Below are 144,179 nucleotides of genomic sequence, written 5' to 3'. Positions count from 1 at the left end.
ACAAAGAGCTATGCTAACTTTTTTGTGATGTAGTTATAGTATTCAAACTAATATGGTGATATTATTGAGTTATATAAAATGGTTTACTTATTTATCTTTACTAAACGTTATTAAAATTTAGCAATCCAGCATCGAAGTGATAATAAGTTTAGACTTACTTTTTATAGTGTTTACATAAATATATATAAAAATTTTCTAAGAGTGAGAATTTTTCTGCTCTTGGTTTAACATATTGAAAATCTAAAGCTTAAAATGGTTTCATGTTTTCTTTATTTCACTAAAATATCAACTTTTTGATGTTAGAACTTCTTAAAAGTCTTAAACTTCAAATAAACTTTATTTATTGAGGCAAGTATTGTTATAGAGTAGAAGTACAAACTTTTTTATATTTAGTTAGTGTTAAACATCAACAATAAATTAAACTTCTATTTTATTATTATCTTGAATATTTACAATTATTATCTTCAATATTTACTATTTTTGTATAAAATTATTTTTTTAGCGTTTGTGAGTAAAACTTTGATTTAAATTTTTTGTTGAGGTAAATAACTTCTACCACTTACTTAATTCATAAAATAAATTGTGAATAAATAAATACTTTAGTCGTTATAGTTAGCTTATTAAACTTATTTTTTAGAAAACTTCGACTTTACAAAGTTTAATTAAGTCAATAAATTTGAAGATAATTCTATTAAGAAAATCGCTTGTTGGTTTTTTTTTATAAATATGTAACTTTAAATAAATATACCGCGAAGCTATTTGATATTATGCTTAACTTTTATGAAAGCATAACATTTTTTTTTAATGCAAAAAATTATTTTAATTAAAAAGTATATCTTTTTTTGCTTGAATATAGGAATTATTGAAACAAAAACATCAAGCATAATGCGATTTTAAAAAGATAATTAAAGCTAAAAAAAAAAGTATATATTATAAATATAAAAATTACAATATCAATAACTTTTTACTGAACATAGCACCACAAGTTCAAAAATGTCTTACTGAATGTTTATATGAAGTCTAGCACAAAGTATTACAAAATCAATGTCTTTTTAGACTATTCGTGACGTAATATTCTGCAACTAAAATTTCTTCAATACAACTTAAAAATACAAATAAAAAATATTTACCTTACTTCTTTAACAGCTAAGACCTTCTATACTTATTCTCAAGCTTATTAAAAAATAATATATATATGAAAAGAGGTACCTCAGCAACGAAAGCTTAAGACCTATAGTTTATGTGGTTTATAGCAAAGTGTTGAGTCTTATAGTAGCTAAATTGTTCAATATTAAAATCTTTAAAACTAAAAAAAATTCTAAAAGTTAAAGATTTATAAAGCAGTTCAAAGGTTACCATATTATAAGTAATAAAACATTAAAATCAAGACGGCTGAAGTGATGTGCGTAAGTGTTGGCAAGAAATATATCATCTTTTATCCGCTAAACCTTATTAAACTAAATTAAACAATTTTCCGTTAACTAAACATGATCTACAGTAACTTTTTAAAATATATATCTGTCAAACTTTTTGAAATTAATAAAACTTTTTAGAATTAATATTGCTTAACATTTGCCTAAAATATACTTTAGTAATCTCAATTCACCAAATTCATATGATACTGAAAAACATAAATAGTAAATGTTATAAAGATTTATTAAAAATTTTAAATTAAGTACTATTTTTAAAAATTCTTATACACTTAATTAGTGATAAGTTTTTAATACACAACGATATTATTATATAAACAAATAATTTTTTTATTTCTGTTAACTAATATTAATTTAATATTAGTTAATTTTGTCACAAACCTGCAATAATTATAACAGCCTATACAGGCTAGTTTAAAACTTACAAATCAATAAAACATATAATTCGAAGTAGTTTTCCATAGAGAATTGTTTATAAGACATTTACTGGTTTTATCAGCTAAGACTCAAGTTAAATAGTATTCCATTAACTATACATGATCTACAGTATTTGATCTTATTACGTAATAATTAAATTTTATTAGAATTGTTATTACTTTACATTTACTTAAAATATATTTTAGTAATCTAATTTTACCAAACTAATTAATACTTAAAAACATGAATATTAAATGTTATTAAGATTTATTAAAAAGTTTAAATTAAAAACTAATTTAAAAAATACTTATACACTTAATTAATGATACTTTTTTATTACACTCGTACAATGATATTATTATATAAACAAATGAAATAATTTTTGTTTACTTATCAGTTTACCTTTTAATTATCTTTGTCACACAACCTGCAATAATTTTAACAGCTTAAAAAAGCTAGTTTGAAATTAAAAATTAGTAAATTATATACTTCGAAGTAGTTTTCCACGGAAATATTGTGCTTTATACAAAATACTTATATTAAAAAATTAAAAATAATAATGGTAAACTGATTAGAGCAAAATAAAACAAAAGCAAACATAAATAATAAATAGGGTAATTCAAAAGGTTAAAAATTTGTTGTTATGATTATAGGTTTTTGATATTAGATAAGTTTGTACTTGTTTAAAATATACCACAAGTTTAAACTTGGTGCTATATTGTAAGAAGTAAAATGAATCACAAAAGTAGCAAGCTACTAATAAATTTGAGATTTTTTAATTTTCCAAGTTTTAACAGGAGAACTTGTTTTACGTTGTTGAGAAAGTTTATTATACTTAAAGTTTTAATAAAACTGTAATTAATAACTTTTACCCCTTCGCAACATTTTCTATATCTTAAAATATAATTGTTTGTACCAGTTCAAACTAAGTAGAAGACTTTTCAGATCAATTTTCTGAAACATAATATATATAAACTGTTTCTTGCAAAATTTTATTAGACTGACACGTCATTAAAATAGTTTTTCATTAAAACTTTTATTACGTTTAAAAGTGTTCTTGACTTTAATGAATTTTCTATTTTTTGCTAGTTTGTTATTATTACATCAAATATTATAATGAAATTAACAACGTTTAGTCGTTTATTTTAGATATAAACAAACAATCTAGAACACATTAAGTTTTCTGATCTAATATAAAAATAAATATTTATATATTTTTTTTGAATTTAATGATCAAAACTTTATAATTGTTTTTCTAAACTTGTGACTTGAGCAACAGTGTAAACTAGCGATCAATCGGATCAGCTATTTAATATTCTACCGGTTCGCCACGTTTTTTCTAGTTTAAGATCGGGCCGGATCCGGTTCCTGATATTTTATCTAATTAAAGATAGGGCCAGACCCAGTTTATGATATATTTCTTAATTTATGATCCGGCCGGTTCTAGTTCCGAATCCTAAATGTTATAAGTTTTGAATAAGAAACAAACTTAAAATTTAATATTATAATGACATTGATTAGTAAATTTTTTTTTAATACAAACAATGAGTTATAAAAACAATGTTGTTGTCTATATGTTTTATTTGAACACTAGGAAAAAGAAAGTTGTGAAAAGAACAAAAGATCTACTTATACAAAGTTTTAGTTTAAAAGTTAAGATTCAAGCAACTAATACTAATTATGAATTTTGTATTTGTTTGTTTTTATTTTGTATTTTGTACTTGTTTGACGCAAAACGTAATTAAACTAAGTGTTACAATGTTTTAAAAAGTAACGATTTTTTATGATAGGCTTCACACTAGACTTTTACTTACAACAATTTCTTTAGCAACTGTTTAAACACACAAAATTAAGTAATTTAGTAGTAATAAAATACCATATACTCATATCAACGCCATTAAGCTACAAATAAACCCTTTTCTTGTTACTTCAGGTTGTGATGAAATGATAAAAGTTTTTCGCCAGTTTATGAAGCATACAAGTTACCAGCTCATTAATATAACCTTTCAGAATGAACAGAAGATAGTGGTGCCGAAATATAACTTCGTGATAAACTTGAAAATGTGTGTATCTTTTCTTGTTTGAGTTTCACTAAGACAACACTTCAACATTTTTAACTTTTTTAGCAAATAATTAGAATGTATTCAGCAGATAATTTTTTTCAGCCAAAATAGGGTTAAGTTAAACTATTAAGTATAAAATTTATGTTGTTACATAACGTTTGCTTGATTTTCATCTGTACATAAACCATTGTCGAGTTAAATAATCATCTAAATCTTAAAAATATGATCATGGCAGTAATCCAATTGTAGTCATATATATTTTTAACACTCTAAACAGCTTAGTACTTCATACACTGATTAGTAAGTATTATATTTTTTTTGTGAGAAAAATTTAAAGAAAATGAAAACAAAGAACTTCAAGATTAAAGGTTGACCTATTTCATTTTTTAATTATTGACAAGTAGTCAACTAGACAGCCAAAGGCGTTTGACTAATTTATTGTTTTGTTGTAATACCTCAAAATTGTAGGCTCAATTATTAATGTTTTAAAATTAATTATATAAACCAAACATAAATTAGTATACAACAAAAACTTAAGTTTTTTAGAAACTATACTTTAAATACTTTAACACTTTTGATTTAAAAATTGGAAAAATTGTAGAACCTTTTAATTTTTTACACACTGATAAAAAAAAAAAGTTATTAAATTTTAATTTAAGAAAAATTTTTATTCAAACTTGAAGTTTTAAAAGCATAAGAAATATTTTCTTTTAAAAATATTCTACGAACAGTAAGTGCTGTTTTGGTATAGAAAATATAATCCCTAAGTATAAATATACAACTTTACTTTGCCACATCAACATACTAAAATATTTGTGAAAAGATTAAAATAGCTTATAAATATTTAGATCGTTTTATTTATTAGCTAAAAACTACATAACTTTGTTCTGTTGTTTAAAGATGCTGACAAAATTATAATATTTAAGTAAAACCTAAAAAAAACAAGGTAAATTAGACTAACTTAATTAATTAATTTTTTCGACCTTTAAATACCTACAAAAAATCATATATCTAATATTTAAGGTTTTGTTTTATATATACAAGCTATCAAGTATTAAAATTGGTCTTTAAACGTATTAAGAATATTATTAGTGTGGGACTAGTTAAATAAATTAATAACTTTAAAGGTGATACTTGTTTTATAAATTGAGATCTAGTCATAAAAATTAAGGCTACTTAAACTTCACGAAAAGTTATAAGCAACATTTAAAGATAGCTTCATACAAATAAGTAAATATAAATAAAAAATTATCGATATGAATAAAAAGCATAACTAACCGTATAACTAATAAAATTTTACACCGTCAAATGCAGAAAAAGTTAATATAAATTCTGCGTACCATCTTTTTTATAAAGCAAGTTATTCAAAGAACTATTAACATATTTATAAACCAAAGCCTGCCAAATTGGCATTGTTAAATATTGTGTTTGTTTTATAAACTTTGGAAAAGTCTATTGTAACATTATTAAATTATATATAGTATAAAATGTGCGAAAAGCAATTAAATTTCAAATTATTATGAATTAAGTGAAATTTTGTTAAACTATGTTTTATTTTTTATTTTAAGAGCTGATTAATACAGCTGCAAATTTTATTCACTAATTCTCCGACAATAATTTATATTACAAAATTTGTGGTTTTTATCTATGACGATGTTAAGGAAGTTAAAATTAAAAAATTATTAGAATTCGTAAATTCATTTTTTTAGTTATTTTATTTTAATTGAAGCTAATAATACTTTTTTTAAATAGATGTTCTAAAAACGTTAAAATCTTAGTTTTTTATCTTGTTTAGTTTTACAGTTTAACTCCGTATAATTTTTTAAAAGAGAAATAAAAACTATAGATTTATCTACAAGTTGTATAATTTTAACGATTGTTTTGTTTTGGTTCTTCAAATTGATTTATACTATTTTAAAAACATATTTAAATTTTTTTTTTTCTATTTAAGGACATTAGTTATTAAAGAAATAAAAGAATAAAAATTAAATAAGTTTTTTGGCTTATCAACTGAGAAAATTATAATTATCTTTAATTCTTATATAAGAATAAAAATGAGTAGTAATGATTACTTCTAACTTATTTGAAAACCTTATCTATATTTATTTTACCACAAAAAAAGATTATGGTATAAGTACACAAGTTTAGTTTTCTCAACCTCGGGAGTTTCTTTAAACCGAAATAACTTTCAGAAATATATGTATTACAGAATGCTGATAATTGTTAGAGATAAATAAAAATAATTTTCTTATATTATACTATTTATTTGACTTAAAAGGGTAGTTTTACACAAAATAATCTAGCATGTTTAAGATTATTTTTAAAGATTCTTTATGTACGTAGTATAAGGGTGAAGTACTATATATTGTTTCAAGTTTTACTAGCCTTCAGCTATGCACATTATCTTTTAGAAATTTTATGAAACCAATTAATACACAGTACACATATAATTTTACATTACAACAATACTTAAAAAAACTAAAATTAGGTTCAAGACTTTTTGTCAGTCAAACAAAAATCATTAAATTTTTTAACAAGAAAGCATTGCTGTTTTTGCAATAAAAGATATAAAAAGGTTATAAATGTATCAATAACTTACTTTGAAAAAAATATGTGGTTTTGTATTATTTATAACATACCAGATTTCTAGTTATTTCGGTAATATCTAAGTAAAAAGATCAGATTTTCTCAAAGAGCAAAATCCCTAGGTTTGTAACAATTAGTAAAAAAACTTGGGATAATTAAGAGTGGATATGAAAATTACACTATATTTCCAAGAGTTTATAATAAAGACTAGGAAAAACTCTTAATCATAACTGACAGATAAAAATAAAGTTTCATTAGATATTATTGACTTCTAACTATGGAATTGTAAAACTTACTCTAGATATTCTGGGACTATTAATAAACAATAAGAATTAAATAAAAAATATGACAGAAAAGAAAAAGAGATTCAGGGTTGCCACTCGGTCAGGAAAAGTCAGGAAAAATTTAAGCAATTGACAAAAGTCAGGAAAAGTCAGGAAGTTTTATATATTAAAAAAAAGTCAGTTTTTGTCAGTTTAAATTTACAAAATTCCTTGTTTTTCAAAGCCTTCAAATGGTAAAATTTATATAAAAGTCTTTTAAATGAGGAAAAATTCCAAAATTTTCCAAGAAATTTACAAAAATATTTAGTTTTATTTCCAATGCCTTCATCTGGTATAATTTACTAAAATATCCCTTATAAAATTGCAAAAATTTTCTATTAACATGTTGAACAAGTACCCTACTTGAACAAGCAGATTTTGTAAGCTTTTAAGTATTGATGATCTTTAGCAAGGACACTTCCATAGTGAAACTGTGATATATACACAAAAGTTTATCTATCATAATTTTAGAATCAAAGTGTTTTTTGTTTATGTAAATAATTGAGTTCTTTGTAATTAAGAAGTTAGTTTAGTATTTTATGTAGTAAGTTAATGTATATACTTTACCTCTTTATAATTTTTTCAAATTTGTTTTAATTTGTAAAATAAGTTATAAGAGAGGTATTTGCAAAGATTAAGTTTACTTATTATTTGTATTTATTGTAGAGTAACTTGAGTTTTTAAAGTAAGTAAGAGTTTATTTATTTGTTACAAATCTTATACTAAATGATAAGAGGAAGTATTTAACAACAGATATATAGTTTACATTTTTACGTCTCTTTTTACAGTTACTTAAGTATATTCTTTTTTAATTGATTATTAATTTAAGGATTATATATTAAATAGTTTGGGTAGTATTTTATTAAACTAAGTGAACAATTTATATAAGTAAAGTATGTTTTAAGTAAATACATAATGTCGTTCCGTTTGTTTAGATACATTTATGCTAGAAAGTCCTAAAAAACTGTGTTCTTTATTGTTTTAAGGTTTCAGCTGTAAAAATTTGTTATAGACTTGTTTTAAGATTTTAGTTGTGAAAGTTCGTTATTAATCTAAGGTTTTTATTGTAAAAGTTCCTCATAGGTCGTTTTTTTTCTAGATACATTTATGCTAGGAAATGCTAAAAAAATGTGTCTTTTTTCAGACAAGCTATGTTTATAAGGTAATAATACAAGTATTTTGCTGATAGAGCTGTTTCTTACAAACATCAATCATACACAGGTGGTTCAAACGATATACTGGAAGTTTGATGATAGAAATCAGCAAAAAGCTGTTGTTTTTTAACCTGTGTTAAAGTGAGATTGAAAACTTTATATAGTTTCAAGTGTTAGACTATGCATTTTAGAATAAGTTTAATTTAAGAGTTTGATTTAGAAAAGTCAGGAAAAATTTGGTAAAAAGTCAGGAATTTTTTTTCAGCTTGATCAGTGGCAACCATGGAGATTGGAAACTTTATTTTTGTAATTAAGAAGGGGAACTACATTTATTATTAAAAAAAGGATATAGGCAATTATAAAAACAAAAAATTTAAACCATGTGCTATAAAAAAGTAACTTTTAATTGTAACTTAGTTTTTTGAGTCATATTATGAAAAAAATAATGTAAATGTGTTTTTATTAAAGCTTTTATTTAAATATGTTGACTCTAATTTTAGTAAACAAATGATCGAGACTTTTGTAAAAGTATAAATAGTTAAAAGGTATTGTAAAATTTTTCATTTTAAAACTTTTGTATTATATACCAAAAATAACTAACTAAAATGTGCATAGCTGAAGGCTAGCAAAACCTGAAACAAGATATAATACTTTACCCTTTTACTATGTACATAAAGATCGTAACTAAAACTGTGTTAAAGCAGTTCAAATTTATAAAACAATCGGAATTTTATTTGTATTAAAACCTGACTTTTGTTAAAAACAGGATCTGCAAACAAAATCCAAAAAAAAAAAAAAACGATTGCCACACGTAGAATAACCTAGAATGTTCTGAGATCTTTGAAAGTTTCTGATAGATTCAGGATAACTAGTATAAACTAATCAGTAAGAAGTTCTTTTAGTACATGATGGCTTTTCTCTATTTAATTCACGAGTTACTACAAACTAGCTGAATATATGATGGTTATCTGAAGCTAGCCTGTGTTTTAAAAGAGTTAGTGCAAAGATAATACTGGCAAAACTTTCAATCAGTCTAGACACCAGAGTAGCAACTTAATAGTCAAACAAGACTTATAAAATAAAAATTAACAGTATTTTAAGTTATAAAGAGTATTCATATAAATTAGAAAACTTGTTTAAACTAGCCTGAGTTGTTTCATGTACTATCGTTATTGGATTCTAAAAATTGTTCTAAAAAACTTATCAGTCCTACTAAAAAAAAATCAATTTTAAACTTATTAAGTTTAAATATGTATTAATTTATGTAAACTGATTGACATCCGACTTAATATTACCTAAATTTTAGTTATAATTTTAGTAAGTAATTTATTATAATAGTATTAGCAAACTATCGTATTTTTTATAGAAGAAAATTACATTAATTGGCTAGTTTTTGGAACTAATCATAAAGAAAGTTTGCTAGTAGGATAAATTGAAAATCTGCTGCTAAAGTTTATTTTACTATTATTTTGTTATATTTACTATTTATGAATTTTACAATTATGTAATCACTAGAAAATCATTACAATATAATAATATTCTTAGGTAAAATTTTTATAAAAAAAACTGTTGAAAATAAATTTTTAAATCTTACCACATAAAACCAACATTAAATGTATCCAAACGTTTTACATTACAAGCAATTAACAAATTGTTCAACTTAATTATAAATATTAGATCAACGTGCATTTAATTGACTATTTCAACCATAGTTCATAAAAGTATTAAAACTTTATAGTTTTTAGCATTTTATTATCCAAAATATCATAGGAGTACATTTACTTGAAAGTTTAGTTTAGTCTATCTTAATTTTTTTGTCTCAACTTAACCTTTATAATCTGTTTAAAATTTACTCAACTGATCACTAAAATAAGCTGTGAATTTTATTATATTTGTTATTAATAATTTTTATTTATTATTAGTACTTTTAAAGGGAAACTGTACTTAAAGGACAGTCTGATCAGCATACTTGATGAGTCATTAAGTTTTTATTGTTAATTTTTGTTATTTTTCCATTAACACCCTTCTCTCTAACCTACCTTACCCAAAAATATAAAAAACTAATCTTGAATTAAGATTTTAATAATTAAAATTGGAAAATTGTTTTTTTGATCACAAACAAATGCATATCAGACTGACTTTTAACTATTATAATCTCTATTAAGCAGTAACCTTTTGATTAAAAATTAAAAATTATACTCAATAATAAATCCGATGGTAATTACCACAAAAAAGAAAAACCAAAATTAATTGTTTAGTGCAGGACGCTTCAATTAACTTTGAAATAAAATGCTTTAAAAAAACTATTAAAGAATGTATTTTAAATTGAATCATTATCTAATTTGTTTTGTTTTATTTACAAAAAAAATGATAACTCCTTTGAATTTTAAACCAAATTAGTTCGAACGATATAAAGACCAAGAATATATAGTTATTTTCGATTGTTATAATTTTTAAAATTTTTATTATTCTTTTTTGATAAATAAAGAAAACATTATTATAACGTTAGCATCAAAAGTTTATTAAACATCATACAAAAATCGAGTATCAAATATTTTGGTCAAAGTGTTTGGTTCAAAAGAATATCTATTTAAGAAACTGTGTTAAATTGTATAAAAATATTGAAAAGATACTGTATAGTTACTTTAAATGTGTTCTTTAATAAAAAAAAATTGATGATGACAAAAAATCTTAATTATATGATCGATTTTTTGTGTCAAATCAAATTTTTACAACTGAAATTGTTAAAACTATTAAAATTTCATGGTTTTTCTAGGTTTTTTGATCAAAATTCAAGGTTTTTCCTGGTTTTTTTCAAATTTTCTCAAATTTTAAATTTTTCCAGTTTATTTTAGCCTAAATTGTCAATTTCTAGGTTTTCCAGGTTTCCAGGTAAAGTGGCAACCCTGTAAGAAATATCTTAAAAATAGCTTAAGATAAAAGACATATTGAAAAGTATGCTTATTATTAATTAAGTCTAAAACTAACACCCTTTGACAGTTAAAAATTGTTCATAAACTAAAAACAAACAGATGGTTTTTTTAAGAATTAAGTAATAAAAGCCTTAACTTACATTAGCAGAATTAAAATTAACTATATTTTAAAGTCAAAATGTTCTGAAATATTTCCTAAAAAAGAATAAACCAAACAAAATAAAAAATTGCACATTCTCCTTTAAAAGTCAAGACCATAACCTGGAAAAGTTACAACAAAATTAGAAATCATATTAAAACATGCACATAAAAGGTCAGAAAAGATATCAAATGAACTTATAATAAAAATATTTGATATAGAAGTAATTGTTATTTTTTTACTGTAACTGTGGTAGAAAATAAATATGAATACTTATTTTTTTAACTTCCCACATAATAACATTTTAAAACAGGTAAAGTTAATTTTAGAACATCAAAAGCAATTTAACTATATAAGCGTAAAGTTAAACATACCTACAGGAACATCAAGGTAATAAAAAACTATGGTAAATTCACTAATAAAATTATATTATCTGAATAAACTTATCTCAATAAAATACATTATTTTATGGCTTTATTTAAAAAGATTTAAATAATAGATTTTGTTAAAAACTTAACTTCAAACTTAAGTATAGTTTTAAAAAAAAGTTTACCAACAAAACCTTAAACATCTAGTACTTCAAAATTTATATAGTTTTTTATATTCAAAATAATTAATTTTATTCATTTTTAGCAAAATTTTTACACAACATAACCTTTTTAGTTCATAAAAAACACTACATTAATTATCATAATCAACATCATTATAAAAGCATTGAGAAATCTTAAGTTAATTATAATCGACCATAAAACAATACTTTATAATAATAAGGATTTCATGTTGCTATATCTATAAAAATGCACCAAAGAAGTTATTGTAGTCAATAAATATAAGAATAAAAATTTGAGGTAGGTTCGGTGTGTAATGACGTCATACGGTAACTTCAGCAACCTCAGTTGAAACAATTTCTTAGTTAAAACTCTGATAGTTGTTGGATTTCACTGCGGACAGAAAGTTAACATTTCTAAGGAAAAAGGCAGTGTACTTCATTCTCAACTCAGAAATACCAAGTTTATTAGTTTTAACTTCGATTTTATCAGGCAAGTTTGGTAGATTTGTTAAAATGTTTGAGGCAAACTCTATACAAAGCGGGCCACAGCTGCTAGAATCTCGTTGAGTTGAGTGATCTATGTTTAGAATTTTCCAGTCTTTATCAAAAACCCAGTCTCTCTCATCACGCTTAACTTCAGACTTACAATGTTCAGGATCGTCTACGTCACTCTTACTTTTATCAGGGTTGTCTACGTCAGTCTTGCTGTGGATTTCAGTATACCATCCAAGCAATTTTTCACCGAATTCATTATCTACCCAATTACTCAAAGGGTCAAGCAGGTAAAGGAACTTGTTATTTTTGTCCAACAAGTACAAAACATAATGTCTTTCATCTCCTATAAGCTCAAGGTTGTAAACAGAAATCACCCAGTCTAGTTCGTTATTAAAAGGTTTAAGAACTTCTCTGTTTCCTTCTAACAATTGGTTAGTTGATGTTCTTTGAAAGAATACGGAAGGATCTTTTATGTGATGACTGATTATAAGTTCAATAATGCCATCAAATAGTTCCTTGTCTGGACTCGCTAAGCTCAAAAAATCCCATCCTGTAAAGTTGGTTTTGATGTTTTTTTCCTTTAAACAGAAAACCAGAGTTGTTTGAACTTATATCAGAGTCATCAAAGAACCTTTCTTTAGATTCATTTAAAAAGGCACACCAATTCTCCTTTTCTTCTTTATTTATGCTAGAATCATTCTCAATATTTTTTATTAAGTTCCTTACTTCCTTCCGGATTTTTTGATTTCTAGTTGCTACAAAAACACCACTTGTCTTTACCTTATTTATTTTTGGTCTTCTCCTTACTTCGTTTAACTTTGTACTCTTATCTTCAATCACAGTCTTTTTAAGCTTATTTTTTCTAGAGATAAAGTTTAAGTCATCTTTAGACTTATCTTTTTCATAGTTTGTGGTAGACATAGTACTCTTTGAATTAATTCTTTCAGGAGTAGTTATAGCATCATCATCTTAAATGTTCAACATACTTTTAACCTTTTCATTAACCTCTTTTTGATCATATTCCTCATTTTCTTTGCCATTAGGTTCTAGTTTTCCTTTGAATAATTTCAATACTGGTTTACCAATGTTTATGACAGACTTAATACTGTTAAAATTCGAACATTCAATAGAATTTTTAGGACTTTGATCTTTAATCTTTGCCTTTTCATCAAACTTATTTGTTTCCTTATCTTCTACTGAAGACTGACTAGTTTTCTTGCAATCTACTTCTTTCCCTGTCCTTTTTGTATTTTTCTTTTTTAAGGTGCTCCTTTTTGATAGTTTACATGGTTCTTTTTTATTCCTTGTTCTCTCTAGAATTTTCAAGCCTTCGGTATTGATTCTGAGATCCTTAAAATCGTTTAAGTCCAACTTTTTGAGTGAGAGTTTAGGAAAGTTATTCTTTATTTTTAATTTTAAAGCTTGGTTTGTATCATCTATCCCTGATGATAACGATTCATTTTTACTGTAATTTTTTTTCTTTTTTTTAGTACTTTTCTTGTTGTTCTTTTTTTTATTGTATTTTCCCATTGTCTTACTTTCACGATTTAGGTTACAATTTACTATGACTGTAAAAATGATTGCTTTTTTAATGGTTTGGTTTGTACTGGTTTATCACTAAGTTAATTAAACTCTTGTACATGAGTAAATTAGCATGTTACAGTTCAAGTTTATTTATTAGATATACTTTATAAGAATGTTTGTAAAAAAAATCAAAACTATTTATTGAATTAGTTGAGTATTTAACTACTCTATAATGAAAAAAATCAGCAATATATATGTATATATTTATATTTGAACTAATTATATAAAGTTGACTAAATTCTGTATAAAGAAACTAACACATTTAAAACCCTATTATTTATAACAATTTTGTCCAAAAATAATTTTTACATACTACTATAAATCATAATATAGTTTTATCGTATACAATAAATAAATTACATATATAAGTTACATAAAAAGCACAAATATTTATAGGTTAGCATTTTAATCTTTAAAGAGCTTTACAACATTGATTATTTATAATTTATAATAATAAAAGGTTTTTAATTTTTCTAGATCTATATAAAATATAGATAATTTAGATCCTTAATGTATACAAATGACTTAATTCCTTTTAAAAAGATATGTAGTAAAATTTCTATGTTTGAAGCTTAAATAACATATTTAACAAAAAAAATCTTGATCACTTTTTTGAATTAATTTTAAATTTCATAAACCTACCTAGCTCCAGAAAAAAAATGTTATCAAATAATTTTAAAATATTTTCGAAAGTTATTTGAGGATAACTACACTCATTTTAAGAACTTTTTCAAGTCTTTTTTTTTCTGTTAATTAAAAAAAAAAAAATTTATTGTTTACTTTTTGTAGATAATAAATTTAAGCCTAAAAAATGTTTTAAAATTACTAAAAAGGTAATGTATTAGCTATTTTAATTATGTATAATTTTAATAAATATCTTAATAAATATTTTAAAATAATTCTATTAAGTTTTCTTTGTTTTTTTATTTTTATTGATTAATTAAAGCTTTGTTATTTTAAATAGAAAGTTGTTAAAAATTATATTTTTAAAACTTTAAAGTTCAAGCTGCTAGGTGTTTTAAGGTTCTTTTTAAAAAGTAAAATTCCAGGATTTTCCAGATACTCATTTCCTTAATTTTAAAGTTAAAAGTTGTTCCAGAATTTTATTTTAAATGAAAAACCTTTTATGTTAAATCCAACTTTCAATATTACTATTCAAAACAAAATAATAATAAAAATTTTAAATACTTCAAAAATGATAATAAATGACTGACTTTTACTAGAAGTTGTATTAGTTTTAAACAAATTATATTTAATATTTTTATAATATTTTTTCATATAAATTTTCGGGTGGATTTCTCATAGTTGACAAAATACTAATCATTATATCTAATATTTGTTCTATGATATTTCTATGTTATATTTCTATGTTTTTTTAAACAGAAATTTTATTAGAATGAAATGTCAATTTATCTTTATACCATACTGAAGGGTTAGGAAAAAAAATAGGAAGTTTTTTAAACAAATTTATGTCTATATCAATTTATTAAATCAATGTTTATGGTTACAACTATTAGTAAAATATATTTTATGTTTATAAAACAGACTGATGGACAAAAATATAGCCAAAGTTATATCAAACAAGCCTGAAGTTTATCCAAAAATTAAAAATAATTATTATGAGCAGGGTTGCCACAGATCAAGCTGAGAAAAATTTTCTGACTTTTCCTGACTTTTTACTAAAATTTTCCTGACTTTTTTTAATTAAACTCTTAATTTAAACTTATTCTTAAATACATAATCAAACACTAAATACTAACTACAGCTTTCAATCTGATTTTTATACAGGTTATAACAACAGTTTTTTGCTAAATTCAATCGTATAACTTCCATTACACCACTTGAACACCACCTAGGTATGATTGATGCATTTTCAATAAACAGCTCTTTTAGCTTTAGTCAGACTAGCATAAAAATTGTAAAATAACCTATACACCTATATATGTATAATACCTATTATATTATATATATTTGGTAATATATGTATACATATCTAATAAAAAAAAATAGTTATCTAAAACATATAATAGTTATATAAACTGTTCACTTAGTTTAAAATACTACCTAAAACATTTAATATAAAATCCCTAAATTAAAATTCAGTTAGAAAATAATTTACTTATGTAACTGTAAAAATATATATCTCCTATATAAAATGTTTCATCCTATCATATAGTATAAAATATTTAACAAATAAATCTACTCATATACATTTCAAAAATTTAGTTACTCTTTATAAAAAATCACAAATAAGTTAACTTAGCATGAAATACAACTCTCTCATAACTTAGTATTCTAGAAAATACAACCTTAAAAATTATATGGATGTATAGTATACACATAAACTTATTACATAAATTACTTAAACTTGGTGCTTAATTAAAAAGAATTTAATAATTTACTTAAAAATAAACACTTTGATTCAAAATTTTTACAAGATAAACTTTTGTATATGTATAACAGCTTTACTATGGAAGTGTCCTTGCCACAGAATATCAATACTAAAAAGCATACAAAAACTGCTTTTTCAAGTAGGGTAGTTGTATAATGTGTTAAAATAAAAATTTTGCAGTTTTTGAGATAACATTTTATTAATTCATACCAAAGAAAGCACTGGAAATCAAGTAGTTCTACAAAGGAAAAATTTGCAATTTTAGCCTCTCAAAAGAAATTTTAGTTGTAATTTTTTTTTTTACCATTTGCAAAACAAAGGGTTTTGTAAATTTATACTGTAAACATCTAAGTTTTTATATTTAGTCAAATTGCCTGAAATTTCCTTACTTAACTTTTTCAAACCCCCACCCTTACATGATTTTTTTCATTTTTGTAGTTTTTCCTGACTTTTCCTGATTTCCTGACTTTTTTTTTAAACCCAAATTTTTTCCTGACTTTTGTAATTTGTTGTAATTTTTCCTGACTTTGTGGCAGCCCTGTATGAGCAAAACTGTAAAATAACAATTAAGGAACCTTAAAATACTAAATTTGTAACTAGATGTCTGCAAAAAAAATCTAGCCTGTAATTAAAAGATATATATAACTTATTCTAGGTGTTGCAAAAATAGCTATACAATGATTTTTTATGAAACAAGCCTAAGTTGATTTTTTAACCTGATCAGACAAAGCTTGTAAAAGTTTAACAACTTATCTGATTTAACTAGTGTATGGCTAAGTATTTAATAAGTTCAATTATAAACTTTTCATAGGAACATTTAAGGTTGCCATAGGTTTTTAAACCGTAAGATTTTTTTCCACATTTGTACCAAAAAAAAATAGAGTAAACATTTTTTCTTGAACAGTATTAGAACATTAAAATGATACTGTAACGCTACTAATAAATTAAGTTATAAACATGATTAAAAAGTTGTTATCCACTTAAAACACTTTATCTAATCTAAATTTTACTATTTTACAAGTAAAAAGTGTTCAAAAGTTCAGCTTTTCCAAATTTTTTTAGTGAATTTTCTTCAAAATTTCAGAGTTCTTCATTTTGTATTTCAAAGTTTTCAAACCTTTTTTACCTACATGTCATTTCAAGGTTTTAAACCACTCTTATAAACTGCTTTTCCTATCTTAATAATATTTTATAATAAAAGAGAAAATCACAATGTGTAAACAAATAATAATAAAATATAAATGCAAATTTAATTGATTCCTCGGGTTTTCAAGCTACATTTCAACATTTATTATACACACCTACTTATATATAGAAGTTAAATTTTATACCATGTGCAAAGTTATGTTTGTTAGAATTCAGATACACCTCCAAGCTTTCGTATTGTATTCTTAGACTACTCTTACTTTTTAGAAACATGCTGCGCTAAAGAGCATAAAACTTTTAGAATTATTTAAACTTTAAATGAAATTAAGGATTAAGTTTAGTTTGTTTCTACATTTAAACTCATATAGAAACAATGAAAACTACTCTGTATTGATAAGCTCTTAAAACAAAATCAGGGAAATTGTATGTAATTGTCTTAGTTATTGTTAAAACAATTTTTTTGAGAACTTACAAAAACATTATAAAAGTGTGCAACTGATTTCATTTATGTAACACGTGCATTAAACGGATAAAATAAATGTTTCGCGCTATAAATAAGTAAAAAAGCTAAAATATTGTAGTTTTTAATCGTTTTTGCTATTGATTTTATGTTTGTTATAATGATAGGTCACACGACGATTGTAACCCCAACAATTCGCTTTCATTAAACTTATATTTACATTTTAAACCTTAATTTTTTTTAGAATTTTACAATAAAACTTGTTACGTTTAATTTGTATGTTTATATATTTTCTAATAGTAAACGAAAATTTGTGAGCTGTAAATAAGCGTTTAAGCATAAAAAAAATTTTAACATTTATAGCGCTCTTTGTGATTACTATTATGATTGATATAATATTATATGTTTTGGTTTTAAGAAAACAAATAGAGAGATCTCAACTGCTGGAGGAGAAGTAATATATTTATTCTTTCTAAAATTTATTTTACAAACTAAGTTTCGGTCAAAGACTTCGTCAGTGCTTAAATAAATCTAAAAAAGATATGTGACAGTCATGGAAAATAGTATTTAAACAATTAAATTAAAATAAAACCAAATCATTACAGAAAATTTTTACTTAAGAAACTTAACAAATCAAATTTTTATATTAAGAGTTTTAGTAGAAGTTTAAATTTCTTTGGTTTTTAGAGTCTATTGAGTCTTTTTTCGATCATTTTTGGTAGGTTCTTTTTGATAATGGACGGGTGGTTCAAATTGGTGCTTGAGTTTTCTTTTTGGTATGGTTTAAATGTGTTATTAGCAGTGTCTAGAGATATATCTATGAAATGGCATTTCGTCGCGCCTATGTCAATCATTACTTTAAAACCGAGATCATTAAGTATTTTTATGTGTTCGTTTTTAGTCTTTCTAGCTCTTGGTTATTTTTTCTGCTTATTATTGCGAGACCGTCGTCTCTATGAAGTCCGATATCTTTATAGTTGTATAAGTAATTAAGTAAGAATTATTAAGTAATAACTTCGAGACTGAGTTTAACATCTAAAAAATATAACTCAAAAATATCTGAAATGTTAAGAATTTAAACTAAAAAGTTAAGGATATTAGTTTACGACTCGCTGGCACTACTTTCAGTAAATGCTTTAGCTTGTAACAAATTGTTTCTGTAGAACAATGTGAAGTTTGATATGAAAAAACAAAACTAAACTAAGTAAAGTAATTTAAAAAATTTAAACTTAAGAAAGCTGGTTTTGAAACAATCATACCAGATACTTTGCAGTAGTCCGTAAAAGACTAAATAACGACTACTTAACAACAAATGCTTCATCAAAACTTCAAATAGAAAGCAACAATCAACTCAGCATAAGAATCAACAAAAAAGAAACAAACGAAAGGAAGTTTAAAACAAAGTTGACCAAGGGTTGGCTAGTTGCCTGTTTGCTGTGCGACCCCAGAAAAACCTTAATTAATTTAGTATAACAATGATTAAACACGATTTATTAAATATTTAATAAATATTTATTTACGATTGAATGAGTTTGTTTTACGTCTAATAAAAACGATTTTTTTTGTAGATATTAAACTACATAAAAACTCTATAACCACGATCGGAGCACATTAGTGAAAGAAAATATTTTATTTAAGATTAGCCAATCAAAAGTTTTTTAAACTACTTTACAGCTCAAAGAAAACTATTTTTATCTGGAAACTTTTGACCAAATCAAGTATTGTTTTTGTTTTTACAACATTAGAAAAGCCGTAGTATTACAACTTTTTATCCATCCAGTTGTAAAATATTTGTCCATATATATTATGAGTTTTATTTTATTTAATATATTTTATATCTAATTTAAAATTGGTTCTTAGCTTAACTATTTTAACTGGAACTATTTGTAAGTTATTAACATGTCTTTGAGTATGTTTTTCGAAGATTAAGGCAAGTTATTTACTTATTTTGTTTAGTACTTCGTTTTTTTTATATTCAAAATATTTCATTATATGTGTTAGCTACTTATGTATAGCAAAGTTTTCACATTGTCAATAATTAGAGGACTTAGTTTTAAACTTAAACTATTTGTCTAAAAACTTAAGAACTAAATTAATTTTTTATTTTGCATTTTGTCTATTAGTAATTCAAATTGTTTAAAGTTTAAACATGTTTATGTAATTCAGAATCTTTGATAGTTCTGATTTTTTATAAAGTTAATTTTGAAAATTTACTACATAAAAACTCTAATTTTAGCAAAAAAGTTGTGAAAATCCACTGAAGAAATTCTGTTTACGCACCTGAGATAGATCCGGATACATAAGATCACTAATTAAAACTATAACGACAAATTTACTCGATCTCTGTTACACTAACACGTGTTTTTGTTTGTTAACATGTTCTGTAAATATTTAATACTGTAAGAAAGTATAGAAGCTAAAGTAGATGTGCATGTGTGTTTATTGAAAAAAAAAGTTAATATACATTATTGTGGAATCTACAATGCAGAATAATGGTTTAGATAAAAGGTATAGAGACTTGTTTATGTAATAAATCAAAGTTTTAGTACGTCGTGGGCTAAATAATTATGTTTGCATTTATTGTCTATAACACCGTACGGCGTAAACCTATGATATAAAATTATTTATTTTTCAATAAAAACTAGAGTATATGAAGTTTCTTTATAGCAAACTTTTATTTATAATTTTTTAAAACTAGCTACGAGCTGTTTAGTATTTTTAAGATATTTATATTTAAAAAAGCCGTTTTCTTAGTAGTTTTGTTGTACTGTACTTTTATAATGTTTGATTAAATAAACAATTTAAAACCTTACACTCGTAGTTTTATATCTTTTGTAGCTTTAAGGATACACTCCTATAGTTAAAAAAAAAAAATCATAAAACAACGAAAAACTGTAGATATGTCTACAAATTAAAAAGATAAAATGATTGTAATATTATTTTTTGATCCTAAAACGTTATACATTCTAATTTCTGAACTAATCTTAACAAAAATTTATTATTCTAAAAGTGCAGTGGATTTCTAGAAATAGAAAATATAATTAATAAAAAAATTAGTTTGTTAACCACCAAAATTTAAAATATCTTTAAAATACAATTAATTATAAAACTGACGTCCGATGATTACTTGTAACTTATTTGTAAGTTTTTTATTTATTTTACCACAAAAAAAGGTCTTTGAGTCAAAATAAATACATTGTTTTCTCAGCCTCGGGAATTTACCGAAAAACTTTTAGAATTATAAGCAGTATAGAATGTTGATATTTGTTTCAGTTACAAATAAGAATTGTTTTCAAACTACTAAATAAAAACTGTTATCCATTTGATAAAATAAGTTACTGTTTCAATAAGATTTGTAGCCTACAATTTAGGATAACTTTAAAAGATTCTTATGTTTGTAGTATAAGAGTAAAATTTAGGTACTATAGTTTATTTCAGGTATTATAATCTTTTAATCTATGCACATGATCTTTAAAAATCATTGTGAAATGATTTAATCAACAGTGTACACATGTTTGTTACTAATTAAAAGTATGCTCGTTTTTTTTGTCAGGCAAACAAAAATTTCTAAATTTTAGTAGTTTTTATATAAATTTTTTTAAATAACTTGCATTGTTTTATTTGTAATTCTAAACTAAAAAAAATTATGAAAAAATATAAATGTAGCATACCAACTATTTAGTTTTATAAGTATGAGGTTTTGTGTCATTTATAACATAGCTGATTTGTAGAAATTTGTATAATGACTAGGTATAAAGATAAGTTTTTCAAAGAGCAATATCCTTAAGTTTGTAACAATAATCAAAAAAAAAAGGCCCAGGGATAAATAACAGAAGATATAAAACTTACACTATATTTTCAAGAGATTGTAATAAAAATCAAGAAAAAGCTGTCAAGCATAACTGACATTTAAAACATATTTTTATTTTGTAGTCTTGACTGTTAGTATGGAATATTTGAAACTTACACTAGATTAGCGGTTTTTTTTGCTTGTTTTCATTTTTTACCCCCTTTTGGGTAATTATTACCAAATTTGTTCCTAACCTACACAATAATTTCTAATTTTGAGGAAAAAAATTAGATATTTTGAACATTAAGCTTATCAAATTGAAAGGTCTTAAAAACTAAAGAATTTTTCTAACTTAAAAAAAATACAGTTAAACACTAACTAATAAACTAGAAATACAATTATTTAACATTAACTAATATAATATGTAATAAAGATAATTTACCCCATAAAAGAAGGAAATTTATACCAAGGGGTAACTAACCCCTCTTTAATAATCAATGCACTAGATATTCTAGGGTTAGTAATGAATAATAGAAAAATAAAATATATTACAAGAATGAAAGGATATTAGAAACTTTTTTTTTTGTAATTACGAGGGGAACTATGTTTATAATTTTAAAAAGGAGGGAGACGATTATGAAAACAAATTTTCAACACCATATGTGAGATAAAATCGAAGATAAATTGTAATTCACTTCTGAATTCAAAAATTTAAAAAATAAATTAATATTGGAACTACTTTTTTAAATACTTACACTACACTTTTAGTAAACAAATAATTAATAATTTGTTAAATATATAAAGTTATTAAAAGTAATTGTATTGTATATAGTAAACATTTTATTACATTAGTAATGTAAACATAAAAGTAAATAAAACTTTTAAAACTTTGTTAAATCAGTTCATTTTTATAAAACAAACGCAACTTAATATGTATTATTACCTGGTTTTTGAAAAACAGAGTCTGCAAACTGGGATCCCGTTAAAATTAAAATCTTCAAGTTTTTTTTTTATTTAACACGGTTGTCACACACTTAGTGTAATTCAAGATGTTTTAAAATCTTTAAAAGTCTCTAATAGACTCAGGATACCCAATCAGTAAAACCTAATCATCGAGAAATTCATAAAGTACATGATGCCTTTTCTTTATTTAGTGAATTAGTGACTTGAGTGCTAGGCTCGGTTTTATGAAGCAAAGGTAAAGTTTGATGCAAATTTAATACTAACAAAAAATTTTTGGCACTAAAGTAGCGACTAAAAAGTCAAATAAGAGAACAAGACTTAAATATTATAATATTTTGAGTTATAAAAACTAGTCATATAAACATAGAAAAAATTTTAACTAGCCTAAACTATTTTATGTATTACATATATTGTATCCTTCCAAGTATTTGTAATCAACTATTGATTTCTTTGAACAAATATATTTTAATTCTCATAAAATTAAACTCAATTAATCAAAAAATTCTTTAAGTTGAAAAAAACTGATCGCGTCCCATTTAATATTACCTAAACTTTAGTTATGTCTAAGTAATTGATTACAAGTCAAGTAGCTAACTCGTATCTTTTTTATTGGATAAAATTACTTTCATTGGCCTTTTTTTTTTGGGACTAATCATGAGGAAGAAAGTTTTCAGGGTAGGATGAAGATCAACATCTTAAACTTATTTTACCAGTTTTTTTATTACAAGTTGACTAATTCTATGATCATTGAAAAAAATAAAGAATTATAATATTTTTCAGGTCAAAACTTCTTTATAAAAGTTTTTACAAAACCTGAATATAATTTTTAAACCTTGGCACAAAATACCATTAACAAATGTACTCAAAATAATCACTACAAAATAAATTAACAATTTATTTAAGATAATTATCAAATATTAGAGCAATGTGCATTTGCTTCACCATTTCAATGAAAGCTCATAAAATTAATAAAGATTTATGGTTTTTAATATTTTGTGATCAAAAATATAATGGTAGTACATTTACTTGACAGATTAATTTTGTTTATTTAAGCTTTTTGTCTCATCTAAACCTGTATATAGTAAACTTATTAAAAATTACTTAATTGATCACATAAAAAGCTGAGAAAATTCTTAAGGTTTGTAATTATTGTTCTTTCTAATTACTTTTTGAGGGAAACTGTACTTAAAATCCAGTCTGATCTGCATAGTTGCTGAGTCATTAAGTTTTTTGTTCGATTAATTTTTGTTATTTATCTGTTTATACCGTTCTCTTTAACCTACTTTACACAAAAATATAAAAAACTAATCTAAAAGTAAGATTTTAATAATTAAAATTGATAAAATGTTTTTTTGATCAAAAAAAATTCAAATTAGACTGATCTTAACTGTACCAATCTTTATTGAGCAATAAGTAACCTTTTGGTTAAAAATTATACTCAATAATAAATTCGATGGTATTGACTACAAAAAAAAATAAAATTAATTTTTAAAGTACAGGACGCTTCAATTAACTTAGAAATAAAATGCTTATAATGAAAATACTAATAAACAACGTATTAAAGAATGTATTTTTAAATTGAATCATTATGTAATTTGTATTAATTTAAACCAAAAATGATAACTCCTTTGAATTTTAAACCAAATTAGTTCGAACGATACAAAGACTATAAATATATATTTATTTTTTTATGGTTTTAATTTTCAAAATTTATACTATTTTTATTTGATAAATAAAGAAAACTTTATTATAAAGTCTGCATCAAAAGTTTATTACACATCATAAAAAAATCAAGTATCAAATATTTTGGTCAAAGTGTTTGGTTTAAAACAATATATATTTAAGAAACTATGTTAAATTTTATAAGATAATGAAAAGATACTGTAAAGTTACTTTAAATGTGTTCTTTAATAAAAATAATTGATGACAACAAAAAATCTTAATTATATGAAAGATTTTCTGTGTCAAATCAAATTTTTACAACTGAAAATATTAAAACTATTAAAAATTCCAGGTTTTTTTAGATTTTTGAACACAATTCCAGGTTTTTCCAGGTTTTTATCAAATTTTCTCAAATTTCAGATTTTTCCAGATTATTTTAGCCTAAATTGTCAAACTCAAGGTTTCCAGGTAATGTGGCAACCCTGTAAGAAAATTCTTAAATAATAGATTAAGATAAAAGAAATATTGAAAAGTATGCTTATAATTTATAAAATCCAAAACTAAAACCCTTGACAGTTAAATATAATTCATAAACTAAAAATAAACTGATGGTTTTTTAAGAATGAAGTTTATAAAAGCATTAACTTATATTAGCAGAATTAAAATTAACCATATTTTAAAGCCAAAATGTTCTAAAATATTTCCTAAAAAAGAAAAAACCAAACAAACTAAAAACTTGTACATCCTTCCTTTTAAATTCAAGACCAAAGTCTGGAAAAGTCACAACAAAAGTAGAAATTATTTTAAAGCATGCAAAAAAAAAAGTCAGAAGAGATATAAAATGAACTTATAATAAAAATATTTATATAGAAGTTAATTTTTTTTTACTAAAACGGTAGTATAAAACAGATAAAAATACTTGTTTTTTTAACTTTCCACATAATAATATTTTAAAACAGGTAAGGTTAACTTTAGCACAACAATAACAATTCAAATATAAAGGCATAAAGTTGGACATACCTACAGCAATACCAAGGTAATGGAAAAACTCTCTTAATTTAACTTATAAAATCAAACTATCTAGATAAACCTATCTCATTAAAATATATTATTTTAAGACTCTATTTACAACAATTAAAAAAAGAAGTCTAGTTTTTTCAACTAAACTTCAAGCTTTTGTATATTTTTAATAAAAGTCTTTACTAACATAATCTTAAACATCAAATACCATAAAATTAATTTTTTTTTTTTCAATATGTACAAAATAAATATTATTATTCGGTTTTAGCAACATTTTTACACAACAACACCTTCTTTCAGTACATAAAAACCACTCCATTGATTTTCATATCAACATCATTATAAAAAGCATTGAGAAATCTAAAGTTAATTATAATCGACCATAAAACAATACTTTATAATAATAAGGATTTCATGTTGCTATATCTATAAAAATGCACCAAAGAAATTATTGTAGTCAATAAATATAAGAATAAAAATTTGAGGTAGGTTCGGTGTGTAATGACGTCATACGGTAACTTCAGCAACCTCAGTTGAAATTATTTCTTAATTAAAGCTCTGGTAGTTATTGGATTTTACTGCGGACAGAAAGTTAACATTTCTAAGGAAAAAGGCAGTGTACTTCATTCTCAACTCAGAAATACCAAGTTTATCAGTTTTAACTTCGATTTTATCAGGCAAGTTTGGTAGATTTGTTAAAATGTTTGAGGCAAACTCTATACAGAGCAGGCCACAGCTGCTAGAATCTCGTTGAGTTGAGTGATCTATGTTCAGAACTTTCCAGTCCTTATCAAAAACCCAGTCTTTCTTATGACCCTTAACTTCAGACCTACAATGTTCAGGATCGTCTACGTCATTCTTACTTTTATCAGGGTTATCTACGTCAGTCTTGCTGTGGATTTCAGTATACCATCCAAGCAGTTTTTCACCGAATTCATTATCTACACAATTACTCAAAGGGTCAAGCAGGTAAAGGATCTTGTTATTTTTGTCCAACAAGTACAAAACATAATGTCTTTCATCTCCTATAAGCTCACGATTGTAAACAGAAATCACCAAGTCTAGTTCGTTATTAAAAGGTTTAAGAACTTCTCTGTTTCCTTCTAACAATTGGTTAGTTGATGTTCCTTGAAAGAATACGGAAGGATCTTTTATGTGATGACTGATTATAAGTTCAATAATGCCATCAAATAGTTCCTTGTCTGGACTCGCTAAGCTCAAAAAATCCCATCCTGTAAAGTTGGTTTTGATGTTTTTTCCTTTAAACAGAAAACCAGAGTTGTTTGAACTTATATCAGAGTCATCCAAGAACCTTTCTTTAGATTCTTTTAAAAAGGCACACCAATTCTCCTTTTCTTCTTTATTTATGCTAGAATCATTCTCAATATTTTTTATTAAGTTCCTTACTTCCTTCCGGATTTTTTGATTTCTAGTTGCTACAAAAACACCACTTGTCTTTACCTTATTTCTTTTCGGTCTTCTCCTTACTTCGTTTAATTTTGTACTCTCATCTTCAATCACAGTCTTTTTAAGCTTATTTTTTCTAGAAATAAAGTTTAAGTCATCTTTAGACTTATCTTTTTCATAGTTTGTGATAGACATAGTACTCTTTGAATTAATTCTTTCAAGAGTAGTTATAGCATCATCATCTTCAATGTTCAACATACTTTTAACCTTTTCATTAACCTCTTTTTGATCATTTTCATCATTTTCTTTGCCATTAGGTTCTAGTTTTCCTTTGAATAACTTGAATACTGGTTTACCAATGTTTATGACAGACTTAATACTGTTACAATTCAAAGTTTCAATAGAATTTTTAGGACTTTGATCTTTAATCTTTGCCTTTTCATCAAACTTATTTGTGTCCTTATCTTCTACTGAAGACTGACTAGTTTTCTTGCAATCTACTTCTTTCCCTGTCCTTTTTGCATTTTTCTTTTTCAATGTGCTCCTTTTTGATAGTTTACATAGTTCTTTTTTATTCCTTGTTCTCTCTAGAATTTTCAAGTCTTCGGTATTGATTCTGAGATCCTTAAAATCGTTTAAGTCCAACTTTTTTGAATTAGTTGAGTATTTAACTATTCTATAATGAAAAAAATCAGCAATATATATATATATATATATATATATATTTGAACTAATTTAAATAAAGTTGACTAAATTCTGTATAAAGAAACTAACACATACAAAACCCTATTATTTATAACAGTATTGTCCAAAAATAATTATTACGTACTTCTATAAATCATAATATAGTTTTATCGTATACAATAAATAAATTACATAAATAAGTTACATAAAAAGTACAAATATTTATAGGTTAGCATTTTAATCTTTAAAGAGCTTAACAACATTGATTATTTATAATTTATAATAATAAAAGGTTATTAATTTTTCTAGATCTATATAAAATATAGATCATTTAGATCCTTAATGTATATAAATGACTTAATTCCTTTTAAAAAGATATGTAGTAAAAATTCTATGTTTGAAGCTTAAATAACATATTTAACAAAAAAAATCTTGATCACTCTTTTGAACTAATTTTAAATTTCATAAACCTACCTAGCTCCAGAAAGAAAATGTTATCAAAGAATTCTAAAATATTTTCGAAAGTTATTTGAGGATAACTACACTCATTTTAAGAACTTTTTCAAGTCTTTTTTTTTCTTTTTGTTTGTTTATTGTGGATCTGTTAAATTGTAAACAATAAATAAATGATGATTGGGTATAAAATAAATAGCTTAGTTGTTTTTTTCTATAATTAAAAAACTATTCTATATAAATATATAATGTAATCTTTAAATTTACAAACTGATTTATCATTAATAGTTTTGATAGTTAATAGTTAACTCTAACAAAAATGTAGAAGTTTGCGCATAGATTTTAACTAACTCGTGCAAAAGTGACGCTCGTGCAAAAGTGTCCCTTCGTGCAAAAGTGACGCTCGTGGAAAAGTGACACCCACCCGTAAGAAAAGTATAGAAGCTATAGTAGATGTTCATATGTGTTTATTAAAAATAAAAATAATTATTGTACATTATTGTAGGTCTACAATTAGATTAGTGGTTAACAATATATACAATACACAAAACTATATCCAACTTTTATATACTATATAAAATTTGTAGTTTCTAAATCTTACCTGTAATAAAGTAAAGTATATAATAAAATAAAATACGAAATCAAATACAAATTACTTACATAAAATTAACAGAAATATTGATTCATAAGGTTAAGGCGTCGGTAATAATTAGTAAAAAAAGTAAATAATCGCTTAACAACATTATGTTACAAAACATTAACATTTAAAATTTCCTTTACCTTACATTGAAAGATGGATAAGCTACTCTTTATGTCTAAACCAATATCTATTTCGGCCATCATCAACAAAGTTGAAATGTTCGCGCCATTAACAATGAATAACGAACTTTGCAACAACAACAACAACAGCGTCCGAGGCGACCTAACACCCGTTTCGTCCTTATTGGTACATAATATAACCTTAACCGAACATATTTGTCCTTATACAACTGCTCAAGTACTTAAGCCCGGTTAGTAAGTCCTCAACAGTGGTCTCTAGCGACTATAAATGCATGATAAGCCCTGATAAGGACGAAACCATTATTCAAAAAGGTAAAGTATTGTAAAGTTTATTATTTAAGTATGAAAAACAGCAGGGCACTTTAATCAAATGCAGTTTGTCACAACTGATTTAAATACATAATAAGTTAATAAGATGTTCTATAAAATTTAAAAACAAGCAAAACAACAAACATCACTCATGGAATAAACAATTAAATTAGTAAGTTTAAACTTTAGTGCTACGAAATGCTGTATACCCATCATTTAATTATAGTTAAAAATAATTAAAGCTTTATAAACCTGAGGTAATACCTTTCCATAAAGTAGTTATAAAAGTCAAATCCGAACTATGCATAAGTGAAGAAACATACACCTAAAAATAACAAGTTAAAATTTAAACCACTTACACGCAGACCAAAAAGACACCAAGGCACAAAACTAAAACTGTTATTAAGCATTCAAAGCACTGATTAACAATCAAGCCGGTGAACGAAAACACCACAAATTAAACTGCATATACATTACATGGGAACAAGTCTAAATTGCACGAAAGAAAGGCTGGACGAAGTTACTAAATTGCACGAGTGCACAAAATTGCACGAAGCGAAATTCGCACGATAGAACTAAATTTCATAAATACGATTTTGCACCAAGGGTCAATTTTGCACGAGCTACATTTTTGCACGGGAGTAAAAAAGTATAAAAAAAAAAAAAAAAATTAAAAATTAAAAAAAGTTAATAAAAATTAATAAATAAAAAAGATAAAAACTACTGACTGAGGGTAAGGGTTATGGGTAACAGTGATAGAAAAAAAAAAAAAACATAAAAATTTTTTAACTAAAAAAAAATAATAACTTTCCGACCGAAGGCAAGCGTTAGGGGTAACAATGATAGTAAAAAAAAAACTAAATAAAAAAGAATTCAAATTAAATTACTACAGAAATTAAAAAAATAAATAGAAAACATTTAACCCGTGCAAAATTGTTTGCTCGTGCAAAAATGACCCTTCGTGCAAAAGTATTTTCGTGCAATTTTGTGCACTCGTGCAATTTTGTCCCCTCGTGCAAATTAGACAGCTACCCACATTACATCTTAAGTAAGTTCAAACACAAAGCATATTAAAGTCCTTTACATTATTTTGATAAAAAAAAAAAAAATTCTAACAAAATTTTCTTAAAAAAAAAAAACAACCTCAAAGTTAAAAGACATAAAAATGTGTAATTGTTAAGTAGTTTGAAAAAATTAATAACTTTATATTGATGAAAATAAACTATGGCTATGCTTTTCATTAAACAATGATAACAACAAAGTTTTGTTTTTAAACCTTTGAAATAGTTTAGTAATAATACAAGCATGTATTATTACATTTTAATAAAATCTAGCATGCTTGTTCTTTATTTTTACTTATTTTTTTAATATAATCTATTTAATTAATTTTGAGTTTGACTACTTTTTCATAGTTTATAATACAATTTCCGCAATACGAATAAATCTAAAACAATGAAAAACGAAACCAATTTAAAATTTAACCAACAAACTATTTTATATTTTCTTTTTTGTTGTTTAAATGTAACTAGATTTGGCTTTTAATTATAAACTGTTAGATTTTTATAACAGCTATTAATAAAGATATCAATATACACATAAAAAATATTGCTTTTTTTCAAACAAAATGTACATCTAAAGCTAAAATGTTTTATATTTTTAATCTTAATATAATCAACTTACATTTAAATTTCTAAAACGTCGTTTTATACTTATGGAAATTATTGGTGTGAATCGTATTACAATTAAAAGTTATTTTTTTCGCTTTGGTATAATGACTATAAAAAACAAACAACTAGTATAATAGAGGGTTAATAAAGCAAACAGCTAAAAGAACAAAAGTATACTTAAAAATATCTGAGCGGAAAAATAGCTAAATTATCAGTTTTTTTAAAGCTTTTTGTTGACTTTTTTTTTACCCTATCTCATAATTCACCTAACGCAAACATATAAAAAATTAACAATAAAATTAAAAAAAACAGCGCCCAAAATGTTTATTGTAATAACCTAGAGTATAAAAGAAACTTTCTGTTGTCGAGTTATACGCCACAAATTTATTGTTTTGTCCATAAGTAGGAAACAGCTTATCAAAAAAAGCTATCTTTTTATGCTGATTCAGCTTTTTTAAGCTTTTTTTCTGCTTTGACTCACGTTTAAGTGTATTAGTCCTAAAAGAAATATAAATCAATAAAAAGTTTAAATTATGGTTAAAGTTTGAAAAATAGTTATAGTTTTTCACAAGTTCTGGTTTAATATGCTTAGAAGATTACTTATAATAGTTTCATAAAAAAGTTTTACAATGATAGTTTGAAAGATCCTTGCTTACTACTTTAAAACTAAATGTATTAATAATAAAAAACTTATTTTATAAAATAGTTTTGCATATAAGTTTTATGATAACATAAGAATAAACATTCAAAATGTTAGCTCACCCACTTTAGCAATGTTACCAAAACTTATTTAATATTAACATTAAGTATTAAAACAAAAACTAATCAAATTTAATACTAATTATAAAAAGTATACTAAGTTGAATTAAAAATTAAAATAAACATTAAAATAATCTATTTTTAAAACATATTTCTACATAAATAAAAAAACAGTAGTTAATTTTTTAGAACAATCCTTGTTTTTTTTATGTAGTCGAATAAAAATATACTTTACTCTTTACTTAACAAGCATTTTTATTTCTCGACTCAGGTGGTTTTATAGCATTGACTCTAGTGGAAGTATTAATCAAATTTTGAAAAGCCTAAATAATAAGATACAAACAAAACAAATTATGCTTGAGTTGCTACATGGTCGTTTTTTTGCTGGACAAAATCCGACTGGACAAAATTTTCAGCTTGATATTCGGCTTTAAACACAGTAAGTTCAAACAAACTAAACTGGACAATTTTGAGGAGGACAAAAAACTCACTGGACAATTTTGGAATAAAAAAGATAAATAAAGAAATAATATAAAAACTAAATATTTTTTTTTACATCGTAAATTAATAAAAATAAGAAAAAATAAAAAGTTTTTTTACTTCGTAAATTAATAAAAATAAAATAAAAATAATGATTTTTTTTCTACTTCTTTAATTAATAAAAATTAAATAGAACAAAAAAATTTTTTTTAGTTAATAATTTTATTTTAGTTTGTAAATTGATAACAATAAAATATTGCTTTTTTTTTACTTCGTAAATTAATAAAAATGAAATAAAAATAATGATTTTTTTTTCTACTTCTTTAATTAATAAAAATTAAATAAAACAAATTTTTTTTTTAGTTAAGAATTTTATTTTAGTTTGTAAATTGATAACAATAAAATATTGTTTTTTTTTTACTTCGTAAATAAATAAAAATAAAAGAAAAATAAATTACAAACAAAAAGGAAGTTCTAAATTAAAATAAAATTAAGACCTTTTAAAATTTATAATTCTGTAAACAAAAAATACAAATAAATAAAATAGTAAAAACAGATTTTTAAATTTGTAAGCATTTGTATATGAACGCAACAATGCAATAACAAAAAAGTGTTCTAAAAAATATTAAACCATTGTGTAAAATATAATTAAAAAAAAAACAGTAAAAATTCTTACATAACTTTTTTTTAAATTTTTATAAAATTGAAATTAATAAAAGTACACAATAATGCTAAAATATTATTAAACAATAATAAAGTTTTTCTTAATAAAAAATAAAAATAAATCTTTTTATACTTCGTTGATTGTGTTTTTAACTTACAAACACTCGGAATATTACACTATAACACTATGATAATCGCTTTTTGGTATAAAAGCATTTCCTAATACACTTCTTAAATGAAAAATACTCAACTAAAAGTATTCAAACTTTGTATTTGTGTTTTTGGTGGACTTTCTCTATCTATTTCTTCCCTTCATCAGGTTGGAATTTTTATGATTTTTATTAAATATTTAGTTATTTTGATTAAGATAATCTGTGTTCATGGTGGACTTTCTCCATCTATTTCTTCATTAGATCAGGTTGGAATTTTTATGATTTTTATTAAATATTTAGTTATTTTGATTAAGATAATCTGTGTTGATGGTGGACTTTCTCCATCTATTTCTTCCCTTGATCAGGTTGGAATTTTTATGATTTTTATTAAATATTTAGTTATTTTGATTAAGATAATCTGTGTTCATGTTGGACTTTCTCCATCAATTTCTTCCCTTGATCAGGTTGGAATTTTTATGATTTTTATTAAATATTTAGTTATTTTGATTAAGATAATCTGTGTTCATGGTGGACTTTCTCTATATATTTGTTCCCTTGATCAGGTTGGAATTTTTATGATTTTTATTAAATATTTAGTTATTTTGATTAAGATAATCTGTGTTCATGGTGGACTTTCTCCATTTATTTCTTCATTAGATCAGGTTGGAATTTTTATGATTTATATTAAATATTAAGTTATTTTGATTAAGATAATCTGTGTTCATGTTGGACTTTCTCCATCTATTTCTTCATTAGATCAGGTTGGAATTTTTATGATTTTTATTAAATATTTAGTTATTTTGATTAAGATAATCTGTGTTCATGTTGGACTTTCTCCATCAATTTCTTCCCTTGATCAGGTTGGAATTTTTATGATTTTTATTAAATATTTAGTTATTTTGATTAAGATAATCTGTGTTCATGGTAGACTTTCTCCATCTATTTCTTCCCTTGATCAGGTTGGAATTTTTATGATTTTTATTAAATATTTAGTTATTTTGATTAAGGTAATCTGTGTTAATGGTGGACTTTCTCCATTTATTTCTTCATTAGATCAGGTTGGAATTTTTATGATTTTTATTAAATATCTATTAATTTTGATTAAGATAATCTGTGTTCATGGTGGACTTTCTCCATTTATTTCTTTTTTAGATCAGGTTGGAATTTTTATGATTTTCATTAAAAATTTAGTTATTTTGATTAAGATAATCTGTGTTAATGGTGGACTTTCTCTATTTATTTCTTCATTAGATCAGGTTGGAATTTTTATGATTTTTATTAAATATTTAGTTATTTTGATTAAGATAATCTGTGTTCATGGTGGACTTTCTCCATTTATTTCTTCATTAGATCAGGTTGGAATTTTTATGATTATTATTAAATATTTAGTTATTTTGATTAAGATAATCTGTGTTCATGGTGGACTTTCTCCATCTATTTCTTCCCTTGTTCAGGTTGGAATTTTTATGATTTTTATTAAATATTTAGTTATTTTGATTAAGATAATCTGTGTTCATGGTAGACTTTCTCCATCTATTTCTTCCCTTGATCAGGTTGGAATTTTTATGATTTTTATTAAATATTTAGTTATTTTGATTAAGATAATTTGTGTTCATGGTGGACTTTCTCTATCTGTTTCTCCCCTTGATCAGGTTGAAATTTTTATGATTTTTATTAAATATTTAGTTATTTTGATTAAGATAATCTGTGTATATGGTGGACTTTCTCTATTTATTTCTTCATTAGATCAGGTTGGAATTTTTATGATTTTTATTAAATATTTAGTTATTTTGATTAAGATAATCTCTGTTCATGGTGGACTTTCTCCATTTATTTCTTCATTAGATCAGGTTGGAATTTTATGATTTTTATTAAATATTTAGTTATTTTGATTAAGATAATCTGTGTTCATGGTGGAATTTCTCTATCTATTTCTTCCCTTGATCAGGTTGGAATTTTTATGATTTTTATTAAATATCTATTAATTTTGATTAAGATAATCTGTGTTCATGGTGGACTTTCTCTATTTATTTCTTCCCTTGATCAGATTTGAATTAGTTTGAATTGCTTAATAATTATTTCTTTAATTATTTGTTTAATTTCGAAAAAAGCACAAATTTATAAGAAGTAAATGAAAGTTTGTTCTTTATATCAATTTTATGTTAAAATTCTAAGAAAAACACGAAATTGTGAAGTGCTAAATACTGTTCACTCAGATTTTATTGATTTTTAGTTATTGTATACTTTACTGGGACCATAATGTTTTAATTTTTATAGCAATAATTTACAAAATAGTTAGTTTTAGATAATTTTGAGAATTATTTCACTTACAATATTGAATGGTTTACATAATTAGTTAAAAATACTAAATAACTTAATATCAGTTTATTACTATGTTTACTTTTAAAGTGCAACCATAAATTTTGATCATTTAACAAAAGGATTATGTTTTTCATTAAACAAACAAATATAACCTTATTAAGTGCTTTAATAACTCAAGCTGTATATTTAAAGATTTTCGGTTAAATTTCTCTGAAATAAAAAAGTTGTTTACAAATCTGTTATTTAACTTATTTTTGGTTTAAGACTATTTTCAGAAAAAGTTTTCTACAAAAACAACATATACAAAAAAACCATAAAAACTTTCTGTTAGAAAAACAAGTTTACTAAAAACTTTTTGCTTTAGGAATATTTTTAAGCATATATAGCATACTGTCTTAATGAACTTTGTACAAAATGTTTTTAAGAAGCGAAGTTAAGTTGTATAAACATAAAATAAGATCTAAAGCTTATTAATTTTTAGCTAAGTAATTATTTTACCCGTATAAAGTAAATCAGTTATAAATGGACTTTGTTTTAAATAAAGTTTTGAATTACAAATTATTAAATAAATATAGTTAGTTTTTTCTTATTTTGCTTAAGTAAAAACGCACTAACACATTTGTCTTGAAATGTAGAATATTTACTACATCTTTGCATAAAATATTTAATACATAATTGCATAAAATATGTACTACATAATTGCAAAAAATATGTACAACATAGTTGAATAAAAATATTTACTACATGTTTGCATAGAATATTTGGGGTTTACTACATAGTAATATCACATGTTTTAATTAACAATATTATCTAACAATGCAGTGATATAGGTCAAAGTTGACTGTAATCAGTATGTTAATAACATTGGCATTTTGTATGAATGTTTAAAATTTAGTGTCTATAAATTGTGTATGTAAGTATGTAATGAATTCTTAATTTTTTCTTTGTTTTAATTTTATTTTTTGAATTCACAAAAACACGAAATTGTGATTGAAGTGCTAAATACTTTAGTATCGCTTCTATTGATTTTTAGTTGTTGTACACTTTAATGTAACCATAACGTTTGAATTTTTATAAAGATAGTTTAAAAAAAGTTTGTTTTAAATTATTTTGAGACTTATTTTACTCAAAAACATTGAAAGATTAATTTTTTAAATTCAATTAAAAATACTGAATAACTTAATATGATGTTTGCTTTTAAAAGTGCAAACATAAATTTTGAACAAATAAAACACTAAAGGATTAATTTTTACACTAAACAAACAAAAATAACTTTTTTACGTGTTTTAACAACTTTTACTTCTACAAATGTATTTTTAATTAAGTTTTGAAAGTTATTTTTCCAGAAAATGAGTTATCTTTGAACTTTAGAGTATTTTCAGTTATGTTTTTGTTTTGTTTGTAAAAATTAAAATTTAATTACTTTTCTGAACTTGCACAACACAATGCAGTATGAAAAAGTTTTCAACAATTTTAGATAGTAATAAATAAGTTGAATTTTTTACTTTAAAGTTTTTTTTTATAAAAAAATAAAATGTGCATCATTTTTGAATTGCTTTTATATTTAGGCACAATTTTTGCTCATAAAACTGCAAATTTTTTTTATTAAACATAATGAATTTTGTTTTCATGAAATGAACTTTAACCGAGTTATTATCATATTCAAATAAGGTTTTCGCTTGTTTATGCAAAAATATTTAAATTTCAAGCGTACTCACAAATATTTTATATACGTATAAAATTGTAATGCTTTAAAATATTGATATTCTTATTTAACTATATATTTTTAAATTCTTATGAGTAATAGAAATAAGACTTGATTCATTAAAAATATGAATTCATTGTTTCTGTGGTTTTAAAATACATATGTGTGGCTTTAGAAAATGCGTATAGTAAGGAAATAGCCGAAGTTTCTAAAAATGTTTGAGAAGTTAGAACAATTAAATGCGGTAAAATATAAGTCGAATTGTTTAAAATTTGTTTTCATTATTAGTTCGTTAATTATTTTTTTAATTTTAAATAAATAAATTTAAAAACATTGATGTTATTGATGTGGAGTAATTTTTGTAAAAGTTTCGTATGTTTTTATATAGTTAAAGCTAAGAAACATTTTTATTGGTTTGAAAATTTTATAAATTTTCAATATAAACTAGAAATACTAATTTGATTTATAAATTGTTAAGTAAGTTTTATTTATTAACCATATTTTAATTATTGAAAATATTCTTAGTTGTTTAAGATTTTTATCAAACAAATATTTTATACAAAAGGTATTTAAAAAAATATTTATAAGGGTTGCCACAAAACCTTGAATCCTGAAAAAAACCTGAATTTGACATTTAGGCTAAAATAATCTGGAATTTAAAACAAATTTTTACATGATAAATAGTAAAACTTTGATTTGACATAAAAAATCTATCGTATATAGATAATATTTTTTTGATATCATCAAAAATTTTTTAATATAAAACACATTTAAAGAAGTTTTAGGATATCTTTTCAATGTTGTAATATATATTAACACAGTTTTTTACTTAAAGATTATTTTAAAACCAAAAATAAACCCAAAAACGTGTACTTTCAAATTTCTTGAAGAAATTCAGAAAATTTGGAAGAAATTTGTAGAAACCTAATGGTAACCTAATTAATGTTTTTAATCCTAAATTGTTATATTTATCTCACATTATTTACATAAGATTAAATTACGTTATAAATCTTATAAAACGTAGTTATATTTAATTTTAGAGATAAATGATTGGCTGTTAATACAGGATGATTGATAACTTACCAAAACAAAATATTTACTAAATAAAAGTAAATACATGATATGAGAATATCAAATCAACATGTTTGCACAAAATAACTTTTATAAGTTTGCAAATCAGCATAGGTGTATTAACTTTTTTCAATCATCAGTTATTTAAAAAATCATTAAGAATATGATAAGTTGCCATATTTGTTTAATAACTTATATTTATTTAAAAAAAGCATCGTCGTTTTACAACAATAGACTTTTGTATAACTGTTTGTAATAATAGTCATAGTTTACAAAAAAGAGAACCGACAGAAAATAAGAATTTATAAGTAAAAGTATTTATTTAATTATTTCTTTAACAGATTCGCACTATCGACAGAATTTATTGTTTTTATAATAAACTTAAATATTTATAACAGATCAGAACAATCGACAGGAAACAAGAAGTTCCGCACGATGGAGCAATGTGCGATTTATTGTGGTCAGATCCTGAAGGTAATAATAAAAGTAATTAGTATGTAATTTATTATTCATTTCAATAATATAATGTGCGATTTACTCTGGTCTGATCCTGAAGGTAACAAAAAATTAAATAAATAAACATAAAAAGTGTGATTTATTATAGTCTGATCATGAAGGTTTAAATAATATGTACTATTTATATTATTTGATATTATATTATTATTATGGTAAAAAATAAACAAATTATCAATAATTTAACAAAATGTACGATTTACTCTGTTCTGATCCTGAAGGTTTAATATTTAATTTTAATTTTATTTATTATTATTTTAATTTTATTTATTAATGTGGTCAGATTCTAAAGGTGAAATTAATATATTTCTTTAAATATTTAATATTAAATTTACTTGATTATAATGTTGTCTCGTTTTCTATACACCATATTAAATTTCTTTTTTCTAAACAAAATAGCGAAATTAGACACAGTTGGATGGGGCGTTTCGCCACGAGGGGCGGGCTTCCTGTTCGGCTCGGACGTCGTAAACAGATTTAATCAGAACAACTCCATATCGTCAATCTGCAGGGCCCACCAGCTGGTCATGGAGGGCTACAAGTGGCATTTCAACGACACTGTCCTGACCGTGTGGTCCGCACCTAACTACTGTTACAGGTTAATTATTCTTAATTATTAATTATTTAATTTGTTTATTTAATTAATATATAATTATATAAATTATTTTTAATTAATTTAATATATAAGTGACATTTCAACGACACTGTCCTGACCGTATGGTTCGCTCTTAACTATTGTTACAGGTTATTTAAATAATTATATTATTGATTATTTTCTGTTTGCTTATATTTATTATATAAGTGGTATTTCAACGATACTGTTTTGCTCTGTTTTGGATGGAGGCTCCTAATTATTGTTACTGGTTATAATCTATTTAATTTAATTATAATTGGCATTTCAATTTTATTGAGTTTTTGAAAATTTTAAGATTTTTTATGCATTTTGAGGTAAAATAATTAAAAACAAGAAGAATCTTTAATATTTTTTTTATAAAATCAAAGGTAATTTTTTTGTTAATGTTGTGTTTAAACGATCGTTTAGATACAAGTTTATAACCGAAGTTTTGGTTTTAGATATAAACTTCCAAACTTAAACACAAATCATTTAGCCTTTATTTTTAACTCCGGGTGCCTAACAAATAAACTGAAAGTCTCCAATGTTAAACTCTCAGTTTTAAAATATTATTGATAACACTCAACTTGTAACTTTATGCCGGCCAAGTTATTTATTCTGTGCCCCGATCGATCCAAAGGGCACAGTTTAACCTCATTTTGACAAACATCATTTGTATTAATGTTGTCCAACAGTTGGCAATGTCCCCCCATTAGTTTAGAAACTTTTGGGTTTTCCAAAAAGGACTAAGTGGCCCCCTTAAGGCCCATGACAGAAATTTAGGGAGTCACGAACACCAAAGGGGACATAGTCGGACCATGAGGTCATAATTTTTGAAACTTACCTTAGATATTCTGGAGTTGATGATGAAGAGTAAAAAAATAACGTGTTAGGTGTTTTAAATTGTAGATTTTTGAGTAAATCTTGTTGGAGGGGGTATAGCTTTTTAATTTCTTTAAAAGGGCCTTTTGAAAAAAAGTTTGGGAAACTCTGCTGTAGTCCTTCATACTAAACCTATTTTACAAATAAATTTACAGTTTTTCACCTTTTAATGCTAATCATTAAAACTACAACCTAATTCTATAAAATTTGGTACTTATTAATTATCTTTTTTCAGATATCTTTTTTCAACGTAGCTGCAATTTTCGAATTAGACGAAAATCTGAAACACGAATTCATAATATTCGAAGCAGCGCCCCAGGAGAGTCGCGGTGTTCCCATGAAGAAGCCACTTCCAGACTATTTCCTGTGAAAACACAAAAGTTCCTGTGAAGATTTCAACGCGACGTTTTCCGTAGGTAAAATTTGAATAAAAATAGAAAAACTAGATGTTTTTAAAATGAATTGAAAAAAACTATAAAAAAATGTTTCATGAAAATAAATAAAATGAATTTATAGTGGAAATTAATATTCCATTTAATTAATAACTTTAATAAAGTTCTGTTTTCCTTAAAAATAAACTTCTAGCAAAGTTAAAAAAGTCAAAAGTATTTTTTGTTGAACTATATTTTTAAGTTAATTTAATTTTCAATTAAGTTTCTATTTTAAGGTTTTAATACTTTTTCCTGAGGTTGCCAAAACTTTGTTGTAGTTTAGCTGTTTTTAAATTACATAATAAGTATTGATATTTTTCAAAAAAAACATAGTCTCTAATACTAATTGAAAAAAAGTTTAATCTTTATTTACTCTATCTTGACTAGTTCTAACAATATTGATTTAAGTAAATTAAAAGTTTAATTTCTACCATTAAAATTATTTTAACAATTTATTTATAAATGAAATGAGTTGAATATATTAATGAAGATAAAATAAAACATTGATTGAACTATGTTAATAATAACTAAAACTATCTTTGTAAAAGCTTGAAAAAAAAAACATAATATTAAAAGCAACTTACTCAGTACATTTATTGATCTTTTATACCTCAAACCTTCATAGAGCTTATTTTTTGCATTATTTTTAACTTTTACAAAAAAAGTTATAAAGCAAGTTTTTTTCTTTACTAAGTAATGAAAATAAAAGTTTTCCGAGTAAAAGAAATTCTAATGTTCAAATGAAAAGTAGTTTTCTTTTATTAGACTAAGTTATACAGTTAATTAAATTTGTTTTAGAAAAAAATTGCATACCAACTTATTTTAAAATTAAAATTTTTTACATTACAAAAGTGCTCCAGCTTTGAAAAGAAAATTTGTCATGTTTTATCAAGATAAAAATAAGTTCTTTTTTTGGAATAAAATAGATTTTAGGGTTTCTTCTTATACAAACATAAAATTGATTAGATTAAATAAAAAATTCGTTGGATATAACTTTTTTTAGTTTATAGGTGTTCATTTGTTAAAAGCTTCTTAACTAAATCGAGTATTAAAATTTATAATAAACTATCCTCTAAGTTATAAATTACAATAGAATATAAATTGTCAATGTTTCATTTGTTTTATTTTAATTTATGTGAAGAAAAAGAGTTCTATTAATCTTTAGTTTAATCGTGAGAAAATTTACAAACAATAAAAATGATTTTCACAAAGTTAAAAACCATTGAGTTACCATTTATTAATTATTTGAACTGCTTTTGTGCATAGACTAAGAGATTAGATTTCTTATTAGAATAATCGTTTTTAAAGCGAATATAAGTTAAGGTTTCTTCATTTATTTTTCAATTTACTAATCCAATACTATACATATTTTTTATGGGAGTTAAGGTTTTTATTTTGTTTTAGATTTCTTTCTTAGTTGATTATAAGCTAGCTTCTTATAGTATCTTTCATAACAAATTCATACTAAGAATCATTTATTTTAGTAAAAATATGATGTTTTATTATTTAAATGTTTTAGTATTATACCCATAGTAATTATCAAGAATTTAAAGAGTAAAGCCCTTTCAATAGAACTTCTGGGTAAAACAATAAGTAGTATGAAAAATAATTTTCTGTATAATTCAATTTCTCTAATAATTATCAGTGGTAATAAAACTCAACCGAAGCTCTTATTATAAAAATACAATATTTCAAAACATAATACAAACTAGCAAAACTGTCCTTATAATAAAGTTTAGTTATAATTTTTTTGTAAAAAGTAACAATCATTTAAATAACAGTTAGTTTTAGTTAAAGGTGTGTATAAGAATTTCATACTCTTAATATTCATATAAAACTGTTACAGTATATACTTAAAAATTATATTTTAGCTTTATTTAGTTATTGTATATTACTTGTTATATTTAGTTTTATTTTAAAATTTTAAAAATTATAAACGATTTAGTTTTTAATTTTTTCTATACATACAGTATACAAACCATCCATAGAAACATTTTACTTTAAGGAGTTAGTACATTTAATTTACGTTCTACAAGTTTTCAATTTAGTTTTTTACGAAAAAAATGTTTTTTTTTTTTTGATTCTGTATAAAATATCTAATTTCTAAACAGTTTATTGTATTTTATATTAATTACAAAATTATACTTTTTTGTTGGAATATACAAAAAAAACTTTTATTTTAATAGTATTTAAAATGAAGAGTTAAACTAAATTTATCATACCACTAAAATTTTTTTACGAAAATTAGACTATTTTAACTCTTTTACATGTTTATGTTCGTTAAAATATAGCAATGATGTTTAATATCACATTTATACAAAAACCTATAAACCAAAATGCTTTTTATTTTATTCAAAATAAATTAACCTACAGTAAATTTGATTAAGATTGTACGAAAATGTACTTTTAAGTACTAAGTTTTATTGTGCATAATTTGTTTTAATGGTTACAAACATTTAATTAATTTTTTTTCTTGTAAAACATGGTTCTTAATTTCCATACTTGTTGTTCAGTTACTTATTGCACGAGTTAAATATAAGGTTGTTTATAGTGGGACAGATTTAGTAGATAAACTTTATTTTTTCACTGAAGTTGTCAAAAAGAAGTCTTTGCGGGTTGCTTAACTTTAAAAGTTTTAAAGCTTAATTGCAGTAAAAAAGATTGAACAAGTACTGTACCTTGCTATGAAAAATAAAAAAACTATGAAAAGCTCAACATTTTTTCTGTGCAAGTTCTTTATTCAAACTTAAAATTATTTTGCGTACAGTATGTTTTTACTTCCACGTGTAAGTAGTATCTTTCGATGTAGGTGATAAAAAAGATTTCTTTAATATATTAAATATGTGATAAAAAGGTATAAAAAATTAAGTCTATCTACTTGCTGTTTTTAAAATATCTTGATAATATTTAGACTTATTTTGAAGTCTGTGTTAAACAATAAGACTAAATCAAAACATCAAATATTTAAATTGTTTAAAGATTATACTGAATAAGTTTTTTATTAAAAGAGTTATGCTGTATCTAAACTGTTCAAAACTTATGAGTAATACATATCTAATCGAAACTTCAGCCAGCTTTGACCGAATACTTACTTACAAAATTACAAAAACGAAAAATGTAGGACTAACTGTTAAATAAAACAGTTAACAAATATATTTGTCATAAACATTTTTTAAAACCTTTAAAGGTTTCTACTAGTAAAAACTTTGTGTAAATCTTTCTGGGTAAGTAATTACCAATAGAATTTAATAAAATAGCTTGTTGGTTAACTCGTAAAGTTTAAATGCTTGTTTCCTTGTTTTGTTAAATTTTAAGAAAAATACAAAATAAATTAACTTATAGTTTAAGTAGTTGCATGTCTTAGACATATAAATAAAATAAAACATAAGTAATAAATATAACTTCTGCTTATTTAAGGTACTTTGCTTTTGTTTAAAAATGAAAAAATCTAACTGCTTAGATAAACTATTTTCCCTGAAAAAATGTTTTACAACAATACCCACTCATTATCACAAAAGAAAGTATATTAACATTGTATAAGCAACTTGTAAAAAATATAAGTAAGAAAGATATACATAAAAAAAAAGCTTTAAAAGACATAAAATGTTGCAAAAATTTTTAAAACACGAAATAATCTTTTGAAATACTTGTAGAATAAATATTTTTTTTTATTTTTATCTTAAATCTAGTTGTTATTTCAAAATACTTTGTTACTTTGAAAGACAATATATATATATATACTTATATGTTTATAAAAAAATCAAAATATATATCATTGAAAAGATACAACTTATTAAAAAAATAAATAGTTCAGTTAAAAATATCATCTTAACTAAAAATATCAAGATTAATGTTGCTGTTTGTTTTCATTAATAAAAGTTTTTGTAAAAAAGTGTTAGCTCTTTGTTTCCAAATGAAATTTGCTAAAACAATCCTTGTAGGATCATAAACTAATTTAGCTTACTTACAGTAGTTATGTTTGTAAACTTTAAACTATAAGTATGCTATTTGATTTTAACAAAAAAAAAAACTACTTACAAAAGTCAAGAAGAATACCACTCTAAGATACTCTGTATAATTAACTTATTACTTACTTAAAAAACTTACAATTTTTACTTTTGTGACGTAACAATATAACAAAAACGAACAAGGTCTGCTCAATACAGTATAATTATAAACGTGAATTTCATTAAACTATGCAGCTGAGGTGACAACTATAAAGTTACAGCATCTTAGTAATCTTACAGTCTGTTCATATTTGACGTTAAAGAAACAAAAATATTTTGATGCTTACTTTTGTTGAACAACTGACGATTACTTTATGACGTTGTGAAAAGTTAACTGCAACAACTAGCTCGCAACAAAAGTATGAATAAGATTGAGGTATATATGGTGGGTGGGAGTGGACAAACCCCAAGAAACAATCATGTTAACTAGATAACACTCATCACCAACACTACAAGTTTTTCAATTCAGTGTGAAATCATATTAAAAATTCACTTCAAAGTTAGAATTTAGTTGTATGTAGTGCATAATGTAAATTAATTAAGATTCAGTCAGTGTAGTCATCACAAAGGCAGAGAACCTACGAAGACTTACTATCCAAGTAAAAAACTGATTAATATTTATATAGTATCAAACAGTCACTTTTTGTTTTTTGTACACTATTACGTCATAAAGATATTAGTTGAAAAATTTTAAATGAGAGCGTGATTTTATGTTACTAATATTGTAAACACAGAAAAAATTTAAATTTATTCATTTTCATGACTTATTTGTTAAGTGTACTTTAAGTTCTGTACACTTACTGATGTTACTCACATGTATGATTTTACATATTTCTTGTAGCAAGAAGTTCTTTTGATAACTTTAAACGTCACTAAAGATTAACTCAAATGTTGTCTTTTGGAAAGTTTTCTGCTTGATAGAGAATTTTTTCTAAATGATATTACTTTCAAAAAGTTAAAGAAAATAACTACACAGTCTGTTGCAGTTACTTTTTATTAACACTTTAAATAGGCAGGTATTTAAAATGTTTTAAACGTTATTAAATTTTTAAATAAACAAAATACATTATTGTAAAAAAAATTTTTTAGCTATGGAATTAAATCACTGGTCTTTAACAGAAATACTTTAATTTTATTTTCGGACTTTTTGTGTCAAGATAGATATGGAATACAGTAAACTTTAGAACAAAATGTTTGTAATGCTTCAACCTTTCAGTTTGGTTGTAAATACTCATATGTAGTAATTATAGGCTTAACATGACATTTAATTGCAGAATACTATAAAGTAGATGTAAAACCTTTTAAATTTTATTGTCAAAGATCTTACTTAAGATACTTTAAGTATCGATCGAAACAAAGCTTTAGTATGACACTAAGTTTCTTCGGTTTTAAATTTAACGTACAAGTTGAGCATTAAGTGAGTAAATAAACCCTTTGCTTGAATGTTTTTAAATTTTTTAAATAATCTTTTACTCAAACTAGTCCTTTTATTATTTTAAAATGCATATAGAAGTTATTAGCTGTTATTTGTGAGCAACTTATTTGGATCAAACCAAATAATTTCTGAATATATTCTAGTTGTATAAAAATTAAAATTTAAGTCGAACCACAAAACTTTGCCTAATACTAATCAAAGTACAATGTGTTAAAATCTCAAATTACCTTGCTTCAAATCAATATTTGTAGATATTTATTAATGGAAGTAAATTGTTTCTGAAACTGTAAGTCAGTTCTCATAATACTTTAAAGCGTTCTAATTAGTTGTTTTACAAAAACATACTGGTTTGCACCTGTAAAAATATATGAAAGAAACCAAGAACTTTTTCAACCAAATCTGCAGAAGATGTTTCCAATTTATCTATTTTTTTAAACAAAAAATACTTCAATAAACTCATAACATGTAAAATTTACACAAAAATTATGTTTCTAAACTTTAATTATTGGAAGAAAACATTGCAAAAGTCAGCAGTTACAGAACCAAGACCTGAAAATAAGTTTGTCTTGAGACAAGCTCAAATTAGCTTAATGGTTTGATCGTAGCATTTCGATTATCAGACCACAAGCTATTGGTACCGGGTTTCGTTCTTATTACACTTATTACCGGCCGGATACAAATAAATGAAAGTATTGATTGTATTTTATAAGGAGCTTTTAAATTTTAGAAGTTTTTGCCTAATATTGATTGAAAAATTATGTTTTTAAAACTTATAATCACCTAGATTTAAATCAGTTAATATTTTGAGTTAAATAACTAGTTATTAGTAAAATAGTTAAGAACCGTATCTTTGTTTTAGCATACTAATTTTGACAAATTAAGTCGAGTCGAATAGATCTTTTATTATTTGATCAACAAAAGCATGCTGGTTTTTACCAGTTAAAAAAAACATTTGCATTATATACCCCGACATGATGTTATAGAAACTGTTTGCAGTTTATTTGTAATTTGTAGCAAAAAAATTCCTCAAATAAATGTTTACGTCACTGGACGCTGTACATGTAAATTGTTTAAAATGTTCATTTAAAGTTACTTTTTTGAAAAATCTAGTTAAAGAAAATATTTTCCTGCAGAAAATACTTCTAACCTACACCTGAACTTTTATTTTGTAAGATTTGTTTTTGTGAGTGAAACGGTTTATATATAATAGATTTTTATTTTAAATACAGGAAATAGGAGCCTTTCAAAGCGTCAATAATAATAAGTAATCAAAAATTAACATGCGTGCTATACTTGTAATGTAAAATCCTTTTTTGACTACGCTGAAATATTTTACTTGTAAGTAGAGGTTTATGCATTTATTACAAACAAGTTTAGATAGATCAAATTTTCTTTTAAAAATAAAGTTTGTAACGTGTTTTACTTTCAATAAACGATCAAATTTTGATAGACTTTCTAAGCTTTAGCATTACATAGTAAACTAAATTATTTACTCCGAAGCAGGCAAATAAACGTAATTTTTAATAAACTTTTTATAAAGATAATATAAAAATTATAGCGAAAGCTTTTACTAAGGTTACTTTAACCTTAAACGGCAAGTGAATTTAATAAAAATCTATTTTGTTTTAACTTTTTTGCCTGTGTATAAGGTAAATGATAATTTAAAAGTTGTACTTATATACAAATACTTAACATCTAACAATATATAAATTTATATCAAAGTTTATGAAGTTGCTGTTTGTGTTTAGAGCAAGTATATGTTAAGTCAAAGATGTTGTACTAAAGTTAAACGAAAAAACAAATCAATTAATAAACTTCTACTGTAACATAGCTGTAAAGATATAAAGTTTTGATGATAACTATTAAAGCAAATGTTATGTGATACTTTAATTTTTTTATTCAATTAGCTTTAATGTTTCTAACTATTGATAAAAAGAAAGCTTTCAAATAGCAGCCGACGCTAGGCTTGTTTTGATTTAATAATTTAAGTATTTAGTGAGTTGATAAGTTCTTTAGTTGGTTTTATTTTATTGGGTATGTATTAAAGGTAACTTTTTACTTTAACTAGCCGTTTTATCATTTCGAAATATATTTAGTAGATATTAGCTACTAGTTGTGATTCACTAAGTAGGAATTAACCAGATACAGACATAAATATGATTATTATTCACCTTTTTGTTGATTAAAGGTTGAGTTTAACCACAAGAGTTTGATTATTGAAAAAAAAAAAACCAAAACGTAAAATCAACTAGATTTGTGTCTTGATGAGATCTTGGTTTTAAAACAAATACGAGACCTATCTATTTCACGAACAGCTATTATGTATAACTAAGTGTTGATTTGTTTAGTAATATATAATGAGTCACTTTTATTAATTGTTGAATGCCGGTTTACACCAGTTAAAAATGACACAGAAATCCAAAGAATTACTATAAAATTTCAGATGTTGTTGGCTATTTATGTGTAATTTTTATCAAAAATTTACCCAAAAACTTATTACGTCACTATAAGCTTTTCAAGTGAACTATGTAAAACTTCGTAAAAATACATTTTATAACTTTAAATGATGTTGAAATACAACATCGGCGAAATTCTACATCTCGATAAAATTCTTAATCTCGATATTTTATATGCCGTGAGACAAGCTCAAGCTTAACATAATGATTTGATCGTACCAATTTAATCCTCGACCACACAAATTCGGTAGTTTGAGATTCGAGTTTCGTTTTTATCGGTACTCGTTTTTATCGGTACTACAAATAATATTAAACGATGAACGTTATTAATATTAAAATTATATTTCGATTTAAGTCAAATATTTGCAGTAATCTTGATTGAAAATTTTATCCGGCCGGGATACAGACACAAATCTAAATATTAGTAATATTTTAAAAGGAGCTTTACTGTACTTGAATCCTCGATCAAAAAACTCGGTAGTCTGAGATCCGGGTTTTGTTTTTATTGAAACTTGTCGGTCTACAAATAGTATTAAACGATGGACTTCATAAATGTTTAAGATAAATTTCAAAAAGTAATGTAAACAATAAACTTCGCTCCTGTCTGATATAAATATGATATAAATTAAATCAAAAGATAATGTCTTAAAATCACTTAACTTTACATAATTAATACTTGAGATAAACAATTAGTTGTGTGTAAAATAATTACAATCGGTAAATTTTGTACCAAGACCCGGATTACCCGGATCTTTGCAAGAAAATTCTCTTTTATCAGCTGGTTAACAAAAGTAACCGGCTTCAACCGATTAAAAACTATTCATCGTATGCTCTTTCAAATGCTAATGTAAATATCTGGAATTTTTTATTATATAAGGAAAAAAAGCCCAAATAATTTGTTACGTCACTAAACTGTTTACATGTAAGTTGTTTTACAGTAAAACTAAACTTTTCAACTTATTTGTTTATAATAATTTTTTTCTTGCAAAAAGCTGTTGTTCCAAAATTTGTACGCTTTTTTTGTAAAAGATTTTATTTTGAAAGATTTTATTTTGCACGTGCAACGGTTTTTACTCAAAACAAGTAAAAATGGGATTTTTAAAGCGTTAATTTTAATAGGTAATTAAAGGTTAAACTGAACTTGTAAGGATAAAACTAGGTTTAGGTTCGTTTTGATTTAAATTTAGTCTATATGTTTTGCACAGATAAAGTTGATAAACTCTGGGATGTTTTATATTTTTAAAGGTAGCTCTGTACCTAAATTAGCTGTTTAAGTTGAGGTACAAGGTTTTGCATAGTATTTATCAAAATGAAGTTCTTAACAATGTAAAACCACCTAGCTTTAAATTAATCACTGTAGTTTGATGAAAAAACGAGGCCTAACTTTTTTAAGAAACAACTAAATATTGATTTATATGGTAATGCATATTTAGTGACTTTAATGGTTTTTTTTTCAAAAATGTATCAGTTTACACTGGTCAGAAAATTTGAAAGTCTATTAAAATATAGATTAGTCGTCACAACCAATTGTCCAGAATTTGTTGGTAACTTTGCTGTATTTTTATTAAAAATTGCTTCAAATGAGCCATTACGTCACTAAACGCATTTCTTGTAATTTGTATGAAAAATAGAATCAAGTTTTTAAAGTATTTGTCTGAAACAGGGTTTTTCCCAAAGTGTGCCAAGTGGTCCTCTTGGGGGCAGTAAAGGAGCCACAGGGGGCCATGAAGTCATATTTTGAAACTTACACTAGATATTCTGGAGTTGTTGATGCAGAGCAAAAAAAAAAGGTCTTAAGTGCTTTTAATGGTAGTTTTTTGAGTAATCTTGCTGAAGGGTGTCATAGCTTATTTGGATTTTTTAAAAGGGGCCATTTGAAAAAAGTTTGGGAAACCCTATTTAAAATGAAAATTTACCTGCAAAAAAAAAAAAAGCAGTTCTACAATTTGTAAGCTTTTTTTGATAGAATATTTTTGTAACCTTTTTTAAGGACTATTTTTTTACCTTTTATCCGCTAAATATAAAGAGTTTTATATTTTAAAATTTAATGTACTTTGTTTAAAAAGATAAAACCTTTCAAAATTTTATTGAAATATTTTTCTTGGAAGTAGAGTTTGTCTGTCACCACAATAAGTTTAGCTAAGTTTAGATTTCTTGAACTTTCAGTTTAGATAATAGCTACTTTCTAAACACTTTTGATTTAAGTGAAATTAGAAACGATTGAAACAGATTTAAAATTTTAAACATTCCTACTACTTCTGTATTAAACATCTTACATAATGTTTGATTAGTTAAAATGTACCGGTTTTATACCAGTTTAAATATACTTTAAAGCCATAAAAATAATTTGAATGACAAAATTTAATTTATTTATATTTTGATTTATAACAAAAAATAACTTTTAAAAACGTAATGCGTCACTAAAAGCTTTACACTAAAATTGTTGTAAGATTCATTTTTGTGAGTGCTGTGCTTTTAAAAGTAATAACTTTTTTACTAAAATACATTAACAAAAGAGCTTTTTGAAGCGTTTATTTAAAAAAGTGATCAAAGGTTATTTATATAAGATTGTAAAAAACAACTGCCCTATATTCTTTACCAAGTTGTTTATTTCAAAATAGGCAAAATGAATACAGACTTTAGAATTAAAAAAAAAAAGTTAATAAAAAATATTAAACTTGCTCCTAAATACTATATATGTCTCATATGATGATACACAATGACCTCACAAAATATTTTATATACTTGTATCTAAATGCATGGTTAAGATACTTTTAAATGTCGTTTGCCTTTTATATAAAAAAAATATTAATGTGAATTTATTTTAAGATTTATATAAGAGGTCACTTGCTGTTTAATGTTAAGGATAACTTTGTAAAAACTTTTGCTACTTATGTTTATTGTTGGGTCAGATATCATTTAAATAAAACTATCTGTTCAATGTTTAAAATTTACTAGATGATTAAGCAGCTGCACTGTTCTTTAAATTAAATTAACAAAAAGATACAAATTTAATAAGAAAGTATTCAGTTTCAAGAAAATTTTCTCTGTACAAATAGTAAATGAGTAAAAGTTTGTGACAAAAAGGATTTTTACGAGCAAGTTTAATACTTTTAATTAACTTTTTTTTTAATTCTAAAATCTATATTCATTTTGCCTATTTTGAAATAAATAACTTGGTAAAGAATATAGGGCAGTTGTTTTTTACAATCTTATATCTAACCTTTGATCACTTTTTTAAATTAACGCTTCAAAAAGCTCTTTTGTAAATGTATTTTAGTAAAAAGTTATTACTTTTAAAAGCACAGCACTCACAAAAATGAATCTTACAACAATTTTAGCGTAAAGCTTTACACTAAAGTTGTGTGAAAAATTTTTTGTAAGATTCATTTTTGTGAGTGCTGTGCTTTTAAAAGTAATAACTTTTTACTAAAATACATTTACAAAAGAGCTTTTTGAAGCGTTAATTTAAAAAAGTGATCAAAGGTTATCTATATAAGATTGTAAAAAAAAACTGCCCTATATTCTTGACTAAGTTATTTATTTCAAAATAGGCAAAATGAATATAGATTTAAAAAAAAAAAAAATATTAAACTTGCTCGTGAATACCACATATGTGACATATTTTACTCATTTACTATTTGTACAGAAAAAATTGTCTTGAAACTTGAATACTTTCTTATTAAATTTGTATCTTTTTGTTGATTTAATTTAAAGAACAGTGCAGCTGCTTAATCAACTAGTAAAATTTTAAAATTAAATCGACCATTTTATTTAAATGATATCTAACCCAACAATAAAATTAAATCGCAAAAATTTTTATAAAAGTAACCTCAACATTAAACGGCAAGTGACCTCAATAAAAACTTTAGTATAAACTCACATTAATGTTTTAACCTTTATGAAAGGCAAACTCTGTTTGACAACACTGTTATTAACAAATACAAGTGTATACTAACTAAATCTTATGAAGTCATTGTTTGTGTTATGTAATTTAGTTTTAAATCAAATATATAGTAGTAAAATTTAAAGAAAAAATAAATCAAATAAACCAATTTCTACTGTAACATAGCTTTTAAGAAAAAAAAGTTTTAATGACAACTATTAAAACAAATGTTATCTAATACTTTTACTTTAAGAAAAGTTGTTATTAGCACTTTAACTATTGATCGAAACAAAGCTTTAATATAACATTAAGTTTGTTTTGTTTTAAATTCAACGGACAAGTTAAGTAATTTAATAAATTATTTGCTTGAACGTTTTTATACTTTTAAAAGTAACCTTTTACTTATATTAATCCTTTTATCATTTCAAAATGTGTTTAGTAGCTATTAGTTGTGATTCACTAACTAGGATACATACATCAGTGTATTTTGGCTGTATAATGATTAAAGCTTAAGTCGAACCACAAGACTTTGCTTAATCAAAGTGTGGTTAGTTTTAAAATTATCTTGCTTTGAACAAATAATTTTAGATGTTTATTAATACAAATTTGTTTCTATATGTGTTAGTCAGGCGTCATAATAGTTCTTAAACGTTTTAATTAGTTGTTTTACAAAAATATACTAGCTTGCACCAGTCAAAATACTTGAAAGAAACTTTGAACTTTTTCAACCAAAAATGCAAAAGATGTTTACAATTTATTTAATTTTATAAACCAAAAGTACCTCAATAACCTCATTACATCACTATACTTTCATGTAAATTGTGTTAAAACTTTCACAAAAATTATGTTTCTAAACTTTAATTATTGGAAGAAAACATTTGCGAAAGTCAGCAGTTACAGAACCAAGGCCTGAAAATAAGTTTGCCTTGAGACAAGCTCAAATTAGCTTAATGGTTTGACCGTAGCATTATCAGACCACAAGCCTTCGGTACCAAGATTAGTTCTTATTAAAGCTCTTTAGTCTACAAACAATATTTAAGGATGGGACCATAAATATTTAGAATACATTTTAATTATAAAGAAGTGTAGATTATAAACCTTGATCCGGCCGTATACTAATAAATGAAAGTAATGATTGAATTTTAAAAAGAGCTTTTAAACTGAACTATAAAAGTTTTTCCTAATATTGATTGAAAGGTTATGTTTTAAAACTTATAATCACCTAGATTTAAATCAATTATTATTTTGAGTTACATAACTAATTGTTAGTAAAATAGTTAAAAACCGTATCTTTATTTTAGCATACTAATTTTGATAAATTAAGTCGAGTCGAAAGGATCTTTTATTATTTGATCAACAAAAGCATGCTGGTTTTTACCAGTAAAAATTAAACATTTGCATCATATACCCCGACATGATGTTATAGAAACTGCTTGCAATTTATTTGTAATTTGTAGCAAAAACTTCCTCAAATAATTGTTTACGTCACTGCATGCTGTACATGTAAATTTTATAAAATGTTCATTTATATTAACTTTTTTAAACATCTAGTTAAGGACAATATTTGCCTGCAAAAAAGTACTTCTAACCTTCAATTCTTAAGCTTTTATTTTGTAACATTTATTTTTGTGAATGAAATGGTTTCCATATACTATATTTTTGTTTTAAATACAGTAAATAGGAGCCTTTTAAAGCGTCAACATTAATAAGTATTCAAAGGTTAAACATGCGTACTATACTTCTAAAGTAAAAAGCCTTTTTAAGACTACGCTGAAATGTTTCACTTGTAAGTAGAGGTTTATGCAGTTATTACAAACAAATTTAGATAGATCAAATTTTCTATTGAAAAAAAAAATTATAACGTGTTTTACTTTCAATAAACGATCAGATTTTGATAGACTTTGAAAGCTTTAACATTACATTGTAAACTTTATGTTTTACTCCGAAGTAGGCAAAATAAACGCAATAGTTTACAAATTTTTCAAAACTTTACATAAAAATTATAGCGAAAGCTTTTAGAACCTTAAACGGCAAGTGATCATAATAAAATCCTTAATCTATTTTGTTTTAACTTTTTGCCTGTAAATGAGGTAAATGATAATTTTAAAACAGTTTAAATTTTACTCATTTACAAATACCTAACGTTTAGTAATATATAAATTTATATCAAAGTTTATGAAGTTGCTGTTTGTGTGTTGAGCAAGTTTAGATTAAGTCCAAGATGTGGTATTAAAGTTCAAATAAAAAACAAATCAATCAATAAACTTCTACTGTAACATAGCTGTTAAGATATAAAGTTTTGATGATAACTATTAAAGCAAGTGTTATCTAACACTTTTTTTTTTTTATTCAGTAAGGTTTAATGTTTCTAACTATTGGTAAAACAAAGCTTTAAAATAGCAATAAACGCTAGGTTTGTTTTGAATTTAGTCTATAAGTTAAGTATTAAGTATTAAGTGAGTTGATAAATTCTTTAGTTGGTTTTATTTTATAGTGTATGTGTATAGTCAGTATCTTAAATTACCTTGCTTTAAATCAATATTTTTAGATGTTTATTAATACAAATTATTTGTTTCTAAAAGTGTTAGTTAGGTCTTGTAACACTTTTTAAATTCACATTAATTAGTTGTTTGACGAAATATACTGGTTTGCACCAGTCAAAAAGTTTGATAGCAGCAAAAAAAACACATTTACTATCTTTTCAGAAGCTGTTTGCAATTTATTAATTTTTAAAACCAAAACTACTTCAAAAACTTATCACGTTTAAACTTAAATTACTCAAAAAAAATTACTACAAGCTTTTCATGTAAACTGTGTAAAATTTTCATAAAAAAATACATTTTTACACTTTTAGTATAGTAAAATCGGCGAAAGTCAACAGTAAGAAGCCTGGATTTTCTCAGGCCGTGAGACAAGCTCAAATTATTATAACATGATGGTTTGATCATACCGATTCGATTATCCGGCCACAAGCCTTCGGTAGACTGAGATCCGGGTTTCGTTATCATTGAAAATCGTCAGTCTACATATAATATCAAACGATGGGTGTCATAAGCATTTAAGATTATTTTTATTTTTAAAGTAATCTAGACTATAAACATAAATCCGGCCAGATATGGAACTAAATCTAAGAATTAGTTACATTTTAAAAGCAGCTTCTAGCTTTTGCTTAAAGTTTATTGAAAGACTATGTTTTCAGATAAAATTACCTAGGTTTAAATTAGCTAAAATTTTGAGATAAATAATTAACTTTTAGTAAAATAATTAAGACCTAATCTTTATTTTCAACATATGAATTTTCAGAGCTAGGTCGAATCCTTCAGATAACTTATTTTTAGCTGACCAAAAAAAGTATACCGGTGTTTACCAGTTTAAATTAACAACCTAGAAGATTTCCTTGAATACAGTGTTTCAGAAGCTGTTTGTAATTTATAAATCTTTTTTTTTACAAAAAAAGCCTAAAAATTTGTTACGTCACTAATCGCTGTACATGTAAGTCATTTGAAAAGTAAATCAAGTTTTTAAAAAAAATTTCGTATATAGATATTTTAACTGCAAAAAATATTTATTCAACAATTTGTACCCTTTTATTTTGAAAGATTTTGTTATGTACGTACAATGTTTTTTAATATACTAAACACAGTAAAAATTGAGCTTTTCAAAGCGTTAGTTTTAATAAGTAAATAAAGGTTAAACTGAATTTGTAAGAATAAAAAACAAGCTTTAGGTTTGTTTTGCTTCACATAAAGTCTACACTTTTTGCATAAAGAAAGTTGATAAACCCTGGAATGTTTTTATACTTTTAAAAATGGCCTTTTACTTAAACTAGCCCTTTAAGTCGATCTACGAGGTTGATTAAAATTGACTAAACTATAATGTTTGGAAATGCAAAATTACATAGCTTAGTGACCTGACGACAAAAATGTAAAAATAACCTAGCTTTGTTACAAAAACGAGACCTAACTATTCAGGAACAATTAAATATGTATTACCAAGTGTTGATTTGTTTAGTAATTCATATTTTGTTACTTCTATTGGTTTTTTAAAATTAAAATACCGGTTTACACCAATCTAAAATGATACGAACCTAACAGTATTACCATAAAGAATTTTCAAATGTTGTTGGCTATTTATTTGTAATTTTTATTAAAAACTTATTTATAAAACTTTTTACGTCACTATAAGCTTTTCAAGTAAACTGTATAAAATTTCGTAAAAATATGTTTTAGAAATTTGTTATTGAAGAATAACATTGGCGAAATTCTTTATCTTGATATTTTATATGCCGTGAGACAAGCACAAGTTTAACATAAACATTTAAGATAAAATTCCAGTATAAAGTTATTTAGATTATAAATTTTGAGTTTGTTCAACAGACATTATCTAAATTTGATGGAAAGATTACATTTTAAAGTATAAAATCACCTAGCTTTGAATCAACCAATATTTTGAGTTTCATAACTACTTGATTGTAAAGTAATTTGGATCGCTATATTTTTCACGCTAAGATTCGGATCCTAGTAACATTGGTTAGATATAATAAATATTGTTTTATAAGTTTAATAACAGTTTCATACTGGTTTTTACCAGTTCAAATTGTAAAAGGTATTAATCACTGAATCATTAAAAATAAGTTGCTTTAAAATATATTAATGTTTTGAAACAAAAAATGTTTGAAAAAATTTATTACGTCACTTAACGTTTTTCATGCAAACTGTATGTCAATTTTTAAATATTTCAATATTTTGTGCAGTTGCTACTATAATTAATAATAACAAAGAAAAATTATCAAAAACTTTTGATACTTTTAAGTTATGTGAGTAACTATGATTATGTCTAACTATTTTTTAAGATTTACATTCGTTTCTGGTAACAAATAAAAGGTTATGAAATAGTTTGCTTAAAACTATAATGTAATAGAAGTTAATAACTTCCCATATTGAATGTTACAAACGTATTTGATTGAAAGTAATTACAATTAATATTTTAATAAACTTTTACAGAGTTAGTGTTTTAGCTTAACAAAGCTTTCGAACAACTTTAAACAGCAACGATTAAGATTAATGTTCATCTTATTTAAAGAGATTCACTAAAACAAAAGTTTGAAAACTCAAAACTTTTTAAGTTCAAGCCAGAGTTCTTTAAAACTAACAATGTTTGATCTTTTGTATATTTGATGGAGGTTTTAAATTTTAAAGCTAGAAACAAAAAAATGTAACTTTAACGAATCTGTAGCATTTAATTTCCCTTTTTAACCACTTTTTACTGAGTTTTTATTTGCTGTAGCTCATGCTAACATAAGCCTTTTTTTTAAAATTATTTTTAAAACGAAACTAATTAAAGAAAATTGAAGTGTTGGGGATTTGTTTCAAGCTATCTTTCTGCTACAGACTATGTTATTTACATTTGTAGAAATATGTAAGTACATATTTGGTCGTTAGAAAACTTTAGTATTTTAAATTAATTTTGAATTGGGTTGTGTACATTATTTACAAATTTACTTAATTATCTACTTTATTCATAACACGATGTGTTTGTTTTATAACATTTTTGAATGTTTTCAAACTCTTTATAGAATAATAAATCTAAGGGTTTTCTGAAAAATGCACACTGGTTTTTAAAGAGTTCAAATTGAAAAAAGAGGTAGAACAAGATTAGTTAATGAAGCTTGCTTGAACTTGATATTTTGTTTAAATTCTTTGTCATGCATACTTGAGATTCTCTAATAAATAAACAAAATAGATAAATATTATAGTTTAAAGGTACTGTTTAGTACAAAGTACATCAAAAACAGCTTTCAAAAAACTTGGATATTTGAATAAAAAGTGTTTGTATGCAATAATAAGTCAATGGTAGAAATAAAGAAAACCTTTTTGAAGCAATAGTAAATAAAAGTTTGAAATTTTAAGTGAGCTAAAATGATTTAAAACTAAATAACATTTCTTATAAAAATCTGGCTTTAATTTACAAAAATACTTAGAAGTTAGTTTATTTTATAAACTTAAAATAAGTTTGAATAAACAAATTGCACTTACTTAAGTACGTATTTTAAATTCTTTTACTAGAATATTGATGCCGTTTATCAAGGGTATAAATTAAGTGCAGATTTCTAAGCAAAGACAACTTTTCTACATTTAATTAATTTAAATAACCTTATAAAATAATGTATTGTAATGATATTAACATTTCAATTTTTTTATTTTAAAGCGGATGTTGTAAACTGTTTTACGCAGATTTCGTGACGTGCTTCCAGTTTTGGAAAAACAATAACATTTTTTATTGTTAGGAGTTACATTTGTTTCAGTGCTTATAAAACGGAATTTCACTTGCATTTACTCGCAGTAGCAGTTTCGGAAGAGCATTCGGAAGTTATTAGAGTGCTTTTAGTTACGATGCATTTTAAACACGTTAGATTTTAGAACTAATGTTTTCATGTGTGTTGAACTTTAGTTCTCGTATAGAGAGATGTTATTGTATCTTTGTGTTGTTTAGTTTATGTAAATAAAATATAAGTGTTGTTTTGATTGTTGTATTAATATACTATAATAATCCCTATTACCCCTTAATAAAATCTCTGTAACGGGATAGTATCTCATCAAAAATACTTATTACGTCACTACAATCTTACAATGTTTAAAAATTTCCACTGAATTTTTGTAGCATTTTTCTAGTTTTTAGCAAGTATATTGATAAAATTTTAAACAATAGACTACAAGTATAGAATACAAACATGGTTAAAAACTTTAGGTTTTTGAAAGCAAGTTACTTAAATGATAATTTTAAAATAAAAATTGTAGTAAAACTTACAAAGTTTAAATGTGGTTTGGCAACCACTTATTTTACTCAGCCAACTAACTTAGAGTAAAATGTTTATTAAACAAAAACAAAAAAATTAAACAAGTTTAATGCAATGAACTTCGAACGAAATAAAACTTAAAAATAAAATAAAAATGAAGAAAAATTTTCATGATTGTCAAAATGGCAACAGTGTTTCTTTGGTCCTTAAAATTACATCCCAAAAAATTATTATCTTTACCAATCACATACTTTAAATCCTTATCAAATTATATGTAGTTATTATCAAATTATAATTTTACATTTTTGTACTAAAATAGAATCTTTCTTAATGAAAACCTTATAACATTAAATCTATTTTAATCAAATTTACTCAATAAACCTCAGATTATAAACTCTAACTTAAAAATTTCAGAAAACCAAAAGTTTTAACTTAAAAAAAAACATTTTTCTTATTCTGCCCCCATTACCCGCAACATTCCCCGGTTCCATTTCAGGGACTTTCCACTTTTCGAAACTGCGTTCTGCAAGTTTGAAACTTCGCAATTTTCTCCCAACAGGGCGAAACACGAATCTGTAAAAAAAAAGACAACTTAGAACAAAAATATTAACACGCCAAATTTTAGTCTTAAATTCAGTTATTGTAATAACTGAAACTGTTTTTATAATTGTTTACAATGCATTAGCTAAATAAACTGATTTTTTATAAAATTCCAAAAAACTTTATCCAAAAAACGAGATTGTTAATTATAAAATATATTTGTAAGTAACATTTTAATATTGCAAAATATAAGTCATAAAAACAAATAAAAAAAAAGTTTGAGAAATATCAACAAGTTTATATAATTGCATTTTAAATGCTTTATGAATATGTAGCTCAGCAAAGCAAGAGTTTATTTAACTAGCTGATCTCTTTGGTAAGTTGCGAGAAATTTTGCTGGTTTGCACCAGCTTAAATTATGAAGTAACTTTTTCATCAGTGTTTTGAAAAAATTACTGCTTTCATATAAAAAAATCAAGTACAAAACACTTGATTTAAAATATACGTGACGTCACTAAATAGTTACGTTGTTTGAAAATTAAACGAATAAATTTTATGGCTTGGTGTAATTTTTAAACGTACAAAGGATATATATTGTAAAGCTAAAAATTTATTCAGTTTAAAAATGATTAATGTTCACTAAATTAAAATTGCAAATAACACGGTTTCCACTCGTTAAAAAAAAAATTCAGGTTTTTCAAATTTTTTTCAGGTTTTTAAAAGTACACATTTTTGGGTCTACTTTTAATTCGAATTTATGTTTAAGGTATAAAACTGTGTTAAATAGTATAAAAACATTGAGTAGAAACTGTGAAGCTACTTTAAATATGTTTTTCAATGAAAAAAATTGTTGATGATGACAAATGTTTTTCATTTTTATGGTAGATTTTTTGATTCAAATCGAAACTTTACTACTGAGCATGTGAAAATTGTTAAAACTCTAGGTTTTTTAGTGATTTTTGTTAAAAATTTTAGGTTTTTTAAGGTTTTTCCAGGTAAAGTGGCAACTCTGAAATAACAAGTCATAAAAAAAATCATTTGTTTTAGAAATTTTTACTTAATCAGACTAATAAAACAACAAAATTAATTTTTTAACAAATTAAAAAAAAAAGTTTTGTTATTAATAATATAAAAGATTTACACCAGTTCATAATAAAGCTTTGGTCAAGAATATCAAACGTTGCAAACTATACAACTCAAGTTTGAATAATACTCAGTCTAGTATATTTTAAACATCAGTTTACTTTTTCATTGACTTACTTTTAATTAGTTTTCAATTTTACAGAATTAATTGACTTTATATAGGTAGGCACGCTACAAGTATAAAGTTCATTATTACAATCAAATTATAGAACTTATTAATATGTTTATTTTAAGATTCGTTTGTTTTGGCTTGATTAGGTGAAATTGTTTTTAAAGGACTACATTTCTATTTTAAATACAGTAAATAGAAGTGTTTTAAGGGCTTTTTTAAATTAATAATCAAAGGTTAGACATATCGTACTAATAAAATATTTTTTTTTAATTGCACTGAAACAATTTAATTGTAAGTAAAGGTTTATGCAGTTATTATAAACAAATTTAGATAGACTAAATTGTTATTTTAAATTATCAATGTTTGTAAATCCTTTTACTATTAACAAACGATAAAGATTAAATAGACTTTCTAAACTTTTGCTTTACATTGTAAACTGAACTATTTATTCCAAAGCAGGCAAAATAAACCTAATATTTTACAATTTCTTTATAAAGTTAATATAAAAAGATAGCGAAAGCTTTTACTAACGTTATTTTATCTTTAAATCGCAAGTGACCTTAAAAAATCCTTAATCTTTTACATTTTGATCTATTACCTGTATATAAGGTTAACTTTTTACCAACGTATTTATAAAATAATAAACATTAAGTCACTTTTTTTCAGTTGTTTAAAATTAACATACCGGCTTACACCTGTCCTAAATGCTTCAAAAACTAGAAGAACTAGAAGAAATGACAAAATTTCAGATGTTATTGGCTTTTTATTTGTAATTTTTATCAAAAATTTACTCATAAAACTTATTACGTCACTATAAGCTTTTCAAGTAAGTTGTGTAAAATTTCGTAAAAATGTTTATTATTGAAAAAAAAAACATCGGCGAAATTCTACAAAACTTTATTTGCCGTGAGACAAGCTCAAGTTAACATAATGATTTGATCGTATCAATTTGATCATTAGACTAAAAGCTTTCGGTAGACTGAGATCCGAGTTTTGTTTTGATTAAAACTTTTTAGTCTACAAATAATACTAAACGATGAACGTCATTAATATTTAAACTATATTTCGATTATAAAGTCAAATATTTGCAGTAATCTAGATTGTATATTTTGATCCGGCCCGGATACAGACATAAATCTCAATATTAGTAATATTTTAAAAGGAGCTTCAAGTTCTCGCATAATACTGATTGAAAGACAATGATTTTACATAAAATCAACTAGCTTTAAACTAACTAATACTTTGAGATACATAACTAATTTTTAGTGAAATTGCCAAGACACAATTTTTTTTAACAAATGGATTTTCAGAGCTAGGTCGAAATATCCTTTAGATTATTTTTAGCGGATTAAAAAAATTATACTGGTTTTCACCAGATCAAATTAAAAATCTAGAAGATTTTCTTGAATGCAACATATGAGAAACTGTTTGTAATTTATATATTTTCTTTTAACAAAAAATGTCCCAAAAATTCATTACGTCACTAATTGCTATAAATGTAAGTTATTTGAAAATAAAATCATGTTTTTAAATTACATTTGCTGAAAATGATATTATACATGCAAAAAATATTTACTCAACAACTTTTTTTGAAGCTTTTATTTTGTAGGTGCATTGATTTTACTGATGTTTTTATTTTAAATACAGTAAACAAGGAGCTTTTCAAAGCGATAATTTTAATTAGTAAACAAAGGTCAAATATATACTGAGATTGTAAGAATTAAAAACAGCTTCAAATATAGTCCGCACTTTTTGCATAAAGAAAGTTGATAAACCCTGAAATGTTTTCATACTTTTAAAAGTAGCCTTTTACCTAAATTAGCCCTTTAAGTCGAATTACGATGTTGATTAAAATTGACCAAACTATAATGATTTAAAAAGTAAAGTTATATAGCTTAATAACAAAAACGAGAACTAACTTTTTTACTTACAATTAAATATGTATTACTTTTTGTTGATTTGTTTAGTAATACATGTTTAGTTACTTTTATTAGCTGTTTAACAATAGTATACTGATTATAACCAGTCTAAAATGATACATACACAACATTATTAACCACAACAATATTTCAGATGTTGTTGGCTTTTTATTTGTAAATTTTATCAAAAATTTTCTCAAAAACTTATTACGACACTATAAGCTTTTCAAGTAGATTGTTTAAAGTTTCGTAAAAATATATTTTAGAACTTTTGTTATTGAAAGAGAGCATTGGCGAAATTCTTTATCTTGATATTTTATATGCCGTGAGACAACCTCAAGTTTAACATAAACATTTAAGATAAAATTCCAATATGAAGTTATTTAGATTATATATTTTGAGTTTGTTGAACAGATATTATCCAAATTGGATCGAAAGATTGTATTTCAAAGTATAAAATCACCTAGCTTTGAATCAACCAATATTTTGAGTTACATACCTAGTTGATTGTAAAGTAATTTGGATCGCTATATTTTGCACAAGATTCGGAACCTAGCAACATAGGTTATTTATCATAAATATTGTGTTATAAGTTTATTAACAGTTTTAGTCTGCTTTTTACCAGTTCAAATTGAAAAAAGTACTATGCAATGAATTCATTTAGAAGTATGTTGCTTTAATATATATTTATGTTTTGAAGCAAAATATGTTTGAAAAAAAATTATTACATCACTAAATGTTTTTCATGCAAATTATATAAAATTCAATACTTTGAGCAGTTCCTCCTTAGACAAAAAAAAATAAATAAAATTATCAAAAACTTTTGATACTTTTAAGTTATGTGAGTAACTATGATTATGTCTAAGTATTTCTGAAAGATTTGCACTGGCTTCTAGTCATTTACAAATAAAAAGTTATAGAATAGTTTGCTTAAGACTATAATAAAAAAGAAATTGATAATTTTCTCATTTTAAACATGTTAATGATTGAAACTAGTTACTATTCTAATAAACTTTCACAGAGTTAGTGTTTTAGCTTAAAAAAACTTTCCAACAACTGCAACGATTAAAACTGATGTTCAGCTTATTTCAAGAGATTCACAAAAACAAAAATTTAAGTATGAAAATTCAAAACTTTTGAAGTTCAAGCCAGTGTTCTTAAAACCAACAATGTTCGATCTTTTGTTGAATTGATGAAGGTTTTGAGTTTATAAACTATAATCAAAAAGTCTAACTTTAACAAATCTATAACTTTCACTAAACTTTCCTTTAAAAGTACTTTTTACTGAGCTTTTATTTGATGTAGCTCATGCTAACATATGCCTTTTAAAATATTAGTTTTTAACCAAAAAATATTTAAAAATAAATTAAGTGTTGGAGATTTGTTCAAGTTACCTTTGGGCTACAGACTAAATTATTTACATTTGTAGAAAAAAAGTATTTACTCGTTCAAAAATTTAGTCAATTATATTAATTTTTAATCGGGTCCTTTACACTAATTATAAATTTTCTTAATTATTTATTTCATTCATAAAACAATGTTTTTGTTTAATAAAGTTTGTGAATGTTTTTAAATTCTTTTTAGAATAACAAATCTAGGGGTTTTCTGAAATATGATTGATAAGTTCAGATTGAAAAAAGAGGTAGATAGGGTTAATGAAATTTGAGTGATGGTTAAATATAATTTGACTTGACGACAAAAACGACACCTAAATTTTTTAGTTATAATATATTTTACTAAGTGTTGATTTGTTTAGTAATAATTATTTAGTCAATTTTATCAATAATTAATCGTTTAACAATAAAATACCGGTTTACACCAGTCTAAAATGATAAGAACACTAACAGATTAACCACACGGATTCTCAGATGTTATTGGCTTTTTATCTGTGATTTTTATCAAAAATTTACCCAAAAACTTATTACGTCACTATTAGCTTTTCAAGTAAACTGTGTAAAACTTTAATCAAACACGAATCTTTTAAACATTTATTATTGATATAAAACATCGGCGAAAGTCTACAGAACTTTATCTTATTTATTTTTATGCTGTAAGACAAGCTCAAGTATAATATTATAAATAGTTCGACCAATTGAATCATTAGACCAAAAGCCTTCGGTAGTTTGAGATCCGAGTTTCATTTTTATTAAAACTCGTCATTCTCCTAATAATGTTAAACTATAGACGTCAAAAATATTTAAAATTCTTTTTCTTTGTAAAGTAATAAAGATTATAAATTTTGACCCTGTCTGATACAGATATAATCTAAACTTGATCAAATGATTATGTTTTAAAGTAAAAAATCACCTAGCTTTAAATCAACTAATATTTTGAGTTACATAACTAATTGATTGTAAAATAATTAAGATCGCCAAATTTTTCAAGTCAATATTCGTATCTGGCAACATAGGTCAGATATAATACTTAACATATTATAAGCTTAATAGCAGTTGTATACTGGTCTTAACCAGTCCAAATTGAAAAGAGGAAAGGACTATGAATCGATTATTAACAAAGGAAATTGTTTGTAATGTTTTGTAGCAAGAAATGTATCAAAAAAATAATTACGTCACTAAACAATTTTCATGCAAACTGTATATGAAATTTTAAATAGTTCAGTTGTTAAACATCTTTTTAAGAATGATACTTATCCTTCAGAATACTTTCAATTTTTCTGCAATTAATTTATTATTTTTCAAAAATTAGCTTTTTGATAAGTAATTACCAAAGTTAGTTATAATATACTTTGTTTAAACTGAGAAGTATTTTTTATATACTATCTGAACTGTTTTGCTTGTAAGTAATGGTTTAAGCAATTAAGCAACTACAATAATTTAGCTAAATTTAGGTTAGTTGAAATTTAAAATAAACAATTAATCGTAAAGCATTAGTTTTTAATGGAATGAGAAATGATTAAAATTTGACAAAATAAAACAACTTGCTAATTTCACGGCCCTTTTCTTTTGTTTTAATCAACCATTTAATCAATGTTTTAATGTTTTGCAACCGAGGGGGAGTAGGCGGAATGGTGAAAAAACTAACTTAATAGAATCAAAAAGTGGTAAAACAATTGAATTAAAAAAGAATTTGAATTGCAAAAATTTTGAGATTTATGCGGCAAAGTGCAATGTCTGTGGTGACAGACAATTACGTCTTTTTCCCAAAGATGGTGCTCTCACAGACATAACTGGAAGAACATGACCACTAGCGAGACAAATGATCGAGCTGCACTCAAACTTCACTACGCCAACAAGCATCCAACATCGAACAAAACCTTTGAAAAAGATTATTCAATCACTTTTACAGACTCTACAAGCAACTATACGAACTTAAATTATTTAGAGAGTAAATGGGTTAATTTATTACAAGCAAGTATAAACATAAATAAAACGATACTGCCTTTTTATAGATAATAGCAAACTTATAAAATCAATAATTTTACAGTAATCGGTTTTTAATAGGATAGTTTCACTAAGAATAATTTTTGTTTCACAATAGTTCATAACCGTTTATTTGTTTGATAAAACTTTTATTTTAAAAAACAATATACTAAAAAAAATAATTTGCTGCTGAAACAAGTTAGTTTAGTTCTTTATATAATTTTTGTATTATTATCTTACTTAGACATAAGTTTTGTTTTAAAATAGTTGTTTTCATCCATGGATAAAACTATTTCTTTAAGATAAGAAGTTTGTAAGATACAGCTTCTTATTAATATAGGTTTTTTTAATTACTTTAAGTATTGTTTGGGAAAAGTTTATATTTTTAATTATATTTCTCCGATAGCAGTAACTATTTACTAACAATAACTTACATCAAACATTTCTTTACTAAGATAGGTTTTAATTTAAAATTTATATCGGTAAGGTGTTTGTTTTTATACGCACTTATTTTAATTTACTTTTACATACAAAAATATCATTACAATGTAAAAAATCGTCTAGCTTTTAAAAGTTTAGTTTTATACACAGTTTTGAAGTGCTACGTCGTAATATATTTTTTAACTTTTATTTATTTTGTTGCATGAATGTGTTTAGTTCTACTAGTTTTAAAGTTTACTGATGAAGGACTGTTGTCCGAAATTAATTTGAACAAAATGTTGCAATAAACTGGTAGATTTTTAAACCATCGTAAATTTATTTTTTGTTTTAATCATAATTAAGTTTGTTATTTGAGTCTTAAAAATATACCGGTTAGGAACTTTTAATTCATAATATTTTGAATTTTATAATTTAAATGTCCTAAACAAAGCAAATCAAAAACAGTTTTACAAAAAGCTTGAATACTTAAACAAAAAGTGATTGTATGCAATGATAAAACAAGTCAATGGTAGAAATAAAGAAAACCTTTTTGAAGCAATAGTAAATAAGAGTTTGAAATTTTAAGTGAGCTAAAATGGTCCAAAACTAAAAACATTGCTTATAAAATGGCTTTAATTTACAAAAATACTTAGAAGTTAGGTTATTTTATAAACTTATATTAGTTTTAAATAAACAAACTGTAAATACTTTAGGACGTATTTTAAATTTGTTTACTAAAATGGTTAAGCCGATTATCACGGGTTTAAATTAAATGTAGATTTATAAGCAAAATAAACTTTCGTTTATTTTATTTGTTTAAATAACCTTATAAAATAATGTATATAATCAAACAAACTTATTACGTCACTACAATCTTATAGTGTTTGGAAATTTTCACTGAATTTTTTGTATAATTTTTCCAGTTTTTAACAAGTATTTTGATGCAATCTTTAACAATAGACTACAAGTAAGAAAAATGCAAACATTTTTAAAAACTTTAGGTTTTTAAAACCAAGTAATTTTAATGATAATCTTACAACGAAAGTTTTAGTAAAACTTACAAAGTTTAAATGTGGTTTATCAACCATTTATTTTACTCAGCCAACTAACTTAGAGTAATAAGTTTATTAAACAAAAACAAAAAAAAATTAAACAAGTTTAATGCAATGAACTCACAACGAAATAAAAATAAAAACAAAATGAAGAAAATTTCATGATTGTCAAAATGGCAACAGTGTTTCTTTGGTCCTTGAAAATTACATCCCAAAAAATTATTATTTTTGTTAATTTAGTAACACATATAATTAAGTTATATGCGCTTATTGTCGAATTACTGTTTTATGTTTTGTACCCAAATCAATTTTTTTCAATGAAAATATCGTGTTGAAAAGTTAAACTTATAAGTAAATATTTTAAACTTTAAAATTTATAAAACATTTATATACAAGTAAAAATATTTTAATAAATCTGCCAAAAAAACTAAGATTATCAATTCTAACTTAAACACAAAACAGTTTGTTTTATTTTAATTTAAAAATCTTTTCAACTATTTTATTCTGCCCCCATTACCCGTAACATTCCCCGGTTCCATTTCAGGGACTTCCCGCTTTTCGAAACTGCATTCTGCAAATTTGAAACTTCGCAGTTTTCTCCCAACAGGGCGAAACACGAATCTGTTATAAAAATTGACAATTTAGAAAAAAAAATTAAAACGCCAAATCTAAGTGTTTAATTCAATTATTGTAAGTAAGTTTATAACTGTTTACAATGTATTAGTTAAAAAAACTGATCTTTTATAAAATTCTAAAAAATATCATCTAGAAAATAAGATTATTAGGTATAAAGTTTATTTGTAATTAACATCTTAATATTGGAAAATATAAGTCACACTTACAAAAAATGTTTGAGAAATATTAATAAGTTTAAGTTAATTACGCCAAATACATTTTAAACGCTTTATGAAATATATAGCTCAGCAAAGCAAGAGTTTATTTAACTAGCTGATCTCTTTGGTTGCGGAGAAATTTTGCTGGTTTGCACCAGTTTAAATTGCTTAGTGGATTCTACGGAAGTTGATATAAAAATTACAGCTTATTAAATTTAAAAATCAAAAACAAAACACTTGCTTTAAAATATTCGTGACGTCACTAAATAATTACGTTGTTTGAAAATTAAAACTTTGTGGCTATATTTATAGCTTGGTTTAATTTTTAAACATAATAATAAATATATTATACCGCTAAAAACTTCTTTAGTTTAATAATAATTAATTTTCGCTAAGTTAAAAGTTGCAAATGACACGTCAACAAATAATTCACTTGTTTTAGAAATTTTTACTCAATCTGATTAATAAAGCAACAAAATTGCGGTTTAGCACCGGTAAAAATATGCTTATTAAAATGAAAGACAGAACTACATATTATATAGCTCAAAAATAAATAACATTATGTATAAAACTGTTGCTTGAAAACAACTATTACGTCATTAAAATCTTAAAATTGTTGGAAATTCAGACTGACTTTATATTTGTAAGAGCACATTTTTTGAAAAAAAAATTTGAAATAAGATTTAAAAGGTTTGGTAAACTAAAACAGTAATGACGAGTTTAAAACTAAAAATAACAACTGAGTTGTTTTAGATAGTCTTTGCTTAATTTACTTGTTGAAAATAAAACAGTACAAGTTAAATTTTACACAGTTTTTAAGGTAACTATTAGTATTTTAAACTAACAGAATGTATTAACTATAAAACTTGTATAACTTATTTTTAAAAATATTTTATCTAATAAACTAATTTGTGGGAACATTAACGTTAATTAGAAGTAAAAAAATTCTAACCTGCAATATTATTTTTTGAGGTACTTTGCAAATATTCGAAATAAATTTTAACCAATGAAATTTCGTCAGGTAGATCTCCGTTCAATAAACTGGTTGAAGACCAAATTTTTCTGAAATACAATGAACTAATGGAATAATGTTCAATATACTTTGTTTTAATTTAACAATTTATAAAAAAATCAAGAAATCCTGGTATAGCTATTGCATTTCTATCGGTGATTATATGTTGATAATTAGTTATCACACAGAATTAAATTAAACAGAACAGCTTTTTGTAAAAAAGTTTTTATAGTATTAATAAAATAATTCTTAGAAAATTTTTACTTAAAACACTGATCGACACATTGAAACATAAAAAATTTTCAAAACATTATTAGTGACTGATCTCAAAATTATTTATTCTATTTGTGATCAAACTCGATGTACCACTTGATTATGAACTTTTACGAATATAAAACTCTTCTTTCATTCAAAAGTATTTCAAAACTTAACAGTATATATGCAAAAAGCTAAATAAATTACATCTGAATTATTATAAAAATATTTAAAAACATAATCATTATACAAACATAAACTAAGATGTAGCGAAACGTTCAAAAAAACATTTATATAAATTTGTGAAATATTTTAGAAAATTTAACTTTTATCTTATTTTAATTTTAAAAACTAACAAAGACATTTTTACTGAACTTGAAAACTAGAACTTAACATTTAGCTAAAAGTAGAAACCTACTACTAAGTACTATACTTAATATTTTTCTTTAAATTTTTAATAATTACAGCAATTTTACAAACTACAAACTTGAACACTATGTGGTGCTGGAGAGCTTCCTTGTACTTTTGTGACGTCACAAGTTTGATCAGTGACGTCACAATTTCTTCTGACGTCATGCTCTGAAGCTCGCACGCGAGGTCATCAGTGACGTCATCACATGTTGTTTCCGTGGCAACCGCGGTGACGAGGTTTTTGTGCGCTTCGTTCAATTGTGAGGTGTAGTTTGGTTTCTGATGAAAAATAAACAAATATATATATATATATATTGATAAATACAGTAAATATAACAAACTCGTGTTTTGAAAACTAAACTGCAAATATAATAATAAATTTCATAAAACAGTTGGTTCCTAAAAAAATATATTTAAAAACTAACAGAATTTTTTTTCAAAGTCTTGTATTGCAATTAATTAACAATAGTTTGGTTTCTAATTTGATAAAATAAAATATTATTTGGCGAAATGAAATTAAATGAGAAAAAAAAGAAATTCTTATAAAAACAAACTCTGGAAAATCTTCAACTAGATGACTAATTACTATTATGAGCTATAAAAAAAGATGTCAAATAATTGTTTTGTTGAACACTAAGTATCTATTTAAAAATAGTTTTAAATTAATTCAGTTTACATATATGAGCGTATACTAGTAAATATAATAAGTTTCACAAATTTGGTTTCTAATAACTAAATTGAATTTACAAAAAACAAATTTCACAATCTCTTTAGTTAAATGACTTGTTGTTAAAATGTGTTTTTAGATTTTGGTTTCTGATGTAATTTTAGTAATAAGTGAGGTAAATCATACTTGAAAAATAGTACGAAAAATTATACTTTTTGAGAAATTTGATTTAAAAAAAGATCACTTGTTGATTTAAAGAAAGTTTTTTTTTAATTCATTTCCATTTTTTTAAAACATTGAACAGAGTACTAAGAAAAAAAAAATCCAAACGCTTAAAATAAAAATTGAACATATAATAAAAGTCTTTTTTTTTTGTAAACAAATTGTAATTTAATAATTTTTTCTATTTATAAAATTAGAGTTAGTTATATATACTGGTTTGTTCCAGTTCTAAATTAGTTTCTGTTAGCAAATTTAGTATGTAAAAGTTTATTATACTTGAGTAAATATACAAAATTGTGTATAAAATAATTGCTAGAAAATAATGATTACGTCACTTAAAAGCTAAACTTAAAATTGTATGAAAATTTTTGCATAATTTTATTGGCCAAAAAAATAAAAAAACTTAATTAGTTGATTATATTGTAGTTTTCTACAAAGTCTAATCTGCATATTTCGTTGCAATTTAGTTTATATAATAAGTGTTATTTAAAAAAAAATTTAATAAAGTTATTCTAACATTTTAATAAAAAAAATATAACTAAGAAACAGCAACACATTTGCTGTAAAAATATTATTCTAAATGTAACTGAGCACTTACTTGGTTATTAACTAAATGTACAATCAACTGGCTGAATGTGTTACACATAGTAATTATTTCAAACTGAATTTTCAAAACTTCCTTCCTACAAAGTTCTTTTCCACACCTTGTCAATTTGTCTGCTTCTTTTTTCAATTTTTTGAAGGTATTCATGCTATCCTGAATAAAATTATTTCTTTTAACAATTACTTTAAACTACTTAATACAATAAAAAAGTTTATACTACTAGAATAAAGTATGATTAACAACAAAAATTTTCATTACTAAAATGTTTTTTAAGTTTAGGTTGTTTACTATATATTAAAAATACATATAGATCCTAGATATTAGTTATTCATTAATATAAATTTTAATAGAAATAAATGAAACCTTTAAGAAACATTGAGAATTATAATGCAAAAATTGTTTTAAATATGTATATTGAACTTTACTTAGATTTGAAAAAATTTCAAACAAAAACTTATTTAAAACTGCATTATACTTTATATCTTAAATGGAGAATTTATTTAAAATTGTTTTCCTTAGTATTTAGTAGTAACAACTTATAATATAAACAAAAGCTATAAGACACAGCTGTAAAAAAAAGCTTATTCAGGTTTTGATTTTCATTTAAAACTTAACTTATTTAGTCTTAATGCAAAATATATGAAAACGTCCTTGATCACAAATTAGCTTAAAATTGTGGAAACAAAATCTGAAAAAGCCTATAATACGGAAAGTGAGTTTCAAAAATTGTTTATACTAAGTATGTTTTGAGAAACACTAGATTGCTAGATGAATTATACAGGTAATTCATAAATTATTTATAGTAGTCGAAATGTTTAATTATAATTGCAAGAAAAATTCTTATGCAAGTGTTTATCTTAGAGAGTTGTATTAAAAATTTAAAGACATAGTTTTTTAAAGTTTTGTATATGTACTATGATTACTTTTATTCATATAAAAAATTACTAAAACTTTTACAATAGTTGATACATTCTTAAAATTGATTAACTACATTGCTTATTCACTTATCCGAACGCTAACTTATCCGGACAGTTTTAGTCAAAAAAATTTCAATATTACACTCTAACATTTATGTATGATACAAATATTTAATCTCTTATGCTGTAAGAAAATTTTAAAGTGATTTTATAAATTTTACAGTTTTGTTCATTATTATGACGTAATAATCTTCTAAAAATTACATTCTACTTTTGTTTAAAACTAGCTTAGTTATCATTAATCTGTAAGCATGTAAAGTAATTCAGTTTAGAAATTTTTAATTTAATCAATTAATTTTTGAATTCAGTCTTTTTTCAAAATTAATAGTTAAGGCAGTTAGGATCACAAATGATAAATTTTACTTGCTTGACCCTCAAAAAACGTATATCGTTGCAGAGAGTTAGTAAGTCTGATGTTTTTCTACTTAAAAAAATTAATTAATTTAAAAGTTAGCTTTTATTATTTTACATTTGATATATTACTCACAATTAATATGTATTCGTTTTTATTATAACACTTTTATTATGCATTTCATTATATGCAGTACTTATATTATTAAATGAAAAAATTGATTTTTTGTACTTATCCGGATTTTTGGTTACCTGACATGTTTACAGAAAAATCTTGCTCAACGTGTCCGGATAAGTGAATAAGCACCGTAACACTTTTTTTTCACAAACCTTCAATATTTTAAATGATTTCTGCACAACTTTAAACTCCTTGGTGATCCTTGCGTGCGCAACCAAGCATGTCGGGCAGTTGAGCCAATCAGAGCCGAGCACGTTGTTGTGTTGTGACGTCATATTGGATTTGAGCCACTCTGTGACGTAGTTGTTGAAGAGAAGGGGAAATTTTACGAGGAGAATTTGAATTTCGGATGGTGACGTCATAGTTGATTCTAACTTGATCCATCTGAACAATGGTAGTTGGTTTGATTGGATATAGACTTATCAATTATTAAAAGTATATTAATTTTTTGAAATTTTAAATTCAATTGTTTTATCAATTTCTTATATTTAATTTTAATGACTCAGTTTTTTTAGAAAGCTGAGAAATACTATCATCAAAGTGATTAAATGTTTTTAGCTATGTTTTATATAAAAACATAATAAAAGAATAATTCTTTAAACATTAATGATTTGTAATAAAATAAAAATAAAAAACAAAAACCAACTCATCGATAAGCTTGACGCAATCGGCTTCTTTGTTGTTCGATGACGTAACGACGCTTACGTCACTGACCAGCGTTGACGTCGACGAAAACAGCTGTTCGCGCTTCACTGGTGATGACGTCATGCTTGTTGAGCGCATCCAACTGTGACGCGGGTTCGGAGGTTTCTTTGAATTGCTGTGGAGAAAGGTGCATGGTTACAGTAAAAAATATCAAAAAGTTTAAAAGATGATGACAGCTCATTTTGTTATATTTATTAGGGAATTAAAACCGAAAACAAATTTTGATTCATATATATAAACAATTTTGATATATTTTTAATATTTTATAACTGATATTGCTTATTTGTCAGGGTATTCAGTTTAGCACACTTATTAGTAATCAAAACAAGTGTTATAAAAACCTCTTGACTGACTGATACAAAAGAAAATCCAAAATAAGTCAAGATCAACAAAATCATGATAAAACGAACTTGTTATTGGAATTGTAATTTAACTGCTGCATGAGTTGTTTGGTGGGTATGATGTCGAAATTTGTGGATTGCGGTCTTCTGTTTATGACGTCATAATTGGTAGATTGCGGCCTCTTGTAAAGATTGCTTCCACGCATCAGTGATTTCTTGTTGTGTTGACGCAACAATGTTTGAGCTGTTTGTGAACATTTAATTTAATATTTTATAGAAAAAAATTAAATGTAAAATTATCTGGTAATTTAACAATATTTTTTTGCTGTTTGTAAATTGTGTTTAGTTTGAAAAAGACGAGTCAATAACTATCTGATTATTCAAAGAATAAGTTTTGAACGTTTTTAAATAAAACAAGTTTTAATCATCGTATAAATTTTAAAAATATTGATTGTTTTGAAGTTTTGACTTTTGTATCATCATTTTAATTTAAAAAATCTTGACAATTTTTTAGATATTGTTGTTTAAATCAGATTCTAAACTTTACTTTAAAAAGCGAGGAAAAATATTAGCGAAAAATTTTTCAAAATTATGATGATGTTTTAAAAAGTAATCAACAAAACAAACTCTGAAAATTTTGGTAATTTCTTCCACTTTCGGGGGGCGGATTTGGGCTTGAACTTCTCAAATAAGTAGTCGAAGCTGAAAGCTCGTTTAAATTCAGATTACTGGATCTTGATTCATTTAAATTAGAAGATCTTGATTCATTCAAATTACTACTTCTGGATTCATTTAAATTAGAACTTCTTGATTCATGAAGATTGTAGAGACTGCTCCCAGTTAGATGGATGCTACTTCCATGTAGGTTTATATTACTTTCATGTAAATTTATATTACTGCTGTTGTTGCTACTTGTAATGTTGCTGCTACTGTAAGTTTCACTTTTTTGTTTCTGTTTAAATAAAATAGTTAGTTGCTAGTTATAGTCATCTAACGGTTATAGTGAGGGTTGTATGTAGCTTAAATTTTTATCACATATACACCAATTAGCTCAAAACTATTCAACATACTTGATAGCTAGTCATTTGAAAGGTGCTTTAAAGGATACTTTTAAGTTATAAAACCGATCTTACCAAAGTTGTTTGAGTTGATTAAATAAGTGGGAGTATTGTAATTAATTTGATAGTTATTTTTAAAGTTGTTATGTTTATCGAAATCTCTTTTTGTAACTTAATTTACAGAGTCTAATACAGGGTTTTCCAAAGTTTGCAGATTTTTGTTTCAAATTAAAAACTACATAACTTTTTATTGGGTAATTATCCGCATTAACCTAAACTATTAAAGTGGGCAAGTATTCTAAAGTTTCTGACAAATGCTCAATTACAAAAATGAGTTTGGGAATCTTAGTCTATAACAGGGTCTCCCAAACTTTTTTTAAATGGCCCCTTTAAAGAATTTAAAATAGCAATGGCCCCCTCCAACAACATTACAAAAAAAATCTACCACTTTTTATTACTCTTCACCATCAACTTTAGATTATCTATTGTAAGTTTAAAATTATGACCTCATGACTCCCCTTTGCTGCTCATGTCCTCCAAGGGAATCTTAACAAACCATTTTAAAACCTGAACGAACAATCACAAACACTAACCTTCAACTTCGGTTTAGCGACTTCGTCATTCGAGCTGCTCGTGGTGATTTCTCCCGAGTCGATTATTACGTCATCTGAATCGGTTATTGCGTCATCCGCCACGCAGCCGCTGCTACTGCACGAAGAAGTGACGTCATCGTTCTTGTGCTCTGTGACGTCACACTTCTCGCTCGTGGATGACGTCACGGTTGATGACTTTTCGATCGACGATGACGTCACAGTGTCGTTTATTTCGGCCGATGACGTCATTTCGTCGTCGTCATCCAACTTGCTTTCGATCTGGAGAAAATAGAAAGTAAATAAATAAAAACAAGTTTGAAATCTAAAAAATTGGAATCAAGTAAAAATATCAAAAACAAAACATTATCTATGGTATCAAATTTCTAAAAAAATTCAAATTTTAGTGCCACTACTATGAAAATAAAAAGCTAACTAATTTGTAAAGGTTTACGCAGAAAAATAAACAGTGTATAATTAGACCTAATTCAAGTTTTCAATATTTTAATTAAGAGCCAATCTCACTTTAGTAAGGTCCACCAAACTTTCAGCTTCAATCTTTCGATCAACACCCCTGTTAATTTTAATCTCATCGATTTTCTTCAACGGCGATGACGTCACTGATCTACTATTGTATTGTGACGTCACGTGCTTAATTTTCTTCTTTGTGGGAGTTGTGTGCGTCGATGTTATGTCATAATCGCTGTTCGTCGGGAACTTCATCGAAGGATTGAAATTTGATTCGTTTTCCTGGGAGAAAATTAAAATATTAGTGAGAAAATAAAGTTAAGGCTTTTTTAAAAAAATAAACTTTTTTCGAATAGAGATGCAAGATATATTTTGAAGTGAAAAAAAGAGCACAATTTTTTATGTTATAACTAAACTCTTAAGTTACGAGGTTCGTAGAAAAGTTTATCTGAACTTATTTAACAACAACGAATAAGTAAAAGTATTCTTTAAAAGTTATTTATTAAGCTTAGTTTAATTTGTATTAGATTAAGAGGCAAACAATAATAATAATTAAAAACCTCAGCTTCGTCAAATTCATCGAGGAAATCGAAATCTTTGAAAACGTTGACGTCATTCGATGACGTAACAACTGAGATGGGAGAAGTTACTCTCGCATCTTCCAATTGTGACGTCATATTTAGTTCGTTTTTGGTGAACACAGTTGTTGGTGAATCGCTGGTTGTGGTTGTTGGTGAAATTATAAGTTCTGTTTCAAGGGTTAATTGGAACTAAGTTAAATTTATGAGGTAAATTCTATTGTATATATTGTTTTAAGTTAGTAATTGTAAATTTAGTGGTAGTAATTTGACAAGTAAAGTTATTGTATGTAGTAAATATTAGATATTATTTAGTGAATATTTATTGTGAATATATTAAAAAAGATGTACTGTTGTTAGAAGTTTTGTTGAGATAACAACCAATAACTAAACTGGTAGAAGAATTGACTTATGTCAATAAATGATTTTTGTTCTTAAAATTTGTACCAATAAACCTTAAAAGTTTTAAATAATAACTATTGTAAACAGCCTCACATTTAACTTCGATCTTTGTAGATACCCTAGAAATTTAAACTTTAAAGTCTACTTATATGTTACACCTTTAAAATATAGTAGAGTTTGTTATCATAAAAATGAGTTTAATAATTCGCAAAAAGTTTTAAATTCATTTTCATAAATTTTTAAGTATTTTATCAATATCATAGCTTGTATAACACCTATCACCAATCATCTATCTTACGCTTTTCCTACTAATCATAGATTATACAAAAACTAGCCTCTAATCCTAAACTTTGGTCCCTAAATCCAACTTGTAGAGATTAAAGTGTCTTTAAAAAGTATAAAAAAGTATTTTTTGATCCAGAAGTCTTAATAAATATAGTTTTAGAGATCAAATAGTTTTCACCATAGAGTTTTAGTTGAGTATAACACAATGCACAGCAAAACTTGTAGTGACCAAAATATCACAATGAGATGAAAATTCTATTATTGAAGAGTTTAAGTAAAAAAATAAATTTTGGCAGTAAACGACTGCTAAAAGCAGAGAAAATTCACAAACAAAATATTTGAAGCATAAAAATGACTAAATAAAACAAATCAAAAAGTGATTAAGCGGAAAAAAACTCTCAAAGATGATAAACTTACAAAATTGTGTAGAATAAAAGTAAGTTGTCAAGTTAGTGGAAAACCGTACTGAAAGAAGTAAATAAAACAATTATTCACCTTTACAAACAAGTCAATAAATAATAAAATATATTTACATAGCTCATTATCAAGTACTTAATAAATTATACTAATTTTACATATTAGTTAGAAACTAATTTAACTTTAATTGTCTTGTTTTGATCTTACTTAGTTGATTTTAATATTAATCATAACATTTTACTTATTTTCATTATAAAATAAAAACAAATTAATGTAGTTTACCTTTATTAGGTGAAAATGCTTCATCATTTGAACTATCTGGACCACACTCGTCAGTTGAAAATGACTGAAAAGTATATATAGTTATAGATCAAGTCATACATTTTTATTCGGATTTTAACTTTCTAAACCTTTTTGTGTAAGATTGTGTATTGTTTATACAACATTCGATTGGTTACTCTTGAAACTAAGACCTTAAAGTAGGGCTAACTAAAAAAAAGTTCTTAGCGAACCAAGTAGCTTTGAAAAATTATTTATGAAAAAAAATTGACCAAAATATCAAGAAATGACGTGTGATAAGAACTAATATTAACTAAATATAAATAAGGATCTTACTGAAAAACAATCATTGTGAGCTAAAACTTGTTTGTTTTTCACCAGCTTAAAGTTAGGTTGCCGACCGTGCGTTGCCCACACTTACCTTAGTGGTTTTAAAACTTAATTAAGATATATTGTTGATTGCAATCAAATTTTTATTCCGTACTTATAATTATTTCATACAACTTAATTGATTATATATTGCAAATAAACTCTTACTCTTCAAACTATGACTTTATTTAAACATAATATTCAATATAATGTTTAAAGCTAACCCTTATTGGCTGAAGGGGTTGATGGTAATACTGTGACGAGACACTGTTTGTTTGTGACGTCATACTAGTAGTATGTATTGTGACGTAATTGTTGTGAATGACGCGAAGTTGCTCTCTAACGCCGTGAAGCGATAAAAATTTGAACATCTCACATTTTGTTGAAGCTAGAAAATAAAAATTTTAATCCAACCCAAATATAGTTGTTTAAGCTCTAAACTAATAATATCACAATTTAATAAAAAAATATTCAACTTATGTTGTTTAACTGGGCACAAAAAAATTCTTAAAAATAAAATCTAGAGAAAACAAATGCTTTATCATAAAAAAAATTACTTTTGTTTACAAAAGTATTATAAGCCCTGTTTAGCCTATGTTGAGCTAAAATGCAGTAAAAACAAGTATGAGTAAAATTTCTTACAAACGAACTAACAATTATTTTTGTTGTTATCAATTTTCAAATCTTCTAACGACCAGTTAAATCTCATTTCTAATCCTGGTAGCTGCTGTCCGCTCAAGGAAGATATTAAGGAGATTACCTGAAACATAATTAATATAACATTTGAAAACTGTGAATAAAATCTAATGTCAGGTAAATTGATTAGTTTACGATTGATTTATTGATTGCAGAATATCACCTGCAAAATTTGATTAATAAAAATCAAAACAGATGGTTACAACATTTAAAGGTTTATGGGAAGTGAAATTCAGAGTTTTAATGCACCATATAACCGAACATATGATTTGCAAATTCAAAAAATATTGTAACTTGATGTTTTAGATCAGTATTACAAAATAGTTTAAAACTTTTAAAACTAATTGTTGAAATTGATAGTTTAATGTTAGTTAATATAACCTTGATTATTTTGCAGATTTACATCTAAAGATAGCTTTAGCTATTTTTCAAATTTTTGTAGTATTAAAACTTTAAAAAAGTTTTAAAATAATTACTTGCGAAGAAGCATCGCTGGCTGTTTGTTTATGTTCTTTATTATTGAAATTAGAAATTGGTGTAGTTAATTGAGATTGAGGATCGATAAATTTGCTTGATTTGTGAACACACAACTTCAATATTTCCATTGAATCTTCCCAATATTTGCCCTGTAAGTTGAAAAAAATTGTAAAAAATCCGGTCGAATAAATACAAAATTTTAAAAACTGTATAAATTATAAAGTAGTTTTCTTCTTTTAAATATATTTATTTATACATTTTAATAAAAATAATCTAATTAAATACTTTTAAAATCTAAAAGTTACTTTTCTTAAATAAGTGTGAGATAATTTATAAAGAAACTTTGCTAGTCAGCCTATTAAGTTGAACACATAATCTTAAAAAAATTAACCATAAGTTAAACAATTGTTCTCCTTATTTTTACTAGATGGTATAAGAAAGATATTTAAAGTAATTTAATCTTATAGTTTTATATTTAAAATTAACAAAGAGTTCTGTAATTAGAACTAAATAAACTAAATATAAACTCTTTGTCAAACTTTAGTTATTTTACAAAATAAAAAGGGTACATAAATTGAAATAACTAGAATTAAAAATTTAATTAAACTAATATTGGAAGACAAATAACTGTTTTAAATAAAAAAACTATCCTACTTTAACATGTTCAATGACATTATTCAACAATGATGTGATAAATTCTTCATTATAAAATTATAATAAACAAAACAGTATCTTACTTTAACATGTTTGATAACAGTATTCAATAATGACGTGATAAACTCTTCATTGTTGAGTTGGTTCAAACTTCTACTACTTTCAGTCAAATTATTGAAATCCAAAACATCAGATAAAAATAACAAATGATAAATTATTTTCAAACAGGGTTGGTAAAATGTTGGTGGTCCTGTGTATTAAAAAGATTTATTTGTAGAAATTAAAAAGAACGGTTAACTTGTTGTGATAAATATAAATAAACTATTCAAAAAAAATATTAATAGATTAAATACAAAAAAAACCATTTTAAATGTTTATTAAACATTGGTGGTTCTGTTTATAAGATTAAAACTTTATTATAATAATAATATTAAATTAAAAATATAATAAATTTTAATTGATATTTATGTTTAAAAGAAGATTGGTAGTTTTGCTTAAAAAAGTTGATTTTAAATAAAGAGTACAAACTATATTTTTCCACATACTCAATTAGAATATAATTATTAATATGTTATAAAAACCATCAACTTTATTTTAAAAGAGTAAATAAATCTTAACTGTATGGTTTTGTAAAATAAAATTCATCAAAAACTTTAAATAAGCTTCAGAATGCTTTCATTTAAAAAGTTTCTTGAAAGTTACAAAAAAGATTTTTTATTTACAGGAATGAAACTAAAAATATTTTTGAAAATAAAATTAAAGACTAGCTTAAATAAATTCAACCATTTTGTAGCAAGTAACATTCAAAAAATGAATTTAAACTGCTATATTTATGTATAGAAAATACTTAATAAAAATTTTAGTTTAGTTAATGTAAGAAATATTTTAAACAAATCGAACCATTTTCGAGCATATATTGTAGAAACACCAGTTGTGTGTGTACAGATCTGGGAAATGTTTCGTGAATATATTTACAAACTGATTGAATAAATGTGCTCGTAGATTTATTGTAATTTCTCGAATAATACAACTCCATTACTCTCGACAGAGACTGAAAATAAAGTTTAATTATAATAAAGAATACTAAAGTTTAGACTTTTGTTTGAAACATTCAAGTAATAATTTAGGGTTTATTTTAGATAGAAAACAGTACTATTATGATAGTATTTTTAGTATTTAAAATGTTAAGTTGTTTTATACATAGCTAAATTAAAACTAATTCTAACTGTTAAACTGCTTAAAAAGTCATAAGTTTTATGAAACTGTAAATTTTTCAAGTAACTATTGAAAATCATAAAAGCAGTTTACCCTTGAGAATAGAATTGAACAAAAGAAATTAAAATTACCTGTAGTTTATTATAAGACTGGTATTTATCTTGGCAAATTTTAGAGATATTTTCTGCACATTTTAGACAATTTTCAGTAGGATCTTCGAAATTATAAACCAAATGCGTTAGTGATGCCACTACACATAAGGCAAATGCTTCACCTGAAAATATTAGATTAATATAGTAACTTTTATATTCTGCTGTAGTATATGAGCCACAGTAAATGTAAATACTTAAAATATATACAAACTCATTTTGTTAGTAGATTTTATTAAGTAATTAAGCATTTTAATAATGAGACATACACAAAGTTCGTAAATTAATCAAACGTTTATTATTGGTAACTTTCAAAATAAAACTATAACCCATCATCTTAATAATATAATGTATACAAAACTAATCAAACATTTGTCATTAATAAATTTCGATATAATTGAGTAATCAGTAATTTTAACAATATAATACAAAATACTCAAACCTTTATTGTTAGTAGATTTCGATATAATCGAGTAATCAACCATCTTAATAATCATGGTCAATAATTTGAAAGCAATTTCTTGGCAGCAGTTCAGGGTAATTCCCTTCAACACAACTTCTTGCAGATCTTTCACGTGGTGCTTATTAATATTGTTGTCCCCATCATTTGATGGTTCACTTACTTGCTTGTTTCTGGTAGAATAAATGAGTTTTATATCAAATATAAAAAAAAATTAATACTTTAATAGACCAAACATTATCCTAAGTTTATAATTGAAAACTTTATTGTCTGTGTCCAAAATATTTGGTAAAGATTTGGTAAATTTATAATAAAACAAATATAATAATTTAATAAAGTTCATGCTCTAAATCTGTATTTTTTTATTGGTTCACTAGCTTATTTGTTCCTGAAATATTTTTTAGAACTTTATGTTGATTACACATATAAACAGTCTCAGGGACCAAACACTATCCTAAGTTTATGATTACAAACTAACTAGTTTGTTCCTTAAACATTTGGAAAAAATTCTGTTAATTACATCAATGAACAAAAACAGTTTATTACAGGTTTGCCATCCTTTTGAACGAAAATATAGATCAGTGTTGTGTTTTGTTATGAATGCATTGAAAAACTGTATTTCACAGCAAATAATTTACTATAAAGTTTAGCTAATTTCAGTGTCAATTATGTTGAGATTGTTGTTTAAGTTTGCAATCGCGTATAGTAATACGCTTATAACGTTAATGCAATATTCTAATGAAAGCATTGTGTTGAATTTTTGAATAATGGAGAAAACGTACATAACAGTTTTGAAATTAGAGCGTAAAATAACAACTTCATTCCATCTATGAAGATTACTAATCTTATATTATTTGTATTGTTGAAGTAAGAGTTTGTAGGAATGACGTCAGTACTTCGTCAGTACTCAAATAATTGAAATTTGTCAATTAGTTATCTTGTTCATTTATAATTTGTCAATCAGTTTTTGTAGATGAATTTGTCATTTTGATATCTTATATGTTGATCGTAAGCATTAACTGTATTTCACAGTTGTAAATTATTTGAACACTTCAAGTTCCGTTAACTTTGGAAATCTTTTATATATGTGCGTTTGCAAGCAAACGTTCGTGGGAACATTTAAATTATCAGACTTAATAGATGTTAGAAGAGCTATACAAAAGATGTTCTCTAGTTAAATTATAATAATTTAGTTGTTTCAATGAACACATAGGAAAACTGTATCTAGCAGTTGTATATTTCAAATACAGAGATTCATGTGTATGGTTATTTATGTACAATAAATACAATCGAAAATTAGTTTGAGTATGCAATTGACGTATTATAATTGTGAATACTATCTAAAAGCTATAAAAGATATGGGAATATGCGTATGGAGTGAACAAACATCATTAAACCGGTGATAAAAACCATTAAGTATTTATGAGACTACCTTCCACATTGTTTGCTTCCTAACTTGTAAATGCATCTGATATTAATACAAGTACTTGCAAGAGTAAAATAGCAGTTTTGAACTCGAAATAAAGAATTTAAAGTCTTTATGAGTATTTAGTAAAACTGCATTACACAGTTTAAAATTGTTTCCACCTGTTAGGCCGTGTCAGTTGGAAATGTAGCTAAGCTTAATACATGTACTTGCAAGCGAGCATTTGTGGGAAATTTTGGCATCTGAATTTTAAATTGTGATTAGCTACTTTCTATACTATATCAGGGTTTCCTAAATAGGCCAACTGGTCCCTTTGGGGGCCATGAGCAGCAAAGGGACCACAGGGGGGTCATAATTTGAAACGTACACTAGATATTCTGAAGATGACGATGAAGAGCAAAATAAAAATATTTTTTGTGTTTTTATTGGTATTTTTTTGAGTAATCTTGTTGGAGAGGGCCATAGCTTTTTTAATTTTATTAATGATGGCCTTTTGAAAAAGAGTTTGGGAAGCCCTGTACTATATTGAAAGACTGTACTTAATGGTTTGAAATTTAATCTCAACTTGAAGTATATCAACATGGGAATTGAAAAACTTATTTAATATTCTTAATGTGTGTTTGCAAGCAAGTATTGGTGGTAATATAAATACAAAATCTTAACTTTTCAAATTTTTTTAAAAGATATTACTCACTTTAACTACGTTTAGCTACATGATTTGTTATCAATGTATTAACAAATTGTATTTAACAGTTGTAAATAATCAGAAAAAATTAGGAGTGACAGATTAAAATTAAATATTTTTTTAAAATATATATATTAGTCACAACTGATAACTTGTGGGAACGCATTTACAACGTCAGCATAATGTTTCGAAGTGGACACAAATATGAGTTATAACATAATCTAGGAGTGTGATTATGAAACAACTGTGAATTATAACTTTATTTATCAGTCTGTTTTGAAACTGAATTCACAGTTCTAAATTATTTTCTAATAAATGCATATTTACACTATTTTTATATCTGACATTAATCTAGGTGTTTGCAATCGAGTATTTGTGGGTAATTCGTATGATGTCTTCCATTTCTTACTTCAATAATGATAAGCTTTCTTGAAGTACAATTACAACATTGAAAGGCTGCATTTAGCAGCTTAAAATTTAAGACCAGGCAACATTTAAATTAATAATTTATTAACACCTGACCATTTTTGTATACAATTTGCAAGCGGGTGTTTGTGGGTGTATAGAGTTTTCAAGTAAAAATTGGTGGTAATATGATTACAAAATCTTAAACTTTCATATTTTTTTCAAAAAACATTGCTTACTTTAACTACGATCAGCTACTTGTTTTGTAATTAATGGATTAATAAACTGTATTTACAGTTGTAATAATTAGAAAGAATCAGGATTGGAAGGCTTAATATAAATATTTTAAATTATATACATTAGTTACAACCGATAACTCGTGGGAATTCATTTATGACGTCAGCATAATGTTTCTAATTGGAAATAACTGTGAATTGTAACTTTATTTATCAGTGTATTTTGAAACTGTATTCACAGTTCTGAATTATCTTTAAAATATTTAGCCTTATTTACCTTATTATATCAGATATTAATTTAGGTGTTTGCACACGAGTATTTGTGGGTTATTCGTATGATGTCAGCATACTTCTTACTTCAATTATGATAAGCTACTCACATTAGAATATTATGATTTGAAAGGCTACATTCAGCAGCTTAAAATTCAAGGCTAAAAGACATTTATGACAAAAAATTGATACTCAACTATTTTTGTATATAATTTACAAGCGAATGTTTGTGGGTGTATAGAGGTTTTAATTAAAAATTGAAAATATAAAAAAATGCACATTTAAAAATGGAAATTTAATTTTGACGTCTAAAACATAAATCTATTACTAATCAAATACTAGAACGAATGATAACCTTCTAGTCTTGATAACATCGTCAATAACGTGAACTCTATTATTGATATATAAGTTATTCTCAATTAGTTTCAAAATTGAGAAGTTTTCAAGCATTTAATTTTACATAAACTGAAATTCTAAAATTTTTAAGGAGAAAAAAAACAAATATTTTGCAATTTTTTTTCAAAAGACTGATTTAGCCTGATGCGCACGAACCCTGGATATTGGTTAATTAAACTATGATGAGCTACTTGATTTGTTATTGATGCATTGAAAAACTGCAATTTACAGTTGTAAATAACGAGGATGCATCAAACTTAAGTAATTATTTATTGCTTGAATTAAACATATTAGCCACAACCAATAACTTGTGGGAATTCATTTATGACGTCAGTTTGATGTTTTGAAGTGGAAACAACTGTGAAATATAACGTCACTTATCAGTGTGTTTTGAAACTATATTCATAGTTCTAAATTACCTTTTAAAAAAACTAGATCTTATGCAGCCGCATATTTCTTACTTGATAAGCTTACTTGAAATACAATTATAACTTTGAAAGGCTGCATTTAGCAGCTTTAAATTTAACACCAACTGGCATATCTTTCATAAAAGATTGATACTCAACTATTTTTGAATATAATTTGCAAGCGAGTGTTTGTGGGAGTATAAAGATTTTAAGCAAAAGTTGAAAATTTAACAAAGTGCACATTAAAAAATGGAAATTCAATATTAACTTCTAAGAAATACTATTACTAATCAACTATTAGAACCATGATAACCTTCTAGTCTTGATAACATCGTCGATAATGTGAACTCGATTATCCGAATTCAGTATTATTTCGATTATGCGAACAGACATCAAGTATTCGTACTCGAATTCCGTGGAGGCCATTATCTGGCATATCCAGAAAATCTGAATATAATATTATTGTTATCTGAAGTATAATAAAAAAACACAGAATATCTTTGGGAATGATGAAAATACTCAAAATATTTTTTGAAATAAACAACTCTTAACTGTGATAAAACTTTTATAGTCTTTTAACCTCTTATAAACTGTTAAGTTTTAACTTAAACAATTATACTAAATAACAATAATCTAAATTGTGATAGAACTTGAATATTTTGTTTAGATTTTGTAAAGAATAGTTCAAGAAAAAACAAAGAGTAATGTAAATTTCAAATAATACTCAAATTTTTTATTAAAACTTTCTTTTTTCATAAATATAAAATAAATATCAAACAATAATCTAACTTGCGATAGAGCTTGTATACTTTGCTTAAGTTTTATAAAGAATAACTCAAGAAAAATAAACAGTAGTGTAAACTTCAAACAATACTTAAATGTCTTATTTCAACTTTCTCTTAACATTTATAAATAAACATCAAATAATTATCTAACTTGCGAAAGAACTTGTATATTTTGTGTAGATTTTGTAAAGAATAGTTCAAGAAAAAACAAACAGTAATGTAAATTTCAAATAATACTTAAATGTTTTATTTCAACTTCCTTTTTTAATAATTGCAAATAAATATCAAACAATTATCTAACTTGTGATAGAACTTGTATATTTTCTTCCACCCTCTTATCATTCACTTTCTCCACACTGGGAGGCGCTAGAGTGTTTCTACCACTTGGTGGCGCCACGCTCTGTGATGACGTGGCAAGTTTGCGACTTGATGACGTCAGTGACTTGTCCCCACTTCCGAATGCTGTTGGAGGTTGGAATTGATTAAAATAACAGCAATGTTCACTGTTTTTCTATTTTTTTTACAAAGTTGGAAACTTACTGGGGTGCAGTTATAATAATAACGTCTTTTGATTTATATCAAGTAAACCTGTGATTGCTTTAAGTTTTAGTTCAGCTAAAAAATGTAGTTAATATTTTTTATAAGAGTACTTAAATGACTTGTAGTTTTCAAAAAGCTATTTTATTACTGATAACACATAAACTAATCGTTTCGATTTTTTTAAGGTTTTAGGTTTTTATAAGTTAATATATAACCAAAGAAAAAAATACTTAAATACTTTTTCTACTCACCATTCTGCAATGCTTTCTCCAACTCTTCCGAGTGAATTCCGTCGACGACAGACTTTGTGACGATCACTGAACCGGAACGACACCTATTGTGACGTCTCATCGATGACGTGTTGCTTCCCGACGGCTTCGATGACGTACTCGGTTGCTTGGCAACTTTTGATGACGTGTTAGGTTGCTTGGCAACGAGCGATGGTGACGGCATCAGTAATGAAGTTTCTCTGCTCCGCTGTTTCCTACTGTAAAGATAAACTTGGTTAATAAGTTTTTGATGAATTTAAAAAGACTATTAAAAATTTTCAAATAACTTCAACCACTTTTAAAATTGGAGATGTTTAAGTGCAAAAACTTCTCAGTTTTGGACTAGCGTCGTACGGATTAGGTCACAAAGTGAACCTTTTGATTAATGTACTACAGAACAAATGGAACAAAATTTTAAGTTACAAATATAACATCTAGGATAGGTGTTTAATGATTAATCATTTAGGAACATTTATTATTTATAGCTAAGAGTTGAGTTTATGGTTAAGCTTGAGCGTAAAAAGCAAGAGTTTAGTAGTAAAGGCTAAAAGTTAAAGGTACGTAGTTAGTAATAAGAATGAATGGAAACTGTTTGATTATTTAAAAAACTAATGGTATCGATCTAAATCTAATGGGTAATACTTCTATGCTTTAGTCACATAAATATAAAAAACCTAACATTTTTTAGCTTTGTTATGCTTAAAAGTTGAAAACATCTACTGTGTTGAATAAAATGGTTAATAATTCAACTTAATCACTTTAAAAAAAACTAAACCCAGTTTATTAAATTTTTTTAAAACTCTTTATTAACCAATGTTAAAATTATTAATAAATAGTTTGAAAAAATTCTGATAAACAAACCTTGCGATAATTTCATTATTTTGTTCATTTAGTTGTTTGGTAGCTTTTTCCAAAGTGATAAATATTTCAATGATAGTTGGTGATTGCTTATTGCTAATATTATTTATTAGCGACCTTATTATTTGACACAAGTGGTTTGTAGTCATTCTCCTATCTAATGCTCTGTATATCTGTTAGAAAAATAAACTTGATCAGTTCAATTAACTTAATCAGATCATTAAAACTAACATAGTTATAAAAAAGTTATTTGAATGTTTATTTAAGTAAATAGTCTACAAACAAAAACTAAAGCTTTTTTAAATTTAAGTAACTCATCAAAAAAATTTGCAGTAGAATTAAGCCGAACATTATTTGCAGCTTTAATTTAATTTATATTAAAAAACTAAATAAAATCCACCATTTACATTCAGAGATAAGTATTTAATTAAAGCTTCACTGAAAGCAATTAAGTGTACATTAAAAACTTGTTTCAAAACACAGACAGCTGTGTAAGCTTAAACTTTAAACAAATTTATTTATATATTATTAAATAAATTCTTATTTTAAAAACACTTTTAACTTGTACATATACTTTCATTTTAAGAATTATTTTAAATAACTATTATTATAATGCTGAAATGTTATATTTCGAGGAAAATAGAACTATTTATCAAAAGTTGCCACGATTGTAAAACTTTAAATTTAAGATTTCAAGTAAAGTTCTGAATATCAAAAAAGGTGGCAGCAATGGGATTCGAACCCACGCCTCCGAAGAGACTGGAGCCTTAATCCAGCGCCTTAGACCGCTCGGCCATGCTACCACACGGCAGTATTTTGAAACAAGGGAATATAAATGCTTTTGTAGCGTCACAATCACTCATGAAGCTTGTAATGCGGTTTAGTAGAGAAAAGTTGTTTGTGTGTAAACATTATTATCTTGTTTGTTATTTGACGGTTTATTTTTATAACGCCGGTATAATTAAGTACATGTGTTTATGGTTTACATAGTGTAGCAAATTTATGTAAACTTAAGTTTTACTATAATTTAAATCTTAGTAATATTAATATAAACAAAGCTTGAAAAATCTTACCACAATAACTTTTTAAGTACTTAAAACAACATAAAGCTTTAAAATAAAATCATGCAATTAACTTTTGCTTTTTAAAAATACATTATGATTAATTAACAAAACACACAAACGAAAATTATATATGTTTACTACAAACACTGTTATTAACTAACTTGGAAAGCCCTGTTAACATAGTGTTTATTTATATTAGCACCTTGTTGAATTGATGTGAAATTTATTATTTTATTTGCAAGTTTGTCCAATAAATTCATTTCTGGTAACTGTGTTGAAAAAATAGGAAACTACAAATATTGGTTTTAACTGTACCTATTTACCTATTTAAAGCTTATGAAGTTTTAGAATAGGTCACTTAAAATCTCAATTAAATAAAATAGCTTTTGTTTTTCTATAAACTTTAAATAAAAAAACTAAATTAGTTATTTTTATTACAATTCCAATAATTCATTTCTGGTAACTATAATGAAAATTGTAGGGTTTTTTTCATCACTTTATATGTATATATTATTTTATTCTTTTAGCTTTAGGCAAAGTATAATACTTATTTAAATTGAATTTTTTTTAAACAAAACGTGTTATTTAAAAAGAATATTTTTAGATATGTGTTTTTACCATAAATAAATTACACAGCTTTTAATTTGTAAATTTTATAGCTATAACAAACAAACTCACCAAATCTTGTAATACTTGTTTTAGTTTCTGAACAAACTTATTAATTTCAATTGAACTTTTAATGTTTATTTGATTTACTGATTCGATATCTTCATTTTCCCAAACTGTACTTGCTTTGCTGTTTAAAAAAAATAAAGTTAATTAATTAAACTGTATGTTTTATATATAACTAATATTAATGTATTACAGAGTCAACAAGTTGTCAAAAAATATATTAAATCATTTTAACAAAACTGGTTCAAAAGTTTGTTATATTAATTGTTTAGTTACTATACATTAAACCTTTAAAAAGAGTTATACAGTTTAAACACTTTATAAAATTAAAATAAAACAAATGATAGGCATAAACAACTTTCGGAAATTTATATTATTCATTAAGAATTTATAACTATAAAAATATTAAAACAAGATAAAATATTTATGGTTTATTTTATTGTGAGATTAAAACTATAATTCTAATGTTATAAACGTTGTTATAGATTGAGAAACGTTTTTTTTATTAAAAGTAACTTCCTGTTGTATACTTAACTCAGTTTCGCAGCATAAAGCAATGAAAAAAATATAAAAAACTATCTATAATACCTATTTTAAATAAATAAAAATAAGAACTTTAAACAAATCTGTTTTATACTAACTTATTCTAAATAGTTTTATTCACTCAGTTAAAAAGTATAAGCAAAAAAAAAAAAAAAAAAAACTATCTATAATATGTACTTTAAATAAATAGTAGTTAAAAAAATTCTATTTTATAATAACTACTGGGTATTGGAATTTTAACTTATTTTAAATAGTTTAATTCACTCTAGTTAAAATATATAAAAACTAAAAAAAAGTACTTTAAAACTGTTTATGTATAACTCATATCAACTTTACATAAGTAATATGTAATAAATAAAAACATAGTTGAACTCAAGTTCAACATTACAAAACAAAATTGGAAATATGCCCTACTTGTATTTAAGTAACTTTTATGAAAGCACTAGCATAAATTAAGTTTAATTAAAAAAACTATTCATTACAACCTATTTTCAAACGAATTAATAAAGAAATTTTTGTGATTTTAATTAATAATCAATTATTTATAATAACCTGTTTTCAAACAATCTAACAAAAAAGTTTTTGTGACTTTTATTGGATTTTTCCTCAATAAATTCCTGATTATCGTACTTTCTCTGAAATTCAGAATTATTATTTGAACTTTCATCACTGGAAGTACTACCCCTTTGTTTTGTTGATTCTGTAAAATATTAAATTTATTTTATTATATTTGATAGCTTTGTTGACACTATAGCGCAATTATACATTAAAATGATTTCCATAGTGAATTGTGTTTTCTTTTAGGAACTTTAGCATTAGAAATACTTGCTTGTTTAAAGAGATCGTATTTGACATAAGATCTCTTCACTTGGAAGTATAAAAAGTAATTTAAGATTTTTACTAATTCAAAACAATTGAAAAAATTTGTTTAATTATGCATAAAGTACTAAAGTTTAGGTGAAATTATTAAAAAGAATGCTGTAAAATTGTAGTGAAGTATAATAGTTTTTCAATTGCAAGTTTCAAAACATACTGTGAAAAGATTAGTTTTTGATTTTATATTAAAACAGGTTATAGCAAATAATACGTGTTAACATAAGTAAAATGTGTAATGTTGAAAGAATTTTAGAAAGTAAGGAAAAATATTAAAGTAAAAAAATTTTAACCTTAAAAGTCAATAAAACCAGCTATCAAATAATACGGACAAAATAATAATTACTTAAGAGAAAAGATACAATCACTAAAATTTAAACTTTGGCAAAAATGTCTGTTTAAAATTCATGCTGTTTTAAACAAGATATTGAAACAAACTATCTTTAAAACGTAATCAATAAATCAATTATTTTAAAACATAAAGCACAACTTAAATCATTTAAACATAAATACTTGTCCTTTTATTGATTTTGAGAACATAAATACTCATGTTAAATATTTTTCCATTGCTTTTAAACGAAAAATTTAAACTGTATACAGCTTTAAACTATTTAAACTGTTTTAAAGTATGTAATTAAACGAAGTTTAGTTTCAAACTTGTTTTTGTTGAAGTACAGCTAGAACTGCAGATATTAAAAGACACATTTGCTAATTGCAAAGTTAATAAATTTTACATTAAAAAATTATAAAAACAAGCTACTTTCAATTTAAATAACTTCTTGTTTGAATTGTAAAAAGAAAATAGCTTACTAAGGTTTTTAAGAAAAAAAGTTAATATATATTTTCGTAATAGTAAACCATATGTTATTTATGAATGTTTATACATATGAAAATTAAAAAAACATTAAAACAACATTTATAAACTGTAAAGGTTACACCTTTAAAATAAAACATAAAATCATCAACACTTTTTATTTCATTCAAAATAGCTGACTACTATACCATAAAACTATTTCACTTTATAAAAAAAGAAACCTGTAAGTGAAGTAGATTTGAAAAAAGTAGAAAACAAATTTGATCTGAAATTTCCCATCACTAAAGTCGGTAGAAGCTGCAAAAATAATTTTGTTTGTTTGAACTTACTTAATTAAAGTAATTTATTTTAAAACCTTTCTGGCATAAGCATATACATTTTTTCTTATAATCTTAAAACAAACGTATTGGCGACTGCAGACTTAGTTAAAATATTACAAGAATAAAAAAAGTAAAAGTTGACAGATAAATTTTCAATAAAATTTTGTATTAAATAAATTAATAAAATGTTCTTAATAAATAACCTGGTGTTGATGTTTGTATGACGTCATAATCACAATTATATTAGCAAGTAGTTTCTTACAATGATCAGCTACTATTGAGTGATCGAATCCTAATAAACTTGAAAATATCAGGATATGCATATTGTCCTGTTAAAATAATAAATAGTATTATACTTAAACATAAAAAGTAAACTAAATTACATAACAAACTAGAACATATCAGTATTTCATATTATCCTAAGACTATTTTAGTTTGGTGACGTAATTAAACTTATAGTTATAATATACAATTTTAGTATAATAACTAGTATAAAAAATAAAAACAAAAGCATAAATAATAAATTTAGCTATCTTCATGCAAAAAAAATAAAGAGTTATTCAGACACTTAAACTTGTTTCACAAACTTAATTTTTTTATATACTTTTAAAGTGATTGGAGACAATGAAGTTCATTAAAAAATCTTGCGACAACTTTTTAAGCTGTCTACACTTTTAAAAAAATACAATAAACTAAATCAAAAAATATTTTTAGTTGATTTATTAACTTATTTTTTAAATGTTAACAACCTATATTTGTATACCCAAAATATAGTTCAAAGTTTGTAAATAATTAAGAAAGGTGTAACTTTTTCATTTATAATTCATATATAGATTAGATAAAAACTAACTTATTATTTTATATTTAATGGATAAAAAAGAAGAAAAACTTATGTAAATTTTAAAATAGCTTTGAATTAAATTTATTTAAACAATGTAAATAAAATACAATCTGTTTGTAATTGCAAATTTATAATTATTTTATTACAGTAAAAATTATAGTAGAATGCTTTGAAAACTTTATAAAAAAGTTCTAATTATGTATTTACGTTTATTTAAAAGAAAACAAACTTTTAGTTGAATATTTGTTCCGTGCTCTGTTATAAGACAAGACAATAAAACGCAAGCGATGTTACATCTGTAAAGAAAAGAAGAGGTAATATAAAAAAAGTAATTAACAATTCAAATATTTTGCATAAAACCTAATACTTTTATATTTTGTTGGAGAAGTGTTTTTAACGAAAAATATAGTAGTTTTAGGTAATTAATATTTTCTAATTGTTTCAGATACAGAAAACTGTATGCAAATATATTAGCTGAAATTTAAAACATAAGGACCATATTTTAGAAATTTTTAATAATAGATGTAAAAGAAATGTATTAATAACAAACAACTTCCATAATAACTTGGTATTGTTAAAGCCATAGGGGGGATAAGCCATGTTTTTTATTAGTTTATCTTATTTTATAGAAGTTTTTCTAAGCTTCAAGATGCTTTTAATCGTTTAAAAATATTTCAATTATCTTTTGAGATATGACCAGTCAAAGTCGGGCCGCATAATAGGTTCCCTATGGGAAGGGAAAACTAAAACAGCGAAAAAAGACTATTTTATTTAAAACCTATCTCCTCCTACATTTTTCAAGCAATCTTTTTCAAACTTTCACAGTCTAATGTTTATACAATAAAAAAAACGTTACTTTGGAAATAAAAATTTTTGTGCAAAAATATATATTTTTTTAAATTGTTTAAATTCATAAGTAGTGTTTTTTTTTTTCTTTTAATATAAGAAAGATTTCCTGAAAATTTGAAGAAGAATGCTTGAAAAATTAAGGAGGATATAGATTTTTAGTGAGTTTTAAAGTTTCCGAGAAAATTGATCCCGATAAATTTGCGGTCCATACATTTGTATTGGAAACTTTTTACAAAAAATAAAATATCTCAAAAGTTAAATGATATTTTTGAATTATATAAAAACTGGCTATAAAGCTTTCATATAAAATCTAAAGTTAATTTTTGTAAAAAAAAGTGTTGAACCCCCCTCACCCTATGGCCTTAAGTCTTTAATTACTTACAAAGAGTCTAGTCAATACACTTATATTACAGAGTTTATAATACAGAAATACTTTACAAACAATTCTTTTTAGTCATAGCTAAATTAAATAATATACAACAAAATTTGCAAACAATGTTACCTGTACAAAACAGCATTGTTTTTGTCTTTTGTTTCATTATTCTTGATATTTTTGAAACATTCAATCAAGTTCATGAAAAATAAATTTGCTTTTTCAATTTGAGCTTCGGAGTTTGAAACTGTTTCTTGTATAATGTCTCCGCTTTCCATCTATGTACAAAAAGTAAATTGTTTATCTAAATAATATATTTATTTAGTTTTTACAAAAGCAGTATTGTAAAGTAGCCTTTCTTCTATACTTCAAAATAAATTAAAGCAAAGATCACCCAAAAAAATATTAATGACATTTTTATAAAATTTTGACTAGCTTCATTTTTATAAATGCAAAAAAGAATAAAATAAATCAAACTGATAAATTTTAAACTGTAAAAATTATTTCAATAAGTTTGAAACATGTTTTACTAATTTACTTGAAATTTGCTAATAATTCTTTAAAACATAAAAATTATGTAAACTAGTATTTTTGCTAGAATGATGTATTCAAAAAAAAAAAAACAATAAATCATATTTTTAATAAGAGACGGAAAGCAAAAACTACTTGGATTGCACAAAAAGCTTTAAATTAAATATTTATAAAATTCCTTTCAAGTTTTTCAGGAGCTACGCACATTGTATATAAATATTTAAATTTCCAATAACAGCAATTATATTTCATACTTAAACTTGAGATTTGAAACATTAAAAAAGGAAATATTAGACAAATGAATGTTAATATTTAAGGTTTTCATAAATGCTATTTGTTTAACCTTTTTCAGGTAAATTTAGCTTATAATAACAAATAAAAGTGTATGCATACCTAAAGTTGAGAGTTAGAGTATAAAGTCTAAATAGAATATTAATTGTTTAACTTTTTTAACAGTTTAAATATTTTAGCGTTTATTATACAATGTTTAACTTTAGAATTTTATAATAAAATCTAGAAAATTCTTACCAGCACTAAATAACACTAATATTAGTGTTTTATTTTCAGTAGTATAAGTTTATTATCATTCATTGTCTTACTATATAAATTAACGTCTATTACAAAGTAATGTTATAAAGTCTATATAAATTATAAATTTTTAGCAATTTTAATTTTTTAGCAGTTATTATATAGTTTCTAACTTAAGATTTTCACAAAATACTTAATATAACATTTATATTTACAATAATAATAAAGTTTGATAATATGAAATAATATTAATGGTTTATTTCCAGTCGTATAACTTTTATATCATTCAATTATGTCCTGAAAATTCTCACCAGCACAAGTTTTAAAATAATTATAATTTTAATTGTAGTTACAAAAATAATAAATTTTGATACATCTAGAAAAATTCTCACCAGCACTAGTTGGTCTTCTTTATCGTCATGCAAGTGTGACGTAACAACAGATTTATTTGACTTTTGTGACGTCACACTCACCGGCGACATATTTCTCGATGACATTCTCCCGACAGGTGACATATTTCTTGATGACATTCTCCCAACAGGTGACATTGCTCGCGAGTGTGGACTGTGATGTGTAAAATTGTCATCTTATGTTCAAAGTACAATAGTATGTTATAAAAAGCCTTAGACTTACAAATCTGATTATACATTTTAAATGGTAGCTAAAATGGATTGTTTACCACAAAAAGAAAAAATTTCTTCACAGTCATTTATATTTGCTTACCCCTAGCTTTTATAACATAGTAAAGTTGCAAATATAACTTATTTAAAAATAAAAGAAAGTAGATTTTTATATTGGTTTTAGACCTGAACAACAATAAAAATTTTAAATTTAGTACCTAAAATATGTGCACAAAATAATTAAAAAAATTATTAAACGAGGTACTATAAAAACTCACAATAGTAGTGAAAGTTTCGAGTATTTCGATATATAAATATTATTAAATAATATAAATACTATAATATTAAAATAATTACAAAAACCTGCTTTTAGAAATGGTAGTAACTGCAATTGGTAGTGACAATATAGATATTGATTTCACATGTTTATTTGGTACGTAATCAAAAAATTCAACATAATATACTAATAATAATTAATAACATGATTTTACATGTTTGTTCAGTACAAAATATAAAAAATAAATAAATTATAACAACCTGCTATTAGAAATGCTAGTAACTGCTGTTGGTAGAGACAGTATTGATATTGATTTGACATGTTTGTTTGGTACGTAATGTTCCTCATTATAATTGTGCAGTGTTTGCAAGGACTTGTGGTGAGCCGGTGTTGTTTTGTCACCTTTCTTCGATATCACGTTACTTCTGGACCTGAAATTTTTTTATTTATTTTATTTTTCAACTAAAGTTAGCACTTTGATTTTAAAATCAAAATATTATAGTTCTGAACCGCAAATAAGCTTGCAGTTTAAAAACTTAGTTTATAGGTAACTTTTCTACAAATTATTAGATCATACTACAAAATATTGTAAATTTAACAACTTAATTAACTTTAATAAACAGTAATAGAGCTAAACTAATGGTCTTCACTTAATGAGGTTAATTAGTGATAAATAAAGTTAGATAAGTAGTTAAAGGTAAAATATTCATATAAATGAAATAATGTGTCTGAATAACATGAACAAAACTGTTAGAAATTTGTTAGACACTGCTTCATAAATTAGCAAAAAAAAAAAAGTTAAAATTAAAAAGTTATAAATTTTAGCTTAGTTTTTTCAAGTAAAGTTAAAAAGTTCAAACTCTTACAGAAAATCCGTTGCAGGCTCAAACTAGCTTTTGTTAAACAACTTAAATATTTTTTTAGCAAGACTTAAAAAAGACAGCCTGCTTGTAAGTATGAACAAGTTTTATTAATTTAGTTTTAAAAATTTATTTATATGATGACAAAATTTTATATATATATGATACATTTTTTGTTTCAACTCGAAATTTTACAAATAAACACGTAAATAAAAATTGTTTTTTACTTTAGTCCAGGTCTTTTTAATGATTTCTGTTCAAAATTACAGTTTTTTAGTATGTCAAGCTTAGTTTGCCACCCTGTAAATACTTGACAGTTTCATTAATTTAGTACTATCAAGCATTAGTCCAATGCTGGGTGGAAAACTTTTCCAGTCAGCGAGCCGGATTTACCAGAAAAATACAGAAAACAATGTAAAGTATACTGAATAAAAAGATTTTGAAGAATGTCTTGTCTGCACATTATACGAGCACATGGTTTTATTACACATTAGAATACAGGTTATTTTTATTATAAAATATATCATTTCAAGTGTTTGGAACCACATATTTTGTGGTGCAAAAGAAGATCACTGACTGTACCATGCCAAACATGTTAATTCAACATTACACTGAATATATTCGTAAAATATTTGTGAAAAAAGTTCGAATTAAGTTGCTACGTCACTAAAAAGTTAACAAGTAAAACTATTTTTAAAAGACAAATATAACTTTTTAACGGTTTTAACAGTTTGGAAATAATAGATCAAACATAATATAATAATATAGAAACGGTGTATGAAAAATGTTTTAGAGACTTTAGCGTTATCCAATTTTTTTAAACTTTATTTAATTATGTTGATAATAATTTAGACAAAACAAATTACATCCTGAATAGTAAATTTAAAAAAAAAAACAGTTCTCGCGGGTCGGAAAACTTTGAACTTTACTTAATTTTTTAATTGTGAAGAGGTTTAAAAAAGACAAAAACTGTTCAATTTATGAAGTTTCTAAGATAAATTACACGGATCCGGCTTGCAAGTGGCTTCCAATGTGAGAGTAAATACTAATTACTTGTTAAATGACATTATAAACTATAAACAACTTTACAGTGGTGCAATAATAAGTTGAAGCTGAAGCCTATACTCTGTCAATGAATAATTGTTTGATTAAGAATATTTGTAAGACTTTTTAGCACAAAAAGTTTAAACTACGTTACTACGTCACTGGTAAGCTTACAGGTAAAAATGTTTAAAAAAATGTTGCTATAAGTGAATTATTCAATAACTTGTGGTAAAACCTAAGACGAACATATTTATTTAAAACTTACCATAAAAGTTGAACAATAAAAAGCGGTTTATATGGCAAATGCGTAGAATCAAGACCAGTTCAAACTTACGATAAAAACTGGTGTCTAATTTTGTTACCGTTTTTAATATTTGAAATAAAATGACAAAGATACATTCATTTTAAAGAAATGCTGTTCGAATATCAACGTTACACATGTTTTCAAAATAACCTCTTTTTCAATTTAGTCTGTATAAAATAATACAGGTCATTTCAAAATTCTGCAACGAAAATTGAACAGTGTCTTAAAAAAATGATAAAAGTCCTTGGAGTCTGCTAGTTGTTAGAAATAAAAACTTGAAAAAACTAAAATTTTGAGGATCATTTATAATCACTAATGTGTATTTATTATAGCTCATGCGAAAAACTTTTAATAAAAAGTTTTGATTTTAGCAGTCTTAAAATGTCGTAAATCGTAGGTTACCCAGCCGTAATAAAGAAAACTATTGACTTCATATTATATTTAGTTTTATCACGGTGTAAACCACATTATTTGTGGTGCTAAATTGATATCTCATAAATTATTTTATAAAAATTTATATTGAGATAGTTTATTGTAAATATTCATCGAACTTAAATAATTTTATTTGTTGTAAAAAAGTTTTTAAGGCGAAATTATAATGATAGTTATTAACACTACTGTGTACTAAACAACAAATCTAAGTTTTCTTTTAGTTTTTTCTTAACGGTTCTAAATATTCATACTTCTTCTGTTTATCACCAATATAAAACTCAATGGAGTTAGGCAAATTTTCTATAGTTTTTGTTTTTAAATGTCTGCGAGTTTTCTAAATGTATATACCAACGGAATATACTAAATATCTATTTTCGTAAAAAAAGTTCTGATTATGTTATTACGTCACTACTAAGTTCACATGTTAAATTATTCAACAACAGAAAACTCATATATTTAAGAAAAGATAAATCACAGAATAAGAAGAAAGTTAAAAAGCTGTTAAAAAAACTGTTCGCGCGCCGCGAAACATTGACTATATTATCAAATATACATAAAGTTTTTATAATAAAGCGTAAACCACTTATATAGTGGTGCTAAATATATCACATTAACAAAACTAATAAAGAGTACTTGAACCAATTTATTGAAAATATTTGAATGAAAAAATTGTTGAAAAAAGTTCTAATTTTGTTATTGCGTCACTACTACGTTCACATGAAAAATTAATTAAAAAACTTATCTTTAGAAAAATAACAAACTGAACAGCAAATAAAAATCTAATAAAAAGATTCCTCGCAGGCCGTGAAACTTAGAATAACAACTTACAAAATAAAACTTCAAACATTAATAAGCTCTTTTGTGTACTTATAACCAAATTACTAGCATAACAGTTATCTTTACTAAAAAGTAACTTAATTAATACTTCATTATTTAAAGACTTTATTATGCAAACAAAGTAGTTTGGATCTCTTCAATTGTTTTCTAAAAATCAAAACATAAAAACAATAGTTAGCTTTCTATCAGGTAAATTACACGGACTCGTAAGTTGTTAATTGCTTGTCTAATAAAAAGATTAAAATGACCTTTATCAAAATATTTGTAAAACGAAATGTAAACCACTTTTTCGTGGTGCAAACTAAAGGTGCATTAAAAAATTATAATTATTGCTAGACTTTAATGAAAATAAACTTAAAAAGTTTCTAAAAAAAAATTGAAAATGTATTATGACGTCACTAGTAAATTCACAGGTAAAAATATTTCAAAAATATACAACATGTTTTTAAATTTTCAAGTTGCATTGACAAAAATCATTTGCAGTTCAAATTTTTATAGTTTCAGAAAATCGCTCAACAAACTATAAACCAATCTACGAACTAATTGGATGTTTTAAAATATCTTTCAATGAATTTTATTAACTATTAACTATCCTTTTAGATAAAACTATGAGTAAATCTGACTTATGGTCATTGTCAGTTAACAAAATTTTTATGATGACAATTCAAAACTACTGATTTATTGAGTATATGAAGGCTAAAAAATTGAATGTAATATATTTCAAAAACATACCATTTATAAATATTTCTTCATAGTTTAGCGACAACGTAAATATTACAGTCTAAAATTAAATTAATTTATAGACACTTTAAAAACATAAAACATTGGCACACAGCTTTATTTTTGTCAATGACTATATTATATGTATTAATAAAATTCATACTTAACAAATATACAATTCTCTTTCGTGTTCTACTTTAATCTAGGATAAAAGTGCAAACTGAAATAAAAAGATTAAATTAAGTTTAAGTTTTAACTTAACACTTAAGTCCAACAAGGGGTATTTCGAAAAAGATAAAAAAAATATTTTTAGATATAATGAACTCTACAACAAATTTCAATAGCGCAGGAAAGTTTTAAAACTCCAGTTCACAATGTTTTCAATAAATCGCGTTCTACATTATTTGATTAGAGAGTAAAAAATAGGTCAAAAATGTCTTGAAGGCCGCGAAACTTTTTTTTGAAGACACGATAATTTAATTCTAAAATTTTTAACTATAAATTTAAGTGTAAAAATAAGAAAATGTAAGCCACGTTACTGTGGTACAAAATAAATCAGAAACTCTGAACAGAAAATTTTGCACCAACGGATAACTTAGGCAGAATATGTTTGTATCTTTTCTGTTAAGAAAACCTTCAATTATGTTATTACGTCACTAATAAGTTCACAGGTAAAACAGTTTTAAAAAAAAAGTTGTACTTTTTATCAGACAAAAACGATATAAACAAGCTTAATGAATAAAGTTTAATAAGGAAAGTAGGAATCGTTATTTTTAGATGTCAATACTTAGCATTTTAAAAACATCAACACTTTATAAACAACTATTCTACAAATCATTGTATTATGCTATAAGTTATTGTACATTTTAAACAACTTAACCTATTTTCATGAACTAAATTCAAATAAAGTTTTAATGTGCCCAAGTTTTATTAATTTAGCACAAACAAGCATTATTATAATGCAGGTAGGTTTTCTATTTAATGGCGGGTTAGATTTATTAGAAAATTACAGAAAACAATGAAGAGTATATAAAATATCAAAACTTTAGCGAATATAATTGGCCTGCAGTTCAAATGAGTACATGATTTGGTTATTTAGTACATACAAACGTAATAATAACCCAAATTGATTGATATTAATCCACAGTTACTGTGGTGAAAATTGAGGATTCAGTGTCAAATCTATGATGGTAATAATTACACACATAATATATGTCAAGTTTTTGTAAAAAAAGTTTAAAATAAGTTACTACGTCACTAAAAAGTTTACCAGTAAAATTATTTAAAAAAAGTTCGTACGTTTTAGAAGTCAAAAATAACTTTTCAACGGTTTTAACAGTTTAGAAATAATTTTTCTAAACAGTATAGGACTGTTGTGTAAATATTTAAAAGTATTAGCAACACAGATAACTTAAACACTTATTATAAAATTTAAAAGCTTATTTAATGCATATTGTCAGTTTATGAGATATTTTAACAGTAAACTATTACTGCTCAATTTATAAGCACATAAAAGTTAAACATTTATGTGAATTATACATAAAACTAGTACAAAAAAACTGTTTTGAGATTTTATAGACAATGGGTAATAATTCAGCAACAACAAATATTACAAGTCTTATATTAATATTAAATATTAACTAGGAGCACATACAAAAATATGTGGTTTAAAAGAGTTATTATCTTGCCAACTTCTGGTATAGTATAAATATAATTAATAATTTAAGGGTAAACATATTTACAGTACAATGTAAACCAAATATTTTGTGATAAAAATTAAAGTCTTCAATTGCACAAAAATTTCGAAGTAGACATTATTGACAACTTTGGTGAAAAAATCAAAAACTAGGCAATTAAGTTACAAGTCACAGGTAAAAAAAAAAAACTTTTTCAAATGAAAAAAGAAGTTTAAAAAAGACAAAAAATGTTCAATTTTGGTAGTTTTTAAGATAAATTACACGGATTCGGCTTGCAAGTGGCTTCCAATGTAGGATTTATAGCAATTATATTTTAGATGACATAGTATTAACATGTAATCCACTTTACAGTGGTGCAATAATAAGTTGAAGCTGAAGCCTATACTTTGTCAATGAATAATAGTTTGATTAAAAGTATGAGTAAAACTTTTTGGTACAAAATTTCAAAACTTTGTTATTACGTCACTAGTAAGCTTACAGGTAAAAATGTTTTAAAAAATGTTGCGATAAGTGAATAATTCAATAATTTGTGGTAAAAATAAATCAAAAAAGTTCGAAGTAGTCATTATTGACAATTTAGTGAAAAAATCGAAAGCCAAGTAATTATATGACAAGTTAAAACTCAAAAAATTTATCATGTACAGTAACCTCTCGGATCTTTACGCACTCGTGACGTTACGCACTCTCGTTTAGTTACGCATTTTAGAGTTTGGAAAGTTAAAAAAAAGAATTTTATTTATTTATTTGTTATTGCAGAAATTACGTATATTGTTTATTTTTTATTTAAAATATATTTTTTAATGCTAACTCACCTCTCTATATATTTAGACTTTGTAAAATTATGTTTCTTGTCTAATTGTTAAACATTTAATTAAATTTAAGTATATCAGAAATTTTGTTAACAATATGAGATTAAACAAAAATACTTAAAAAAAACCTGACTGTGTTAAATATTGTAAGTAAAACGAAATAATGAGAGTTTAAAACACAAAAAAAAAATACAACAATCTTACCCTATATATGAAAAAACATCTAAAAAATAAATCTAATGAAACTTCCTATCAAAAAGTAGCAGTTAAACTTAATAAATATAGAGCTTACAATTAACACAAATATCAATTTATTGTTATTATTAATATTAAAATTAGTAAAATTTTTCTACATTTATTATTTTATATAAATTAAAATGTTTTTTTTAATATATGTATAGATTTATCTGTTGTATTCATATTTATGAATGAAGTAAACAAATAGTTAATAGTGGGAAAGTGCCCAGTCTGCTTTTAACTTGAAGCAATATTAAAAAAACAGCCATTATAGTGAGTATATTTGGTACCTCTTGTTTCTTTACGATCTCTCATATCTTTACGCACTTTTTCTGACGACACAATATGCGTAAATAAGCGAGAGGTTACTGTACTTTTAAACGTCTAGAAGTTATAGAAGAAAGACAAAAAATGTTTAATTTTGATAGTTTTTAAGACAAGTTACACGGATCTGGCTTGCAAGTACCCACTATCGGTCCATTGCGAAAATAAATATTAGTTACGTGTTTAATGACATAGTAATAAAATATAAACCACTTTACAGCGGTGCAAAATAAGTCTAAACCGAAGCAAAGAAACTAGCCATTGGTAATTATTTTATAGAGAATATTAATAAAACTTTTTTGTAGAAAAATTTAAAACTTTGCTACTACGTCACTAGCAAGTTCACGATTAAAATGCTAAAAACAAGTTGTAATTCGTTAATATAAGATGTCAAAAATGTGTGGTAAAAACCTAACACGAACATATTTATTGCTGATAAGTAAACACTTACTACAAAAGTTGGACAAAAAAAGGGAGTTTATTCGGCAGATAAATAAAATCAAAACTAGTTCAAACAACGATTTAAACTGATGTCTAACTTTTTTTAATATTTAAGATTAAATGATATAACATATTTAATTTTTGAAGAAATGCTGTTCAAATACCACCTTACACGTGGACATGTTTTATTTCTAAGTTTATTTCTTTATAAGAAACTGTGTTAAATAGTATAAAAACATTGAAAATATACTTTAGAGTTACTTTAAATGTGTTAATTAATAAAAAAAAATAGATGATGACAAAAAATGGGTAGAATCAAGACAAGTTGAAACTTACGATTTGAACTGATATCTAATTTTAATACCATTTTTAATATTAAAGATTAAATGACATAACATATTTAATTTTTAAAGAAATACTGTTAAAATTTCAACTTAATGCGTGGACATGTTTTTAAAACAACCTCTACTTTAATTCAGTGTGTATAAAATAAAACAGGTCATTTCAAAATTCTGCAACGTACATTAAACAGTGTGTTTAAAAAGTTATCAATAAAAGTCCTTGCAGTCTACTAGTTGTTAGAAATAAAAGTTTTTTAAAACTAAAACTGTGAGGATCATTTTATTCTTTACTGAGTACTCAATACAAAATTTAAAGCTCATGGCAAAATACTTGTAATAAGAAGTTTTGATTATAGCAGTCTTAAACGTCGTAAATCGTAGGTTATCCAAACCTGATAGAGAAAACTAATAGATTTTAAATTTAGTTCTATCACAATGTTAACCACCGTTTTTTTGGCGCTAAATTCATACAATATAAACTAAGATAGATAGACTTAATTTAGAACGAACTTATTGCAAATATTTATTGAACTATTTTCGTAAAAAATCTTCAATTATGTTATTACGTCACTACTAAGTTCACATGTAAAATTATTCAACAACAGAAAACTCATGTATTTAAGAAAAGATAAATCACAGAGTAAAAATAAACTTAAAAACCTGTTAAAAAAATTCCTCGCGGGTCGCGAAACATTGACCATATTATCAAAAATACATAAAGTTCTTGTAATAAAGTGTAAACCACTTCTACAGTGGTGTTAAAAATATCGTATAGTATAAAAATAAAAAGTAGTACTAGAACTATTTTATTGAAAATATTTGAATGAAAAATTGTTGAAAAAAGTTCTAATTATTTTATTGCGTCACTACCAAGTTCACATATGAAAATATTCAAAAAGTAAGGTTTATTCGAAAAGTCAAGAGGTTATTAAAAAATACATAAATAAGATCGTTTTGAGATAAATTATACGCATCAGGCTCGCAAATTGCCCAAATTAAAATAACTATTACTACTAGGTTAGATATTAAGAAGGATAACGCAAACCACATTATTGTGGTACAAAATGGATGGACAAAACCCAGACAACAATCTCTTAATCAACTTCAATTTTAGTGAAAATATAAATAACACTTTTTTGTAGAAAAATTCAAAACTACACAACTACGTCACTAGCAAGTTTACGGGTAAAAATGTTTAAAAAATATAAATCGTCAATGTTTAAAATGGCAATAGTTTGTGCTTAAAAATTAAAAAAAGGGTTGACTTTACCAATTCGATCATCAGGCCACAAACTTTCGCTAGACTGAGACCGGTTTCGTCCTGATTCGGACTCATCAGTCAGTCACAACCGGTTGTTAAAATGGAGCTTGTCTCATACGAAAGTCCAGGTTTCTGCTCTGCAGACTTTCGCCGATGTTTTTATTAAAAACTTAAGCAGTTTTAACTTTTTGAGTTGGCGGAGCAGAATAACCATAAAAATAATTAGCGGGTCAAATTTCACAGTTAAAAAATTCAAAAATTAATTGTACTTTTTTAAAGTGAAAAATGATATAAATAAGTTCACAGGTAAAACTGTTTGAAAAATTAAGAATTATTATTTTAAGATGTCAATGCTTAGCATTTTAAAAAACATCAACAGTTTATAAACAACTTTTCTAAAATCTATTACAATATGCTATAAACTATTGTAAAATTTAAACAACTTAATTAATTTTCATAAACATTAGTACACATAAACTTTTTTATGCAAAAATATTAGTTAAACCGATCATTTTTTTAATGCAGTTAACTTTTATAGTCAGCGGGCCAGATTTGATAGAAAAATACAAATATTAATAGAGAGTATATAAAATAGCATAACTTTAGCGAATATATTAAAACAAGTGTTTTACATATTATATACCACATTTACTGAGGTCAAAATTAAGAAATACATAATCACACTTGTGTTAATGATTAATACATTAAATATATGTGTAAAATTTTTGTGAAAATAGTTCAAATTAAGTCATTACGTCAATAAAAAATTTAGATGTAAAATTATTCAATCAAAAAAACATTCGTACTTGTAAATAAATAAAAATGACGTAAATATATTAAGAAATATTTTTTCCAAATACTATAACCCTTCCAAGTTTAAACAACTCAATTAACCTAAATATTTATTTATAGAGATAAAACCGAAAGTAAAGCTTGTTGTCAGTTAATGATATTATTACAACAGTAAACTATAGTTGCTGACTTTATCAGTAAATAAAATTTAATATTTATATGAATTATATGTGAAACTAGTATAAAAAAACTGTTATGAGATTTTGTAGAAAACGGATCATAATTCAGCAACAACAAAAACTTTCAAGTTCAAAAATAAGGTTATACAAATTAAAATAATTTTTATTTATATATAAACATATGAAAGGTAAGTAAAAACGTTCAAACTGATGTATAAACTGATGATTATTTCACAACGATAGTTAGAACACACATTAAAATGACATTATTTTTTTTTTAGTTTTAGAGACTTATTAATTGTAATCCGTTTTTGTGAAAAAACTTTAAAAATATTTCGATCATAATTCAGACCCTTGTAGACAAAATTAATTAAATTCTACACCATTGTATTACAAACTGACTAGTAAATTTAAAAAAATTTGCAGGACCCGGGCAATTTTAAAACTTTAAAACTTAACCAGCAAAAATTTTAATAACTATTCAATAAGCACTATGTACTTTAAAATCAAACTAAGAGTACATACCTAATTAGATTTTTAAAAGTTATTAGTTTTGCAAAAAGCAAAGATTATATTGCCCGTATATTTCTGACCCTGGTGTAAATATAAGTAATAATTGAAAGTTAACAATGTTTAAGATAGAATATCTACCACGTTTTTAGTGGGGCAAAATATGATATCAATTGCACACTGACATTGGAGAAGACATCAAAGATAAATCTAGGAAATATATAAAAACAGTTTTAGAAAAAATCTAAATATGTGCTAACACGTCACAAGTAATATTCTATTTTAATTCAGTCTGTTGTAAATAAAATTAGTTAATCAAAATATGCTCAAGCTAGATTGAACAGTAATTTGAAAGTTGTTAATACAAGTCCTAATAGATTAAAACAAAAGGTTAATACATGATCACAAATGTGTGCTGGAAAGCAAGTTAAAAGTACATGGAAAGCGTTTGCTTCAAAAAATCTCAATTTTCCCAGGAAAGTTAAGGTTACACAATTTTAACTAGTATAAAGAAAACTAAAAACTTTATATTATTCTTTTTATAAAAATGTAAGCAAATTATTTTGGTGGTGCTAAATATTCCCATAATATAAGAAATAAAAACTTTGTAATTAAAAATTATTTTTTAATGTTTGTCAAACAACTTTCATAAAAAACTGTTCAATATTATGTTGTTATGTCACTGCTAAGTTAACAGGTAAAACTATTCATAAAGTATAATTGGTAACTAAAAAATTTATATATAAGTCAAATTTAACAGCAAATTAAAAACCTGTATCTCGTCGGCTGCTTGACTTTGAATAAAATTTTAATAAATAACTTATTTAAAGTGAAACTGTTAATTATTTAATAAGCACTTTTGTATGCCAAGAATCATAAAAAAGATTAATTTGTTAGTTTTAAAGGCAAATTTCACGGAATTGTAGGTTGTTAACTACAGGTTTGGTGTTTATGAAATATGACAATAATCATAATAACAATCAACATATATCTAACAAAATAAAATGTAAAACACTTTCGAAAGTCGCGCAATGATGAAACCCAATCATAACAGGCTTTATAGTCTTTTCATAATTTTTTTTTATTAATGTAAGCCACTAATTTTAGTAGCGCTAAATATATTGCATATATCTAGTCGTAAAGTAGTCTTTGTTTTCAAATTCAATTGAAAATTTTATACTATATTTTTTGTGGAAATAAGTTCTAAATGTGCTATGACGTCACCAGTAAGTTCTCAGGTAAAACTATTCAAAAAACCATATTTTGAAGAAATAATAATTCACAGAGTGAGAAGAAAGTTGAAAAAGCTGTTGAAAAAATTCCTCGCGGGCCGCAAGACATTGACTAATATTATTATAAAAAAGACTCTGAAAATTAAAAGGTGTAAAGACCATTTAACAAGCACTTTTGTAAACTAGTAATCAAGAATATAGCATAACAACAATTTTTTTCATGACAATGCTTTTCATACAGTTTACAGGTAAATTGTACGGAATCGTATCTTGTTCTCCTCGCTATTCTTAGCGTATAATTTAATTCGAATACAATTTTTAAAACAACAAATCGTATACCGCCACACTGGTGGTGCAAATTAATAAACAACTCACAACTTTTTCTAACGTTGTCTGCAACAACTTAATGAAAATAAGTTCAAAACCTTTTTATTAAAAAAATTAAAATTATAATATTACGTCACCAGTAAAATCTGAAAAGTTGTTTTTGTTTTTTTAAATGTCTACTACCAACTGAAATAAATACTTAGCATTACAAAGTTTTCAGTAGTTTAAGAAAAACGTTCATCAGAGCATAGTTGAGCTATAAACAATTTCGATGTTTAAAAAGATATTTTGAAAACAAAAAATTATAATTTATATAAAACTATAAGTAAATTTAATTTCATGATATTTCAAGTATAATTAATGAGATCGCTTCAACAAAAAATTAAACTTACTATTTTGATAAGTATCTGAAAGTTAAAAATTTAGATAAATGAAATATATTTCAATTATAAAGACAATAATTTTCTAAACTTAAAAAAACCACGTATAATGTGGTGCAAATATGGTATCAACGGCACACTGATGTTGGACTATACATTGTTGATAATTCTAGGACATTTATAAAAACAGTTTTGGTAAAAATCTAAATATATGCTAACACGTCACAAGCAACTTTACAAGAAATTTTATTCAAAAACTCAGATTAATATAAAAAAGTACATGAATAAGCTTGTTATAAAAACAAATTACGCGAATCAGACTCGCAAGTTGTCCAGCTATGATCCAATGTAAAATAATTATAATAGGTTGAATATTTTTGAAAGATATTGCAATCCACATCATTGCGGTGCTAAATAACACAGAAGAAGTAGCCATCAGACTCGCCAAAGATATTATAAGTCTATAATATATATAAGACTTTTTGGTACAAAAAATTTAAACTTCGTTACTACGTCACTAGTAAGCTTACAGGTAAAATGTTAAAAAAAGTTGTGACTCAAAAATGACAATAATTGTTTTGAAATTTAAACAATTTTAACTTTTTGGTGGGTAACTTTTGTCAGCAGGCCCGATTAACTAGAAAAAACATTTAGTGGGTAAAAAAGAGTCTTTATGGGCCGCGCAGTTTTAAAAAATTGTACTGTTATAACTAAAATTGCTACATAATAATTATTTGATAAGCACCGTAGTGTGCTGAGTTTAAAATTTATAATATTTCTTATCTATAAGCTTAATTTCAATTGATTTCCACAAAATTGTTTCGAGCTAAAAAATACGTCGCGAGATTTCTGAGAACGGAACAGTTAGATGTTAGTATGCGATTTTGAATACTATAACCAAAATATAAATATATTAATATTCGTTTTGATTATAAAAAGCTTAAATTTGTTAGTGTTTAGGTATATTATACGAATTCGTAGGTTGTTTTTACACCTGTTTGCTGTATATGAAATATAACAATAACCATCATGAGAATTAACATATATATAATTTAATACTGAATAATATGTAAACCACTTGTTTTGTGGTTAAAATTGATAAACAGAGAAGAAGAGTTAGTATATCGTTTGACATTATAGTGAGTATTAAATAGATTTTTTTTGTTAAAAAAGTAAAAATGTAGTAATGACGTCTTACTAAGTTTACAGGCAGAATTATTCAAAAATATGCGAATCATTTAAATATCAATAGTTAGAAGTTTATTAAGTTCTGTTTTAAAATATCGTATACAGATCAAAAATTAAATTTAAAAAAATATCAAGAGGCGCCAAACTTTGAATAATTGTACTATAAAAATAAACGAACTCTTTAAAGAATTGTAATGAAAGGATCATTTAAAAATAAACGAATTTAAACGAAGACGCGAAAAATCAAAACCGGTTTGAAGTTGTGTTTAAAGTTTATCCTTTGTAAAAAATATCTCCAATTTATAACAACATCTTCGTTGCAAGTAAAAAAGTTAATAAAACTATTCAATGAACAGTGAATTGAAAACTTATTAACTAAAGTCCTCGCAGACCGCAAGAAGTTTGAAATTTTATTGAAAAAAAAACTTTTTGAAACCAAAGTCTTAAAGTAGACATATAATCACTAATGCGTAATGAAAACTATCAGTTCATAGCAAAATATTTGTAATAAAAAAGTCTCAAGTTTACTTGATTTAACGCTTAAAAATAAGTCGCCAATCTATTATACATTACCGGCTTTAGGAACTTTACACAAAGCTTTTTCAATTAAGTGCAAACTACTAATTATAGTAGCGCTAAATATACTGCATAAATCAAGTTGTAAAGAGGTATTACTAATCAAATCTTATTGAAAATATTATATTATAATTTTTGTTGAAAAAAGTTTAAAATGTGTTATGACGTCACCAGTAAGTTCTCGGGTAAAATTATTCAAAAACGGAAAAATTGTATCTTTAAGAGATACATTACAAATTGAGAAAAAAGTTGAAAAGCTTTTAAAAGATTCCTCGCGGGCCGCAAAACATCGAATAATAGTTTTATAAATAAGACTGTTAAAAATCGAAGCTGTAAAGACAATTTAACAAGCACTTTTGTATACTAGTAATCAAGTTCATAGCATACCAATAAATTTTGTTAGTTTGCAGATAAATTATACGGATTCGTAGGTTGTTACCATTGCTAGCGCTGGCGTATAATTGAATTTTCAAATAATATTTAAACGAAAAATGTCAACCATTACGATTGTGCAAATAAAAATGACAGATGAAGAAATTGCGATCTTGTTTACATATTTTGTTGAAAATAAGTTCAAAAACTGTTTCGTAAAATAACTGAAATTATAATATTACGTCAACAGTGAATTTACAGGTAGTTATTAAGAAAAACATTTTCCTTGTTTTTTTAAATGTCTACCAGCAATTAACATAAATATTTAGCATTTCAAAACTTTCGTTAGTTTAAGACAAAACGTTAAACAAAGTATAATTTAACTACAAACAATTTCGATGTTTTAAAAAATGTTTTTAATATAACTTTTATAACTATAAATTCAGATAAAACTGTAAGAAAATATAATTTAGTAATTATTTAAATACAGTTAAGATAATGAAATCGCTTCAATAACAAATCAAAGTTACTGCTTTGATAAGTATCTGAAGGTTAATAATTTAGATGAATGAAATATATTCTAGTTAAAAAAACAATACTTTTATAAGCTTTATAAAAAACAAAAAAAAAAAATTTTTTTTAGACAGTTCTTAATTCAACTTAAATAAATTTTTAGATTTTTTTTTAGATAGTTATTAAATCCGTTTAAATTTTGACTGTTATGTTAACTTAATACAAATTAGATTTTGAAATCTTCAGCGACTTTGAGTTTTATTAATGTTTTGTTGACTCTTGGCTTAAAATCACAATTTTAGTAATTTCATTTAGATAAATTTCAAGGTATAAATATTTTTTTTTTTTAAGAAAAGGTATAAATATTTTATTACTATTATTATTTTTTTAAAGAAAAGCTCTTGATTCATTTTTTTTTATTTGACTCATTATATTAATTCAATCCTTTTTTTAAAAACTAGTACCAATTTTACCTAAATGTACTCTGATATGCTTGAATTTTCGAATATGCAACATTTTTGTTTATATTCTTCACGCATGAATAAGATTTTAAACAACAGTATAATTAACTAACATTGTTATATGCAGTTTCATATTTTATTTTTGCTTGAAAAGGTCGCAATCTCTTGCCACCGAAACCGGTCGCGAATAAAATATAAAATTTGCATAAATCTATTTATAAGCTTTATAAAAATTTCTTTGTACTTTAGCAACAATACTACGGTCTAAAATCAAAAGCAACTTGACATAAAGAATTTTTAGAACACAGAAAAATCTTAGCATACATAGCATTATTTGTTGTCAATATTATATCTATTATTAACTTTTATATTTGACAAGTATACAGTTGTCTTCCGTCTTCTGCTCGGGTTAAATTAAGAACAAAAATGTGATTTTATATAAAAGTTTTAAGTTTAGGCTTGAAACTTAAGTTAAGTATACAAGGGATACTTAAAAAAAGAATAATAGAGTATTTGTAGTTGTTAAAAACTCTAAAATGATTTTATTAGCGCAGATAAGATTTAAATTTAGATTAATTTAGTTCAGACTATTTAAAGTAAAATAAGTTGTGTTTATACATTATTTGTTTAGAGACTAAAATGTAAATTAAAAAAACTTTTGTTTAAAATGTCCATTAGACCACTAAACTTGAAGTATATCTAAAATATTTTTATGAGAAAAATTGCATTGAAATGTTCCCTTAAAAAGCACCTTAATAAGCACTTTAAAATCAAATAATTTAAAACACTTGTTTTAATAAACTATTAGTCTAAACAAGTTTCAGACTATTGTACTGCTCGTAGATTGCCCATCATTGGCCTAGTGTAAGATAATGTACAAATTCAATGTCAGTTAATTATATTATAATTCGAACCACGTATCTGTGGTATAAATTAGAAAAGTCAAACCACCAGATCCTTAAGCCTTCATATTATAAAGGAAATATCAATAAAACATTTTTGTAAAAAAATTAAAATTAAGGTCGTTACGTCACTAGCAAGTTTACAAGGATAAGTAATTTCTTAATATCAACAAGACAAAAACACATAATTTATTTGCATTTTAAAAGTTTCAACAGTTCGAAAACATTTGTTTAATAATGTATAAGATCATGCTATTAGCGTTAGTCTAGTCTAATAGGAAACATTTAGCACAACAACGATTTAGCGGATCGGACTCATTGAAAAAGTCTTACCGAGCAACGTAGTTTAGAAAATTATACCATAAAAAACTTAAGCAGAAAACACTTGAAATAGCCATTCATTGACTACTGTGTGATTGAGAAAAAATCATATTCATAAACAATCAAAAAGCTCAATATATTTACATAACATTTTTTTAATCTAAAAAACCCTTACATTACCCTCTATAATTAACTGTGCTGGTTTTGAAACATTTGACTTAACATAATTGCCACAGAGCTTGCGGTACAAAATAAAAAACAAGATAAAGTGATGATTGCACTATATAATATTAACAAGAGTATTTATAAAACTTTTTTGTGAAACAATCAACAATTGTGTTATCATTTCACTACAAAATTTACAAGTTGCTTGTAAAAATTGCTTATGTTATTAAAATTCCAACACAGTTATACACAAAAAAAATACACAGGCATTTAGTAGTTTAAAAGTTTCAATAGTTTCTCGTAACTTTTTCAAAAAAGGAAAATACTATGCTTCTAATTGTATCAAGGTTTTAACAACTTAGTAAACTTTTATAAACATTAATAAAAATATACTTAACAAGAAATATAACTAGATGGTCATTATCAAGCAAAATTGTATTGAAATGTTTTTAAAAAAGCATTACTGTGCACTGAAAATCAACTAAAAATACTTGTTTTAATTATTTGTTGGTTTTGAGTAGCTTAAGATTATTATCTTGCTCACCCTTTTAATTATAATTCAAAGTTAGTAATTACTATAACACAATTCAACCACCTATTTGTGGTGCAAATAAAATTCAACAATATAATTTTGAAGCTTTGTATTCTGATGGAGACTTTAAGAAAATTTTTTCGGGAAAAAAGTTAAAGTAAGGTTATTACGTCACTAGTAAGTTTGCAGCTTAAAAAAAATCGGAATATTGGTGTCAACATAAAAATACATAAATAGTTTGTAGTTTGAAATTTCAACAGTTTAAAAGCATTTGTAAAAATACCAAAAAAAAACTGTAAACAGGGTTCGTTAAAAAAGTCTTAGGGAGCAACGTAATTTTGGAAAATTCATAAAATAACTTTTTAAAAGTAAAGTAGTATTGAAATATTCATTCAATGGTCATTGAAAAATATTAATCACTAACTTATCTTATTTGTACAAAATGTTTTTAGGCTAGATTACCGTACGTTGCCCACAAGTAATCAATTTATATGATAGATTTTTCAAGTCAAATCAAAACTTTACTAATGAACATGTGAAAATTGTTAAATCCAGGTTTTTTTAGCGATTTTTGTTCAAAACTCCGGGTTTTTTACAGGAAAAATTTTACCCTGAACTAAGAATCTAGTTTCAATTTTAATAAACCACAGATTTCGTGGTGCAAATTATGATGAACAATTGTAAAGAAAGAAAAATGTTTAACATATAATAAGTGGTAAAAATATTAATAAAAAATCGTTTAAAAACTGTGTTGTGACGTCACTTTTCATTCAAAAAATAGAAATTTGTATTTCGAAATAGTTGTTGACAAAAAAATGCATAAATAATTTGCAGTTCAAAATCATCAGTTGTTTATAAAAAATTGTTTAACAAAATATAAGATTATGCTGTAAATTATTTCTAAGTTCAATTAGTAGTTTATTTAACTTTTGTAATATTTAAACAGATAAAAATGTTTGTAAATATAGTTTAATGTTACTTTAACTTATTGAGCAAAGAATCAGTGACATGTTAAAATTACTGCTAAAGAAGTATTTTAAACTTTATAATTTAAACAAATGAAATATGTAAACAGTAGAAAAAAACTATTATAAAGATACATAAATAACTTGCAGTTCGAAATCTTCATTTGTTTATAAATTTTGTTCAACAAAATACAAAAATATGCTATAAATTATTTTCAAGTATTTTAGTAAAATTTTGCAACTACTCTTACATATAAATATAGTTTGATTATTACTTAAATTTATTAAGAATAAGTTAACAATACATTATAACTTCTGATATAATATATACTTTAAACATAATGACTTAGATAAATGAAGTGGGTAGTAATTTGTTGGGTAGGTGTCAAAAAGCACGAAGGTCTTTTTTGAACAAAGACACTTTTGCACGGGTTGAATTTTAATTTTTATTTATTTTATTCATTTTTTTTACTATCACTGTTACCCCTAATGCTTACGCTTACTAGGTAGGTTTTATTTATTTACTTTTTTCCTTAAGTTTTTTTATCCCCGTGCAAAATTTTCTTCGAACATAATTGTCTTCATGCTAAAATTTCCCTTCATGCAAAATGGTCTTCACGCATATTTGTCCCGTCCCCAAATAAATTAAATAATAAAAAAAGCTGTTATATATCAAAGACAATGTTTTTTAGTTTAAACTTTATGTTGCTTAATAAATTAAGTACATTTCAAAATAAATAAATTCCTAACCTTCTTAAATATGAAAACAGTGCAGGTGCGTGGAACAAAATTAGTTGACTTCTTTTAATATTGGTTTAAATATTTTTAAAGTGACATAATATGTTAGTTTTAAATTAAAACTGTAGAAATAATGTTTTTTTGCGTGAACAAGTTTTAATAACCAATTCTCAAAGTTATAAATAAAATGTTTATTACACTTATTACAAAAGGAATTATAGTTAACAATTTATAAGGAACAAATTTAATTAAATGAGAAAAAAATGGTTTGTTTGCATGTAATCGTTATAGTACATTAATTCAAAGATAAAGTTTGACTACTTTATAAAGTATAACATAAACCACATACTAAGTGGTGGAAATTTTTAGACACATGAAAGATAATGTTGTTAAAAAATTGAAAACAACGTTAATAAAACAAATTTCCGTGAAAAAAGCTACAATAAAGCTACTACGTCACTAAAAGACATTTGGTAAAAATTATTTAAAAAATATTCAGCAGTTGTGAAACAACTAAGGTTTAAAACTGATATTTAATAAATTTGTTTATCCGAAATTGCATGTAGAGTGTTCGGATTAGTTTTCAAATAAGTTTCCACGTAAAAAATACACCAAAATAAAGGTTGCAACGATAAAAGAGTTTACCTATAATATCATAAATATTGTTTAGCAACCTTAATCAATATAAAGTATATCATATAGGAAACTGTAGTTCTCTAAAAGTAAATGTATACCGAAGGCTACTGTATTGACTTTAATAAAACAAGTATATATATATATATCTTAAATGCTATTTTTAGAGTTGTGTACAGCTTAAATTAAAAAATCGAATTAAAAGTTTCGAAGTTGAATTTATAAAAAGATCATTCGATTCAGGCTGTAGAAAGTATGATGATCTCTTTACTTTTGTCATTAAAAATATTGTTTAGATCTATTAACCAACATAATTAAAAAAGACCAATTTTTTATAGTAGGACTAATTAATGTCCTCTTGTTTTCGTATATTGGGGGAAAAATAAAAACTAAGTAGATATGAAGCATATAAATTACAGTATACAAATACAAACCCGATTCTCATTGTAGGATTTCGTAATAACTCACTTATTCTTATGTGTTAGAAATAGTATAAGTTTATAGATGATATAGAAATAGTAAATTAAATAAAAATAAAACTAATAAATTACTAATAAAAACAACGAACCCTATTCTCATTGTAGGGGAAGTTATAACTCCCTTATTTTTCGTATACTGGGGACTTCCCGGTAGTGTTGGGGAGAAACAGGCGGTGATGACGGTGGAATTAGTGGTCGCCATGGAAACCTGGGACAGCTGCGACATGGCCCTCATTCGGGGGGAGGGAGATTTCGTTGTGACGTCACTGGTGGTTGTAGTGACGTGGAAGCACGGTTGGGTTGGGAGAATTTGAACGTTGTGGAGTGGTAATGTAGCTATCTGTGGAGAGGAAATTATTTAGAAACATTAGTGTAAAAATTGAATCTAAAGTTTTAAAAATATTTTTAGAGTGAAATTCAATTTCTAAGCTCTTAAAGAGCTAAGTGACTGTGAAACATTTGACAAATAAATACGCATGTAGTAATAATGGTCGAACAAATAAAACTTACTGCTAGTTTAATAAATTTAAAAGCTAAGCCTTACATAGTAAAGATAAAATAATTTCGAGATTAACAAAGTATGATTAACGGAAGCAATGTAGAAGAGGAGATAAAATTTTGTATAAAAACAAAAACTCAAACAAAACACATTTAGATAGTTTTTATCTTTTATAAAAAACAAACACTCCAAACCTCGCATTCTTCGTACAGGAATTTCTGCAACGCCACTTTCAACTTTTCCTCGCTGCAAAGCGACTTCAGTATCAGCTTGCAAGCTCTGGTGACGTCATAATCCACGTTCGATGACGTGATCATTCCGGTGACGTAAGCGAGTATGACGTCAGTGTTTTGGAAGTTGATGTGGCAAAGTGAGCACCAGCATTTTGAAATAAGTGAGGAGTAAACGTCCCAATACTGTAATATATAATACAATATTAACTTTGTTTATAAATATTTTATAGTAGAATTATATGGGTAATAAATATATTTAACACTTTCTTTATTTCAATATTTTTATTTTATTTTTCACGAAAAGAACCAATACTTATTAATTAAGGAGGAGTTCTAGGAATTTAATAAAATGTTGTTGTCCGTTGTGATACATCTACATAAAAAGCAACGTCTCAGTACTGAAATAAATTATTTGAAAATACTTAATTATAATCAATTCTAATCTATTTAGTCTAATATTTATTACTTAAGTATATATTAAAATTAATATTTTAATTTATTTATGTCAATCTTAAATGTGACACAAAGAGCATCAACATCTAAATATTAAGGAAGAATAAACGTCCCAGTACTGTGAATAAATCTACTTATCTATTTTATTTGTTTTAACATACTTAATTCTATTAATTTTTCGTAGATGTATCACAATAAACAAGAACATCTTATTAAAATGGATATTAAGGAAGAGTAAGACATCTAGAACAAATATCAGTTTATACAGAATGTTAGTTCTATATACTAATGACTTACCGTCTAAGCAACTGGAGATTATTAATTATTTAATATGTTGGGACTACTAGTTATAACTAATTACTACCTTATTTATCTTAAAAGTAAGATATAAGTGAGATTACTGCTTATTCTTAGTAGTGTCATTTTAGCTTAATTAAATTTATAATAATCCTTACTATATTAGTTATTTAAGTCAGATAAGTCAGTACAAACTTAGTGGAATCACCTAAATTAAAAAAAAACCATACCTTACAAGTCATATAAGTCAAACTAGCAAGTAAAAATTTATTTACATAATTTTAATATAAATAAATTCATACCTTACAAGTAATATAAGTGAGATTAGCAAGTACGAATTTAGTAGTATCATCACTATCACTAGAGGTCAGTGTTATATTGTGTAACCATGGCAACATGTATCTCAGCACATTTCTCTGACCTGAAGTACAAGATTGTACAAACCTTCTGAAGATTTCTGTTGTAAAAAGTTTCAAGTTTTATTGTATATAAATAACATTAGTTTTTTGATTTTTGAAAAAATTATAAGTTGTGTAAAATAAATATTTATGATATGCATAGAAAAAGGGTTTACAATACAACAATTTAAAATAACATTTTATAAAATGTTGTGTATTTTAACAATTTCGTTGTAAATACAAATTGCATGGTTTTTAGCTTTTCTTTTATCATAGTATTAGTGGTTTCCGTATAAGAAAAAAAATGCATTTATCGCGAATTATAAAGAATTAGTTATGGTTAAATGCTTTTTTTAACTTTTAGTGTTAGAATTTTTTTTGTTCTAAAATTTTTGTTTAGTTTGGTTATAATAATATATTTTGTCATACTTAAAGTTGTTACTGAATATGTTTCCATTTGATTACAAAACTTATTTTAAAGTTAACTTAGTAGCTGAAAATTTAAAAACAACTTATTTTATGTGCAATATGTGCATGTAGTGCAAAATTAAGTTTTTGATATTTTGATTTTATACATAAAACAGTGATTATATTTTTAAAACTATAGCATATTACTGAGCTAACTTTTAAAAGCTTTGGAGATTTTAAATATTTAGAGTAAAATTTAAACTATTTGTTTTATTCAATTAGTAATATATACAAAACATATGCATATGTATACCATTAAATTATCATGAAAAGGTTAAGGTTTTAAGCTGAAGATAAAATACTTTTTTGTGTGGTTTACATAAAATAACTATCTTTTCACATAACTAATCTTTCATGAATGCCTTTTTATAGAACTAGTCTTATACTTGATGTTACTTAACAAAAACCTTCAAGATTTTTTAAATTTTGTTGAGGCTTAATGATAATAATAGAAAAAATTTACTTTCATTATCTCTTAATTGATTGCATATGAATGTGAACTATGACATTAAGCAGCCATATTTTGCATACTTCAAATAAGATTAGCATTAAATTTAATAAAATTTGACATTTAGTATAGAAAGTTTAGACTGTAAGAAATGTAGTAAAGCTAATAATATTGAATTTTAAAATTTTTATATTGCATAAAATATGCTTATAGGTATTTATAAAACTTTTAAAAAACAAAAAATGTTCTTATTTAATGTACAAGCATTCAATGGTACCCAGCTAGTACATTTTTGTTTGTTAAATCATTATAGTGCGTTCATTAAAAAGTTAAATTTTTATATCAAAATATACTGAGTAAAAAAACAAAAATCAAGTCTATGATTTTTACCTGACAAAATATGAATATTGTAGTCGACGTAAACCAGTGATAAATTTCTTGAAATATCAAAAACTGAACTTTGATATAAATTCAGTAAATTTTCTTCACTATCTTTATTGTACCTAAATTATAATTAAAGTTTATTTTTTATCAATAGTAAACTTTAAATTTAAACTAAGTAACTAGCTTTGTCAATTAAATATTACAATAGTCTTCAATCAATATTCATTCAAAATTATAAAAGAGTAACTGTTTTAAGTAAACTGTTAAAACCTTTTGACTTCTTGAGATTAAATTATTTTTTTAATGCTTTATTAACACAAGATACTATGAAGTTTAAAAACTAATTTAGTAACTAACTTAGAATTGATAATAAACAGTAGCAATTGAGATGTTTTAGAAGTTTCATCAATTGATAGAAAATAAATAGCAAGATTTAGTATTGAAGCCATGTCGAAATTCATATTACTGTAAAAAATGACTTTTTAATTAATATGACAGCATTATACATTATAAAAACATTATCTTAATTGTACCTACTAGACAAAAAAGCTTTTATATGAACACTTTTTTGGCAATAATTCAAGTTAAAGCGACTTAATTTAAAAAAGAAAAGTTATTTTTTAATAGTTAAGTTTTTGTAAGCACTATAACACAGCAGCAATAAAGAAAGTTTATTTTACATTTTATCAAAAACATGTTTATCAAACATTAAACATACTTACAAAACTAATTATTATTATACTTAAAGTGAAATGGATTTCATAACCTCTAAAAAATTTATCTACTAACCATAAAGGTTTAATTTTCAGGAAAAAAATCTAAATTCTATTCCAATTACAGTAACCTCTCGCTTATTTACGCACATTGTGTCCACAGAAAAAGTGCGTAAAGATATGAGAGATCGTAAAGAAACGAGAGGTACCAAATATACTCACTATAATGGCTGTTTTTTAGTATTACTTCTAGTTAAAAGCAGACTGGGCACTTTCCCACTTTTGACTATTTGTTTACTTTATTTATAAATATGAAAACAACAGATAAAGCTATACACACATTAAAAAAAAAGGATTTGAATTTCTATAAAATAATAAAACGAGTAGAAATAATTTTACTATTTTAATTTTAAGTAGAAATTGTCTTTATCTTTATTTATATGTGAAATTTTTATTCTATTCTACTTAGAAAATTCAATTTTTTTTAAAGCATTTCTTTACAATTATAAAATGGTGTTTATTAATATATAGGGCAAGACTGCTGTATTATTACTTTGTGTTTTAAACTCTCATTATTTCTTATACTTTTATTATTAAACACAGTCATGTTTATTTCGGAATTTTGATTTAATCTCTTATTGATAACAAAATTTCTGATAAACTGAGGTATAGCTAAATGTTTATCAATTAGTCAAGGAACATAAATTTACAAAGTCTAAAGATATAGAGAGGTGTGTTAGCATTCAAAAACATATTTTAATTCAAAAATATACACCAAACCTAATTTGTGCAATAGTAAAAAAATTAAAATTTTTATTTTCTGAATTTTATAGAATTCTGAAATGCGTAACTAAACGAGAGTGCGTAACGTCACGAGTGCGTAAAGATCCGAGAGGTTACTGTACTTTGAACAAAACTAAATTTTTAATATAAATTCTTGTATTCTTTCAGGTTACAAAGCTAGTCTTTTAGTTCAACGCTTGTATATGTATATATATTTCAATCACCAAACTAACTTACAAAAGAATTTTTGGCAATACTTTAACATACCTATTTCTAAATAATTTAAAGTAAGATACCAAACTTTTTTTATTTATTCTCAACTTGTAAACTTACAGGTAGCAAAATAAAGTTCAACAGTGATTTTAGTTTTTTATACTTAATAAACTTATTATTATAATTTTTACTATTCAAACTACATTTTAAAAGCCTTTTATATATTTTTTAAAAATTTCAAAAAACTAACAGATGACAATATAGGGCCACAATAACTTGGAAGCAACTGTTTGATAACTGCTTGTTGTCAAGGTAACACTTCTCTAGCAACCACTCAAATACCTGGTTGCTAATATTTGATTGGTTGTTACTTGAAATACTGTCATTTGATTGGTTGTTGTACAACAACATTATCACTGTTTCTTTTCCTATTTCCCTTACTTCTGGCTTACTTGAGTCTGATTGAAAATTAAGTTTTTAAAAATAACAGGTATAAATAAAAATGAACAATTATGTATTAAAATTTTTTCTATACCGTGCCGTAAGTAAAGACTTGGTAGGCTTAATTAAAATGTTTAAATAATAGGTATTATTTTAATGCAGTATAGTTTACAAAACTAAAACTAATATTAATGCAAATGACATATCATTAAGTGTAGTTATCTGCCTTTTTTATATAACAAATTGCATTAAGTATTACAGAAACGTGTTTTACAAGCCTACTTAAATACATGTAAATTATCACTATTAGCAATATTGATAAAACGTGAAAAACGTTAACGTAATTTAAAGCTTTTTATTCTAAGTATTTTATATTACTTTCAACAGGTTTTAAATAAAAACTAACCAAGCAAAGCTTCTAGTAATTGAAAGAAGTAAGAGTTATTAAGAACGTCATTATCAAATAACTCTGAACAACATAAAATCAAACACTGTGATTTTAATGATGTCATCTCTAATGAATTGTCTTTTGTATTTTGTTGAACCTGAAATATATAAAAATAATGTAAAAAATTGAAATGACAAAGTTTTATATTTTAAATAATATAAAAACTAGGATTTTAATACATGCATATAATCATTTTGAATCAGTTTAATAAAAAATTGGTTGTTATAATTTTTCTATCAAACAAAGTCAAACAATTACGGTTTAACTTTAAAAACACAAAACATACTTGAGTTTGTGTTGCTTCAGTTTTATTCTTACTTGCAGAAACAAACTTATGAGACCATTTTCCAAATAAAAAGAACAATCTCTTTCTCAAACTTGGTGACATAAAAACTTTCTGTTCTTCAGTAGGTAGGTGCCGAACATAATTAAATACCTTAAAAAAGAGTAAAACATTTTTGTGTTATCTATGAGGTTTTTGTAGTGTATAGGTATGCGTTGAACTCAAATTATACAAGATTTTTTTTTATAATCAAGACATACCTTAGTACTTCTCTATAATACATGTATATATGTTAAAATATTTCATTTATAATTACCAATGATGCGAAATGTAATCTAAGACTATTCATTGGAGAAGTTGTAACATTTGAATTATTTGATTGTGACGTCATAGTATAGTTAGAAGCTGCAGATGATAAAAATGTTCCCTGAAAAAATTAAATTTCAGTTTATAGCACTAGAAATAACAGAATAACTAATAAATCCAGTTAAAAAAGCAGTAAAAAGGGAAATAAAAAATTTAAAATAAAAAACAAAAACTTAAAACAAAAACAGAAAACTCTTGTTTATAAAAACTATTTGAGTCATCAATAAAAATAAAACTTATCACAAAGTTCAAATATATAAAGATATTTTAATAAAAATTAAACTATGATTCATGATTGCATTATATAATACGACAGGATGTTGAAAAACAAACTGCGCTATTTTTTCAAAAACCTTGGAATTTTTATTTTTCTGTGCTTAAGAATACTTTAAAAAGTATAATATAAATTTAAAGCTTAGAAAATACGCCATAGCATTGCTTATGTTTTTAGTCTAGTTACAATTTTGCTTAAGAAAACTTTGTATAAAATACACAAAACATGCAAAGTTAAAAAATTTAGGATTTTACAGCATTAACCTTAATATTTAAAAATCTGTTATGTATAAAAAATAAAATGAAACAAACTTGTAGTAAATTAGGCTGGTTATTGTCATTTTTCTCAGTAACTTCGAAATAAGTGCAAATATCAGTAATGTAATCGTTGACAATATTTTCAATTGAAATTAATTGTTGGTGACTAGAAGCTTGTTGAATCATTAATTTCCGACCTTCGGTTAATATCTGTAATAATTTATTGATTTAATTTTTTTTAATTTAAAATTGTTTGATTATTAATTTTCTACCTTTGGTTAGAATCTGTAATAATTTATCTATTATTTTTTGATACTTTTTATAGAAGCTTGTTGAACCAACAATTTTGTTTCTTCAGTAATAATTGGTAAAAAATTGATTTTTATTATTTTTAAACTTTTAGTATAAAGGTTTTGTCTTCATTTTATTATCTTAATTTAGATTTAGAATCTGTACACTTATACCAATATTTTTCGTTTATAATCAATTTTACAGAAACCAGTTAAATAAATATTTTTGTACTTACTAAGGATAAAATATTAGCAATATCTTTATGAAATTTCTAAATTTAAAGATTCACAAGTCATAGAACATATATATGCTTTTATTTTGGCGCTAAAAAAACCAGCAAAACGTTTAGTCGTTTAAGCGTAATTAATTATATGATTAAAGCACGTTTTCAAGTTAACTAAAGAGTATAAAAATTTACAAATTAATTATAAATTAGCACGTTTTAAGTCATTAAGTTCAATTAAAAATTTCCAAACGTGTTAGTTATGTTGTTATAATTGTTATATATGTGTATTATCTTGTTTAAAATACATAAAAAAGTTATAATATAATGAGATTACTTGGTTTTCTTCAGTAGGTAAGTGTATACATTTATTTTATAATTTATTTATGTTTGAAAACATAAATAACTGCACATATCACACACATAGCACACTTATTTAACCCTAATTAAATATATCAGTAGTATCAGTATACGTGTATACTTTGTTAGAAAAATTAAATACACGAAAACCTCAATTTGTTTTAACTTTCGGCAAAATGTAATTCAACTCGACCAATAACTTCATACAGCATAATATATAGAAAATAAAGATTGTAGATAACTTATTTCTAACTAATATTGAAACTTATTTGTTGTTTTAACAGTTTATTTTCCTTATTTCTAGGAAGTTGTTGAAATATATTTTTTATTCATGTTTCCTTATTTTTAGCTAGTTTTTGAAATATATTTTTTCAATTCTAGCAAATTCTTTTGAAAAAGTTTATTAATCTTGTTTCCAATCAATTGTTGAAACATTTATATTTATATAGATCACCTTATTTCTAGCTAATTGTTGAAATATATGTGCCACCATCAATCTTATTAGTTCCCTTTTTCTTTTCTTCCTCAAATTTTCCTGTTTAATTGTCTTACAACCTTCCCTAATGTCAGCTAACAATTCACGCATCAAATCAGATAATCCTTCTTTGCTGTAGAGTTAAATATTTGTTATGATAAAATGTATAATTTTGTTAATTGGTTATAATAATTTATTTTGTTTAAAATATTTAACTACTATATTAAACAAACATTATTGATTTAAACTAAAGATAATTTTAAATACTTAACTTCCACAAAAGTTTAAGTTAATAAAAGCTCTTGGAAATACTTTCTCATAGTTTTAGAGTACCATTAAGAATAGCTTTTCTGATTTTTTGCATAAAGTATAACGTTTGAGTATGTTCATTAATTGTTTTTTTATAGACATAGATTCATTATTTTTAGGATACCAAAAATCAAAAACTGTTTTATCTGTAATAACCTTTTAAACAAAAAAAAACGTTTACCTGCAAAAGCCGAGTCCCAACGCCGAGTGATGACGTAATAAAGATTCGTGACGTAACAATGGGATGAGAAAGCAGAACATGTTTGTTGGAGTCGACAGTATTCCGTTCTCCCTTATCCACCTAGTGTGTGAATTAATAACCATTTTAATAACCATAATATTAATATAATAATTAATTTTATTAATAATAACAACCATTTTAATAATTAATTTAATACCTTACTTAATATCTAGTTGTTTTACTATAGTATGCAAAAAAAAATTTAATATAAAGTTTAACCTAGTTATTATTAATTTGTTCATCCGTAGTGTGAGTTACAAAATAAAAGTTAATAAATATCTAGGTAATCAATTAATGTTAATAATCATCTATTTCTTACCTTGTGTGATTTATCAGCCATTCTGATGTTCCAGGGGCTATGTGTTGTTGAAGGGCTTGTTTCTGTGGGAAAAAAACATTACATAGATACATACAATAAATTTATGATATTACTTATATGTCATTATTTATTCTATTTTGCAGGAGCGCTTGTTTCTTAATTGAAGATAAAATTAATCTGTTAGTATTTGGTAAAGGTAATTCTGAGCATTTTTGAACACTCATTAGTACATTTGCAATAAAAACAGAGGAGTTGAACATACTTTTTAAAAATTGGCTGAAAACAATGTTTTATGTTAAGTGTAAAACTAAAGACATTTTAAAGCTTCATTTTTAAAACAAATTCTTTAAGCCTTTAAGACTATACATTCAAAGAAATATCTGCATAAATCATGTTTTAATTACATTAACAATGCTCAGTAAATAATGTAAGCTTTGATTAAAAAAATACAAAAACCTATGTCTAGTTTGGTAATGTCTTATTTTTTATCAGTTACAACAGCCACAAAAGGAAAAATTACTAAAACTACTTGCCAACTTATGGAAGAGTCAATTCAAAATAAACATATACTAACCTTATTAAGTTCTGCAGTACTCGGTGATATAGATGAAAGAAAAACTTGATAGTTTGTCCACAAACAAATGTATCCAGTAAGTTGAGTATTTCCGTTTACTTGTTGAAGTGTCTAAAATAAAAAAATATTAGTTAAAAATAAATCCGGTTAGTTGATTATTATCCAGTTGTAGTGATTAAATAAAAAATATTTCATAAAAAAGTAGAAGCAGTAGTATAACTGAAATGATTTAATTACTTGTCTTAAATTAATTCACTTCAAGAATTTACATGAAATATATGCATTATAAAAGAAATTAAAAAATCTCTTCTATACCTAAAAAATAACTTAATCTAAAATAAGGTTACGACTTTTTTAAACCAACCTTTTTATTAATGTTGGGATCTATAAAACCCCACAACTGTTTCTGCCTAACATGTACATCAAACCAAGCGAATTCAATCGACTGAAGACCGCATTTCTTAGGTAGGTACCTCATATATATAGCTAGCATGTTTCTCCACAGATCGATTTGTATTTGTTCCTGTATAAACATAATTAATATCAATTTATTATATCTCATGTATATAGCAAGCATGTTTCTCCATAGGTCTACTTGTATTTGCTCCTAAATGCATTTAGTATGAAGTAACTATATATTTTATTTCAACTAATTAACTATATCTAATGTAAATAGCAATAGCTCCTGTACATATGTAGTTGAAATCTGATTATCATAACTCATGTAAACTGCTAACATTTTTCTCTGTAATTATATATACTTACACCTAATATTAACTTTATAGATGTTTTTAGTATACTCTATATGTAGTTTTTTTTTCACTAGCTAACCTACAGCTGTTTACCAATTTAATTGTTATTGTTTTCACACGATTTATCAAGTTAGAATAAGTTTAAAATTAAAAAGGCTTATATCAAAAGAACAACATCTGATTAAGACAATTAATGATAAACATCTAAAAAAAGTCAAATATACATCATAAAAAATAAAAATTATATATATAATGGTATAATGATAAATAATCCAAGAACAAAGACAATAAATTTAATAAAACTAACAAAAAAGAATAAACTATAAATTATATTAGATTACAAAAAACTTGTTTACAACTTCCAACATAAATTTTAAATAAAATTAATCAATATAAAACAAACATTGTAATTCAACGATATGTAATCGATGAACATCAGTAAATCAACGCTTCCCGACACCGAAGTAAGTTTCTCCTCATCTTCGATTATGACGTGTTTCTCGCTTATTACGTCACAAACTACGTCATGCAACAGTTGATTCAGCGAGGGCAGCAGTAGTTGGTGGGTCGACGTTTCCATGGAGGTCGTGGGTAACAACGTGGTTGCCAAGGAGTCGACCTGAGGTTGAAAAATAATAACTAAGCAAAATTACTAAGCATGTTAGTTAAGTTTTAAATATTTCATTTACTGACATGTTTCTTATTGTTTATATATGTCGAGATTATTATAATTATTAAATATCAAAATTTAAAAAATTAGACAAATTGAGTAAAAAAAATCTTAGTGATCAGCGGGTTTGATATCATTTTTATAGAATAAGTCATTATTAGTATATGTTTCATAAAATAAATTTAATAGACTATTTTTCAAAAATTTGTTGATTATGTAGTCACGTTACAATGGTATGAACAATCTATAAAATTTTTCGAATTTAAATCAATAAAAATATTTTTATTTTCAATCCTACTCATAAGAAATTTTATCAACTATCCAGTTTTTGTATTTATATTTAGTCAAAAGCTAGAAAATTATACTAGTTTTACTACATTAGACTTATGTAATAGGCTTTTAATATGCTTAAAATAAGTAAAAACTAATAATGAAAATTAATTACCTCTTTTAGTAGTAAATAGGCAATTTTTTGCGTTGTGTTTCTGCAATTACATAAAAGAACAAAAGCAAAAGATTCAATTCTTCTGATAAGTTTGAGAAAATTGTTGTGGGATTGATCTTTGGTATTTGTCTCATTACTGTGATTGTAAGAATATCACAAAATATAATAAGAGAAAAATTAAACTTGCATAAATCTATAATTAAAAGTAAAAATAGGTCGCACATTTTAACTATCTTATTACTAGATGATATTTTATAAGTTAAAGTTTGAACTTGTTGAAATTAAAAAGTTTGGGTAAACTAACTAAATTTTATTTGTCCAAGTTTTAATTAGTTGAATTTTACAAACATATTTAAACTAACTTATTACTGGATGATATTTTATTAGCCCAAGTTTGAATGAGTTGAATTAAAGTTTTAGTTGAAGATTCAACATATTCTGGAAAGACATCTGTTACCTTTAAATATACTTGTTTTGTTTAATTATCAATACAGAAATTACTAATAAATGTTACAATTAAAACATGATGAACTGCTAACATTTGAAAAAAGAATTAAACTAGGGTAGTTATAAAGAAATTACTAAAAATTAGTACCTAAATATGTTAATAAACAAACTGTAACCTAATACAAAATATGACCATATCTTTTAACTGAAATTGAACTTACTCAAAAAAAACTTTATATAGATTGTAATTATGTTTTACTTTAGTAAATATGAACCTTAAATAAACTGCAATTAAATCTTACTTTAGTCAATACAAGTTTATTGTATACATATAGCAATTATAAGCTTACTTTAGTTAATATAAATGTTATACAGATTGCAATTACATCTTACTTAAGTCAATATAAATATTATTTTAATTGCAATTATAAGCTTACTTTAGTCAGTATAAACTTTATGTAATTTGCAATTATATATTACTTAAGTCAAACAAATTTCATATAGGTTGCAATTATAAGCTTACTTTAGTTAATATAAATTCTATTTAAATTGCAATTAAAGTATTACTTTAGTTGATATAAATTGTAAGTGTATTGCAATAATAAGCTTACTTTAGTTAAATGAATTTTAATTTTAAATCTAATTTTTAATTCAACTGTTCAAATACTATTTTCCACGACTATAACATATCTTTTTAGTTTTTTTATGTAAGCATCGACAAGGTCTTTGACCGAAACTCAGCTTGCATAACAAAGAAGTGTTGAAAGATCAAATATACTACAAGCTTACTTTAGTTAAAATAAATTTTATGTAAGTCGCAATTAAAATCTTACTTTAGTTAAAATGAATTTTATGTAAGTCGGAATTGAAATCTTACTTTAGTTAAAATGAATTTTATGTAAGTCGCAATTAAAATCTTACTTTAGTTAAAATGAATTTTATGTAAGTCGTAATTAAAATCTTACTTTAGTTAAAATGAATTTTATGTAAGTCGCAATTAAAATTTACTTTAGTTAAAATGAATTTTATGTAAGTCGCAATTATGTCTTCTCTTCTATCTGGGAAATCAATGATAAATTGTTGCAGAGATTTCAACGATAAATGTCTGATTTCACTATCCACATGTGCGGTCATTCGAGATAGCAAGTCGAATATATCAGGTAATTCTAAACCTCCATACGGTATTAATCTGAATAATAAAAACAAAAGTAATAATAGTAAATAAAAAAATACATGGTCGGATGTTTAGAGGTTTGTTTTTGATAAAGTGAAAATTTAATTCACCAGTTAATTTAAAGCCGTAACTGGTATTAATCCAAATACAATGTTTTATCCTATATATTTGTTACTTATAAACTGTTACCATAAAATGGGTTGCTACCGTGATATTAAGTTAAAAATGAATAAAATATAATTCTCTTTCTTTCTTTTTCAAAATTTTCTTAAAAGTTTCTTAAAACGAAATTAAATTTAAGAACATCCACTTTTTTGCTAATGGTTAAGTTTTAACTTTAAAAAACAGAAACAATCACATAACAGTTAGTCAGTAAAAACACTTAAAGTCGGTTAAATTATGACTTATTGTACTTTTATGAATGTTTACAAACAATCAAAGTGAATAAACAAAGCCACCCATTTACAGTTTATTCATTTTGATTTGACGGGAAAGTAGTAATTTTAGTTTTTTTTTATATGTCTGTTATTAATTACATTGTATATATCAGACAAAACTATTTTTTTTAACAAATGAACTGTGATTAATGTTGTATAAATGAAATATTAAAATGTCAATGTAATAGAATCTATAATCCCATATAGCAGTTGTGTTTTGAAGTAGTTGCTAACTTTTCAATTAAATTTCATTAGTAAAACAATACTCACTATTGTAATAAAAAAACGTTAAACTAGCAAACAGAATATTTTTGACGTCATCAATAAATATTTAAAAACACTCAGGATATATATAAGCATTTACGATTTATTTCTATTTCAAAAATAACTGTAGCTTGGGGCCTAGCTACGTGTAAAAAGTTGTTTTGTAGAATCGTACCTAGCTACGCTGCAAAAAGTCGCGTGCTAAACAATTCTGAGGTCGAAAGGGTTCTACCTATGGTATCGTCATGACTACAAAAACACTGGAGCTTCGCAGAAACGCATCTAGCTACGTGGCAAAAAAGTTGAGAGTTTCAAGCCTCAGGTCAAAGGGGTTCTACTAAGTGGTACCTGTATAAATTGCACGAGTGCACAAAATTGCTCGAAGGGTCACTTTTGCACGAGCAGACAATTTTGCACGGGTTAATTTTTTTTTAATTTGTTTTTTAATTATAGTATTATTGTTTTTTTACTATCACTGTTACCCCTATCCCTCGGTCGGTAGCGCTTTTTTTATTAAATTCTTTTTTATTTGTATTTTTTATTCCCGTGCAAAGAAGTAACTCGTGCAAAATTTACTTCCTGCCAATTTAGACCCGTTCCCCTACCAAGAGTATCGTCATGATTACAAAAACGGTGCAGCTTTGCAGAATCGCATCTAGCTACGTGGCAAAGGGCTGCAAGTATTTAAGCCCCAGGTTAAAGAGGTCCTACCAAGGCAATCGTCATGAACAGAAACAGAATCGTATCTAGCTAAGTACAAAAAACACTGCAGAGTCGCAACTAGCTACGTGCAAAAAGCTGCAAGTATTTAAGCCCCAGATTAAAGGGGTCCTACCAAGGCAATCGTAATGAACAGAGACAGAATCGTATCTAGCTAAGTACAAAAAACACTGCAGAGTCGCAACTAGCTACGTGCAAAAAGTTGCGAGTTGTCAAGCCTCAGGTCAAAGGGGTTCTACCTAGGGTATCGTCATGACTGCTCCGAAGAGGGAGAGTTTCATCATCGACTTTCAAACTCGCAACATGTTGTACATTGCTGTACGGTAGTTAATCTGGTGAAGTTGCTATATATACGCGTCGGTTTGTGCTGAAGCGAGCGTTTGTGATTGACGTCATAATTCGCTTGAGCAGTTTTAGTGAGCGCGCGAAAATTCGAGAGAGCTTCTTTTGAAACGAGAGAGATTGGTTCGTTTCACGTTTTTGGTAATATTATTCTGCATATTGAGCTAATCAGACAACGTTTATGTACTAAACGTTGTTTAATTTTAGTTTGATATTTAAATGTTTTTTTATTGTAATAAGACTTTGTCTATATACTAAAAGTTTCGTGTTTTGGTAACATTTAACATATATTTATCATGTTTTCATGATGTAAAGATATATTTTAAAATGTTTATATGTCTAAAACTAGTGTTTATAAATATGAACTATGTTTTAATTTAAACGTTGTATATAATATTTAAATATAATCAAGATAAACGCTAAAACTATTCAAACAACTATTTGCAAAAAACACTTTGTTGTAAGCCATAAGTTAATAGTTTATTCCTTTTTTTGTAGAAAGTTTAAATTAGCCATCATTTTTCAAATAAATTGTTATTATAAAAAAAAATAATTCATTAGAATATTTAAATAACTAATTTAACTAATTGCAGTTCATGTTTAAAAAAACATTTTTTAATTGATAAGCTTTCATTCTTATTGTCATATTTACCTGGTATTTATTGTTTCTGTTTTAAGTTTTCATTTTAGGTGTTTTTTTAACAATGTTTAGGTGCAATTCTTATGCAAGATAGACTTAAACAATTTACAAAGTAAAAATTAGCATATTTTGTCAACTTTATAACTAAAAATTGTGCTTAAAAATTCAAATGTTTAAACTCAAATAAAGACAATCAGTAAACTAAAGGTAATTTACTGAGCAATACTTATAATATTTGTATTAAGTTTTAATAAGTTTGTTGCTTTAAAGCTTAAATTTGTATATTTAAAACTTTATAGTTATATTACTGCTTACAGTTTTTTTAATTTCTATATTTGTAAAAATATATAAAAATATCAAACACTATATTAAAGTTTTAACTTGATTTGAGACGTTTTATATGATGTCAATTTACTCAAACTTCATTTAAAACATTATCTAAAATGATAAAATTAAGATAATACAAAACTTTATAGAATTTATAAAGTAAAAGGTTAAAAATTTCTTGAAACTTGACTTTTTTTTGTTGCTACAGAAATTCTTAAGTGTATTTTCAAATAAATTATTCATAGTTCATCTTAAGTATAATTTTGAATGGCAGTTCAATGTTATTGTAATTTAAATTAAAACTGTCTTGTCTTCCATTACTCTAATTTATAACTTTTATTTAAACTTTATCTTAAATCATTTTAATTTAGTTTTTAATCTTATGTATTTTGCACAAGTATAAAATTCAAAGCTTTTAAAAAATGTGCTTATTACTACTATATTTTTTTGTATTCGTATTTATAGCTGTTTGCTTTTCGGAAACTATAGTTTTTAAATAATATAAAAATATTAGCTTATTGATTAAACAAGTTACCTGATATAATTAAATACTCACAATATTGATTCAACAAAAAAATATTATAGAAATACCTAGGTATAGATGCAATACAAGTTCTAAATAGTTCAATTTTACTTTTATTTTCCAAATTAGCAGTAAGTTATATTAATGTTAACAATCAAAATATCAATAAACTAATAAAAGTATAAAATTACCTAGGAATAGATGCAATACATGTTCTGAATAGTTCTATTTTACTTTTATTTTCCAAATTAGCAGTAAGTTGTATTAATGTTAACAATCTAAATACCAAGAAATTAATAAAAGTATAAAAATTACCTAGGAATAGATGCAATACATGTTCTGAATAGTTCTATTTTACTCTTATTTTCCATGTTTACTATATCCAGGCCTCTTTGACTCGAGTTTGTCGAATTTGTCATCAGCATTCGTTCTCCGACCTGCAAACGTCACATTAATTTAACATTTAGTTTTTATCTGTTTGTAACCATTAAGCTTGGTTTCTTTACGTATAAAATATTTTGACGGTTTTAATAGTTACTTAAATATTTTTGTAAACTTTGAATTAATTTGTAAACTTAAGTAAAGTTATTAATCATTTTAAATTACTATCATTATAAAAAAAAAAATGAAAAATGTTTTAAGCATTATTCTAGAATCGAAGATTGTGAGCTAGTTTAGTAATATAAATGTCCGGAAACTTTAATTTCCTTTTTACTTTACTTCTATCTCGCACCCACTAAATATTGTCACGTTTACTAAAATTAGTATTGTTTTTGTGAAGGTTTTCAAAATATAAAAAGCAAAAGAATGAATTAAAATCTTAACCGTAACTTTTAAAGATACTTCATTTTTGAATAAATAAAAACAACAAATGATAAGATATGGGTTGGAAAAATATTGCATATAATGTATGAAATTTTAAACAAATGAGACTTTTGTACTGTTTACACTGTAAATCTTTAAATCGCTATAACTTACTTAGTTCTATTAAAAAAAATCAAAATAATTATGATGTCGATGCCTGGACTTAAAACTTCTTGAAGACAACTTCTATTTGGTATTAACAAAAAAAATCAAGTTCAATGAAAAATACAAAACTTGTTACTTACAGCCTGGCACACCATATGAAGTTTGCTAACATAGTTTTCTTCTTATTCGAGCAAAACATAGAAAAGTTCAGAAGCTTCTGTGAGGTTTTATTTAAAAACGACTCTTACTTGGGCTGTTTAAAGCTTGTAACAGGAGGTCTTATGATTTCTTAACGCTTAATAGTGTAAGAAACTCTTAGTTGAATAAAAACAACAATAACTCGTAGAATAGTATACCAGTGGTCTTCAAGGTGTACACTGGTGCACATGAAACTTTTTTTGGGGTGCACGAGACTACAAAAAAATACATAGAGTTAGATTAAGTATGGAGTTAATAACTAATAAAGTATTTAAAGAATACTGAAGTGGGGATTTTGTAATAATTGCAGTTAAGTGTTCAATTAATAAGTATGTAAGACAAAGCCATATAACTAAAATAACAATGTGAAAATTAGGTAAAACAAATAAGGAGGTCAATTAAAAAGAGGATCAAATATTAAGTTTCAGCTTCAGTTGTTAAATGGTTTGCATGTAAATACAAACTGAGTTATGACTTTTAAGCAGAAATGCACTAATAAAAGTGTTTACGTAGTCCCACCACTAGCGGCGCTTATTAAAATTAGATCTTGGGCTGCACAGATTCTATTTTTTGCAGCTTGGTGTACATAGAGTTTAACTAGCTTGACGACCACTGATATTGAATAATATTATAATTACTAACTTGACTATCCAAAGCCTGCAGAACCAAGCCAAGAGCTTTTTGAACGGGTTTATAGAACTGTAAAACTCCCATAAAAATACATAAACAATACAAATAACAATAACAACATATACCTGACTATCTAGTGCTTGTAACACAAGATCTAATGCCTTCTAAACTGGTTTATAAATTTGTAATACACCCACAAATATACAGAAATAATTTAATTAACATTATATAAACAACATATACCTGACTATCAAGAGCCTGTAGTACTAAATCCAATGCCTTCTGAACAGGTTTGTAAAATTGTAAAACCCCCATGCTTCTCGCTTCATCTTCTGTTAGCTGGTTGTTGATGAAAGTCTTCTTGTGTCGAAGTGTGTTGCCTGTATAATATAATGAACTTAAAATACTTGTAGAAAATACATCGTTATCTTTTTTAAAACGTTTTTACCTAATGGCATAATTGATATCATATTCGTCATTATTTTATTATTTATTATATTATTTTTACGTATAGTTGATATAGTACTCGGCAGAGAAGGAGAATATTTATGTTTAGTACTTGTATAAATTAATTACCCGACGGCATAGTTGAAATTGTACTAGGCATAGGTGGAGCTCCTTCTTTTTGTTGTAACCCATCTGTTATTACCAAGAATGCTCTCAGACCTGTTAAATATAAAGGTATAACTATAAGTATATGTATATAACTTATTGCTAAAACTCGAATTTTAAAATTCATTTAAAAGCCCTTCAAGTGGGCTCTGTGAAAGCTGATGTAGTTTAAGTGATTACATTATTTTCTATATATATAAAATAGCTCTAATTTAACTTGACGAGCACTATTGACCTAAACTAAAAAAAAAACTAATAGTATATATGTATAGATAGAAAAAATCTACAGACTTGTACTTGGATTTAGGACTCTCCATATCGTTTGGAGTGATATGAGTTAAAACAATATATAAAAAAAGATTACACATTTAAACTTAAAATGATCACCAATATTAATAATTTCTGAACGTAACACGAAACTTTTAGGAATTTTTAGGCCAATTAGTAGCAAGTAAACAAAAAACAAGGTTATATATATATATATATATATAATTTATTCAAATGGCGATTTTAAAAATTCTGGAACATATGTTTCACAAAGCTTTAATTTTTCATAAAGCTTTGATCATCAGCCAGTTAAATTCAAAATACAAAGCACTGTACTAAACAAAGATACAAAAGTTATGCAAAAAAACAAATATATATATATATTTATATATATATATATATATATATGTTACAATTAATTACCAATATTAATTCTTTCAGGGTGTAATGTCAACGATTTAGGACTCTTCATGACATTAGGAGTGTTGTTTATCGGCATCAAATCAAATATGATGTCTCGCATAGCAAAATCGAGTTTCTCCTGAGATATGAAGTGAATTATCTTCACATAGATACTCAGAGGGGTGTCCTGTTAATAATATTAATTAAAAGTTTAGTTTTCCGTGTAATTTCATGATTTAGATATTAGTAAATTATTTCATACAATTAATAAAAAGTAAAGTACATTTACGTTGATTGATAAAGGTTCTTCTTGTAAGAAAAATAAAATAAAAGTTGATTAAAAATATAGTATTAACATAAGTCTAATTTACGGTTTTTCAAAAATTAATAATTTAACATAGATTAAAAAACTAAAAACAAAAAGTATAACAGTTTTTAGGTTTTTTAAAGTACAATTAGTAATTTTAAACCTTTAAATTGATTTTCTGCAAACAACAATAAAAAATAAATAGTAAGAACTATATACATTTTAAGCTACTTTTAATCAAAATTAGTAATAACGTTTTAAACACTTACCTTAGGAATGATATTTCTGCTACCGACAGGAAACAGTATTTTAATTATGGAGTGAAGTTTGGATTGAGTTTGAATGTTTCCCTCACACCTTATTCTTATCGTGTAAGTCCACAACAATCTGTATAAAGATTCCAACGCTACCCTTGATATTTGCTGGTCTCTATGCTGTAAAAATATAGATATTAACTTAATTTTAGAGTATATACATATATATGCAAATAGATATAGTTAACATAAATCTGCATAAAGATTCATATCTGCTATTGTTGATATTTGTGTCCCTAGGCTGTAAGTATATATCTGTTTAATTTAAATAGTGTTCTAAACGATACAAAAAAAGGTTTTTTGTAAATTATAGATTTTTTGTATCTAACTAAAATTTTACATGTAAAAGTTGTTAAAAGTTCTATTTTTTTCGTGATTTTCGTTCGAACTTCCAGTTTTTTTGCTAAAATTGACGAATTCAATGAATTTTAGGTTTTTTGCAACCAGTGTAAAAAAAAAAAATCGAACTATGTAAGTATAAGTTTAAATATATTTTGTTAAAAATGTTTTTTATGCAGGTAATGTAATCATGCTAAAATATAAAACATTTAAACTTAGTTTAAAAAAGTAATCATACACACAATCATTTGAAATCAAAAAAGTATTTAATTAAACTCATCTAATTTCTTTATTTCAAAGCAGGAACAACCTACACAGAAAATTTGTATTTTGATGACAAAAAGTAAAATAAAAAAGTTTTTTTCATGTTAAACTTTAAAACTCAAACTTTTTTACGTATACTATAATTATTTACAATATAACAGTAAGTTTAAATGTATAATGATTTCAATGACAAAACTATTAGAGTTTTATTGACTAAAAACTTAAATTATATTTTAAAGCAAATACTAACATAAAAAATGCAAACAAATTAAATAAAAATTTTATAGTTTGATTCAAAACTTAACTGTTTAAACTTAACTGTCATGTCAATTTTACGAGCAACGCATTGAAATTTAATTAAAAATCAAGTTTCTGTGAGAAAATCTTTAAAAAAATTATAATCAACCCTATTAGAACATTTTTCAAAACAATCAAAAAGTTTGATTTTAAAATTAAAAAGAAATTAAAACAAAGTTGAATTATTAGATTGATGTTTTTGCTAAAACTGAAGGCTAACTAAGATTTACAAAAACAGTATTTGCAAAACTATACTTTAGTACTAACTGGTTATTTTTGGTATACATTTTCATCTAAACTCTTAAGTACTAATCTACACAAAAGTATGTACTAATTAAAATCACCAAAGAAAGAAGATGATGACTTTATGAACAAAACTTCAAGGGCATAGGGAGGTTTAAAAACACTTTTTTCACAATTTGATCTTATTTTATATAGCTATTACTAAGCTACAAAATGCTATTTACAGATCAAAAAAATCCAAAATAACTTTTGAGATATAACTGGTCAAAGTTGGAGGCAGCAATAGATTCCTTATGGGAGGCGCAAACTAAAACAGCAATAAAAGACTATTTTAATAAAAATCTATCTTCTCCTACGTTTTTTGAGAAAACTACCTCAAACTTTCAGGAGTTTTTTTTGTCTAATTTTTTCATAAAATTTTTGTTTTTAATTTTTTTTAAATTTTCCGTCAGAGTTTTCTATATATTGCAAGGAACATTTCCTAAAAAATTGAGTTAGTTATCTCAAAAAACGTAGGAGAAGATAGATTTTTTAAAAAATGTGTATAAACAACTCAACATTGAAATCTTACCTTCAAATAACTGAGACAGTTATCCAGGAACATGTGCCAATTATTCAGGAAGAACTGCTTCTGACTGATGCACAGCAAGCAAGTTATCAGCGGGTAGATGGCGTGGTAGTTCTTTTTACGCTTGGCTAACTCCAACGTGCTAGGGTACAACGTGTCCACGAATTCTCGTAGTATTGGAACGTTCACTTCAGTTTTTACTGCCTGGAAGTAAAAGTTATATTATAATATTATTTATTTTAATGTGTCCACGAATTTACGAAGTATTGGGACATTAACTTCAGTTTTGACTGCCTGGAAATATTATTAATATATTATATATTTTAATGTGTCCACAAGTTCGCAATATTTGGACATTTATTTCAGTTTTTACTGCCTGGAAAAGATAATTAAAATATTATTTAGTTAAAGGTGTCAACAAATTCACGAAGTAATGGGACATTTACTTCAGTTTTTACTGCCTGGAAATATTGTTTGTATATTAATATTTGATATTTTAATATGTCCACGAATTTACGCAATATTGGTACATTCACTTCAGTTTTTACTGCCTGTAATGCGTTATTAACAATCAGTATTTAAATGCATTCATGACTGAAACATGTATAACCTAAAATAAGCAATAAGAGTTTGAGTAGAGTATTATTAAAGTAAAACTAGAACTATAAGTAGAAATAAAGTGTTTTAATGCAATTCTTTGTATTTATTCTTTGAAAGTAATAGATCTATTCATAGCTTTTACCTAAACTAAACAAAAAGGTGCACTTTTTAATAGTTTTTATTGACAGAAAATTTTACCTTTTCATGACATAAAGTAAAAGTAACTGATAGCCAGTTTTGAAAAAAAAATCATTTTATGGTTTATAAATTTTTAAAAACAATACACTCATAAAAAATTATTTAAATCTTAGTGGTATAACAATTCAATCATACTTCCAAATTTCGATTTTAAAGTTATTTATTTTTACAATTCGTTGTAATCCAGTTTCTTTTTTTTTTTATTTAAATATTCAAGTTCACTTTTCTTAAAATTAAAATCCATTCTTTTGTTCAAGCAAACATAAGTTATTATGACGTAACTATGGTATGAATTTCATAGTAAACAATTTATGACAGCGCACAAGTGATATAATGCATTTGTTTTTAAATAAAAAAAATGTTTTAAACACTTTCGCTTAATAAGAATGAACATATTTATCTGGAATGTTTCATTTATAAACTTTTGTTCACTGGATATAAATTTAAAGTTAATAAAAAGGTCATAATTGTTATTTTTGTTTTCAAATTTTACTAACATACTGTTTACAGCAAAGTAGCATTAATCAAATGATTGTTTTAAATTAATATACTTCAAAAACACTTTTTTTTTATTAGTTTCAACAATTTTGATACAACACCGATTTGAAAATAATCAACCAATCAACAATTATATGTTGTATCATGTTTTACAAGAAAGTAAGTTGCTTGCTATACTATATATTTACAACATTATTAATTTAATTAACTTACAGCAGCCACAGGAACTACAACATTATTAATATTATATGTTTTCAATTCAGGATTGAAGAGCAAAAACATTATATGTTTTGGTTGTAACAAAACGAATCAAGAGCTCTCAACTACTGGAGGAGAAATAATGAATTTAAAATAATAATTATTATTGTTAATTACATTATGAATATAATCAACTAACTGCAGCTACAGGAACTAGTATTTCCACGAACAAAGCAGCAATTCCGTGTTTCAATTCTTTATCCTTCACTTCCAAGAAATAATCCGCCAGTTCTCTCAGAAATCTGTAAAAATTAAATGATTGATGAAATGTGTGCAGAGATTTATTGTTGAAAAACTGATAATGCTTCAATAATTAAAAAAAAATAATATAATACAGATATAGATTTTAAAGATGTCAGTTGTTAAAAGTATTTCATGTTTAGTTATACCTGAGTTTAATCAATTTTTTTAAACTGGGTACTTTTTAACCCTGATAAACTTAAACAGGTGCTATATAATCTGACTATACTCTAATTTTTATAAAAAAAAAAACTCAAAAAACTTTCAAGTTTCTCAACAAGGCACGTATTAACCCTAAAAAATTAAACAAGTACTAAAAATATCAGTTATATTTTATATTTAATATTATCACCCTGAAACAACTTTCAAATTCTTCAACTGAGTACATTATATATATATATATATATATATTATTTAAAATATTGAAAATCTAAAAACTTTCAAATGCTTCAACAGAGTACATTTTATTTTAATATATATTATTTAATATATATTTATTAAAACCTGAAACAAGATTCAAATTCTTCAACGGGGTACATCTTAACCCTGATAAACTTCATTCCAATAATCAAATGCAACAATTGCTTGTTGTTATCTTCGTTTCTCCTCACTTCTTGCAGTTCGCTCACGAATTTGTCACGGACCGCGTCGAATCTGTAATGAGTATGCATTGAATCTTATGAATTTATATCTTGTTTTCTTTTATTTCTGTTTATTATGACGTCATCATTCTACTTGCTTGCAGACGACGCATTTGAAAGTACTTTAAGCAATAGTAATTAATTTTAATTTCATTATTAAAAATTTTAGGTTTTTCCAGTTTTTTTTTCAAAATTTCTCAAATTCCAGGTTTTTCCAGGTTATTTTAGCCTAAGTTGTCAAATTCCAGGTTTCCAGGTAAAGTGGCAACCCTGTTTAAGCATTAGTAATTAGTATGAAATAAAAAATTTGTTGGTTTTTTAACTATTATAGACTTTTTTTTATCTAATACAAAATTAATGAAAAACATCTTTTTTTAGTGGTTTGAGCCTGTGAAAGTTTTGAAACTTGGTTTGCTAACAGTAAATAGGAATTTTCTATTATTTAGTCACAGCGAGAAGAGTTTAGTTTTGTTACTGTTTTATTATGATTATTAAAGGAGGGTGCATAATAAAATTTAAAATAAATGTACTAATTGATATTTTGCCAAAAGTTAGGACCGAAAAAAAAAGTTTGGAAGTAGTGAGTCTTACAGTAAAGTTTTAGGAATAATTAAACAAAAAAAACATGAATATTTTTCTGACAATTTCAGCATACAACTCTGGTATTATATGTGACTGTCAGGAGTGACTTAAAAATAATAAACAAAAATAATCAATATTTTTAACAGATATTACCAAAACAACTTTATGCATAAAGGTATCTAACTATACGAAGATCAGGAATAATAAATTCAATAACTAATAACAAATCGCAACCAACTTTGTAAAACTAATCACCCCAACAATTTTAGCATAGAAATTTGATAGAATGTGACCATTAGGAGTAACTTGATTATCTACACAAACAAGTATAAACCAAAACAAACTTTGTAACAGATATTATTCCAACAATTTCTGCGTACAGATTACTAGTAGTATGTGGATCAGGACATATTTATTAGTAGATAATAAAATACAAACATACTTTGCAACACTAATTATCCCGACAATTTGATCTCAAAATTCTGATATAATGTGCGAATTTGGAGCAACTTAAAGTTTACATAAATGATGTGGGTAAAACTTACTTTGTAACAGATATGATCCCCACAATTTCTGCGTACAGATCTGATATAATATGAAAATCTGGAGTTACCGAATATTATAACAAAAATATATTATGCTATAATTAATTCATATAACTTACTTTGTAACAGATATAATTCCGACAATTTCTGCGTACAGATCGCTTATAATGTGCGAATCTGGGGTAACTGAAGCGTGACTGACGAAGTGCTTGAACGTCAAATTTAACACTCTACCGATTTTGTCGCCACCCAGCGGAAAGATTTTCAGCTGAGGCAATATTTTGATGAGCGTCAAACACATGACTATCTTTACTGCAGTCTGAAAATAAATATATATGTTTGATTTTTTAAAATATGTATTATATATTTATTTATTGGTTATATAATTGTACATACTTTTATCAGTGACAAACACATAACTATTTTCATAGCAGTCTGAAAATTAATATATATGGTTGATTTTATAATTTGTTTTTAATTATGGTCTTTTTTGTACGTAGAAACTTATATTTATTTTATATTTATTTTATATGTTCATGTTAAGTTATATCATTTTGTTTTTTTACTGAGACTCTTGAGTAGCTCCACTGCAGTCTGTATAGATTATAGATGAAAAAAAGAAAAATAGGTAAATTATTTAACAATAGGTAGGTCTTGGCATTTTTTAAATAAAAAAAAATGATTTACTTGATGTTCATATTTTAAAATTAGGATCTGTTTATTCTACAACAACTACTAATTTCTTCGATTATAGATTGCTTATACGAATATTGATTATTTGTTATATTTTGATAATAAAAAAGTTATTAAATTTACATTTCAAGAGACTAACTTTTTAATTTAAATAAAAACACCTTGGGGTGAAATTAAGTACTTAGTGGGTGGTTCACTTCATACTTTTGAGTAATTTTGTTGAAATTAAAATAAAAAGTAAGTGTTATTTTAAGTTGAGTTTAATAGAAACAACTTATGAGAGTTCTGTTTGAAAAAAAAGTATAAGCTCTATGAAAATTAGGTTATAATTTTGTATATAATTGATTAAGATGTACACCAAAGTAATTAAGTTTCTCAAGTTCGTTATACCAAAGTTAAGGTTTGTTAAAATTTATTTTTTTAGAACACCATACTTAGTTTTCAAATTGTGGTAAAAATATATTTTAAATTTACGATTTAGACACAATAGTTTCAAACTTTATACTATTTTAAAACTATAAAACAATGTATTGAATGAAACCAATTTTTATAATTTATAACATTTAAAATAATTCAATTTTTTTTTTAAATACACAAATATAATGCAAATATAGTGAATAAAAGAGTAAAACTTAAACTTAAGTTAAACAAAAGAGTTTAAAACTTATAACTATTTAAACATTTTAGTTTAAAAACACTGTACTGAATCAGTCCAACTTTTATAATTTAGATTATTTTGAAAAACTCAAACTTCTAATGTTATTTGTTACTAAATTATTGTAAGCTTAAGGAGTAAATAAAATAAAAAGTTTGTTAAAAATCTAGCAACCTGTCGAGTGGAAACTCCATCGTTTATTGAAGTTGCACTTTTTGCATTACTTTTTCCACTGTAAAAAATATTTACATTTCTTTGTAATAAAGCTTTGAAGGTTCAAGTATAATGAATTATCACAATAATTCAATGATGATTTTGTAAATACAGGGTTGTTATGGGTTTTATAAATAAGAATAAGGTTTTTCAAACTTCTTTCAGATTTTAAAAATACTTTTTTTTTTGCATACTCACACTGTA

At 24.9% G+C, this 144,179-nt stretch overlaps 3 protein-coding genes, 1 long non-coding RNA gene and 1 other non-coding gene across 5 annotated transcripts; 1 reads left to right on the top strand and 4 right to left on the bottom strand.

The window, feature by feature from the left end:
* The first annotated feature begins 28,444 nt into the window (after positions 1–28,444).
* LOC145829152 (serine/threonine-protein phosphatase 4 catalytic subunit A-like) lies at positions 28,445–39,987 on the top strand. Its single transcript, XM_082936879.1, has 5 exons — positions 28,445–28,661; positions 32,663–32,727; positions 37,958–38,033; positions 38,481–38,674; positions 39,812–39,987. Exons 1-5 carry the CDS (start codon positions 28,445–28,447, stop codon positions 39,935–39,937), a joined length of 678 nt encoding a protein of 225 aa, XP_082793005.1. The 3' UTR covers positions 39,938–39,987.
* Positions 39,988–67,325: 27,338 nt separating this feature from the next.
* Positions 67,326–128,148, bottom strand: LOC145829151 (protein furry homolog-like). The gene is made up of 49 exons (XM_082936878.1): positions 128,143–128,148; positions 127,857–128,072; positions 127,066–127,224; positions 126,702–126,812; positions 126,128–126,189; positions 125,749–125,868; positions 125,238–125,391; positions 123,964–124,119; positions 123,329–123,439; positions 123,016–123,165; positions 122,688–122,826; positions 122,091–122,298; positions 120,489–120,596; positions 120,138–120,250; positions 118,736–118,890; positions 117,645–117,866; positions 117,041–117,291; positions 96,640–96,810; positions 95,875–96,046; positions 94,553–94,701; positions 93,431–93,497; positions 92,564–92,689; positions 92,262–92,337; positions 90,906–91,053; positions 89,817–89,934; positions 89,300–89,407; positions 88,078–88,247; positions 87,199–87,434; positions 86,709–86,869; positions 85,936–86,069; positions 81,780–81,970; positions 81,320–81,462; positions 80,874–81,024; positions 80,057–80,223; positions 79,319–79,468; positions 78,801–78,906; positions 78,371–78,534; positions 77,781–77,844; positions 76,377–76,564; positions 75,874–76,098; positions 75,352–75,630; positions 74,328–74,652; positions 73,770–73,944; positions 73,301–73,474; positions 72,807–73,038; positions 71,143–71,301; positions 69,732–69,934; positions 68,930–69,039; positions 67,326–67,765 (listed from the first exon to the last, which is right to left on the bottom strand). Exons 1-49 carry the CDS (start codon positions 128,146–128,148, stop codon positions 67,644–67,646), a joined length of 7,605 nt encoding a protein of 2,534 aa, XP_082793004.1. The 3' UTR covers positions 67,326–67,643.
* Trnal-aag (transfer RNA leucine (anticodon AAG)) lies at positions 88,796–88,877 on the bottom strand. The gene has a single exon. It is a non-coding gene; the product is annotated as a tRNA-Leu (tRNA).
* A 446-nt stretch (positions 128,149–128,594) lies between the features above and the next one.
* LOC145830234 (uncharacterized) lies at positions 128,595–129,872 on the bottom strand. The gene is made up of 3 exons (XR_014369633.1): positions 129,849–129,872; positions 128,931–129,025; positions 128,595–128,704 (listed from the first exon to the last, which is right to left on the bottom strand). It is a non-coding gene; the product is annotated as an uncharacterized LOC145830234 (long non-coding RNA).
* A 109-nt stretch (positions 129,873–129,981) lies between these two features.
* LOC145829150 (protein furry homolog-like) lies at positions 129,982–142,427 on the bottom strand. Its single transcript, XM_082936877.1, has 10 exons — positions 142,415–142,427; positions 141,151–141,300; positions 140,546–140,648; positions 138,856–139,056; positions 137,097–137,261; positions 136,542–136,707; positions 135,816–135,905; positions 135,483–135,619; positions 133,758–133,879; positions 129,982–130,204 (listed from the first exon to the last, which is right to left on the bottom strand). The coding sequence occupies exons 2-10, from the start codon at positions 141,204–141,206 to the stop codon at positions 129,982–129,984; spliced, it is 1,263 nt and encodes a 420-aa protein (XP_082793003.1). The 5' UTR covers positions 141,207–141,300; positions 142,415–142,427.
* Positions 142,428–144,179: the final 1,752 nt, after the last annotated feature.

The sequence above is a fragment of the Thalia democratica genome, chromosome 2, assembly GCF_965202585.1.
Source record: "Thalia democratica chromosome 2, ktThaDemo2.hap1.1, whole genome shotgun sequence".
In the NCBI taxonomy this organism is placed as follows: domain Eukaryota; kingdom Metazoa; phylum Chordata; class Thaliacea; order Salpida; family Salpidae; genus Thalia; species Thalia democratica.
This window is presented reverse-complemented; position numbering and strand designations above follow the sequence as displayed.

Coding starts and splice junctions, on each gene's coding strand:
- LOC145829152 (XM_082936879.1), top strand. CDS start 28,445: ATGGATAAGCTACTCTTTATGTCTAAACCAATATCTATTTCGGCCATC. Junction 28,662..32,662: donor TGCTCAAGTACTTAAGCCCG/GTTAGTAAGTCC, acceptor TTAAATATTTAG/TTATTTTGATTAAGATAATC. Junction 38,675..39,811: donor CTAACTACTGTTACAGGTTA/ATTATTCTTAAT, acceptor CAGATATCTTTT/TTCAACGTAGCTGCAATTTT.
- LOC145829151 (XM_082936878.1), bottom strand. Junction 94,702..95,874: donor AAGAAGACCAACTAGTGCTG/GTGAGAATTTTT, acceptor TTTTGTACATAG/ATGGAAAGCGGAGACATTAT. Junction 81,971..85,935: donor GATGTTATCAAGACTAGAAG/GTTATCATGGTT, acceptor TTATTCTACCAG/AAACAAGCAAGTAAGTGAAC.
- LOC145829150 (XM_082936877.1), bottom strand. CDS start 141,206: ATGAAGTTTATCAGGGTTAAGATGTACCCCGTTGAAGAATTTGAATCT. Junction 136,708..137,096: donor GCAGAAATATCATTCCTAAG/GTAAGTGTTTAA, acceptor TATTATTAACAG/GACACCCCTCTGAGTATCTA. Junction 133,880..135,482: donor TACAGGCTCTTGATAGTCAG/GTATATGTTGTT, acceptor TGACGTTTGCAG/GTCGGAGAACGAATGCTGAT.